Below are 144179 nucleotides of genomic sequence, written 5' to 3' on the forward strand. Positions count from 1 at the left end.
AAGAGAGTGAGACCCATGACTTTGACAAAAGCAAATAATGGAAACAATTCAATTACATTTTCCACAATGACCTATAAAGTTCAGCAGGCTTCTACGTGTGTTTCAGAAGGTGGGAAATGTATGTGTAAAACAGGATTCTCAAATTGGTTGGAAGGAGTTGTTTTCTCTCCTGCTTCTGAACATTTCTGTTTAATGATTTACAGAGTTTTCTTCTACCTGGCTGAATTTCAGCCTTTCAGTTCCACCAGTAAGGTTAGGTGAATTCTATGGTGCCTGCCATTAATTTGTGCACGTCTATAGGCATAAAAGGTTTTGTGTATAGGTAGCGATGTTTCATCCGTGACATTTGTACTGCACTGCCCCATGGCATCTATGAACAAAAAGAATATGGATTATGAAATACTTCTCTAATTATTACATTTCTTAAGGAGGAAGACAGCAAGATTGACATTGAAACATGAACATCTTGATGTGTGCCTATAAATGAACACAAAGGTCTTGTGTACTCTGAGAATAAGGAAGAAGTTCAGATGAAGTGTCACCAACTCCACCTATTTTTTAAATGCCCTTTGTAGCTTTAGTGTTTTTGCTGATGAAGCATCTCTAATGCCTTGGCAAAAAGCAACAGAGTTATGTAGTCAATACACAAATAATGAAATAATAATTTTAAAAATCCTTCTGGCCAGTTTTCCTCACCCAGCAACGTTTAAATATGTTGCGTCTGTAACTCTCAGAATTTTCATCCTTTGCAATATCTATATCTATAACGGGTGCCAGGTTGAGAAAGATTGTCTTATTGGCAATTTAATATAATAGATTTTATAATAAGGGCTAATTACAAATAACGTTAGCAGAACATAGATTTTATTTTTGAAAATCGTGTTTCATAAGTCTGTCCTTAGATATTGTAATAACATTGCCAAAAAGGCATTGAGAGTTGCTTTGTGTAGTTTCTTCTCTGGTAATATGGTACTATTAACCAGAGCATACAAAACATTTGCTAGACCAATTCTCTAATACAGCACATCTGTCTGGAACCCACACTGCATATCGGCATTAATACAATCAAGTGAGTCCAGAGATATTAAACGAGAGGGGTCCTCTGCTCCTCTGCTCTCAACAGAATATCTTATGGCACCAGACTTGAAATTTTGGAGTTAGACAACTTAGAACTATGCAGCCTTCGGTCTGACCTAAGCGTAGTACATAAAATTATCCACTACAATGTCCTACCTGTCAATGACTACTTCAGCTTCAATCACAACAATACACTAGAACACAATAAATACAAACTTAACTCGATTGCAGAAAATATGACTTCAGCAACAGAGTGGTCAATGGCTGGAATGCACTACCTGACTCTGTGGTTTCTTCCCCAAACCCCAAAAACTTTAACCTTAGACTGTCTACTGTCGACCTCACCCCACTCCTAAGAGGTCTGTAAGGGGCGTGCATAAACGCAACAACATGCCTATCGTCCTTGTCCTAATGTTCCCTTTTATTCGTATTCATTTCATGTATCCAAAACCATGTTTATACTTAGACATGTTATCTAATACATGCTTGATGAAATAAATAAATAAAAATAAATTGCAGGGAGGAAGTTTCAGTTTTATATATTTTCCAAATTACTATTTTAAATATTTAATATTTATTTAAAGCAATCTTTCTTGCTATCAGAGAATGGGCTTCATTGTCTGCTAATATTTTATATTTTCTAACATCTTCAATTTATTGCAGTAGGAGAGCTCTCTTTTATGGATTACTATGGAGTCATGTACTCTTCATGTAGCAATAGGTAATGCAAATTGTCTTCTTCATTATAATGTCCCAAATCCAGAGAGGCAAGTCATTGTTATTTACAAGGACAGCTATTTCATAAAATCATTACAACTATCTTTCTCCCAAATCTGCAAATGTTTCAATGCGGTGTACTGAATAATAATTAAAACTGAAATAAATAATGAAATAGGGGTCTGAGATTGATGGCAAGCAAAGTCTGCCAATAATATCAAGGCTGCTTCTGAACAGTTATTTCCTTTGGCTATTGTTTCTTGATTCAAAGGAGCCACAATTACAGAGACAGGCCAACATTATGGGTAGTCATAATGAACGACCATTCAGAATTACAGCACTACTGAACAAATGGGCTTATGACCCTGAGATGAAAATTATGACTTTTGCAGTTTTCTGTGGTCATATGATAAAAATTTAGGCGCTTGGCAGTCTTCCCACACTTACAACTGCCAGGGTGCTAAACTTCTACTACCTGGCTCTCTCTCCCCCCCATTTCAGTCATCCACCCAACCGACTTGTGTCCCATACCCTAGGAGTCCTCAACTGGTTAAATGGTCCACCAGTGTGTTGTGGCCTGCCAGCAGTCAGTAGAGCTGGCAGCAGATTTGGACAGTGAGGAGGTTGGGGAGGAGCATGGGCCAGTCCTGGAGTCTTGAAAGGCTCTGATGAGAGCTCTGTGTCAGAGGCAGAGAGGGGGCCAGAGTCGTATGCCAGTTATCAGCTGCCTTCAGAATCAGACATCAGTGAGGCAGATGGACAGCTGGAGCCTGTTCCCAGTGTGTGCATGCATAGAATTGCCAGACCAAGGGGACAGCTAAAGAACAGGGGTTGACTTGGGAATAAGGCCACAGGTGGACAATGAATGGCCCATCACAGAGGAAATAAAAAGGAGTGAAAGGGGAGTGGAGTTTGCAGGAGACAATTAGTGACTCTCTGAGACGCCTTGCCAAGATTTGCCGATATGGGCCTGTCAGCTCTCCAAGCCAGATAAAGTATGTGACTGTAAATCCTGCCTTGAAAGACTTTGCTGGACGTGAATGAGCTGAATTCACAGTAAATTAATAAAAGGGGTTTATGTTGGGACAAGGAGTTTGCTTCATGCTCTTTGGAAGCCTAGGTCAGAACACAATGCTCACAAAGCTCCCCACTTCTTTTGCAGGTTTCCTGCACTTTATGTGACGCAGGACCACCTTGTGCCATTCTCCAAGCAAGCATCATTCCCACAATTGTTCACAAGCCTCCTTCTGCAAAATGTTTGTGAAAAAGAAGAAGCTTTTGTGGACTTTTGGAAGCCTCAGTCTCCAAATTGTACAGTTGGAAGAATTCTAGGCCCGAGAACACCAGGATTGGGGCTGTTGAGTGACTCACTTTATGGCCACTTTGCTGAGACTCTGATCCCAATTGTGTTTGCTGGATGAGGACTATCTGTATGAGAATTTTTGCCTGCATAAAATTCCTCTGCAGTAGCAGAGGAAAGCAATAGATTTCTGTCCAATATGCATTCACCATGGAGATCTGTCAGATGATTGAGGAGATATATCTGTTGAATGTCTACTATGTGTCTATCCTTCCTCAGATGAAAATTGACCTGAAAAAGTAGGGTAACTGTGGCTGCCTGCACATCAGCGTGGAGCCATATGAAATTGAGCAAAAACTTCACAATTTATGTGTCACAGGGAGTATAAGAATAGAACAGATATTATTTTCTTGAAGTGTAACTGGAGCCTGAACACATTTTTATACCCTTATATTAAATTGATATAAAATTGAATGGGGCTCAGTTGGATAATTCTCTGTTTGAAGGGCTGCCTAAATCAGATAAGAAGCCACTGGGAGAGATCTTAGCAAGATCTCTTCAAGGGAAGAGGCTATTGTAAGTATAGCTCAGGAGATCTGAACTGGCTTCTGCTTGAAGAACTTGAAATAATGCTGAGGAAGCAGAGCAGACCAAGCCAAGCCAAGCCAAGCCAAGCCAAGCCTCTCTTCAAGGGAAGAGGCTATTGTAAGTGTAGTCCAGGAGATCTGAACTGACTTCTGCTCGAAGAACTTGAAATAATGGTGATAGAGCAGAGCAGACCAAGCCAAGCCAAGCCAAGCCAAGCCAAGCCAAGCCAAGCCAAGCCAAGCCAAGCCAAGCCAAGCCAAGCCAAGCCAAGCCAAGCCAAGCCAAGCCTCTCTTCAAGGAAAGAGGCTATTGTAAGTGTAGTTCAGGAGATCTGAACTGGCTTCTGCTTGAAGAACTTGAAATAATGGTGAGGGAGCAGAGCAGAGCAGAGCAGACCAAGCCAAGCCAAGCCAAGCCAAGCCAAGCCAAGCCAAGCCAAGCCAAGCCAAGCCAAGCCAAGCCAAGCCAAGCCAAGCCAAGCCAAGCCAAGCCAAGCCAAGCCAAGCCAAGCCAAGCCTCTCTTCAAGGGAAGAAGTTATTGTAAGTGTAGTTCAGGAGATCTGAACTGGCTTCTGCTTGAAGAACTTGAAATAATGGTGAGGGAGCAGAGCAGACCAAGCCAAGCCAAGCCAAGCCAAGCCAAGCCAAGCCAAGCCAAGCCAAGCCAAGCCAAGCCAAGCCTCTCTTCAAGGGAAGAGGCTATTGTAAGTGTAGTTCAGGAGATCTGAACTGGTTTCTGCTTGAAATAATGCTGAGAGAGCAGAGCAGGCCAAGCCAAGCTAAACCTATATAACCAGTTGACTCTTAGAAGGAAGAGGATTCCTTGCTCTGAGCGATGCCGTGTGTGCTGAAATATTCATCACAGCGAAGCACCTCTAGGAAGCTTTGCATAGTTTTAATTACCTTGCAGGCACATCGTAGGTCCTCTGATCACAGCTACAGTATCCCCTGCTTGGTGAAGCAGCAGAATACGTTTTTATTTGAGTTAGAGTAATTACTTGTACATTTGCATCTCTTAAAACAGCTGATGGCATTTCAGTGAAACTGATAACCAAATGTACTCCATTTCAGTCAAAAGCCTTACCTGTTTTTCGTTTGTTTACTTATGGTCTTCCAACTGACCTAATTCCATTGAAGCAAAGGCCATAAAAAGGTATCAATGAACTTAAAATAAAAAAAAATAAAACATTTTATTTTAAAATCATATTGTATCGACACATTATCCAAATAATCAAAACAAAAATATGGTTACCAGGGCTTTATTTGACATTTCACTGAATACAAAGAAACATTTGGTCTTTTTTTTTTTTTTACATTACATACATATTTTTGTAATAAAAATTCACATTTGCTATAGAGAACTGTAGGCGGTTTGTTTATTTTCTTTATGCAATATTTATTAAAATACCTACATTTGAAAAGGAAAGAAAAGTGCAGCCTAGTAAACCTTTGGTACACATTGCAATTTTAGCCAAGTTAACATATTCACAATTTCCATCCAAATAAAATTAAGTCACTGTAATACATTAGAGGAAAAGAGGGAGTTGTTAGAGAAAGTTTTCCATTTTTCTGAAGAAGCAAGGAGGACATCAAAACTCACAACTGGTAACTAGAGCAATGTAAGAATGAACCTTGGCCTGCAAAACAATCCATCACTTTTGTGATTTGCTAATCTTAGGAAAAAAATACAACCCTACTCCAGCTCCAATTAATTGGAATTAAGTCCCGCTGAAAGCATCACAAGGCATTCAATGTCTATATTCCATTCATTTTAATGGGACGCATCTCCTGATAACATGTGTTCATTAAAGAGACCAAGTCTTGATGGAACTTACTTACAAAGTGCCTGTACCCAGAATGGGAAATATTCTGGTTTAAGCAATGAGGAAAGTGATGGCAGATTGGGAGACAGGTACATTAAGCCACACCACAAATATAGTACTGCAGCTCCTTTCAGAAGAAGTGACTGGCAACCTTCAAGAAGCCCAAGGGCGTGCTTGGCATTTCTTAGGTGGATAATTATTGCAGTGTGCAGACCTCCTAGGATACAGAATGCTAAGCATATTTTCTTACATTTCCCTGGAGCTTATTAATCATAGCAAATCTAACTCAAATGGGGTAAGTCATTGTCATGGTATATTTTCTCAGGCCAATACAAGATATACTTGTGACAATTGGGAAGAAGATGACTACTTATCTCATGTGCTACCTTATTTAGATTGCAGGTGGTCTTCAACTAATTGACCACAATTGAGATCAACATTTCTGTGGCTAAGCAAGATAGTTAGCAATAGCAATAGCAGTTAGACTTATATACCGCTTCATAGGGCTTTCAGCCCTCTCTAAGCGGTTTACAGAGTCAGCATATCGCCCCCAACAATCTGGGTCCTCATTTTACCCATCTCGGAAGGATGGAAGGCTGAGTCAACCTTGAGCCGGTGAGATTTGAACCGCCGAACTGCAGCTAACAGTCAGCTGAAGTAGCCTGCAGTGCTGCACTTTAACCACTGCGCCACCTCGGCTCTTGTTAAGTGATTTTTGGTTAAGTGATTAACAAAAAAAAGTTGTTAAGTGATTTTTGCCCCATTCTACCACCTTTCTTGCTGCCATTGTTAAACCAATCCTTGCAGTGGTTAAATGAATAAACCTGGTTGTTAAGTGAATCTGGCTTCCCTATTGACTATGGAGGAGATCCCTGGGACACTGCAACTGTCATAAGCACGAGCCAAGGGTCTGAATTTTGATCATGTGACTATGGGGATGCTGCAATGGTCCTATGCGCAAAAACCGGTCGTAAGTCACTTTTTCACTGCTCTTGTAACTTTGAACGGTAACTGAAGGAATTCTTGTAAGTTGAGGACTATCCATACACCACTGGATGACCAATGAATAGCAGCAAAGAAGAAACTTTTTGTGAATCTTTCTGGTCCTGTCTGGGGGTCTAGCATATTGCAGCCAGATTTGCTAGCTTATGCAATGCACAGGGCACCTCATTGCATACTGCATAACATGTCCATCTGCTGCTACCAAAGTCTGGAACAGAATTCTTTGCAGTTAGAGTCAGCACACAGTGTCTTTGTGCTTTTGCCTTTACAACGTACCATAAGTAATAATTTTCACTCTTTTCTCCCAGAACTCGCCTTCAAATAATTACCTTCTTGAGTGCTTTGGGAGCAGAAAGATTGGACTTTTAAAAAGGCATAAAATAAATGATTAGTCCAAGAAAATTTTACAGTATTTTATAGCTGTCAGTATTAGGCTTTGACAATATATCAGGGCTCATACTTACATGCCTAATGTGTGTGTGTGTGTGTGTGTGTGTGTGTGTGTGTGTGTGTGTGTGTCTGTGTCTGTGTCTGTGTCTGTGTCTGTGTCTGTGTCTGTGTCTGTGTCTGTGTCTGTGTCTGTGTCTGTGTCTGTTTTAAAAAGGCTGGGAAATTCTTTCCATGTGAATATGGTTTTAGGGCATGAGCCAATGGAAGATTATTTTAACCACGCAGGTTACAATCTGTGATTTAGTTCGGGGTAACTCAGTGAAGGATCGCAACCTTAATCTCTCAGTAAAATACTGGAATTTTCTGAAAAGGCATCAGTAAATACTGAATGCAGGGGAAATCAGTTTTATGTGGTGCTTCAATTGATTATTGCTAAAGGTAGGAAAAATGAGAGGGGGTCGCATATTAATTTAATAAATTAATAAGATAAATAAAATAAAAGCGTTCCTAAATCTGCTTAGCCCATTCTGAATGTGCTTTCAGTCACTTAAGACAGAAGCTGTGGAAAAATTTCTATTCCTATTTGTGAAGAGTGGCCTATCAGTATTATTGTGAAACCAATGTATTAAAGCTGTATGTATCAATTAATGAATATGTTAATTTTCATCGGTTTAGTGCAATCAGTTCTGAACATTCAAGAAAATCTCTCAAACCACAAAACAAAGAATGTTTTGGGAAAAAAACTTTTTACAATTGATATCCCACTTTTCCTTATAAATATAAAATTCAGATTGGGAGAGTAATAAGGCTAAGATTTACTGTGGTCATATTAATTGACTTAAGTTTTAAACATTACAGAATTTATCCATCTTCCTTCTGGGGCCTGAACTCAGCCTTCATGCTGGAACACAGACTGATGAATTTCAAACTGGGTGACAAACGTGTAATTTAATTTCCCAAGAAAGTCATAAATCAATTCTTTCCCCATTTTCGCATGTGAGATTCATGGTTATTATTCAGTATTTATTTTCTTTTAAAATACCACAAGTCATTTTAATGTTTACGATTTTTAAAAAAATGGCATATTAAGGACACAACCAGCTTTATTTTTATAGGAGCTCACTAGATCTCGGTCCATATACATTAATCCTCAACCATACATGAAGCTTCAAGATTTCACAAAGTCTTAAACAGATGCAGCTTTGAAGAAACACAACCAGCTTTTTTTCATTTAGAATTAAGTTGCTAATTCTCATAAGTTGTATAATGCGCACAACCCACACCCCTGCACACATACACACAAACGTACACAGGGAAACTTACAGGAACACTTGCACAGTTTCAGAATTATGGAGAGGGGAATCACCAAAGTTTCAACAAATATGTCATTGATACATTTTACACTGCATACAGCATTTTTTTCTTAAAAGAACCTTGTGATTAAGTAAACAGATACAGTTCAAAACAGTGTAAACATAGAAGCTACTGAAGAATTATACCACACAGATTGTATAATACACTATTAACTTTTGTTCACTGTAAAGAAAGAAACATCTAAGAAAGTCTTATCATTTGAGCTATTACGATGACACAAAGCACACTTTTTAGATGGCTGTGTTTGTGTCTCCAGGTGCCCTCTTTGAAATTAAACAACCTATGAAGAACAGGTCACCTTCAAAAACATTCGGTCTAAAGCTTCCCAACCAGAAAGCTTCTTTTTACTTTATTTTTTAAATATTTTTTTTGCTTTTTTACATTCCAGAAAGGGAGACAGTGCTTTGAACTAGTTAAAATCACACTGGATTGAAATAAATGTAGAAACAGAAACACAAAGACAAACACAGAAAAATATTCAACCAGAACCAGTGGTTCAAAAATTCAAATAGTTTAACAACCTTTTCTCTGCCCTCATGATTTCTTCTAACAACCAGCTCACCAAACTGCTGAGAAACTTAACAACTGGTTCTCTTGAAGTGGTGCGAACTGGCTGAATCCAACCACTGACCTGAACCATGGAATAATAAAGTCGGAAGGCCATCAAACTCAATTGTTCTGATCAGTGCAGGACTAAAAATAAAGTGAAGGTGATCCAACTTGGGTAGCTTGTTCCACTGTGAGCATCTTTGCCTCTTAATTTTAAATTCTGTGATACGTACTCTAGGGCAGTGATTCCCAAACTTGGCAACTTTAAGACTTGTGGACTTCAACTCCCAGAATTCTCCAGCCAGCAGAGCTCTTAAAGTTGCCTTAAAGTTAAAGTTGCCAAGTTTGGGAACCACTGCTCTAGGGTAACAGAGAACAGTTCTTAGCCCTATGTGATAGCCTCAGAAACTGAAGAATGCTATCATATCTCCCTTTAAGCTTCTCTTCTCAAGGCTACCCATTCTAAGTTCTTTTGCCTCACAGGAATATGATTGTAGAGTTGTTATCATCTTTATTGTCCTTCTTTGAAGTTGTTCTGCTTTGTCCTTCCTAAGGTGCAGTATGTAGATCTGGTTGCGGTACTTAAGGTGGAGTCTAATTAATAAAGTCAATGTTTACTCATGCCATTGATCAGCTATATTACGCCAAGTAACTAATTTTTAATGTGCCCCAAGGGAGACGGGTTTAATCCATGAATCCAGTGTGCTCATTTTCTGTTAATTTGATTGACATTTTAATAAAAAAACACCTTTAGATTTTATTTTAGGACTAATTTAGGTCTAATTTGTAAGAGGCAGCCCCCACTCTCCCTTGGAAAAACTGTGCATAAAATGGACTGACATTGCACGAGTGTCCTGCTGTGGAAAGACTCAAATGCCAAATCACTTGAATTGGAACTGCAGAATTTTTAAACTGTGATTGCAAAAGTTCCCCATTAAAATTGCTTTAAAGCCTTGCTTTTTCCCACTGTGTTCATCAGATGTTTTGTCTCTCACTGATTACTTCCACCAAAGGACAAAATGGGTCTTAACTCTTTTTAACGAAGGCCAATATATCCATCTGTCGTCATTTCCGTGCTATTTTAGATCTCTCTTAACAGTAAAGTAATTATTAGTTATGCGTAAATATATATTAATTAATGTTCTTCTTTTTTTTCTACCTGCAGTTCAGTAACTTCAATAAAACAAGGAAATATATTTGGTTATATTTGCAGGAGCTGTTCTTTGTTTTTAGAGAGTTTGAATTAAAACTACAAGGGATGCTAATCTGAATGATTCCAGTAAATCTAAGCTATACTGTACTATAGCTACACACACACACACACACACACACACACACACACACAATACATTCTTCTTCTATTACTATTCAACATTAACTCCTTGCAGTGACCTTGACTGTAGGCTGTATACTGGAGTTCTAAGTATCCATCTGTGAAAGAATGTGTGATGATACTAGAGTCATGTCAATTGCCATATTGACAACTTGAGCAGCCCTTCCCCAAATCCACCTCATATTCAGAAGAGAACAATGGGAAAGGAACGTTGTGTAAATTTTGACGCTGGCATCTAATATTTCATAAAGTTAGGTAGATGGAATAGCAGGCAACACCATGTGATTGGTTTGGTCGTTATTGAGACTCTTCAGATGAAGGTAGCTGAATGTCATTCTGGAGTTTCAAAGTCTCTCTACTAGGAGTAGACGTTTGCCCTTAGCTTTAGTGTCAGAAGGGAATAATATTGTAAGATTCCTCAAATTAGCGTCCTTCAGTTGTGAACTTCCATCTTCCCTTGTCATGGATCTTCTAAAGATAACCCAAAGTAATGACCAAAGGCATTCAAATGTTATTCTTCAAAGGGAAGCTTTTGAATGTGAATTCAAAGGAGCTGGTTGTGATTTGCTCTCAACTGCATGTATATACACATTTGCAAAAGTTGTTCTGCCAGAAGAGGTCAAAGGTCCAGATTGTCTAATGCCTCTTTCCAAGCAAACTAGTTAAATATTCCTGGAGAAATTAAAGCTATGTTTTGAAGAGCCTTTCTCCAGGGGTGGGATTGAAAAATTGTAGCAACCGGTTCTCTGCCCGGTTGCTGGGTGGGCATGGCCATGCAATGAGTGGCCTACTCAGCCTCCTGCATGGGGGGGGGGTGTTTTCACCCTTCCCAGGCTCCAGAGGCTTTCCTTGAGCCTCCTGGAGGGCAAAAATGGCTTCCCCTGGGCTCCAGAGATTCTCCAGAGGCCAGAAACTGGCCCATTTCTGGACTTCCAGAACTTCCGGGAGGCCTGTTTTTCATGCTTTCAGAGCCTCCACGTGGGTCCTGCACTTACCTGGCATAATAAACAGGCCACGTGGAAACTCCTGGGAGGGGCAGGGCAGGGTGGGCCAGGCCAGCCAGTCCTTCTACCTACTGCTTCGGCAAACCAGATGTAAAATTAGCATCTGGTTCGCTCGAACTGGTCTGAACCAGCTGAATCTCACCTCTGCCTTTCCCCTTCGATCTTATTGTAAGATTTGGTCAAAACTGAATTTGCTCATTAAAATAAAATATATTATTTAATTCTAATAAGGACTTTTAAAAGGAAATTGACAAATCAAGAAGAAAAGTCTTCCTGAATTAGGCATAGCAAACTTCTTACATTACCCTTTTCAAGCGATGATTAATGTCAAAATTAAGCTCTTTGATTCATCGGTTCTGTCTAAGTACCTAAGATATGTCGGGTATAGAGACTGAATGATATACTTTAGTCACCCAGATGACTACAAATATTTACTGGGATGAATATTTCCTACATTCATAAATATTTTATCTCGCTAATGGTAGCTGTTCTGGGAGCAGATGAAAACTGACTTCAAAGAATTCTTAACCTATATTAAGATTTAAATCAGAATAAAGATGAAGGAAAGGGAAATATCCATTCCCTTGGCAAAGGGGGACACTGAACAATTACTATTAGCAAGTTAATCATGGTTGTCATCATCAGCAACTTCATCAACATGATTCATGCTGGGTGGGAACCATAAAGCCTCAGTTTAAAGAAAGTCGCAGTAAATAGAATGAGAAATTGCGCGAGGAGAAATAGAAGAGAGAAAAATCAAGAGCTGATATGATTTGGAAACGTTCAGATCATAATATCTTGGAGAGTGGGAAGTTATAACAGGGAAAAGAATGTGGATATGGATATTGGATGGTAGGGCTTGATATTGGTGATTTGACATAGTGGTTGCCACAAAGAAGAGGGCGTCAACCTATTTCCCAAAGCACTTGAAAGCGGGACAAGAACCAATGGATGGAAACCAATCAAGGAGAGAACAACCTAGAACTATGATGAGCCCTCTCTGTGGGCAAGCTCGACATCACCCCAGCTCAGGCAGCTGGTCATCAGGTTTCCAAGGCATGCATGCGTGCCGGCTAGCTGGTCATCGGATTTCCAGTGCTCTGGTTTGTGTGCATGCACCTTCCAGTTTGGGAACTCTGTGCCTAAAAGGTTCACCATCACTAACCTAGAACTAAGGAGAAATTTCCTGACAGAACAATTGGAATGACTTGCCTGCAGAAGCTGTGACTGATCCAACACTGGAAGTTTTTAAGAAGAGATTGGACAACCATTTGTCTGAAATAGTATAGGGTCTCCTGTTTGAGCAGGGGGTTGGGTTAGAAGAACTACAAGGTCCCTTCCAATTCTGTTATTCTGTTCTGTTAAGACTTCAGCTCCCAGAATTGCCCAACCAACATGGGCAATTGGAATCCACACACCTGAAAGTTGCTGAACTTAAGAAAGATTGCTCTATAACATGGTGGAGTCTTCTCCAGTCATAGCAACTGGGTTTGTGCTGGGGAATTATTATTTGTATAAAAGGTAAAGGGGCTGCAGGTTATTCACTCCTAATTAACATATTTCACTATTTCATCTCTTAGTATTTGGATATTCCCTTATGAGGCAAGTGAGTGGTAGAATTTTCTATTGTAATTACTACATGTTGCTTTTAAGATTTTAGTGTTCTTTCACTCAGACAATGAAAAATTAGCTTCGTATTATTAATGCTCCCTGAACTATTCTGCTTATGCTCTTGAAGCAATATACTTTTCTATTTTTTGCTTCAAACAAGCTGGGAAAATACTTTTCTCTGGATGTTAAAAAGAAATGCATGCTGCTTTTATGTGTAATCAAAATCCATATTTGGAGGTACAAATACTGAGTTCTACAAAAAGACAGTGTAGATTTGTACCTAGTCAGGCTGAGAGATGATCCAGCGAAATCGATGTGACATATCAGTTCATGATTTCAATGATTCTCTAAGCATGGCTAAATATAGATCCAATCTTATATTATTCTCTGTATCCTGACAATCTTCCAAATAGAAGAGAATAGATGCAGCTTAGGGTATTGTATTTGTATTTGTATTTATTTGTCTTGTATGGGTAGAACTGTTGCGTCCTTGGTGCTTTTTTGCGCTTGGTTGTTTGCTTGCAAACGTTTCATTACCGAATTAGGTAACATCATCAGTGTGAGTGAATGTGGGATTTATTCCCTGTTTTATATACAGAGCTTAATCTGCCAGTGTTAATGGGTGTGTATGTGTGTTCTCCTTAGTAGTTCTCGATTAGGATATTGTTTTCTGTTTCATTATTTGTTTGATGATAATCCCTACTTATCTGGATATTGGTTGCTGGAGAAGTGTTTGGTCTTTTTTATTATCTCTTTTGAATGCTGTGTAAATATGATTTATCTCTATGTGACTGATGGTGATCATTGACCCATAAGTAATAATGATTTCGTTTAATAACTCAACTAAATATATTGAAATATAATTCAAAAGGTTAAATATGCAGTAAAAGAGAACAATAGGCTGTTCTCTAATAATGGTAATGCCATACTATAGTGTCACTCTAATGCCACTATTCAATGTTTTCTATTCCTTTTTACCCAATAATCAATGGCATACAGTCCACCAATTGCAAGAAGACAAAGTTAGATTAAGAATGTAATGTTCCCTTTTTAAAAAAAGTGAAAAAAAATATTCAAATATTCTGAATTTCCAGAAAATGTGCACATAGTAGACAGTGGAACTAAAATAACTTGTTAAGTTGGGATTAGTCATTAATATTGATGGCCTATCCCTTCCACTTGAACAGAACCAAGCTGATGCCACCAATTAATTCAACATTAATTAATGGAGTACACTGGCAGTTGCTACACCTTGATATGATAATGTACAGTTCTCTTCCATTAGAAAAATTCCTAATAGAAATGGGAATGTATTGCATAAAGGACAGTAAATGGCTGCCATTTATGAATTAAGCTTAGCAATGATCATACGTATATACGTCCAAAAGCACATTGGTTGCTGGCAGAAAATTTATTAATGGCTTTCTGAATTATGATAACTTAAATAATGAATCCTGACTGGGTTTCAAGAAATACAGTTGCATCAATGTCAGGAAATTATTACAACTTATAAAAATGCCCCCCTTTTTGCCTATTCTGTCCAATTCCTCGACACTTTCAAAAGAAAATGATAATGTTCAGCATGTGCTTGCAAAATCTGTGGTTACAAGATTACAACCTAACCTAACACAACTGGAAAAAAAGTTCAACTGTGGCGCATGTTGTACACATTACATTACTATCAGGTTGTATCAGCTTCACCTTCATCCAAGCTGTAGTTGAGTTTTATGATTGTGCTGATAAACTCGCCGAGTTCTACAAAGTCTGCGGTGACAATGTTGATGCCACTTTCACCTGGTGTCTGAGCCTGGACCCACTGCATCATGGCAGGGAGAGCTCTGAAAAGAAAACACATAATCATTATTATCAAGCAAAGCAAAGTCCTGGACTCCATAATAAACAAAACCAAAAACATCAGCTGCTATTCATTTCCATCTCTTCTGTTCTCATCTTTTAATTCTGATAAATTGGGTATGTCTAGTCTGGTGAAAAGAAGGACTGACTAGGGGCAGTGGTGGGATTCAGAATTTTTTACTATACTGGTTCTGTGGGCATGGCATGGCTTGGTGGGCGTGGTAGGGGAAGGATACTGTAAAATCACCATTTCCTCCCAATCAGCTGGGACTCGGGAGGCAGAGAATAGATGGGGGTAGGGCCAGTCAGAGTTCTCCGAACTACTTAACATTTCTGCTACCAGTTCTCCAGAAGGGATGGAATCTAATCAATGAGAGAAACAATCCAGAACTAAGGAGAAATGACCTAACAGTAAGAACAACTAACCAGTGGAATGGCTTGTGGGGGCTCCATCATTGGAGGCTTTAAGAAGAGACTAGACAGTCACTTGTCTGGAATGGTGTAGGGCCTCCTGCTTGAGCAAGGGGTTGGACTAGAAGACGTCCAACTTTCCAACTCTGTTATTCTGCTATGAAGCTAACATCAACCTTCATTAATATTTAAGTGGAATGAAATTAATTTTCAGCACAAATACAGTTACTTTCAAACATATCTATACTGGATAAAATTGAATACAAAACACATTCACAAAAATGTACTAAGAACCAGCATTTTTATAGAGTTGCATTTAAAAATAACTGCAATTTGATGTTTTTAGTATTTTTTAGTATTTTATTAATACTTATAGGCCGCCCTTTTCCCTGAGGGGACTCAGGGCGGCTTACATAAAATAAGGGAGGGGGGAAATACGAAACAATAAACATAAAACAATACATAAGAATAAAATAGTACACAACATTCATTCAATTGACCTAAGTTAAGATAAGAAATATGAGGAAATGAGTTTTGTTTAATCTTAAAAGCAAAGAAAACAAGAATGAATGAAGTATGTCTTGGCTTGTTGTCCACTTGTCATGAATTAAATGAATCATCCTTTGGGCTGGATTACTTAGCAAGCTGCAGGAAATCTAAATAAGAGCCAAAAAGTTGCAATCTTTAGTTGTGCTGAAGGATGATGGAGACAAAACCACACCAGAATTTCCAAGTATACTTTTCAGAGAATTAAAGAGCATTGCACAAATATGCAAACCACTGTATTTCTTTCTCACACCCAACAAGCCTTTTGTTTACTATTTTATATACAAAATTCTCAAAATTGGCCCCAAATAAAATAAAAATGATAATAGTAATTGAGTCAAGAGATATAGAAGAAAAGTTAAAACAGAAAATCCATCTTTCACTGCATAAAAGTCAGTTACATTGCATGCCTAATATATTCTTAAATATATTTAACATTGCCCTCAAGAGAAAGTTCATAGGAAAGAATATAACGTAATAAAACATCAGGCTAAAACCCAGAGTCCAGCTAGAAATTCTGCCCAGCAGGACATTCTAGGAGAGAGAATCAATGGAGTTTGCTTATCCCCAGCCAACAATCCCAACAAAGGTTTGTGGTCAGAGACAAGCTCAAAATAGCAACTGTATAAATAATCGTGGAAGCACTTTATGCCAACCACTAGGGCCATGGCCTCCTTATCAATGTGGCTGTAATTATGTTCTGTAGAGGACAACATGTGAGAGTAATAGGCAAGAGGTGCTTCAGACCCATTGGGCAGCCTATGGCTAAGCACAGCTCCAATGCCACATGGAAAAGCATCGCACACGAGGACAAGGGGCAGGGAGTCGCTATACTGAACCAATACAGAATCCAATGTTAACAAGGACTTGAGGGCTGTGAAAGTGTGGGCTTCCGCCTTGCCCCATTTCCAAGCTGCTTTCTTTTTGAGGATCCGGTGGAGAGGCTCAGCAACCAAAGCTTTATGTTGCAAGAAAGCAGCGTAGAAATTTAGAAGACCCAAAAAAGATTGGTGCACCACTTTATTTTTAGGAGTAGGGGGCGTGGTGGATGGCCTCTAACTTAGACGGGGTGGGGTGGGTGCCAGACTTACCTACGAGGTACTCCAGAAATTCTACTTGTGGGACCCCAATTTTGCATTTAGATTTTTTTAAGTGCAACCCAACATTGCAGAATCTGGTGAGGACAGTGCGTAAGGTCGCAATGAGAGCGTGTTGGTCACTAGCGCTGACCAGCACATCATCAAAATAGGGAACAACCCCAGGCATCCCTTGGAGCAGGCGCTCCATCAGACTTTGAAAGATCCCTGGGGCTATACTAACCCCTAACTGCAGGCGGCGACAGTGGAAGGCTCCCCTGTGGGTCACGATTGTCTGAGCATCAGCAATGACATCGTCCACAGGGAGCTACTGAAACGCCTGTGCTAGGTCGAGCTTTGCAAAAATGGACCCCTGCCCCAGGGAATTAAACAGATGTTGTACCACTGGGATAGGGTAAGGGTTAGCCTGCAATGCTCTATTCAATGTTACTTTGTAATCAGCGCACACCCTTATAGACCCATCTGGCTTAATTGGGATAACGATTGGTGTTTCCAAATGTGCATGATCCCCTGGCTAATCAATTTATCCAATTCAGCATCTAGCTTAGGGCGGAACACTAATGGAATCCTTCTAGGCTTAAGGCGAATTGGAGCTACCTGGGGATCTAAGTTAAAGGATATTGGGGTGCCTGTACATTTACCTAAACCATCTTTGAACACATCTGCAAACTCGGTGGTTAAGGACTGGAAATCTTCAGCTGCCGTGGTGTGGATGACATCAAGCCCCAATGCCTGGAGCCAGTCGAGACCCAGCAATGTAGGAAGGGGGTCTTAGACCACAATCAGCGGAAGGCATCCAGTAAAACTCTTGGTGGCTACTTAAAGAGGTTGCTGCCTAAAACAGGGATTAACTATCCTTGATAGTCGTGCAGACGGACAGCACAGGGAGAGAGATAATTCTTTGCTATGGAGGGCACTAAATGCTTCAAGGTGCTCCAAGAAATGAGGGAGCACAAATACCCAGTGTCCACCTCCATCTGACAGGGTGCTCCTTCAATGTGGACACTGAGAAAGATTTTTTCATGTTTTTTTCTTTAGCTTGATTGATAGACAGCTCTACGTCATCACTATCATTAGTGATAGCATAACAGTCCTCCCTCAGCCTGGTTGGACATCTGGTAAGCTTCGCACTAGCTGGCTTACTTGGGTTGCACTCTGGCACAAGGGATGGAGCCTGACAGACCTTAGCTAGGTGGCCTTTTCGGACGCAACAGCGGTACACAAAAGTTTTAAACCTGCACGTTTCTCTGGCTTGATTGCCTCTGCAGCCAGCACAAGAGGTGGAGGGGGCATCCCTATGCCCAGTGCGCCTCTTGACAGGGTTGTTCGTAGATGGCTGACATTATCTTCCTCCTCGGAGAGGTCATCCCCCTTTTCTTCATCATCGTGATGGACAGCGGCCGCTCGCGAGGTGGAGGAAGGGGCATTTTGATATCTTTGGATTTCTGCAGAGGATTTCTCGGCCATCTCAGAAGCCCTTGCTTCATCATCAGGTGACGCTGTAGTTTCAGATCACTGACCCCACAAACCAATTGATCTAGCAAGTTCTCTTCTAGGTCAGTGAAGTCACAATAGAAGGCAGCTGATCGGAGAGCGGCTATATACTGGTTAATTGACTCTCCCTCTAGCTGAAATCTTTGCCTGAAAGTGCAATTTCAGGCAATTTTGGATGGCGCGGGGGCGTAGTGTGCCCTCAGTTTCTCAATTAAGAGATCCCATGGGACGGAATATACCGGCTGAGGGACGCAAAATGCCCTGGCTGTTCTGAACACCTCTGGTCCGCGGGCACTTAGAAAACACAATCTTTTTCGGCTGCCAGAAAACCCGGTAAGGTCGTGAGCTTCTAGGAAGCATTCAAATTGCTCTTCAAAAGCTTCCCAAGACTCTGTTGCCAGACAGAAAGCTGTGAATGGCCATCCTAAGGTGGCCATCCTGAAAAGGACGACGACTCAGGTTACCTCAGGAAAAAGAGGGGGGAAAATGCCTTTTTGTTCCTTCTTTACAGCGTTCCATTCAAACGCCTCAGCTCTTTCTGACTCAGTGACACAGCTGATCCATTGCTTAGTCCTGAGATCCCATCTCGTTGCCAGTGTTCTGAGGGGTGATGGAGGGAAACAGGACTGAGGCAACAGGGATCTAATACAACTTGGCTTATTAACGTAACGAGTAGGGGAAGGATACTTTAAAATCTCCATTCCCACCCCACTCCAGGGGAAGGTTACTGCAAAATCCCCATTCCCTCCCAAACAGCTGGAACTCAGAAGGCAGAGACTAGATGGGGACAGGGCCAGCCACAGGTGGTATTTACCAGTTCATTGAAGTACTCAAAATTTCCACTACTGGTTCTCCAGAACTGGTCAGAACCTGCTGAATACCACCTCTGAAATATTCCCTTTAATGATGTCAGTGATGGAAGAAGCCAGATATGGCATTTTACCTCTGGAGGAAAATGCCTTTTTGGTGGCAAAAGAACAGCTGTTTATCCTTCCTTATAATTTCCAATCTCTGCATGCCTCAGTCCTTGTAATGGCCCTCATTAAGTATTTCAGTCAGGAAAACAGAGGCCATGCTGTGTAGTAGCTACCCACGTGGTTGAATGCTCTCGGAAAGTTAGAACAGCTATATTCTAAACTCTAACATTCACAAATATCTTCTGGTTTCCAGATATAAATTAAATAAGGTGGGTGTAAGATGTAGTTGATAAGCTTCACTAATCATGTTTTTCTGAACAAAGAGACCAGACCAAAAAGGTTAGATACTTAGTATTTACAGGTAGTCCTCAACTTACAATAGTTCATTTAGTGACCTTTCAAAGTTACAACAGCACTGAAAAAAATGATTTATGACCTGTTTTTCACATTTATGACCGTTGAACATTCCCATGGTCACATGATGAAAATTTCAGATGCTTGGCAACTGACCCATATTTATGACAGTTACAGGGTCCTAGAATCATGTGATCATCTTTTGGGACCTTCTGATGAGCAAATTCAATGGGGAAGCCAGCTTCACTTAACGACCATGATACCAACCTAATAACTGCAGTGATTCACTTCACAACTGTGGCAAGAAAGGTCATAACACTGGGTAAAATTCCCTTAACAACTGTTTTCGCTTAACAACAGAAATGTTGGGCTCAATTGTGGTCGTAAGTTGAGAACTACCTGTCTTCTCCCCAAAGTAGAAAGAGTTGTGATGAAGAAAGAGTGGGGATCAAATCCAAGAGGTTGGACTTGATTTCAAGTCGCTCTTAATAGTCTGATTTACCTCACAAAGAGGTAAGAGAGGTGTAAACATTGGACAAGAGTTGAGAGCTAAAAGAGTTACTGTTAGATTGGGTGAATGGATGAGACAGACTCGGGCTTAGTGACAAACAACAGCTCTTAATTAGAACCACTATGTACAATCCAGCACCGTTCCATTTGACAATTAGCCCTTTTATAGGGAGCTGTCAAACAGATCAGCCAATCGGCTTCAAGTATTTTCCCGCCAGATTGGAGGACCTTGGTGGAACCTACCATACTGGCTGTCAGTATGTAACAGCTTCTATATCAAATCAGATACAATTCCTAACTCCTAATCAGCCGTGACCCGACAAAAGCGCATCGACAACAACGCATTGACAGAAGGGCGATTTAAGGGCGATTTAAGTTAAGGTAAGCACGTCGACAGAAGGGCGATTTAAGGGCAATTTAAATTAAGGTAAGGGTTAGGTTTAGGTTTAGGTTTAGGTTTAGGTTTAGGTTTAGGTTTAGGTTTAGGGTTAGGGTTAGGGTTAGGGTTAGGGTTAGGGTTAGGGTTAGGGTTAGGGTTAGGGTTAGGGTTAGGGTTAGGGTTAGGGTTAGGGTTAGGGTTAGCATTACGTTTAGGGTTAGCATTACGTTTAGGGTTAGGGTTAGTGTTACGTTTAGGGTTAGGGTTAGGGTTAGGGTTAGGTTTAGGGTTAGCGTTAGGTTTAGGGTTAGGTTTAAGGTTAGGGTTAGGTTTATGTTCACAGCGCGCTTCTGTCGCTGCTCTGTTGTCGGCGCGATTCAGCGCTCATTCATTGGCGCGGTTTAGAACTCATGGCTTTGTCACCGCGGTTTAGTCAGGCATAGTTTTGTCGGTCGCCCTTTTGTCGGTGAATCCTAATCAGCTACTCTGTGCTCAATCCTATAGTGAGCTTCCGGTTTTAATTATAATTAAAACATTTGTTTCCTCTCAAAAAATTAAACTGCACCGTCTGATTGAACACGCTTCCAAATTTTATCCAGCAATTGTAAAGTGTTGAATTATAGATAAGCCTTTCTGGACCATCAATCTCCTCATTGCTAATCTGGGGGAAGTGGATTTGCCAACAAGCCCATCCATTTGTTTCCAATTATGCATATTGTTCCTAAAAAAAGGTTCTTCATACTGACAATGCAAAAACAGGATTTTGTGATCAAAAAACTACAGCTCCCTTACCACACAGGTTACCAGTAGGTCCTAGTAGAAGGAAACAAAATCTGCAATATGACAAGTACGGCATTGCCCTTTTTATGCAGACCGCACACATATGTATAAAAGAGCTTGTTATTATGACCGAGAACTTGATGTGTTGCAGGATTTTTAAAATCTCTTTCCCCTCTGCAGACACTTCTGCAGGCTACAGAAAAGTGAAAAGAGAAGGAAAACCATTCTAACGGCTCTAATATAAGGACAGCTCCTCAGGATTCATTAAACAGTTTCCATTCCAGTTGGACCTGGTGAGAACTCCATCCCGTCCCGTTCCATCCCGTCCTATTCCCCTCCCCTCCCATCCCATTCCATTTATGACTAAAAAGTCCCAAAGCCTAGGGTAAATGATTATTCAACTTGAAGAACTAATGCCTAAAACAGCCTTCCCTTCCATCTTCATCCATTTTCTTCATGTCTTAAATTGGAAGCTAGCAGGCAGGAACTGCCTATATTTTAATGATTATCTTCTGGAACATCTCTAGATTGAGAAGTGGAGTGAGGCCCATTCCCTCAATACAATCTAATACCCAGAAGACTCATGGACATTAGCCTTTCTGGCAACAGAAATGATTCATCGCAGCTTTCTTCTGGGATGTCTTTTTGAAGCTAGATTTTCTTCACTTGGTGCTGTCTCATCCTCTTAGCTTGCTTCAATTTTTGAGATTTGATGGATCATTTAAGTGTTGCTATGTAGTTAAACAAAAGACTGAAATAAAAATGGCTTTTCTAAGGAAGTATTTATTGGATTTATATCATGTCTTGTCATCCCAAGTTTAAGACAGTTTATAGGAAAGCTCACTTTGGCTTGGTTTATCCCAGGGGTCGGCAACCCACGGCTCTGGAGCTGTATGTGGCTCTTTCATTCCTCTGCTGCTGCCCTAGTTGGCTCTACAATTGATAGGCTAGGACAGGTAAAGGAAAAAGGACGCCATGCTAGGGGAAGACTCTATGGTGGGGGAACAGACTTCTGGTCGACTCCAGAATTGAACGGAAGGCTTCCAGTTAGGTTCTTTGTGACTCCCTGTGTTTTCTTTTCTGTGGGAAATGGGTCCAAATGACTCTTTCAGTGTTTAAGGTTGCCTACCCCCAGTTTATCCCCATAATAATAGTACAGGGAGTAGACAGGGCGAGGCACTCTTTCTTTGACCAAAGTCATCACATAACTTTCCTAGGTCATTTGATGGGGCCTAGAAAACATGTGTTTTCTGTTGTAGCATCTGCCCTCTGAGCACCATGGCCCCTGAGATCTACCTGACCCTGAATTGCCCTCCGCAATACCGTCCTCCTGAGATCCATCCAGCAGCTGATTTCGCTTTCTTAGAAAGCCTTAAAAACACACTTGTTCTCCTGAGGTGGGGAGGTTAATAGGCCCCCTGAGATGGAGATTATGTGTAATAATAGTTTTCCTTGACTGAATGTTTGTGTACCGAGTTTTAATTTTCTGTTAGCTACCCAGAGTTGCTTTTGTGAGATGAGTAGTCATATAAACCAGCGTTTCCAAACCCCAGCAACTGAAAAACCTGTGAATTTCAACTCCCAGAATTTCATAGAACAGAATAACAGAGTTGGGAGAAACCTCAGCGTTCAGAAATGCTGAGAGAAATTGCTAGAAATAAATAAATTATTATACCTCGCTGCCTCTCTGAATTTGATATTACCTTTCTGTGTACAGCTAAGTAAACATCTACCAAAATTAAGAAACGTATCTTCCTCCTTCCTCAAAAGATAGGGAAATATTTGCATTGCATGGCTTTCAATAACACAAGACAAGATTTATAAAAAGTAGGAGTTCTGAATTTCCTTTTCGACTTATAAGTCCCTGAGTCTTTATTACACCATCTTCTCTTGCGCAATTCAAGCCCATAAGATGGAATTTAATCAAAAGTTTACTGTTGTCTTCCATACAGTGTTATAGTTGCCGTGCACTATTTTTATACTATGTCATCAGTGCAGAACATGGATTTTGGTCCCTTCTTACGTCTGTTTGCATTTGTTTTGCCAAGATCTCTCTCTCTCTCCATGTCAATTTTTTTTAAAAAAATGGAACACTTTTTGCTTTTAAAGCAACTTGCTTTGTAGAAATTAATTTTTCTTCCTTTACTTCTGAAGCAAACCTGCTTTTATTTCTGTCCTCCAGAGAGAGATGTGGCGATTATATTCAGTGTCAGATCATTTCTGACTTTTCTTTTAAAAAGCTTGTAGGAAGATGCCTTGTATTACTACTCAGACAACTGCTGCATCTTCCTCAATACAAGCCACGAGGACTTCCAGGAAATCTGTAGACATTTCAAAGCATTTATTTAAAGCAGAAATTAATCCAAGGAACCTCTGCAAAGGAATTTCTACCACTGCACCACTGTAATTGATCGATCGATTTATTCCAGCTCTATAGCATTTACACACCTTTATTCATTTATTCACAGGTGTGCCTGCAGAGATTGCTTGCCGAGTGTCCCTCCTCCAGGTGAAGTGCTATGAAAAGAGATTCAAAGGCAAACATTTTCTATAGGAGCTCCCATCCTGCGCAATGCCTTTCAACCAGAGCTAAGTTCTACACCCTCGGTCCAAGTACAGGTAGTTCTCAATTAACATGGCAACTAGGACTGGAATTAGCACTGCTAAGCAACACAATCATAAAGCACGACATCGCATCACTCTGCAGCTTAGGAAAGGCACTTCCAGCAGGGCTGGTTGCCTTCATCACACAAGGACCTGACATGACCCCCAGCTTCTGACTTCCTGCCAGCTTCCCCACTGACTTTGCTTTCACATTGGAAATTGGGACTCAGGTGACCACGGAGACAGGGCAACAACTGGAATTCTAAAGACTGATGGTAGCTACTATTTGTTCAGCACTATCGTAAGTCTGAAAGTGGTTGCTGAACAATTGATTATTAATCTGTATTCAGGAACCTTTTAAAAACACAGCCTGGGAGTAAGGATGGGAGATGTGCTTGAATTCAGATGAATGACTGCTGAATTTCTCTCACAGCATGACTGAAGGCTCTTAAATAGCTGGGTAGGAGAATCTGTCTTTAAGGACAACAGTTGTTTCCCAGACACATTGATGGTGGAGGCTTTTCCATTTCTTTTACAATGTGCAGATGTATAGCAGCGGTGAAATTCAAATTTTTTTTACTACTGGTTCTGTGGGCATAGCTTGGTGGGTGTGTGGAAGGATACTGCAAATCCCCATTCCTACCCCACTCCTGGGGGAAGGATACTGCAAAATCGCCATTACCTCCTCACTCTTGGGGCCAGCCAGAGGTGGTATTTGCCAGTTCTCCAAACTACTCAAAAATTCCACTACTGGTTCTCCAGAACTTGTCAGAACCTGCTGAATTTCACCCCTGATGCATAGCATTTACAGGAATTAATAGCAAACAACCCAAACTATTTAGCGGTGTTTCCAAACTTTCCAATTTTGAACTTTTTTCTCCTCAAACTATTTACTAGCCACTACTTGTTCCATTGCTTAGTCACCAAGTTCCACCCCTTCCCCTTCGGTGTTTCATTAGGAGAGAAGGCTAAGAAGGGAAATGGCTGAGCTACTGTGAAGTCTGCTTAAAGCTTTTCATCCTAGGATTTTGGACTTTCTCAATCTGGACGGCCTTCCTGGGCTTCCAGTCTGGGGCTCCTCTGAGAACTTCAGGCATTGCTCTGCAGACAGCTATGTCCTTCTGTCCCCATCTATCTTTGCTTTTGGGTGAAGCACAACCTGTGGCTGAGTCTTCACTTCTCTTCTTATAGAGAAGTCTCCAATAAACATCTTCATACTCTTCTCTCTCTGGGGCCAGGGAATGGTAACTATCCAGTGGTCAGATGTCTTCTCACCAGACACCAACTTCCCATACGGTCTCTTCAAAAGCTCTCCTTCTCTTTTGATACCTCAAGCAACATAGATGTAGGAGATGACCAGGCTGAGCCTGAGGGAAGGGTCAAATGGATCATCAGTCTCCCTTCATGCCCACCAGAGATCTACCATATTTTTCAGAGTATAAGACACACCGGAGTATAAGACTCACCGGAGTATAAGATGCACCAAGATTTTGAAGAGGCAAATTTAAAAAAAAAGGTTTTGCACTCTGCAGACCTCCAAAAAAACAGATCATTTTTCATGAAAACGGGTCCATTTTTTGTTAAAAAAGGGCATGAATAGCTTTTGGAGGCTTATAGAATACTCCTGGGGGCTGGGGGACAAAAACAAGCAAACAGCCTGTTTTTCATTCATTTCTGCCCTCCCAGACCCCAGGAGCACTCTGGAAGCCTTCTAAAGGCTATGCATGGCCATTTTGGTGAAGGGGTTGGGGTTTCAGGAGGTCAAAATTCAGTGTATAAGACGCACCCATATTTTCACGCTCTTTTTTCAGGGAAAAAGGTGCGTCTTATATCCAAAAAATACAGTAAATCCAGTCCACTTTGTATTCCATTGACTCTTATCTTCTGCCAATTTGCTTTGACCATTAGTAATTCAGATTCTTGTGGAAGAGCATTAGCATACAATAAACCTATATTCATTTGAACTGCCTGGACTTCTGCTTTCCCGCACTTGGTTCAAACATGGTAATGGTAGTGTTATTTCCCCAATATACTGTTAGACCTGCCAGCATTTAAACTTCTAAATAGGTTTAGGTTTAGGTTTATTCGATTTATATAGAAATTATCCTTGGTTCCATTTGTTGAGAAAGGTATAATTTTATTAGAAATCAAGTGTATTGCAGTAATGCATAGCCAGAACTGACAATTGTGTGCCGAAATCCCTAAGTTCAACTTTTCCCTCCCTTAACTGTCTCCCATCATCGACTTCCCCTCCTCCATGACGAATCAGGGTCAAGCAAGATGTTTTTAGAATGAACACTTCAAACTTAGGTTGGTATGCAGCTATCTTTTTGTCCCAACTGGGTGACCTTGAAGCAGCATCTTGGGGAGATACCGAAATTACTTTCACTTTCCTCCAAGCATTCACCCTCCCATTTACCTCCCCAGACTGTCACCACATGGCAGCGAAGAACACAAACAAGCATAAGGTGGTGAAAGCTCGCAGCTCTCTCTCTCCCTCCCTCCCTCTCTCTCTCTCTCTCTCTCTCTCCACACGCACACACACACATACACACACACACACACACACACACACACACACACACACACACACACACACACAGTATTGCCTCCAGAAGCTCTCCTCTTCAGGCTCAAAATCTCCAAACCTATATAGTAGGCTGGCCAATGGGAATATTGCTTCCATCTGCTCCACAAGAATCATGGCTAGCAGCCAGGGCAGCTCATCTGCCAAGGCAGTAGAGGTTCAAGACCATATCTGAGCTTCCCCTCCCCATTTTTTTCCTCACCTTCTGCTGACACACACCAGTACACCAGCCAGTCTGGCAATAAAACACATACACCCTAAGATATCAGAAGATGTTATGAGTTCTAACATTATGATTATGTTAAATTTAAGTTGATTGTATTGATAATACTGTCTTTGCAATCTTTTTACTCATTTTGCTCATTTGAATTATTTTAAGTGAAATCCATCTATGTGGTTGCTAGCAGTCGACAATGACTTGATGGTACACAATCTTTAACCAATGTTTTTTTTTTAGCACACTTCGTCAAATTGCACCACCTAACCGACACAGAAACATTTGTAATAAAATTAAAAATATTCAGAAATTCAGAAAGTTCATGCCTTCTTTGAAGAAAAAGTCTGTGTAGGAGGAAAAATCATTGAATTGCATCCTTTTTTAAAATTACATTTTCTCAGAGAAATATATTTTGTCTTTTGAGCACTTTTGTGCTCTTGGTTTGCTTGGTTACATTCTCATTTAATGGGACCGATAATTTTCCCTCAGCATCCTACAAATGAGCTAGAATACAAATCAGTTTAATACCCCAAATTCAAGCCAACAGCTCTGCTGCTTGGTGATGATGGGAACTGGAGCTTAGCGCCCTATTGAGGAGAGCTGTTCTGCATTTTGGGTATTGGCTTTCTGCCTCTCCTGGAAGGTGTGATGATGAATAGCTGAAGGAGCTTGCTTTTGACATTGCCATGATTAGTATTCTGTCACTCCGTCAGACCAGGATGACTCAAACACAGAACCTGCTCATCGCTTCAACGATATTCAATATCCCTTCAATGAAAGGAATGTTCCACATTTGCTTTGCTTTGTGTTCTTTTTTTAAAAAAAAAGTTAATGAGGTTAGTATTCCCATTACTCTAATCCCAAGAATTGATTGGCACTAGATTCTCTTGAACGTGAAATTGCTCACAGTTATTGTTTCAAAAAGGGTCTCCAGGGATGCTAAAGCATAGTGTATGTCAGTATTTTGAAAGGTTGCGGGATAACACTTGGCCTTTAACAGTGCTAACACAGTTTTGATCCTTGACATTTTCTTATCTAACTCAACACAAACTCCTGTCTGATTTAAATAACCCATCTTACCATTTAGTTTGTCAATTGCTATGGATCCAACTTTCTACAAAAGCAAGAAAGCTTTCCAATTGTGGCATCTCTTATGAGCTGAGCCGGTAGTTCCATAACAGTCTGCTGGGCTTCAATGCACCCTATCTAGCTTTCCTCTCCCAGCAGAACTTAAACATGCGGGGATTTTTACTCTTATATGGGCGTTATTGAGCTGCAGTGACACAGTGGTTAGAATGCAATATTGCAGGCTACTTCTGCTGCCTCCTGGCAGCCTGCAATTTGGCCGTTTGAATCTCACCAGGCTCAAGGTTGACTCAGCCTTATATCCTTCTGAGGTGGGTAAAATGAGGACTTAGATTGCTGGGGGCGATAGGATGACTCTGTAAACCGCTTAGACGGGGCTCTAAAGCACTGTGAAGCGGTATATAAGTCTAAATGCTATTGCATGTTCGCATCTGGACTTGGCTCTCATCTAATTCCCCATAGGTCACCTTAGATGATTTTGAATTGGTAATGTGCAATGATGCATGGAGGTGATATAAAAAAAAACCTAACTTCCTGATGTCTGAGGAAGAGAAATATTCCATAACTTCTCCAATAGTCAGATTGGCCAATGATGGGTGGTAAACAAATTGCTCCCTACATCAACAATTTGGAAAAGAATTCTTTAATTACTTTTTTTATGAATGACAGTGGAAATCATAGTAACAGAAAACAAAGGAAAACTTATAAAGGTAAAGGTAACATTTCACTGTCAACGGTGCTTTTTCAAGGGGCAATTGGACTTTCTGGTTTTTCTTTGAAGACGTTTCACTTCTTATCCAAGAAGCTTCTTCAGCTCTTGGATGGACAGAGCTGAAGAAGCTTCATGGATAAGAAGCGAAATGTCTTCACAGGAAAAGTCCAGTTGCCTCTTGAAAAAGCATATTTGGGACAACTATGACCTGGATGACTGAGAATCTCCAAAGACATTTCACTTTCAAATTTAATGTTAAACTGTATGAGAATTTAATTCTAGTCAATCCAAATGTATTACAAGAGTGAGTGTTCTCCTATTTATTTCTTTTTTCAAATCATTAAAAAAAACCCACTCTGATTACCTTGGAATTCACTGTCCACAGAACTGGGAAACAGTGGATTTATTTCTTCCAAATAAACAGGTTGCCAATCACCTGCATTATTTCTCTGTTAAGTAAAAAAAAAAAAGGTAGATGGATACTAGAATAGATGAAAGACATATAGTCTGAAAAGAAAACTGTTTGAGGAAGTCTAAGTTGTAGATCTTCCCCTTCGGGTTACAGATCTTGCAATACTCTGTGTTACACAATCGCACAGAAGAAGAAAAAACATTAGTTTCTGCATAAGCCCAAAATGTAGCAATGGTTGAATGAGATATGAAAGCTGCCTAATCACCAAGAGCTGCTGTAGTTCCTGGACATTTGGCAGCAAAGGCTTTCTTTATGTGCTGTCAGGCAGTCTCAAAGGACATCAAGTAAGGGTGAGCATGTTGTTGGTTCAAAGTCATGTCCGACTCATTGTGACCACATGGACAACGTTCCTTCAGGTCTTCCATTCTTCTTTGCCCTCAATCGTTCCCAGCATTATGCTCTTCTCCAGTGAGTTCTTCCTTCTCATTAGGTGGCCAAAGTATTTGAGTTTCATCTTCAGGATCTGGCCTTCTAAAGAGCAGCCAGGGTTGATCTTCTCTAGGACTGACCAGTTTGATCCCCTTGCAGTCCAAGGGACTTGCAGGAGTCTTCTCCAGCCCCATAGTTCAAAGGCCTCAATTCTTTAGCGCTCAACCTTCCTTATGGTCCAACTTTCACAGCCATACATTGCAACTGGGAAAACCATAGCTGGGTGAGCTTACTGAAATCTTTTCCTCTCTTTGAGATTCATAACCTTCTTAACTGACAAGAAAAATCCTCTGTTCCACCTTTCAAGGTCAGGGAGGTGAAGCACAAAAGCACTCGAAGGAAGATTCTGAATTTGCATGCCAAGTGTGAAAAAACCTACAGCTCCTATCAGTGCTAGGACCAGCAAGCAATCACACTTATCAGTGAGAAGTTCACGGTATGGTGTCTTAGCACTTGCTCTACTTGCCTTGTTTGAATGAATCAGCCTCTGCTCCAGTAAAAATGCCATATAAGCCTCTTTGCTGGCTGTTTTTATTTAATATCATAAGAGGTGAAGATAAGGGCCAACTGGGATCATTTGCTGCTAGAGCTCATCAGGATTGGAAGAAGATTTGGAGATGCCTTTTGGATCTCACCCACGAGGCAACATGACAGCCATTTTTGAAAACAGGTGCACTTGTTTTAAGGAGCTACGTTGTTATTGCAACTGTTAAAGTTGCTGCTCTTTTTTTCTTTCAGACTTGAGCAGAAGCTTGAAAAAAGATGGGCTGCTTTAATAAACAGCAGAGGAAAGTTGCACTTAATTTGGACATGAGACTTGTTTTATTTTTCAAATTATTTTTGAACTCTGCATAGCCTTACTGTTTTTCTGCATGCGACACAGTAATGAGAGGCAAGGATTCTGTTTCTTGTACTTATTTTGCCCAAGATAAGTATCATAGATGGAAATCATCTTATTGGGATGGTGATGATGATCATTATTCTATTGCTTTGCATGTACAGTGGGAGCTTCCACCTTGGAGACTGATTCCTTGTGTGTCTAATCATACTTGACCAAATAAAGAATTCAATTCAATCAGGCTGTGTTTGCAATGGCATATTGATTTGGTATAATCTGATCTGTGTTGGGTTCTCTGCAGTTGCCTATGGAGACAACTATGGTTATATTAGGAATATTACAAACTTGATTTGCAATCTTAAGAAATTATAGTTGTAAAATATATATGAGAATTTTTATTATCTCAGGGTATTCGTTAGGCTCCAGGTGAAATGTGACCACCCATTCCATTTCTATCACTTCCTTTGTCTTTGTTCTCTTTTTAACATTTTCTTCCATCTTTCCAAACCTGTTCTGGGAGGGTGGGAGGGAGGGAGGGAGGAAGGGAGGAAGGGATGAAGGAAGGAATGAATGAACGAATGAATGAATGAACGAATGAATAAATGAACGAATGAACGAATGAATGAATGAATGAATGAATGAACGAATGAATGAATGAACGAATAAATGAATGAACGAACAAACTATTGCTGAACTTGTATAGGTGACTTGGAAAAGACTTTTAAATTGGATGGTGATTGCAAATTTCTCAGTTTCAGGCTGGACAAAATAGATTAATGCAAAATATCAATCTATTAATCAGTGATGTCAAGGAAATTTTCTTGCTTTCCTCCTATTGGTTCATTTCTTTTTTAATGTTTTGAATTAAATTATTTCAAAGATGATTTTGGATGTTGTAGATTGTCATTGTGCTAGTTCAGTAGCAAGCTGACCAAGAAACATGTGTGTCTGATTTATCCTTCATTGGCCCATAATCCCTAATTTCCTCCGCTTGCATTAAATAAAAAAAGTAGATTCTATAAGGCAAGATCTTCCATTAGGTTCTTGAGTCGAAATTGCCATAATTAAATCCTATCATAGTTGCACAACAAAGCATAGGCTAGACTCAAATAATTTTAAATTAAGATCTTAGCCAAGATCATGGCTGGAAATAATTTAGCTCTCAACTACCTACAATACAATACAATACAATACAATACAATACAATACAATACAATACAATACAATACAATACAATACAATACAATACAATACAATACAATACAATACAATACAATACAATACAATACAATACAATACAATACAATAGCAGAGTTGGAAGGGACCTTGGAGGTCTTCTAGTCCAACCCCCTGCCTAGGCAGGAAACCTTATACCGTTTCAGACAAATGGCTAGCCAACTTCTTCTTAAAGACTTGAAGTGTTGGGGCATTCACAACTTCTGGAGGCAAGCTGCTCCACTGATTAATTGTTCTAATGTCAGGAAATTTCTCCTCAGTTCTAAGTTGCTTCTCTCCTTGATTAGTTTCCACCCATTGCTTCTTGTTCTACACACAGGTGCCTTGGAGAATAGCTTGACTCCCTCTTCTTTGTGGCAACCCTTGAGATATTGAAACACTGCTATCATGTCTCCCCTAGTCCTTCTTTTCATTAAACTAGACATATCCAGTTCCTGCAACCAGTCTTCATACCTTTTAGTCTCCAGTCCCACAATCATCTTTGCTGCCTTCTCTGCAAAGATTCTTTCTAGGGTCTCCACATCTTTTCTACATGGTAGTGACCAAAACTGAATGCAATATTCCAAGTGTGGCCTTACCAAGGCATTATAAAGTGGTATTAACACTTCATGTGATCTTGATTCTATCCCTCTGTTTATGTAGCCTAGAACTGTGTTGGCTTTTTTGGCAGCTGCTGCACACTGCTGGGTCATATTTAAATGGTTGTCCACTAGGACTTCAAGATCCTTCTCACAGTTACTACTATTGAGCAAACTTTCTGTATATAGCATTTGTTTTACATATGCCTTACTTACACAAAACCATAATACAAGCAGAGCACTTTCTATACTCTGAGAACTAATAATGCATTGAAATATCCCTGGGTGGTTGGATTCATTCCATTTGACAGGATATTTAATTAATAACTGAACTTAGGGGATAAAGTAATAGGGTTAACCATGCGGCAGTGAAATGGAATGCTGCTGTGGAAATTCAGGAAACTAAAATTCGATAGCTCAGGAACCAATGCAACATGTGTCACTGAGCAATGGAAAGATTCATAAAGGAGCAATAGAGGAAAAATGAGGAACCATATTTTGCGCAATTAAATTAGCCTCAGATGGAGATTTTATTCCCTCACCACTGCAATAACTGACTCTTAACTATACTGGAGCCTGTTGCTTCTCTCTCTCCCTCTCCCTCTCTCCCTCTTCTGCTCCCTCCTTCCCTCTCCAGTCTATATGGGGATTAGGGTTACTGATGTCCAGTGTACATTTATGAAGAAAAACAAATCCACTTATTCTTGTTATATAGCTACACAGTCCAGTGTTTCAACCATATCAATAGGGCAAGCAGAAAATAATTCAACCAAATTATTATAAACAATATAAGATCATACATGCCTTTAGTTTCACTGGCCTGGCTGAATTTCAGGAAGACCTACTGTACAGTGCCTGTACTATCTTGCAGCATATTTTTTAAATCTATGTCGCAATTCAGATTTTACGGTGAATCATGATTTCTATTGATTATGTTTGGTGTCCCCATGTCACTGCACTTTCATTGTCTTTAGAGAAACACAATATTCATAGCATTCGTCCTTTAATATGTTCTCATTCTAAAGCTTTTTTTTTTAAAAAAAATATCCTTGTAAAAAATGAAACCCTTGTCCCCCAAAACCCCCTTTTTATTTAGTTACTGTGAATTCACACACAAAATAGTCCAGGCAATAATCCGTCCAAGGGTTAACTGAAATACAGACCTTATCAGCAACTTTGGCACACTGCAAATGTCATAAATATGGATCAGTTGCCAAGCATTTGAATTTTGATCACATGATCGTGGGGAGACCACAAGGGTCGTAACTGAAAAAATGACTATAAGTCACTTTTTCCAGTGCTGTTTTAACTTTGAATGGTCACTAAATGAACTCCTGTAAATTGAGGATGATCCATATCAAAAGTCCACCGTGAACTCAGTTGGTGGTTTCCGGCTTATGTTGTTTTGGATAGTGAAAGCTTTACACTATACATTACTGTAATTGTTTTACGGGGATGGAAGGCAAGGCCTCTGTCTTGGATTAAGCTCTAAGGCTTGGTAAATAAAAGAATTGACCTGGCAGATCTCCAAGGCTCTAAATTGCTCTTCCCAATCAGTTTTGCTTTACTCCTTAAAGCCACTTTATCAAGCAGCAATATATTCTACATGACAGTTGCTTAGCTACCAGAACTCTTGTTTCGACAACTCTACAATTTTTAAATCTCACCAAGGGTCAAAGTCTATTGAATGAACCTTCGATCATTTTAAACCCATCCGTTGGTATACATCTTCATTATTCTACCAGGCCAATGAAAAAGATTGGAGAAGAGCATGTTACAATAATATTTCAGTCCAAGCATCAAGATGTCTGTCTGTCTGTCTGTACCTGTCTGTATTGGCAAGATTGTCACTGTCATTGTCTTGTCCAATACAATAAAGATAATAGAATACAGATAGCCCTCAACTTACAACAGTTTGCTTAGTGACTGTTCAAAGTTATAACGACACAGAAAAAGTGACTTATGACCATTGCAGCAGTCCCATAGTCGCTTAATCAAAATTCAGACAATTGGCAAAGTGACTTATATTTATGACGGTTGCAGTGACCCAGAGTCTTGTGGCTTAACTTTTGCATCTTTTTGACAATTCAAAGTCAAAGGGGAAGACAGGTTCATTTGAAAAATGTGTTACTAACTTAACAGATGCCATGATTCACCTAACAACTGTGACAAGAAAGGTCATAAAATGAGGTAAAACTCACTTAACAACTTTCTCACTTTGCAACAGAATCAATTGTGGGGTATAAGTTGAGAACTACCTGTAACAAAACTAACAGCTCTTAAAGAAATAACAAGAACCAATCAGAACAATAAGGAAGTTATTGGATTTCATGCTGCTGCTTGAAATAAAACAGTTTACAGTTTCTTTCCATGGAAAAAAAAATTAAACAGCGCTTTGGTTTCATTTGAATGGGTTTAGCTTTTCAAAACTTCAATGAGCCCTTATATTATTTGTTTTTCATTGGAACAAAAAAAATGAGACCAGAACAACCAGCTCTGGAGATATCATAGCAACAACTCTGTATATGAGACACGAATGCAATGAAGCAAAGTTGGAAGATTATTTTAATAACATGCCTGATGACATTACGGCTGACATGACAATGGGGGTGATTATGAGGCCTGCGTATATTTGTGGTTGATATTCTACCTGTAATAGCATTGAATTTTGTGTGTGTGTGTGTGTGTGTGTGTGTGTGGTGGGTTTCAAAACTTTTTGGAACCTCTTCTGTAGCTGTGGCCTGCTTTCTGGGTCCACTGGTAAAACCTCTTCTAACCGGTAGATTTGATGAACCGGTTCTACCAAACTGGTGCGAACCGGTAGAAACCCACCTCTGGTGTGTGTGTGTGTTTAATGGAAAGTCTATATGGATAAGATACTTACAGATCAATGCCCACTATGCTAGCTTTCTGGCTTTATACAAATTGGCATTAATTGGCTTGCCCATCCTTTGCTATTATTAAAGCTGTATGCAAAGCTAAGATGCCCCAAATCTTAGTTTCTTGAATATGATTAATTTTAGCTAAGCAATTTGTGAAATTATCTTTAAATTAACCAATTTCTGGCCTTGACAAGAAGCCTTGTTCAAACTTGAAGTCTCCAGTTCCGATCAGGTGCAGAGGTGCAGAGACAAAGGATGACCTTGGCTTTCTAGAAAGGATTTTGTTATGGCTACATAATATACAACTCCTTACAATCCCTCCTCTCATCTTCGCACAATAGAAAATGCATAGCAGAATAATAGAAAGCGTGGCAGGCCAAAGACCCAAAAGAAAAGGTGGCTGCAGGCCTGACACTTACTATCAGGAAATTCCTCCTTATTTCCAGTTTGAATCTCCCTCTGATCAGCTTCCACCCATTGGTTCTTGTCCTGCCTTTAGGATCTTTGTAGAATAAATCAATGTTCTTTCCCCTGTGACAGCCCTTCAAGTATTGAAAGACTGCTATGAATTCAGCCAACTGCATTTTATGCAACAAGTTATGGAATCTGTTAATTAAGCAATAGCAATAGCACTTAGGGAGATCATCAAAACCATTAAAAAGAGAAAGAATATGTTAGATATGTGATGCGACACCTGGGAAAATACGCCATACTTCACTTAATCCTCCAGGGAAAGTTTGAAGGCAAACACGGTTCAGGCAGAAGAAGAACATCATGGCTTCACAATCTAAGGGACTGGTTTGGACAAAACTCAGCATAAACTTTTTCATGCAGCTATCAATAAAAACACCAACATGATTGCCAACATCCAATGACGGATACGGCACAAGAAGAATAGCACTTGGAGTTATATACAACTTCATAGTGCTTTACAGCCCTATCTAAGTGGTTCATAGAGTCAGCATATTGCCCTCAACAATCTGTGTCCTCATTTTACCAATCTTGGAAGGATGGAAGGCTAAGTCAACGTTGCATCGGTCAGGCAAGCCATGGTTTACTGCATTGTTTCAATCCAGTTATATCTAATGCTTTAGATTAAGATTTTTATATAGGCAATTCTCAAGTATTCCATCTTTAGGTAAGATCATCGACCATGCCCTTGTCTTAGGACTCCAGTTTCACTTGAATGAAGTTGACTAACCAGTTTAAAGCATAGGGATCATAGGAGGCCTTGGAAACATTTGTACTGGCTAATTACTTACCAGACACAACTCAAAATGTTAGTGTTGTTTTGACCTGATTATGTAAGATAATGTGTCTCCCATTGTGGACTTTGGTGATGCAGTAAAGGTAAAGGTTCTCCTCGCACATATGTGCTAGTCATTCCCGCCTCTAGGGGGCAGTGCTCGTCTCTGTTTCAAAGCCAAAGAGCCAGCGCTGTCTGAAGATGTCTCCATGGTTATGTGGCCGGCATAACTAAACATCAAAGGCGCATGGAATGCTGTTACCTTCCCACCAAAGATGGTCCCTATTTTTCTACTTTTTACATGTTTTCAAATTGCTAAGTTGGCAGAAGCTGGGACAAGTAATGGGAGCTCACTCCATTACACAGCACTAGGGACTCAAACCACCGAACTGCCAACCTTTCTGATTGAGAAGCTCAGCATCTTGCTATTTAGTATATGGGAAAGTGTCTTCTCCCGAGTGGCTTTCAAGCCATGAAAAGTGTTGCCCAGAAAATCATGCTTGGTTACCATCCTCCAATAATTACACAAATGGCAAAAGGGAGAAAGACTGTTAAGACTGATTTATCCATATTTGTTGTGGAAATTAAGAAAGGGAAGGGAAAATGCAGGTGCCTGTCTCAAACCTGCCAGTCATTTTTTGTCGGTATTGAGGTATACAATACAGGTAGTCCTCAACTTATAACCATTCATTTAGTATCTATTTAAAGTTGCATAAGTGGTTCATAATTGGTTTGCACATTGACAACTGTTGCAACATCCCTCTGTCACGTGATCAAAATTCAGACCCTTGGCAACTGGCATGTATTTATGACGGTTGCCCTGATCCAGGGGTCATGTGATCACCTTTTGGGGCCTTCCCAGTTGCTTCCTGACAAGTAAAGTCAATGGGGGAGGCCAAATTCGCTTAACAACCACATGATCCACTTAGCAACTGCAGTGATTCACTTAACAGCCATGGCAAAAAATATGATAAATGGGGTGTGACTCACATAACCACAAGGTTGGCCTCAGTTATGGCCATAAGTCAAGGATTTCCTGCATTAAGCCAGGATACCTTTAGAGATTTGGGATTTCGTGCATGACAACTGATTTTTTGATATCACTTTTCCATCAACTTAGGAGATCCTTGAGATTGGAACCAATAACAGAGCCTTGAAATGGACATTACTGGTCCAGAGGAGATATAGTGTATTGGCCATTGAGCTGTATTATAGAGGAGTACGCTGAAAATTTACTTCCTTTTATCTGGATTACAGTGAGGTTCCTGCATTGTACTTTTGCCGTGATACTCAAAGGGGTGAAGTGGGGAAAGAGCACATCCATTTTTTTTTCCTTCCAGCGAGAAAAGATGAACTGTGCCCTCCTAATTCCGCCTGCATTAGAGAAACAGAGTTCTGGCAGGTGGGATTGTGCTTGTGCGTCAACACACAGCATCATCGCACGAGGCTTTGTTATGAGCTTACGCTGCCTGACTAGGGAGAAAGCTATCTGTAAAGATCTTAAGGCTGGCTGCCTGCATTTCTGCTCTCCAGAAGGACTGCCAGTTACCTAATTCAAATTAGTGCAATAGTAATGCTTTTATGGACAATAAAAACTACTCAAGACAAATACAGTCCCTATTAGAACAATTGCCCACTTAAAGAAATGGGTGCATTTTTATCATATCTGAAGTAATTAATGATTAAGGTCGCCCTCCTGTGCTCATTTACCTGCAAGTATCTCCAGTTATTGTATTTATTTATTTACTTAACTATATGGCTATTCCTAGTAATTGCTTATGTCTATAATACATAAAAACATATCAACAATGTGAAAATAAAAACAGTAACTTTTCTCTATCCATAAAAGCACAATAATTAAATGCATGCAAGCAATGGAGTATGAGAGCTATGATGCACTATGATGCAATCTTAATGCAATTGTTAAATCTGCATAGCTTTGCACCAGGGGTAGGTTCCGGCAGGCACTACTGCCGGTTTGCTCATTGGCATGCTGTGCACGTACGTTTGATGTGTGCAGTGCAGGCATGCACAATACAATAAAAAATTGTTCTTTGCATGCGCAGAAGCGAAAAACAAGATGCCCCTGCCTTTCAGCAATTTGCCTCCTTGCAACAAAACCAAGTTTCAGTTTCCATTTCAGCACAAGCAACTGATTGTTGGTTGGATCGGCCTCCCCCCCCCCCCGATCAGCTGTTTCAGGCTGCAGGGATTGCCATAGCCTATTGCCGCCTCCATGTGCCCTATTTTCCGCCTGTTCAGGGCAGCAGGGATTGGAATGGGTGGAAAATGGGGCATATGAAGGCCAAAAATGGGGTGCGCAAAGGCAAAAAATGGGGTGCGCAGAGATCAAAAATGGGGCATGGAGGCCGCAATAGGCTATGGCAATCCCTGCAGCCTGAAACAGCTGATGGTCTGGAGGCCGATCCAACCAACTATCAGCTGGTTGTGCTAATCAGGCTGTGCTGAAGCTAAAATTAAAATGGGCTGTTTGCTGTTTGCTGCAAGGAGGCAAACTGCTAGGAGGCCAAAGGGTAGGGGCCGGCGGGTAGGTGGGACTATATTGGGTGTATAAGATGCATCCAAATTTTCAGCCCTTTTTAAGGGAGGGAAGTGTGTCTTATACTCCGAAAAATACAGTAATTATAAATAATAAAGGTGGAATAAAAATCTAATAAATAAATAGTATGCATAAAAAGAATGCTCTAAAATAGTGACTTTCTTCCTCCATCCTAATATTTTTTTGTATCTGAAGGCTTAATAGGAAGAAGCTAGAAAGTAGCGACCAGAATCAGGTCCAAACCAGTCTACAATTGCACTGAACTTTGCAGAGGTTTCCTGCAGAAACATCCAATTCTACATTTCGTTCAAAAGAAGGTTTCTAGGGCAGTCCAATCAGATGGAGATTTCGTATTTCAAGATTGCCTGGGGGGAGCAGACTTTTTTTTCTAGTTCATATGTTTTAGAAACAATTTTAATTCATGAGATGTAGACATACAGGCAAGAGCCTGTTAGGTGTAGTGGTTAAGGCATTTGGTGGGAAACCAGGAGGCCTAGTCCTGTCTTAGGCACAAAGCCAGCTAGGTGACCTTCAGCTAGTCATCTTCTGTCCACAGTTAGGAAGGAAGCAATTGCAAATCACTTCTGAAAAACTTGCCAAGAAAACTGCAGGGACTTGTCCAGGCAATCTCTGAGAACTGAGGGCACAGTTGAACAGAAGGAATTTTTTAAAAAAGATACACAAGCAATCTGCCTTCCTTCACTTGCATAATGCAATAACTTCAGTAGATTATTATTTAATAAAAGAAAACGGTTCACTATTGGACAGTTGATCAGTTTGTTTCATTACTAATATTTCTAGCAAACTCTAGGTTCCCAGTTAATTTTCTGTCAGTGAGGAATATTAGGCAAGACTTCCACATCCTTCCAAAGAACAGACCCACTGAGGTCTGTGCGACTTTAAGCACAGTCCCTGTGCTTTAAGAATGAGAATGTGTTAGTTCACCTATGAATATAATGCTCAATATAATTTACCATATTTTTGGAGTATAAGACGTACTTCCCCCCCTCCCCCAGGTGGAAATGTCCTTGCATCTTATACTCCAAATATTGCGGTGGTGGGAAGAGAGGTTGTTGTGGCGCCTATCAGCTGTTCTAGAATGGGCGGTGGTGGAAAACAGGCCACACCGAACAGGCGGTGATAAATGGGAGGCGGTAAATGGTCTGTGCTGAATGGGCGATGGCAGCGAACAGGCAGTGGCGAATGGGCCATGGCAAATGGGCGGTAGCACTGGCGGCGAATAGGCTGCTGTGAACAGGCTGCGGCGAATGGGTTGCAGTGAATGGGCCACAACAAACAGGCCAGATGAATGTTGGGAGGCAGCGGCAGATTTTTCCCCCCTTGTTTTCCTCCCCAACAGCTACCTGGGTCTTATAGTCCAGAACATCTTATAGTCTGAAAAATATGGTGCATATAATTCTAAGCCATATATAATTAATGATTGTGAACTCTTATATTAAGATGTAGTATTATGTAAGAATCTGACAATTGTGGGTTATTTTACAAAGCATGAATAACAAATCCTGGTTTAGTATTATGCTAAGTCAGCAATAGTTATGAAGTTCACTGTTCCCCATACAGCCTTGCTGTCACACACCATTCCTCTTAATGAACTGGTCCAAAAACCTAGCGTCATTTCAAAAAACAAATGTGAAAAACTAGAGTATATACGGTAATAAGGACTGAGCAATATTATTAATTGTATTTGGTGAACACACATGTACTAAGAAGACAGACACTTGATGTACCAATTATAACTGAGCAGATCAAAAGTTCTCTGATGATTCATGTACAACCATTGTTCATATCTTCCATATCCCCAATGACTGTGGAAAGGCATCTTATCTTGCATCACAAAATGCCTGAGCCATTCCTGTCTATATTAAAACAGGGGTACCCAATCCCCAGGCCATGAACCACTACCAGCCCATGGCTCCTTTACAACTGGGACACGCAAGTGATGGGCCAGTGCACAGGCACGCACAGCTCAACTTGAGTAAGTTGATATGCATGTGTATACACATATATGCACACTCTGTGGTGCGTGCAGCCTGGTTCTCCCCTCCCCTCCCGCCGGCCTGCCAAGCTACATTAAAATGAATATAAGTACCGTTGTTCTCCTCAAGGAATTTTGAAAGCTATATTTCTCTCTTATGGACCAGCATACTAACAGAAATCTTAATATTTTTGCTATTCTACATTTTGCAAGACTCTGTTTTTCCTCATGTAGAAAGAATCCATGGCTGAGACATGATGACCTCTGCTTCTATTGCAATTGGTTCTCCTAATACTCCTCCATCAAGTGGCATCATCTTAAGCATCTGAGAAACAAATTTTCTACCCAGTTTCTTCCAATCCAACACTAATCACAACTTTGGGGTCCCTCTTCATATTTACAGTTTACTCAGTTTACCAAAACTTGTTATTGTCTTTCCATACAGATGATGGAAAATTTAAATGCAAAGGGTCATACTGGCAGGTTGCAATGGAAACATAATATTCATACACGTTCAGTGTTGTCTGGGAATATGCAAATATGGATGTTGCTAGTTATGCAATACATTCAGAACAGAATAACAGAGTTGGAAGGGGATCTTGGAGGTCTTCTAGTCCAACTCCCTGCTCAGGCAGGAAACCCTACATCACTTCAGACAATGGTTGTCCAATCTCTTCCTTTCTCTTATTTACACTGAAGGATTATGGAACTTGGCTAAAGAAAGAGCATCCTTCTCTCATATTTCCTTTCCAAAATTTATTTTTCTGGCAAGGAACAAGAAGGGAGAGCCAACTATTCAGTGGATCCATTAAAGGCATCCTTAGGACAAATTGAGAAGATAGGAAAGAAGGAAGAAATTAAGGGAGACGGGTAAGAATTCCCACCACTGGAAACCAATTCTCTATACATTTCCAGATGAAACGTGCAAAGTCTCTTTGCAAAGTTTCCTTTGGAACCCAAGTTGAGCCATTAATTAGCTGGTTCAACGTCCCAAGCCCCATAGTCATGTGAGGCCAACTTTTGGTTGGTGGAAACTTGCATAGGACATGGTCATAATACTTCCTTTGAGATATAACATGGAAATGAAGGGAACTTGGCAAGGTGCTCCTCCTTCTAGGATTTAGAGTTGGAAGGCACGTAAGTATTGTTCTTTTGTTAAGATGAGCACAGGGTTTCTGCATGAATATTTTCAACATTTTTGCAATTATTAATAATAGTTGTTATGCCTTTCCTAATAGGAGCTTACAGAAGTAAAAAGACAAATTGCCATCAATCTGAGAATATCTCAGTATGTGGGCAGGTACTTACCTTTCTGTGATTGTTTCTCTAAGACCACTGGTGACCCCCTTGACCACTGTGCTAGCCTTTGGAGTCAAGACCACCTGAGATATAAAAAAAGAGCCCTTCTTCCTTCGCTCAGTGATGGATGCCTGGAGAAACTGAATCAACTTTTCTGGATCGGTTGTGTTGGCCCACGGAGCTGGCATCATCTGTCCTGGCCATAGAAATGGGACCTCTAAAGCCACTGGACTGTGATAAAACACCAAAACTTGATAATCCTTCTCCCACAGGTATTGGAGAGAGACTTCATGGGCAAAGATGGCTGGGCACATTTTACTCCCAAATGTGTCTTTGAGCATTTGAACCAGTTTTTCATGGTGGCATTTCTGCATCCCGTAGAAGTGGTTGAAGTCCAACAAGACCACTTCTTTATGATGGTCATTGAGAAAGGCACTGATCTCCTCCAGGCCCTCGTTGACTTTGGCACTGAATAAACCATGAGCGAAGTAGAGTTCATTGTCAGGGTCTCTGGGCTTTGTGGAGATCCGAAGGTCGAAATACCGTATCCCTGCTCCAAGCTGGCTTGTAAAATTCATTGTCTGTGTTGCAAGCCATTTCCTCATTAGCTTTTTAGCCACAGTTCCAAACACGGAGACGAAATTCTGGACAGTTTCTGGCTGCTCAGGTCCCACTGGAGAGGCCTCATCAATATAGAAGCTAAATGAATCATGGGACCCTAAAGATAATAGAAAAGAATAATTTGAAACAAAATCAGCAAGATTGGAACACCCGTAAGTGATATCATGGACTCATCAGGATCGCCTAACTATTCCATGAAAATGTGCTGAAATTCAAATAGCAGTTCAATTTACTTAACTGTTTCATATTCAGGTAATTAGGTGGGATAGTCTGTAATTCATACAGTTAATAAAAGAAATAAAAACAGCATTTGTGGTTAAAAGAAGGTATGGATATTTTAAAAGACAGTTGTAATATATGTTAACAATATTTTCTTTGATTATATCAGACACGAATGGATGTGTAATGTATATATAAGACACTAGTAGTCTCTTTCCCTCCCTCCCTCTCTCTCTCCCTTCCTCCGTCTCTGTCTCTCCTCCTCCCTTCCCCTCCCTCTCCCTCCCTCCCCCCTCTGTCTCCCTCTCTCTTTCTCTGTCTCCCTCTTCCTCCCTCCCTCTCTCTTCCTCCCTCCCTCTCTGTCTCCCTCTCTGTCTCTCCCCCTCCTTCTCTCTGTCCCCTTCTCTATCTCCCCCTCTCTCTCTCCCACCCTCGCTCCCTCTCCCTCCCTCTGTCTCCTTCTCTCTCTTTCGTTCTCCAGGGTTTTTATGAAAATAAGATTGGAAATGGTAATACTTCTATAACATCTTGAACTTTTAGACAGGCATGCAACGAAGTAAGGAATAAACAAACCAATGAGGTAAATTACTTGGCACCATATGAAAAATTTGCAGAACAAAGAATGATATTAATAGAGAAGATTGACTAGATGGAAAAAAATGTCTGAATTGATTTCTTAGCTACTACTTGTTCTCAAATCATATCTGTGCAGAAACTCTCCTGGGTTCTGGCACAGACAATGACTCAACAAGGACAATTATTTGGTTTTCATCCATAAATCCTAGGTAAGAATGCCTAGCTCTTGTCTGATCCATTAGTTATACAGGAAGTATATGGGACTGATACCCCGCAGTGTGAACAAGGAAAACAGATGATACACCAAAGTGCATAACCCCAGCACTTGTTTAAAAGGAACTAATTATAAATGTCTGAGGCAACAGGTAGCTGTTCACTACAACATCTGAGCAATAGGTGGCTTTGCTGAGATCCCAGATCCCTGCAGGTGAACAGAAGGAATATACGCCTGCTACCTCAGTCTCACAGAACGAGATCTATGAATAGTGTATAACGTTGGTACTATCCTGCAATTTATTATCCATCCTTTTACTCTGTTGTTCAGGATGAAGTAAGTGCCTGATAAATCTATCAAATCTGGACCATGCACAACATCTTAAGAACACACCATGATTATAAAGCTGTAGAGAGGCATTAACCACCAAGTATGCTGGCTGGAAATGTTTAGAATTAGAGCTCAACACATTTAAACGTTAGCAGCTTGGTGAAGGCAACCTTACACCTATCATATATGAAAACATATGCCCACGGCGCATTTAGCAGTAGATATACTAGTACACCATCTGAATATGGAAAAAATAAAATATCTCAATAGCGTGGCAAAATTAGGTCCTCTCCTGTTTTTGAAGGAGAATATGCCAAAGAATGAGGGAGAGGTAGAACTATAAACCTACACTGAATATGATAAAAAGCATTATCTCGCACATATTGAAGGTTCGGCCACACTTATCTTTCCTGAGAACATCATCAGGATCTCCTCCTGTTCATTTTTCTTCTTTTCTTCCTCTTTGGTAATACAAAAGAGCATCTGTTTGCTAGTGCATCACAAACCAAAGGAAATAGAACAGGGATGTCAAACACAAGGCCTGTGGGCTGGATCCAGCCTGCAAGGTGCTTAGATCTGGCCCGTGGGACAGCCCTGGAAACAGCAAAGGACTGGCTCGTGGGGACTCTGCCTGCAAAAATGGTGGGCCACCCTCTGCCAATGAAAACAGAGCTCAGGGGTCATGCACGCACACCTCCCCCCCCAGCTCCATTTTCGCTGGCAGAGGGTTAGCAAAACAATTTAAAAACAAAACAAAAGGAGAAATGCTTCCCATTTTGCATTTGAGCATGCAAGAAGGGACAGGAAAGGAGAAAGGGAGAGAGGAAAGATAAAGAAAAACAAAGAAAGAGAGCAAGGAAGGAAAAATAAGGAAAGAGGGGAAGGAAGAAGAAAGGAGAATCAAGTGGGAAGGAAAAAGAAGGAAGGAAGGAAGGAAGGAAGGAAGGAAGGAAGGAAGGAAGGAAGGAAGGAAGGAAGGAAGGAAGGAAGGAGATCATAATGAGAGTGAGGGAGGATCTGAGGAAAATCCTGCCTTAGCACTTTGCCACCACAGGTGCCCCCGACATGAGTGACTTCCAGCTGGCCATGCCCATCCCGGCCCCTTAAGGTCAAACACAACTCTGATGCAGCCCTCAATGAGATTGAGTTTGACACCCCTAAAATAGAAAAATGAGCAGTTTGAGGGGGACTTAAATAACAGGGAGGGCATACTATCTTTTAACTGCAGCATTTTTCTTGGCGGGGGGTGGGCAGAGAGGGGAAGCAAGTGGGATCACTGGAACATCATGTCAAGCCTTGCACTGAGCCTGGCTGTGTGGATCTTGTTCCACAATGGTCCTGAGCTCTTGGGAATCAGTCTTGGTTGCAGCCAAGAAATTTCTCAGGCAAAGTCAGGAATACGATACCAGGCTACCAAAGACCTAACTCCAGGGGAAAATAAACGTGGATCATTGGCAGCAAATGAAATTTCGGTTCTCATTTCTTCCCCCCCCCCCAAAAAAAAACCCCAACAAGACAGATATTTTCATTATGCCAGATTCTGTTTCAATTTTAATATCTCTCATTGCTCTGCTCATGGCTCTATGCTTCATTTACTTCTATGCCAGGGAAGCTTCCATCCTTACTACTGATGTAAGTGCCTCGAGAGCTGAAGATAAGATCAAGAATAGTATTTCTACCAATAAAAAAGATTATGTCTTTTCCTCCTAAGGATTTCATTAGGAGTAGAGATGTGAACTCATTCTAGGTTGGGGGAACATTATCTAAATTAGGTAACCGCTGAGCAGATAAGAAGAAGCATTCCTGAGCAGTGGGGGGGCAGGGTCGGTGGACCCCCATATCTGGGTTTAGCTTCTTATAGTCCCTCGGGGAAAGGCATTTCTCTTCCTCCTGCTTAGATGTTCAGGCGGCGAGAGTTAGCATTCCAGTATGTGCTCAGCCCACACTTGTGGAGTGCATTATTAGATGGCTTTATGAAGCCCAGGTTGCCATACCTTTCTCTTTCTGTGTACACTTCTTGCCATGGTAATGGTAATGGTAATGGTAAATTTATTTATAGGCCGCCCTTTTCCCTGGGGGGACTCAGGGTGGCTTACAACAGATAGGGCGGGAAGACACACAATGACATATATAAATAACATATAATTAAAATAAAAGCAACATTCATTCATCATTCGGGTGGGGACAGACTATAATCTTTAACCCCAGGCCTGACGGGATAGCCAGATCTTGAGGGCTGTGCGGAAGGTCTGGAGGGTGGTGAGGGTACGAATCTCCACGGGGAGATCGTTCCAAAGGGTCGGAGCTACTACTGAAAAGGCTCTCCTCCGTGTAGTTGCCAGTCGACACTGGCTGGCAGATGGAACTCGGAGGAGGCCCAATCTGTGTGACCTAATAGGTCGCAGGGAGGTAATTGGCAGGAGGCGGTCTCTCATACCACACTGAAGGCCAAGAATGGAGGGAATCATTCTTTACAGACTCTCCGAGTGGATGTGAAAGATTCTAGATAGCTACTCTCATGTTTAAATCTTGGAGAACAAACAACAACTGGTTAGCAAAGACTAGACCAGTGATGGTGAACCAAGGGCTTTCCAAAGGGCTGGGGGAGGCCATTTTGGCCCTCCCCAGACTTAAGGAAAGCCTCCGGAGCCTGTGGAGGGCAAAAATTCCCATTCCCCCACACACGGGAGTCACTTGTGTATACGTGCTGGGGGTTCGTTTGTGCATGCACAGGTGGGAGGGTTCCTCGCACAGGTGCAGGTGGGGGCGTTGCTTGTACATGGACAGATGGGTGGGCATGCATGCGCGATAGTGCACAGGCACACAGTTTTGGCACACCTTTAGAAAAAAGTTAGCCATCATTGGACTAGACCAAACCAAACAAGCATCCATGCTATGTCGCCAAAGTTAAACTCCCAGCACCCTTCATCACTGGGCTTACTGACTAAGGATGCTAGTAGTTGCCTTCTTTCTCCATGAAAGCAACCTTCCTTGGTAGAAAGATCTAAAAGCCTTTCTTTTGGTGAGGGCATCTAGCAGCAAATGCAGCTCTTGGACTGAAGAAAAGGTTGAATGACATTCTCTTAGAACTGAGCAAGGCCTGATCTGGGATTCTGAACACATGCACACAGACTCATGCATACAAACATTGCTTTCCACATCAAAAGTATATTTTCTGATCCACTTGTCTGAAAGCCACTTGAAATAATTTATGTTATGCAAGACTTTCAACAACAAAAGAAAATGGAATAGAGAACGGGCTATCTCTTTCCAACCATTATTCCCCTTCGTTTTATCAAGTTTATATGCAACCCATTCAACCTGATTATATTATTTCTATTTAACTCCACAAGAGCAAGCATTCCAAATATTGGGTACTGACAATATTTATAGGCTATCTCAATTCTAAGGACCTTTGGGCTGGAACAGCAAAGCAAACTATAAATGCAAAAGACAGTAGAAAGGAATTAAAACCCTATTATCATAGATGACCAAATCAAGCAGAGGCTGAAAGTATAATGGAATAATTGTGCTTTAACCTTGTGAAGGACAATCCATGGAATGGAAGCCACCATTGAGAAGTCTACTTGCCTCATCTACTTCCCATGAACTACATAAGAGGGGCTACCCAGCAGGCTTTGCTTAGATGATTGTGCAAGCAAGTTCAATTCTGGCAATTCCTAATTCCTAAACAACTTGGATTTAGGTAGGATTTCTCTAAATCATTATTTTCCAAACTTTTTTCCAAACTTTTTTTTATTTTTTATTCTCTTACATACTATTGTAAGTATACATTCACATAATTATACTTTTTCTTTATATTTGTCATTCTTATACATTTGTTATTCCATTTAATAGGTTATAATATACAGTTTGGGTTGGTTTGTTTACCATCCCTTCCGCCTGTTGTAACACCGCCTTATTTTCCCTTTCTTTTCTCCCTCCCTTCTCTACTTTCTTCCATCATCCTCTCCGTCCTCTTCCTTCTTCCCTTATCTCTTCCCTACTCCTACTCTTCCTCTTCCCCTTCCTACCCCCTCTCCTTCTCTTTCTCTCCCTTCCACCCTCCTCTCCTTCCCTCTTTCTTCCTCCCCTCCTCTTCCTCTCATTCTCCCCTCCTCTCTCCCTTTCTTTTTCTGTTATTATAGGTATCTCTTTCAAATCTCAGTTTATGTTTTCTTGGGATGGTATTTCCACAAACAGAAATATAATTTGATATCATTTCTCATTCCCAGTGTCTTTCAAACTTGAAAACTTCAAGATGTATGGACTTCAGTTCCCAGAATTCCCCAGCTTAAAAAACACTGCTCTAAATTAATGCTCTGTTGATTTTTCCAAGCATAAACTAAGGGGAAAAGATAAAAGGAAGACACAACCATGATCAATAATCGTGTTTCTATGAACTGTAGTGACCTTATTCTACAATCCAAGTATTCCAGTTTCTCTTGAAGAAAAGTGATAAATATGGAATCCTGTCATGTAGAACTCCTTGATCACATTGATCCGGAAGATTTCATGTTCGTGTCTGACATGAAGGACTAAATGTACCTTTACAATAAATCCAGTAACAAAACAGAGAGGGCTGTTGTAAATGGGGACCAATCCCATTTACGGCAACTTATTTTTATTTATTTCAGTTGCTTTGTCCTCTTTTAAGTGATTCATGAGGATATATTGAAGACAAGACTTTTTATGGTACAAATGGCATTTAAATTGAATCAGCTATCAGTCAAATGGAAGCATTTATTTAGATGTGTCTATTTGCTCAGCATAAAATGTTTTGCACTGCATCATCAAAACAAAAATAAATCAATGGTTAAAAGCTCATTATTTCTCCCAAATCACATATAAGAAAGAGCAGTGATCTACAGCTAAGCAGTTAATCTGTTTGGAGCTGCCAGCATTGAACCGTGGGGGTTTTAAAAAGTCATTTTTCAAGTAAAGAATGGAAGATCTTGAAAAAAATACCTTTGATGGAAGTCATCCTTCCAGGACACATTAATTTGAAACTTCCAGGTAGTGATAAATTTATAACCCAAAATTTAGCACAAAAGTAGACTTGTTCCCAAACTCCTTAAACATAATTTCAAGTTTTGTGAACTATACTGTCTCTTTAATCCCTTTAACCTATTCTCCTATGTGTTAAAAAGAAAATTAAACCAGAATTTCATTTCACTTTGGCAAAATGTGTTGACCCATTGCTCTCACTGGAATCCGGGATGTCTCCAATAGTTAAGAGTGGCTACTCCAACTTATTCTCCAAGCAATCATATTATTTATATCTTGCATCTAAAATTGTCCAATGTGTTCTATGATATGGGGTCTTCAGCTGGTGCAGAATGTCACAGTAATCATGCTGGCTAGGCTCAATTATGCTAAATCTAGATAAGCAAAGCGTATAAACCTTTGCGATCATATTATAAGCACCTGTGTCCTCTTCGCTGATGAAGTAAAACTATTCAACACCACTGACAATGCTACTGCCCTACAAAGCAACTCTGACTATGTGTCTGAATGGTCAAATAATTGGCAATTCCAAATCTCAACCAACAAATGCTCTGTCTTACACATTGGCGTCAAAAATCAGAACACCAAATTACAAGCTGGGCGGTTACGACCTCCTAGACAACACTCACTCAGTCAGAGACCTAGGAGTACTCATCTCAAACTATCTAAGCCCCAGAGCTCACTGTAACAGCATTGCCAAAAAGGCATTAAGGGTTGTTAACCTAATTTTGCAAAGCTTCTTCTCCAGTAATATTGTATTGCTAACTAGGGCATATAAAACCTTTGCCAGACCAATTCTTGAATACAACTCATCTGCCTGGAATCCACACTGTATATTGGACATTAACACAATTGAATAAGTTCAGAGATATTTCATGAGAAGAGTACGCCACTCCTCTGATCACAACAGAATACCTTATTGCCACCAGGCTTGAAATTTTGACTTGGACAACCTAGAACTACGCCACCTATGGTCTGACCTAAGTGTAGTACACAAAATTGTCTGCTACAACTTCCTACCTGTCAATGACTTCTTCAGCTTCAACCTCAATAATACACAGGCGAACAATACCATGTTTTTCCCAAAATAAGACAGGGTCTTATTTTCTTTTGACACCCAAAATAAGCACTTGGCCTTATTTTTGGGGAGGTCTTATTATTTTTGAGCTGCAAGAGGCAGTCACCTCATGGCTGCTGCTATGTTGCAATATTTCTGGAGGAGAGCTTATTTTAGGGCATGCACTCAAAAGCCCACTTGCGCTTATTATCCATGGATGTCTTATTTTCAGGGAAACAGGATAGATACAAACTCAAGGTAAACCGCTCCAAACTCGATTGCAGAAAATACAACTTCAGCAAAGAGTGGTCAATGCCTGGAATTTTCTACCTTACTCCATTGTTACATCCTCCAACCCCCACAGCTTCAACCTTAAACTGTCTACAAGGGACCTCACCCCATTCCTAAGAGGTCTGTAAAAGGGGGCGTGCATAAGCGCATCATCATCCTATTGTCCCTGTCCTTACTGTTTCTATTTACTTGTACTCATTCCTTGTTCATGTCCATGTTTATACTTATACTTGTTATCTAGTACGTGTTCGACAAATTAAATAAATAAATAAATAAAATATTGTTATTTTCCTTTGAATAAGACTATGGCTAGATTCCCACAACATATTTGATAATTTCTGTAGTTTTGAAAATATATTTTGCAAAGTTAAGACCTCTATTTTCTCTTGACATTGTGCCACTCTAACGAACACAGCTCCTCTAGCTTGGAAGGTTAATAAAATTAAAGCACAGATTCACAAACAACGTCGTTTTCACTTTTCTCTGATTGAAAATATACTTCAAAGGGACATCTGTGTGTTTCTCTTCTTATCACTCTGTAGCCAAACAGTAAAACTTGTGGTGCCAAGTCAAAACAATCCGTGAAAAAAAATGTTCCATTTTGAATACACAAAGCTCCGATCAACAAAACCTCCCAGCCTCCAAACAGAAACACTGTTAAAGAGTTTCTTTTTGTATCTTTTTTTGTATTTCAAGTTAGAAAAAGAGGTCCAATGAATTAGAAAAATACCCACAGTAATAAAAGAGGAAAACTTTAATCTATAGTTTACAGAGAGTCACAAAGAGAAGGTAGAAGAAGAAAACTTAATCCATCCATTTCAAAAGGTTTGCATAGATTTGATCCATGAAAATAGCATATAAAAAGTAAGATAACTATTGTCCAAAACCATTCAAAATTTAATTCTGCCGCTTGATTCTTCTATTCTTCAATTTAAATTGATTTTTAAGTTTTTATAGGCAGTCTCTTCTTTAAAACAATAAAAATTCCTCACCAGCTGGAAACACTTTCTCTTTCCATATCCTTGTGTTTTGGAGCCGCCCCGACTTTGTCAGCCATGACTGGATTTTTTGTCACCGGCTTGAAGAACTTCTCTTGCTTCTTTCAGGGATTTTTTATCCCCGAGATCAGCAAGACATATTCTTCCTTTTCACCATTTCTTCGGGACAGTTTAGGTCCGTTTGGATCACCCAGTGGCAACAGTGTTGGCTGTGGTCTCAGAGCATTGAGACCAAACAACCATATCGTTGTGACATTGGCTCCTCTTTCGATGATTTGGTGTTTATTATGGAGGACCCAATAGAATCAGGGCCAAAACTAGTTAAAATAATAGAAGAATATGGAGAAGTAGCGGGCTTGAACATTAATAAAGATAAAACAAAAATTCTGATGAAAAATATGACAAAAAAACCAGAAAAGAGAGTTGATGGGGAAACTGGACATACAAGTGGTGAAAAAAGTGAAATATTTGGGTATTCACTTGACATCAAGATGTAGAACACTAAAGGGGGATAACTATTATAAGGTGAGAAAACAAATAGAAATAGACTTGGAAAGATGGAAAAAACCTACAATTATCACTGATGGGAACAATAGCAGTAGTAAAGATGAATATATTACCAAGATTGTTATAACTATTCCAAACAATACCGATAAAACTAGAGAAAATGTTGTTTGAATGTATGAACAAAATAGTGGGGAAATATATATGGCAAGGGGAAAAAGCAAGAATTAACATAAAAATGTTACAAAATGCAGGGATTTGAGGTGAATTTGGATTACCAAACTGGGAATTGTACTATCAAGCAGCGGGTCTAGCTTGAATGAAAGAATGGATTTTACTGAGAAATACAAGATTATTGACACTGGAGGGGCATGATTTGCATCTGGGTTGGCATGCTTTTTTGTGGTATGATAAAAGTATATTGTATTTGCCCAAAATTGGAAATTAAATAAGATACCAATGTACAACGAGATAATAAAAAAGATATTAGATTGTGCAGAGATGAATAGTTTGACAATGAAAATAAAGGATAAAGAGAAATCGGAGTACTTCAAGACATGGGGGAGGTTCTATGACTGGCTAGAGAAAGCAAACTAGAAAAGAAAGTAGGGAGAAGATAAAGTAAAAGAGGGGGAGAAGGGGAAATCAGAAAAGAAAATATTAAACATATAAGTATATTCAAGAACGAGATATAAAGAGGAAGAAACATATCTAGAATAGACTAGTGAAGGTAAGGGAATAAGAAATGATACTAAATTACATCTGGGCTGACAGAAATACCATCCCAAGGAAACATAAACTGAGTTTTGAAATATACACCAACAATAATAGAAAAAGAAAGGGAGAGAGAAGAAGAGAAAGAAAGGAAGACAAGGGGAAGAGGAAGAGCAGGAGTAGTACGAAGAGAAAGGAAGAAAGGAGGAGAAGAAGAAGAGGGAGAAAGAGCCGAGGTGGTGCAATGGTTAGAGTGCAAAACTGCAGGCCACTTCAGCTGACTGCTATCTGCAGTTCGGCGGTTCAAATCTCACCGGCTCAAGGTTGACTCAGCCTTCCATCCTTCCGAGGTGGGTGAAATGAGGACCCAGACTGTGGGGGCAATATGCTGATTCTGTAAACCGCTTAGAGAGGGCTGAAAGCCCTATGAAGCAATATATAAGTCTAACTGCTATTGCTATTGCTATTGCTATTGCTAATGGAGGAATGGATTTAGGAATGGCTTTCTAAAGTATTAGGAGTCTGGCCCTTCTTTTCCATGGCCATTAGTTAACTCTATAATACTGAAGCTTCCCACACTTTTATATCAGCTCAGTTCAGTGCTTTGCCTTCTGGTACTGTTGTCAGTACCAGACATCAAAATGTAGACATCTATATTGATGTCATATAGACATCAAAATGTTCCTGACTCATATATTTGTTCAACCATGTCCTTCTCCATTGTCCCCTTTATAGGAATGTTATGCTTTACCTATAGTACCCATTCTACAAGTTAATTCAAGGAGAAAGACTGAAATGTATGCATTGTATCTTCCAGATTTGAACACTTCCAGAACCGTAGCTAACTTCTACTTTGTATTTTGACTGCTGATGGAAGATTATATGAAACATTGCTAAATATATTAGTTCTTAATAGAAAAATATAACTGCATATGCATATACATATATCGGTACATATACACATACACATATGCATACACAAAAACATACACATACATATGCATATGCATACATATATTTTATGCCGGTCAGAAACGACTGTCATACATTTTTATTTACTATACATTAAAAGTAATTGCAGAGTAAATTATTTCACTAATTATTTTTAAGTTTCTCCAATAAAACATTCTTCCTTTTTTCTAAATGATATACAACAAAACTTAATTATGTTTGTGTCTATTAAGTGACTGAGCTATATCAGCATAGACAGATTTGGATGTTAATGGATGTGCGAAGCTTTTTTTTCTTTTTTAAAACTGAAAATCCATATTTTCCTATAAAATGGAGTAGCCAGAGACTCAAAATAAGCAGAGCAAAGGAGTATAGTTTTAACTTCTAAGTGATGTGCTGGAGGCTACACTTCAAACGGTGTAGCCAACAGTGGCAAGTTAAAGAATTGCCTAAGGAAAAATAAAAACTTTGCATTCAAATTTAATTAATTAATATGATTACCTCCCCATTTATTTAGTATTCCTTTTATTTTACCAGATTAAAATATAAAGTTTGAAGACACCCAAGTGTCTATAGATATTTTCAATCATCTGAGTCATGGTTGACTCAATGGTGCTTTTTCAAAAGGCAACTGGACTATGTTTTCTTCCTTGAAAAAGATGTTTTGCTTCTCATCCAAGAATCTTCTTCAGTTCTGATAGTTCCATCCACCCCCACCATCCAGTCAGAACACAAGAAGCTTCCTGGATGAGAAGTAAAACATCTTCCTCAAGGAAAAAACATAGTGCAATTGCCTTTTGAAAAAAGCACCTTTGAGACTACACTAGTGGTGGGATTCAAATTTTTTTACTATTGGTTCTGTGTGAGTGGCTTGGTGGGCGTGGCATAGCTTGATGAGTGTGGCAGGGGAAGGATACTGCAAAATCCCCATTTCCTCCCGATCAGCTGGGACTCAGGAGACAGAGAATAGATGGGGATGGGGCCAGTCAGAGTTGTTATTTGCTGGTTCTCCGAACTACTCAAAATTTCCGCTACCGGTTCTCCAGAACTGGTCAGAACCTGCTGAATGCCACTTCTGGACTATACCTAAGATTTGGGGATGGACAAGTTGTGCACAAAACTAAACAAATATACTACTTTATAGTAGTATATTATATACTACTAATAATCCATAAATCAGGGGTGAAATTCAGCAGGTTCTGACAGCTTCTGGAGAAACGGTAGCGGAAATTTTGGGTAGTTTGGAAAACTGGCAAATACCACCTCTGGCTGGCCCCAGAGTGGGGAGGAAATGGGGATTTTGCAGTATCCTTCCCCTGCCATGCCCACCAAGACACACCCATAGAACTAGTAGTAAAAAATTGAATTTCACCACTGCCATAAATCATATACTATCAAGCCCAAGCCCAGAGATGACACTCTAAAATGCAATCAAGTCCAATCTTTCACTTACTTACACCTAATGTACAGAATCTTGTCCATTTTTGTACTTCCTACTAGATATTCCCTGACAGAGTCTAAGACATGGCTACTCTGAACTTCTCCCCATCACCATTCTGCTTGGGACTGTGCAGTCTCTTAACCCGGACTTCTCTTTGGGAAAGTTCCATGTTGCAAAATCCTACCCCTTTGTTCCTTCAGGTGCACATTCCCTCATATTAACATAACCTTTGAAACCAGGGGTGAAATTCAGCAGGTTCTGACAGGTTCTGGTCAACCAGTAGTGGAAATTTTGAGTAGTTTGAAGAACTGGTAGCGGACATTTTGAGTAGTTAGGAGAACCGGCAAATACCAGTTCTGGCTGGCCCCAGAGTGGGGTGGGAATGGAGATTTTGCAATATCCTTTCCCCAGGAATGGGGAGGGAATGGGTATTTTGCAATATCCTTCCCCTGGAGTGGAGTGGGAATGGAGATTTTGCAGTATCCTTCTCCTGCCATGAATTTCACCACTGCTTGAAACATGAACCTTAATCTTCAAAGAACCAATTACTTTAGCAATGGTTTGACCCACTAATTTAAAAGACCAACCCAATGTGTTTTTAAAACTACTGCTGAAAGTTTGAACTTTTGTTTGAGGATATTTGCTGGAGGAAATCATGCCTGAGCAAAATTACAGGCTGTTGGCTCACATTCTAGCCTGCCAAAGATTGACCACACCTTTTAAAACTTTTTAACACCCACCCCAAAAACACTACTGAGCCTAGAGACATTAACAGAACTTGAGTGACCTGCAACTTGCTGTTCACAACTGGGTTCCCCCCACCTTTTTTTGCAATTATATTGAGCCGTTTGTTGACAAAGTAACCTCTTTGAACATAAAAAGAGAGAAAATTCTATATCTATATATTTTACCAGTTTTAATAGCATTTCATTAAGTTAGCAAATGTAACCTTTTCTCATTAAAAAGCAATACATGTATGAGGTATCACTTACTTTTCTGTAAATATAATTAAATTTAATAGATTTTGGCAGTGGTGGTGGAAGAAGAAAAATCTCTGCAGAACAGTGCTCATGGTTACACAACTAATTTTAAAAAATGGTCTTCACAATAAATACTGGAGCTCATCCCCAAAGGAGGCCTTCTGGTTCTCTGGCTTCTTTCTTTTCCCTTTTCCTATTTTCTTCAGTACAATCTGTACTGTTCTTCCAAGGCAGATTTGGATGTATATTTTTAGACTGTCTGCAGAATTTAGACTGTCTGCAGAATTTGTATGTCACTTTCCCCTGATTTCTATGTGATAACTTGGGTTAAAATTGGAAAGCATTCCATAGCCAGGACGGATGTTCTAAATTGAGAAGAACTTGAACCCCTTTTCTGAGATCTTTTGTCAAAAGCATACCAACCAGAGGTGGGTTCCTACCAGTTTGCACCTATTCGGTAGAACCGGTTTGTCAAATCTACCGAACCAGTTAGAAGAGGTTCCACCAGTGAACCCGGAAAGCAGGCCACACCAACAGAAGAGGTTCCAAAAATTTTTGAAACCCACCACTGGCAAGGATCTTGTAACTTGATGGCTTTAAGACTTGCATGCTTCAATGCCAGAGTTTCTGAATAGCTACTTGGACCGACCTAAGTACTAATTCATAATTTCATATCCGGTCACATGGGTGGCAAGCCACTCCCATCCGGTCACATGGGTGGCAAGCCACTCCCACAAAGGAGGTCACACCCACAGAGTAGGTTCCAACAATTTTTGAAACCCACCACTGATACCAACAGATCCAGAAGTATGAAAAGAGGTTGGCATTTGTTTTGTTATCACAGTCTCTCAAGATGTTATTGCCAGACTGGGTCATTCTTCTGGCATTCCTGGTCCAGGAAACAAAACGGCCTTGCAAATGTGGAGGGAGGGGAGGCTTTATGGAAATTAAAGAAGATGTACTTGATGGAAAGATGTAGGAACCATTATCTAGGTCAGGGGAATCAAATCTGCAGGCCGGTTCTGGCCTGTGGTGTGCTTAAATCTGGTGCACAGGGCCAATCTGAAAATATCTAAGGACTGGCCTGTGGTGCCTCTGCCAGCCAAAACGGGCCATGGGGGGGTATGTGTAGCCCCTGCACAACCTGTTTTCAGCCTCCAGCAGCACACTGCTGACCAAAAATGGACCACACAGAAGCTCCACGAGGCTCCCGCCTGGCCCATTTTCATTGTCCCCCATTCAGGCCAAAAACAGGGCAGAGGGGGCTTTGTGTGCCTCCTGTGCCCCGTTTTGGCTGGCAGGGTGCTGTAGAAGTTTTGTAGGAGGCATCCATCCCATCTCCCCCATCTCCCTTTCCCCCTGCCAGCCTGCAGAGAACTACAATGCTGATCCGGCCCTTGAAGAAATATATATATATATAGAGAGAGAGAGAGAGAGAGAGAGAGAGAGAGAGAGAGAGAGAATGGCTGTATATATATTGAGAATGGCTGTAATAACAGAATTTGATTGTGTTGTACCTTCTCCCTCTTAGAGTTCAGTGAGTTAGGGAAGTATCTGCCTAAGCTGCTTTCAAACATAATCTTGTTTTGTTTCAGTTCTTTTGCCTAGGCAGCAATTTCTCTAAGACTCTGTCAAGGATATGGGAATTCATATTTCAGAAATGGCTTATATCAGGCACTCAGTCTTCTGCAAATTTTTCTTGGCTTCATCTCAATCTTCCCCAAGAAAATAGGCATCACATGTTTTGCTTATTTGCAATGTTTTATTCCAATATGAATCTGTGACAATAGGGAAAGAAAGCATCCTTTAAGGATCTAAGGACACTTTTTACTTTTTTAAAATTCTAAGCAGTTTTTTTTTCTTTGTGGAAATAAATCAGGACTTGAAACAAACAATAAGAAATAAAAACTGTCCAGCATGATCATTTGTAGAGCACCAGGTTAGCCAAAGCTGCCAGGTATCTTCCATAACCTCACTCTTCCTATTATAAATGACAAAGCAAAAGTATCACATGGCTGAGAATGGGTTTGAGCCAGTGGTGGGATTCAAATTTTTTTTATTACCGGTTCTGTGGGTGTGGCTTTGTGGGCGTGGTGTGGATTTGTAGGCATGGCAGCGGAAGGATACTGCAAAATCCCCATTCCCTCCCCATCCCCTAACCTGCTTTCCAGCTCCGTTCTCCTGTTCAGGGCAACAAAAGAAGATCAGCTGGGAGGCTGGGAAGCAGCAGGGGCGGGACAAGCCTATTTGCCAGTTCTCTGAACTATTCAAAATTTCTGCTACCGGTTCTCCAGAACCTGCCAGAATTGGCTGAATAGCACCTCTGGTTTGAGAGATTACTAATCCTAATCATTTACATTCCAGAGTTTACTTTCCTGAAATTTAGCCTATTCTTACTTGGATAAATGGACAATGAAAACCTTGCTTCAATAAATTGGAAAGTCATCCGTGATGTCCACACCCCATGTTGAAGCAATTAAAACGGTGTTAACAAAGATCCGTAGCTTCACCACCACGCCATTCCCAATTGCCAAAGACTCCACCAAATGCTACACTAATCAAAGCCCCACCACCTAATGTAAAAACAAACTTCTTCAACTTCTTCTCTTTCTCCTCCTCTTTCTTTTTCTTCCTCCTCCTCTTCTTCTTCCTCTTCTTCTCTTCTTCCTCCTCTTCTTCTTCCTCCTCCTCTTCTTCCTCCTTGTCCTCTCCTCCTCCTCCTCCTCCACTTTCTTCTTCTTCCTCTCCTTCTCCTTCTCCTTCCTCCTCTTCTTCTTCTGACATCCTTGAAAAATGTAAATGCCTAACAGACCCCGTGTGTAGCTGCAATAGATCAACTATTCAATGGTGTCCTGTAGAAAGCCTTTATATTCATGCATAGGCATTTATAATATGCACCTATAATATGTTACTAGAGAGACAAGACACATTAATGTCCTGCTCTGAGATTTATATTCCAACCCAAAGCCTACCAGACAAGATAAATGCTGAAGAAGAATGACAATTGCCCAGGGTATCTCACACCAAAATGTATCCGTCCAAAATCATGAAGACAAGAACCTACTAGGAATACAAGGACACTAATAAATGTTGATAATAGCTTCAGCATTTAGAGCTAGAATGGAGAATTTTCATTCAAACACTGTATTCTCTGAAATATTAGAGATAGTTTGCTGTAGGAGGAAGAATGTTCTTCCCCCCTCTACTATTCAATCTCTAATCAAACTCTATCATATTCCTTAAATATTTCCCCTTCCTTTCCCTCTTCTCAGTATCCTTTCTGAGAGTTGGTGAGGGTGTGAACTTTCAGCAGTTCCAAAAAGGTTCCACACCCATTTGCACTATTCAAGTGACCCTGAGGGCACAGGTTTAACCTCCAAGTGAACTCAATGATTCTCAGAAAGAGTGCTAATGACCAGATGATTGCAAGGAATATAAATCCTTCCATTCCCCATGATTCAGTCACAACTGAAGAAGCTTCTTGGATGAGAAGTGAAAGGCCTTCAACGAGCAAATAAAGAAAGTCCAATTTCCTCTTGAAAAAGCACCTTTGGATCAGAGTTGACTGAGAATCTCCAATAAAGATAAAGGTTCCCCTCCCACATATGGGCTAATCGTTCCTGACCTAGGGGGCAGTGCTGATCTCCGTTTCAAAGCCAAAGAGCCAGGGCTGTCTGAAGACGTCTCCATGGTCATGTGGCCGGCATGACTAAATGCCAAAAGCACATGGAACACTGTTACCTTCCCACTAAAGGTGGCTCCTCTTTTTCTACTTGCATTTTACATGCTTTCGAACTGCTAGGTTGGCAGAATCTGAGACAAGTAATGGGAGTTCACTCCGTTACGCAGTGCTAGGGATTCGAACCACTGATTTGCTGACCTTTCTGATCGACAAGCTTAGTGTCTTAGCCACTGAGCCATCACATCCCTATCTCCATAGATTATACTAAACTTATTCAAGTACACATAAAATACCATCATACTACCAGTGAAGTCTTGCTGCACCACTAGGAAAAACTAGTTCCTTCTTCATCTGTTCACCTCTCCATGGTGCCTGGCAAGACTGTATCTGTTCAGGAATCACTTACTAAAAGTTAAATTGATGGTTTTGGTTGTTTAGCTTGGTATGTTCAAACTATCCACTCTGGTACATTAGCAGCTTCTGCACTCTTCCATGTACATATGATGATGAAAATCATGCATTCCTGTCACAACAAGTGCATCAGAGTTTTGCTCCGCAGTTATTCTAAAGTAGTGTGAATTAGGGGTAATTAAAGCATGCCAGCAACACAATGTACAAAATGTCTCCTTGCCAAGAGAGAAGGAAGACGAAAAAGACTTTGTACAGATTTTAATTTCTTATCACTGCACTGGGATTCTTCCCATCCCACCCTCTCTCATCAAATCTCATTTTGCAGTTGAAAGATAATGAGAAAAACAAGAACTGCTTTGGTTTTTTGTTGTTGTTCTTTATATCCTTTTATGTTCATTTGGAATGAAAGCTTTTAAAGCTTCAAAGAAGGAAAGTTGAATATTTATTTTTCAATATTTCCAACTAAATACACATGCTGTCAGCGTTCCAAGTATCATGTAGAATTAAATCAGAGTCCAAGGCAAAACGATCCTTAAAGTTCCAATTTAATAAATCAGACATCTTGGCATTATGCTATGTTAATCCCAATTCTGGAAATGACATCAGAATTCCACCCAGTTAAAAGTTCATGATCTTGTCCCCACATCCGCAATCCATCACATGGTCCAATCTTCTTCTTCGTCTCCACCCAGCTGCTTCCGGTCAGGTGTAAAAGTGCGGAGACAAAAGATGACCTTGGCTTCTAGAAAAGAATGACAACAACACATTCCACAATCCTACTCCTGTCTATTCCCCCTTCCCATCAACTATACTAAAGAAACAGCATAATGAAATAAGAGAAAGTGTGGCAGGCCAAAATTCTAAAAGGAATATAATTGCAGGCCTGACACATACTTTGTCCTAAGGTGGAATAGAATATTGCACACCCGTTATATTTGTTGGAGTACACCAATTTAATAGAACAACTGTGTTTAGATCTGAAGAGTGGTGCAGTGGCCTAGAAGTGAAGCTCTCACCTCACAATCAGGAAGCTGTGAGTTAAATCCTAGGTAGCAGCAGATATTTGTCTCTCTGGGCACAATGAGTAAAAAGGCCAGTAAACATTCAGCTCCATTCAGTTGCCCCAACTCCATCCCAATGCAAGGGATCACAGATTACACCACGGTGACGACGTGAGTTTGACACCCTGCTCTAAACACACAACATTCAGGAACTTTGGAAACATTTGATGGCACTGGTTCTATAAAGGCAAAGAGTGAGGGGTTTTATTCCATTGTATTCAATGTAATCATCAGCAAAGACCTGCAGAAGTCAAATGGATCACCATGCTTCCACATAAAAGGAATTCAGAGGTAAGTATGACAATAATAATTACTATTTTCTCTGAAAGTATATTCATTGTCTGGAGTAGCTTCATTCACTTGGCATGCAGAATTTGAATTGCTGACAAATAGTCATAATTTTGTTATGCTGTGACTGACTTCCATAGTCACTAAGATTACTGTGCTATAATTATCCGACTGCAGTGTTCTATCCAACTCAGTTTGCATATGCTCTTTACATTTATTAGGAAAGATGGATGAATATTTGCATAATGCAGTCTGCTTTTGCGCTATGTGAAATATGTTTATATGCCATAAATCCTTATGCCAGGTTCCCAGTAATGAATCCTATGTCCAGGATGTTCTCCCAGCCATTTTTCAGTATTTGAAGACAATGTTAATCATTAAAACTGGCTTACAAATTATCAAAAAAAAGAAGGAAACAAACAGTAAGTAAAGGAACCAAAAAGTTAGACATTCTAAAGATTTCTAAACATTAAAGCATCTTCTATTTGCATCACTAGATCACTGCTTGATCACTGTAGCTTTCTGTTATTCTAAAACAGGGATGTCAAACTCGATTTCATTGAGGGCTGCATCAGGGTTGTGTTTGACCTCAGGGGGGCAGGGTGGGCAAAGCCAGGGTGGCCATGGCCAGCTCAATGTTACTTGTGTCAGGGGCGTCTGTGGTGGCCAGAGCACTCTGCCAGCTAAAATGAGCTCCTGAGCTCTGTTTTCAGCTGCGACAGCCTCCTGCAATGCTCTGCCAGTGAAAGGGGAGCTCGGAAGGGCCGCGTGCAGCCCTCCCGAGCTCCATTTTCACTGGCAGAGGCATCGTGGTCCAGTCCTCCGCTGTTTCCAGGACAGATCGAAGCACCCGCGGGCCAGATCCGGCCTGTGGATCTTGAGCTTGACACCCTTGTTCTAAAAGATGTCTTCCTAACTCAAACTGTATTAACAGTTTGGAAGAACCTTACAGCTTGAAAAAGCAAAACATGAAAGAAAAAACAAACAGGTAATAATATCTCCGGTTAGGGTAGTAAGAATATAAGTTCAGAAGCCATGGAATGCTGATGTACCATTGAGGGACAATGGTGGGAAAGAGAAATGGATTGTGAACAGCTTCAGTCCATATTGTAACATTTGTAGGTTCTATGTGTCTTAGTATGAGCACGTATATCCTCTGCCACATCTCTAAGCTCTTTTTCTAGGGTGGAAAAAGGGAAAAGGCCAAGATTCTGCACTATGACAAAATGTTGACTCTTCCTATATTGCACAGTACAGCTTTAACTTCTATCCATCCCAGAACTGTGGCTGTATTCAACACAATATTTAAATTGTTTTGCTGTTCACCATAAAAATGGCCATCTGAAAATTGGCTGTATATGCTGCTAGACTGAATGTTGCACCAAGAACGTGACACATGAATTGATGTGTTGGCTAGAAGGTGTTAGCAATCTTTGTCTACTGAATTAAAGTACAAGCAGATTTGGCTGGATAACATGGTGTCTGTCCTTCTGTTTGAAAGTGGAGCAAAAGATACAAGGGTTCGTGCAGGATGTAGCCTGTTAGTATAAAATAGAACATAAGTCAGGTGTTCAAATTCACTATTTGGAAGCAAAGAGAATTGTTGTTTCAGAATCAAAAAGCCAAGAATCAAAAATCTACCCAAGACTGGATATTTCATGTACAAGGATGTTCAACTGGCTAAAAAATGTACACTACAATTGTTATTCACAGTAGGTTTTACTGCACAATGTGCCAACAGTGCGTGCACAGGCCCACACACATAATGCAATGTGTGTGCCACCCCCACCCCCATGTGGCCTGCCTCCCCTGCGTATGTGCATGTGACCCCCCCCCCTGCACCCTCTTTGGGGCCTAGTAGGCCTCCCTGCAGCATCCTGGGACCCAAAATGGGCCATGGGGGCACCCCCACACTCCCTCCCCACTCCCACACATGCGTGTATGCACGAACCTCCATGCACGTCTGCACAAACCCCTACCTGCGCATGTGCACATGTCTCCCGCATGCAGCCTGCTCCCTGCGCATATGCGGGAGAGAACTGAAAATCAGCTGGCCAATGGGAGACACACAACTATGTGTGGCAGAGCTGAGTTGGGTCAACAGCTTACATGCCCACAGATAGGGCTCTGCCTGCCACCTGTGGCACGTGTGCCATAGGTTCACCATCACGGATCTATCTAATCTGGATTTCTAGGAAACCATTATCCGCTCATTCCAAAATGAAGCAGAATTTAACCTTTCATAGAAGTCCAATACATGTGTGGAAATTTCACAGGTCTTCCAAAATGAGGTTCCAATTGAAAGTCAACACAGGAACTCACGGCCAAAACAGGCAGCAACCATTCCACCAGAACATAATGAAGTGTACGGAAAGTGGGTGTCATGCACCCTTCCCCTCTAAAGTAGATTCATCCAGACAGACTCCCATCTTGTGAGGGACCTGAGTCTTTGAACTGTGAATAGGCAGCCTGGATGAGTTAGGATGAATGGGGGAGAAAAATAATCCTATTTGCCTTGCAGATGAAGAACGGAAACAAGAACCACTTGTAAATTACTTGATAGCTGAGCTTGGCCAGGCAGAATAGAGGAAAACAATGCTCTAATCAAATCACTCGCCTCGCCATGTAAAATGCTGAGATGCTGAGCCCAGGCAAAGGAACAGTCCCTTTCCCCACTAACTGTTTGAAAACAGATAAAGCAGCGTCCCAAGGATGGCATTTTTTAATAATCTTTCCTCAATCCCCTTTGCCTACCAAGAGCTTCCAACCTGCCATGATTTGCAGCCTATTCCTCCTGCGGTGGTCTCCAAAGTGCCAGGACATCAGCCCTGAGCATAAATTTGGACTTTATGATCCTACTGATTGCCTAGTGGCAGTTGCCATTTCCCTCCTGTTGTTTTTTCATGATTGCAGGACAAATCCTTAGGAGGTCCTTTTGCTTTGCCAGTCTCAGTACATTTAGCACTTTGTTCTTAATTCTTTCCACAATTTCAACAGAGTTCACACTTAGCCCTAAACCATGGTCTGCTGACCCAACAGCTAAAGAAAAAGACCAGAAGAATCGGCCTTAATTTTACTGACCAACCAACCCAACAAATTCTGAAGATCTACAATAAAATAATAACTGAAAGCAGGAATCACACCCTCTCAAAGTTTAGCCCAGATAAACCTGCATCTCTTAAGGCAGGGGTCAGCAAACTGTGGCTCTGGAGCCGCATGTGGCTCTTTCCTCCCTCTGCTGTGGCTCCGTCACAGTCAGCACCACAATTTTGAGAGGAGCTTCTGGTGGTGGTGGGGAGAGTAGCACAGTGTGCCAGGAGAAGACTCTATGGCAAGGGGAGGGTTTTCCAGTTGTCTCCACAATCAATAGGGCTTTCGGTTATGACAGGTAGAGGAAAAAGTACGCTGCACTAGGAGGAGACTCTATGGTGGGGGAACTGAACTTCCGGTCAGCTCCAGAATTGAACAGGGGGCTTCCGGTTAGGACCTTTGTGGCTCCCGGTGTTTTCTTTTCTGTGGCAAAGAGTCCAAATGGCTCTTTGAGCATTTAAGTTTGCCGACCCTTGTCTTAACGAAAGGAAAAGAGACCTATATATTCTAGGTATGGAGGCTGGCTGATATGGCGCATTTCAGGGTAGCTTCCACTACTGAAGAAAAAAATCTTATTCAATAGGTTGTTCTTGCCCCTCCACAGCAAAATAGTTCACAAGGGGAAAAAAAACAGGAAGGGTTTTGTAGCAGATCCTATTGCAGCATCTGACATTGGAAGAATTGCCTAACCATATTTCATGATGGGGCTGCTGGCCCCAAACATTTTGCAAAAGGCCAGGGATGCCTGTCACACTTTGAGACTAAGATCTTAAACCAGTGATGGCGAACATTTTTTCTGCTCAGGTGCCAAAAGGGTGCATGCATGTGAAATAACGTGCATGTGCGTGCCCACACCCATAATGCAATACCCCCCCCCCCCACCCATGCATGCAGGCCTCAGTGAAGCCTCCGGACTTCTGGTTTGCCCATTGGGCCATTTTTCGCCCTCTCCAGGCTTCAGGAAAGCCTCCGGAGCCTGTACATGGGCCTACTGGAAATTCAGATGACTGTTTTTCATCCTCCCCAGGCTTCAGGAGGCTTTCCTGGAGCCTTTTCTGAAGCCAAAACAGCCTCCCCTGCCCTCTGGAAGGCCGAAAATCATCTAGATAGCCTGCACATGCACACTGGGGCTGACATAGGGCAACACCTTGCATGCCCTCAGATATGGCTCCCCATATCACCTGTGGCACTTGTGCCTATAGGCTCGCCATCACGGTCTTAAACCATTCTTGTTTTATCTTGCAAAAATTCTCCCCATAACTATTTTTGTAACTGGCATATAGAGGACTAAGTAACATTTTGAAATCCCAGGGGATGATACAATTTAAAATGATAAAAACATGGATCTCCATGCAGGCTTAAGATAAGAAGAGAATGAAGCACATTTGTGAATAGTACAGTTGCATGCATTGCAGGTCAGAAGTTTCCTTTTCAATTGCATTCAAAATGATTCCCAAGATTTCGCCAACATGATTCTCTTCCCTGCTCCCTTCCGTACCATACCCAAATTCTGAAATATGCAATTTAATGAGAACTCTATAGAGGGATCCAGTGCCTCAGTGGCTAAGACACTGAGCTTTTCAATCAGAAGGTCAGTAGTTTGGCAGTTCGACTCCCTAGCACCTTGTAACGGAGTGAGCTCCCGTTCATTGTCCCAGCTTCTGCCAACCTAGCAGTTCGAAAGCATGTAAAGCAAGTAGAAAAATAGGAACCACTTTGTTGGGAAGATAACAACATTCTGTGCACCTTCAGTATTTAGTCATGCCGGCCACATGACCGCATCTTTGGACAGCGCTGGCTCTTCAGCTTTGAGATGAGTACCACCCCCTAGAGTCAGGAACGACTAGCACATATGTGCGAGGGGAATCTTTACCTTTACTTTATGGCAGCTATTTCTATCCACTTCTCTCCCAGACCTGTAATTCTTCCTTAGAACAACTATTAAAGCAATTTATATCCACAGCAGAGATGCACCTGAAATCCTATCTACCCTTCCATGAGAGTAAATCCTTCAGAATTCCAGAGGGTGGACTTCTGCCTGGACACACACAGGGATGCATTATAAATCCATGGTTTTGTGCATCCCTTCTGAATACAGCTCACCTCTCTGCTTCTGCTGCTAAAAATGACTTCCTATCACGAAGTTCAAGAAAGCCCATTAAAACTCATTCCTTTTGCAGGCTGGAGGGAGAAGGGTGTTGCATAACACAGCCTATATTGTGTGTGTGTGTGTGTGTGTCTTTGTGTGTGTTTGTGTGTGTGTGTGTGTGTGTGTGTGTGACAGAAACTATTTTCAAACACATCAATGTATTTATATCCATTCCCCAAAGTTTGCCTCATTAAAGTGTCTTAGCAATTGTACTAAAATATATGCTTCTTGGCCTCGAGCCCCAAATTAGAATAAGCAGCTCATTTTAAAAAACTGCAGGCACAAAATCAACTACCTTGGACAGAATGAGCTCCAGAGTGGCTGCCCTTCTCTTTTCCAGGACAAACTGTAGGTTCAGTTCATGCAGCTGACTGTTTTGCCCTCCTCACCCTAATCAGGTTTGTACTGCTCTGTGATGCCAGGATGAAAAGCACACCTCCTGGAACTGACCCGGGCTCCCTCCAGGTAGCCATTACTGCAAGAGAAACAAAACTGGAGGCAACTTCAGTTTGTCCCACTCTACCTTGCCATCTTAAGCTTTCATAGGGAAAAAGGCAGCCAGGGAAGGAGGGAAGGCAATGGAGTAAGCCAAGGTACCATAATACCTGGGTAACTGGAGGAAAAGAGAATTACAGAATTGGGATGACATCGATGGAAAGTTCCTTTTGCATCAACAAAGCAAAAACTGCAATACGGTCTCCTATTTTTCTTTTCTTAGCAATAGCAATAGCAGTTAGACTTATATACCGCTTCATAGGGCTTTCAGCCCTCTCTAAGTGGTTTACAGAGTCAGCATGTTGCCCCCAACAACAATCCGGGTCCTCATTTTACCCACCTCTGAAGGATGGAAGGCTGAGTCAACCCTGAGCCAGTGAGATTTGAACAGCCAAACTGCAGAACTGCAGTCAGCTGAAGTAGCCTGCAGTGCTGCATTTAACCACTGCGCCACCTTTTATATAATAAAAATAAAAAAATGATAACATGAAAAATTGTGGCAACTAGAATTTATTGATAATCGTGCCTATGCAATGGTTGAGAATTCTCAAACTTTGCAGTATCACAACCTGCTAAAATAAGAAATCTGCTCTTGTGAATAAGGCTAATGGTTGTGTAGGTAGTCCTCAACTTACAACAGTTTATTTAGCAACCACTTGAAGTTACAAAGGGACTAAAAAGTGACTTGGGTCCATTTTTCATGCTTACAACCGTTGTGGCATGCCCATGATCATGTGATCAAAAGCCATACAGTTGGCAACTGGATCTTCTTTAGGACAGTTGCCTTGTCCCAGGGTCATATGATCCCCTTTTGTGACCTTGTGACAAGCAAAGTCAACGGGGAAGCTATATTTGCTTTACAACCATGTTACTAACTTTAACAACTTCTGTGATTCACTTAACAACTGCATTTGAAAAGGTTGTAAAACGGGGCAAAACTCATTTAACAAGTGCTTTGCAACAGGAATTTGGAGCTCAATTCTGGTCGTAAGTTGAGGGCTACCTGCATTGGGTAATTCTTCAAGAAATACATAAACTACAAATGAAGGCAAATATATGTGTCCCAAGATAATGTTACAGGATCCAATCTGGATCCGTCACCTGGACCAGAGATTTAGTCTTCCAAGCTTTTGCACTCATGCTGGAGTCCATGCTCAGGGAACTTCTCTCTACCAGATGTGTACTTTGGGCTCTCCTATGCATAATTGGTTGAATGTGGCTTTTTATTTATTGACTGGGATGTTGCTGACTGGTTATTAAGTCATTATCTGTTTTTTTCTTGTGCTCCCAAGTCCTCAATTTCTAAGGACCACTCATGTTAACTGACAAGGAGGCGGTTTCCCAGGCTTCAATCATTTCCCTGGCTATCTTTGTACCTGCTCAGCCAACAATCTTAGTAGCTGCAAAATTGAATATAGGCCCTTGTTCATTGCAATTGCAGATAAACTTCTGGTCCTGGTGACCGATCCACTTTGGATGTTGCAATACATATACCATTTATTGTTTATCATCCAAATTTGAATAAAATGAACCTAATTTAAATTTTGCCAGGCATTTAAAAAATAATAGGCATGAGAAATCAATGAGCCTCACTCATTATTTGCCATTAATCTTTTCTCTAGTTCATACCAGGGGTGGGTTCCTGCCAGTTCCAACCTCTTCTATAGAAAAGATTCCACAAATCTACAGTGCCGTTTAGAACCGGTTCCAGCTCCCTCCCCCTGCCCGTCCTCACATCATCAAGATGAAGAGCGAGAGGAGGAATTCTGGGAGTTGAAGTCCACAAGTCTTAAAGGTGTCAAGTTTGAACACGGGGTTTTTTTCTAAAGGGTTAGGGGTGCAAGGGTCTTGTAACTTGAAAGTTTTAAGACTTGCACACTTTAATGCCAGAGTTACTGAGCCAATATGACTGGAGGAGGTATTCTGGGAGTTGAAGTCCACAAGTCTTAAAGCTGTCAAGTTTGAACACCCCTGAGGGTTTTTTTCTAAAGGGTTATAGGTTCAAGGGTCTTGTAACTTGACAGCTTTAAGACTTGCATGCTTCAAATGCCAGAGTTTCTGAGCCAACATTTTGGTTCCTAAGCAAGAGCGTTGTTACGTAAGTTTCACCACATTTTACAAGTTGGCCATGCCCACCCAGTCACATGACTGCCAGGCCACTCCTACTTGGTCACATGGCCAGCAAGCCACTCCCATAAAGCATGCCACACCTACAGAAGAGGGTCTAAAAAAATTTGAAACCCACCACTGGTTCACACCCACCTGAACACAGACACTATTTTCATGCTACCTCAAGTAATCAGTAAAATAAATGCTTGTCTATCTAAGTTCACTATCCACAAAATCATCTTCAATGAATGAATTAACCTGTTCTCCTTTAAATACACCCTAATATTTTTCCCCACACTAAATCCATTGTAATTCTGCTAAGACAACTTCCTTGGGCTTGAGGAAATTCTTATTTTAGCAATAGCAATAGCAATAGCAGTAGACTTATATACCGCTTCATAGGCCTTTCAGGCCTCTCTAAGCGGTTTACAGAGAGTCAGCATATTGCCCCCAACAATCTGGGTCCTCATTTTACCCACCTCGGAAGGATGGAAGGCTGAGTCAACCCTGAGCCGGTGAGATTTGAACCGCTGACCTGCTGATCTAGCAGTAGCCTGCAGTGCTGCATTTAACCACTGCGCCACCTTGGCTCTTTTAAGAGGTAGAGTATTGACATAAGCCATCTCTAAGTTCAGTCTTTAAACCCTTCCCATTACCCTAAGCCACACAATCCATTCCTTATACCAAGGGCTACAAAAATGGTGTGGACAAGTTGTGTCTGTTAACATGGGCTCTTCTTCTTCTTTCTGTACTAAGAACTTTGGAATTACTTTCAGAATATTTAACTATGTTTGCTCTCCAAATCTACTGATTCATTAATTCTCAGACACGCCATTTGATGACATCTATTCCATATTCCAAGATTACCCAAGAGCATCAGCATTCTAATGCAAAGTCAACGAAGCAGACTGTGAAATAAACAAATTAGTTTGCGGTTTATGAATTACTAAGCGTCTTTTATCTTTGAATCATTGCACAGTATGAAGACTTTTCCTTTGTCTAGAACTTTACTGAATCAGCAGAAAATACAGGGAAAGGATGTGTGAAGAGAACCATCTCGCTAAAGTGTCACATAAGACAAGGCTTAGGATGTGGCACCTCTCTCTACGGAAAAACAAAAGTAATCAAGTTTGCAGAAATGCATAGCAGAATCAAAATGACTCTAATTGCTCCACTTATTGGCTTCCCATTTAAAAAACAAACAAACAAATTAGCATTCAGGTTTTAAGCAAATACAGATTTTTAGCAGTCAGCTGCAGGGTGTTCCATTTCTGTCTTCCCTAAGATTGATAAATAAAAAAGGACAGAGAACTAAAACTTTGGGGGTGGATGAGGGTCAGGAAAGAGACACTTCACTAATTGAAATAGGAAAACAAAACTCATTTTCCCCGCCTGCTGTGCTCTGAATACATTAAAAGGCAAAACTGCTGCTGGATGTGCAATCCAAAGAGAAGTAAACTACTTTTACTTTGGAATAAATGTCTTCTGTTTGCATAACTAGCATAGGAATAAGAACTACTTGTTTTGACCATTCTGTGCAAGAAGATTTTAAAGCTTTTTACCCCTGTAGACCAGAACTTCACCGCTAGTTAATAATGATGTCTTATTGAAGAATCCACCCAAATGTTCTTATAATGAGAACTGCTCATATATTTTTCTTTGATGTAAATCCCTCTGTGCATTATATGCATAAAATATGAAAGACGGTATCTGCAGTAAGCCAGAATTCCCAATTAAATTCCTATTAAATCCATTTTAGGTTTGATGGTGCAGTTTATTCTTCAGTGCAAGGTCTCTAGGTGGTACGATGAAAATGCAACAATTAGCACCTTCCTGTCTTCACTGGTGCATGATCACTGTCAAAATGGGACTAGATCCCAGGATCCATGAACAAAGTTTTCATGAAACAACACTCTCATTTCCTATGAGTACATGGCAGGGGTGGGTTTCAACCGGTTCGCGGAGGTCCCTGCGATCCGGTTGGTCGCCGAACCCGGAAGTAAGTAACTTCCGGGAACGGCGAAGCCCCCCCCCGTGCCCGTGTGCCCGCACCCGCTCCTTACCCGGTTTTGCCGAATTCTGCGCTTCCACGCATGCGCAGGACGCATACAGCGCCTGCGCAATCCTCCAGGAGCAGCTGGAGCATCGCACAGACGCTAGTACGCACGCGCGCGCCGCGTGCATGCGCAAGGACGCCGCCGGCCTCGTTCCAACCGAACCGGTTGGAACGGGGCGAGAAACCCACCCCTGGTATATGGGAAGATTGGATTTCCAGGGATTCTTTACCTAAGGTCTCTCTCTGGACTCCAAAATTGATAAAGAAGAAATAGAAAACTGGCAGAAAAACCACAGAATTCTGGGACTTCGCAAACCTTCACAAAAATTCTTCAAAGAAGGGAGCTTATCTTCCATGATAAAGGGGGCTTTTTACATGACTATTTGTATTACTTTTTAATCTGTTCAAGAGCAGATTTCTGCTGAGATTATAGAAAAGGAACAAATGCAATAAAACCTAATGGTTTTCTTTTTCAATGCAATAAACTTCAGTAATTAGCACAGGAAACATAATGTAAAAATAGCTGCTCAACGAAGATGTTAAAAGTTCTCTCTGTTCAGAGAAGAGGGACAACTTCCTTTGGCATTTGAAAAATAACACTTAGGAGCATTTAAAATATTGTGGTTTGGAAATGCCCCAGTACATTGGCCATCCGGCATTTTTTAATTTCTTCCAGTGTTTTTCAACCTGCTCCCAATGCCAATAGGACCAACCTTTAAGTTAAGTTAAGGTTGGAATGGAAACTGAAAACAGCACAGGACAATTTAGTCTTTAATTGCCAAATAAAACCCACTAATGGGTATATGAAGATGCATTGGTTGGAAGAAATTTGCAGGATTACTAGGAACCAAGAACTACAAGGGAGGCTAAAGATATTCCTGGAAGAAGAACTTTAACCCTATAGAATATTATTGTACATTCCCATAAAATATTTTACAACCATCATCATTATCAAGAATAATGTATATATGTGTATATCCTCTCATTTCTGAAAAGAAAGAAAATGAATAATATTAAAGTAATGGTTTCAAATTCAGACAGATGCTAAAAATAAGTATAAAGGTTTCTATTGCTAGATCATTTTAAACAAGTTAGCTTTACGCTCACTTTACGCTCAATGGGACCCTTAGCTGCTCTCTACAGGTTTTTGGAAGTCATGTGAAAAGGACTTCTATGGATTATCAATCGCTTCTCATCCTTTGGATTGTAACTGGATTCAGTTCCACTGAAATATTTCTCCCTCCCTTTCTTTCTTTGCAAGCAAGGGATAATTTATTATAAGTTCTGGATATCATCCATTATAGTGAAAGGAGGATAAAGAAATGTCCCTAAATGGTGAAGATTTTCAGAGACCTTTCCTATTTGAGTTAATTCACAGACTCAAGTGACCTGCCTACATTCACTTGAAAACTGGTACGGTAGATGTAAGGGTTTCACTCCATGGAGTCCCACACCAATACCCCGATCACAGGGCATGTTCCCCACATGATGGATTTATTTATTTATTTTTATTGGGTTTGTACAAGATAACAGGTGTAAGTATAAACATGGATATAAACAAAGGAAATGAGTACAAATAAATGGGGATAGTAGGACAGGGATGATAGGCATGCTGGTGCACTTATGCACGCCCCCTTACAGACCTCTTAGGAATAGGGTGAGGTCCATGATAGACAGTTTGAGGTGGAACCTATGGGGGCTTGAGGATGTAACAATGGAGTCAGGTAGAGCATTCCAGGCGTTGACTACTCTTGAAAGCTTATAAGAGATCTGGGTACCATCTTGCTTTTTGTTTTATGCTTTGATCTCTTTGCTTGATCTAACAATAAAGCTTAAAATTCTCTTCTTTAATGGACATTCCATTGTCTCTGAATCTAAAAGATCCAGTTACCTGGATCAACTCATCACTGTCCTGACAAGTTCCCCCAGGCCCAGTCAGTGCCATTCTGTCCTTAAGAAAAATAGTTGATCTGCCCATCAGCTACATCAGGGGTGTCAACCTGGCAGCCCGCCAGCCAGATGCATCATGCATAGGCGATGCCCACTTCAGCTCAGTGAATGGGGAAAGTGTTGTGAAATATCACATGATGGCAACACGACGCAGCAAGTTTGACACTGATGAGCTACATTATCTGGCCCATCTAATATTATCCTATTTATTGAAAAATCAATGACTGCTAAGAAAAGGACCAAGAGGCAAATCTTTAGAAACCACATGTAGTCCCTGGGCCACAGGATGGGCAGCCTGGCAGATAAGAGGTTGAAAGTGTCCATCTGTCTAGAAATCCTCCCTTTTGCTTTAAGTAACCTGAATAAACTTGCCAACTTTATTCACATTATCTGAAGTCATGGGGCATGCATCTCTTTCTAAGGGAAAAAGAAGAAACTCAGACCAAGAAACATGGCCAGCTAAATCCTAATGAAGGTCATTGTTTGGAAACTGCCGGACAACTTAACTTAATGGATCCCTGTAGGACAATTCAGGAATGTTTGTTCCTTTTCTGAGTGTGTCTTGCATGAATAGCAAATGGGACTTAAAATTTATGCCCGCACATTGATAAGCAGCTTGATTAGCACCAAAATGTGATTTTTATTTTTATTTTTCTCCATTAGTTCCATTTATGTATACAAAGAGAGGGAGAGTGTGAAAGGGGTTTCTGGAAAGAAAATATACTCCTGAATTGGTTCTCCTCCTTGTCTGAGATTACACAAAGAGAAAACATACATGCCAAATTGTTACTGTCCCATTCTGTGGCTAATTCACTTGTGTAAAGTTTCCTTATGTAAAATACACAATGGCTGTCAATGTTATTGATATGATGTCGCCCAGGACTATGGAGATCAGGAGTGGGAGGCCGAGAACTCCAGTAGTTCTCCTTTCTTCCCTGTGGTTGGATTTAACCAGTTTTGGTGTGGTGGGAACAAAATCAAGGCAGAGATCCCTGACATGAGGTTGGTTAAGGGCTTGACATTCTTGTCCCTAATGTTTAACATTTACATGCAATCATTGGGTGAGGTAACCAGAGGTGGGCTTCAAAAATTGCAGCAATGGATTTGCTGCCCCATTGCTGGGTGAGTGTGGCTATGGTGGACGTGGCCTAGTCAGCCTCCTGCACTGGGGGGGGGGTGTTTTTCACCCTCCCCAGGACCCGGCGGCTTTCCTCGAGCCTCTGGGAGGACAAAAAACTGCTTCCTTGACTCCGGTGAGTTCTGGAACCTCCTGTAGGCCCATTTCCCCCCTCCCTGAGCCTCCACGGGGGTCCTACACTTACCTGGCATGATGAACAGGCTGTGTGGAGACTCCTGGGAGGGGAGGGGCAGGATGGGCATGGCCAGCCAGGGGTGGAATTTGGGGGTTCACCAAACTGGGCATAATCCTAGCTAGAGGATCAGCCGAACCCATGTGAACCCCCAGCAGCCCACCCCTGGAGATAAACCAGGGGTGGCTTCATTGGTTTATGGCCAGATATCATCAATTATACACCTTGGTCCAAGACCAACAAGATCAAGTTCTTATCCCAGTACTTAGAAGCTTTTGGGATCTAGATGGGGAACAATTGGCTTAAATTCATCCCTGACAAAACCAAGTGGTTATGTGATTTTGGACCAACTAGATCTGGAAAGACTCTATCCCTGGTCCTGAATAAAGATCCACTCCCCTCTTCAGAACTGGTATAGTTTGTGAATCTTCTTGGACTCACAGCTCTTGTTTAAGAAATAGGTAGCAGCTGTGGCCAGCAAGATTTTCACCCAAATTCATTGGTTGTGCCAAATGTGCCTACATCTAGACCAGGAGACATGTAAGACAGTTGGTTTTGCTCAGTGGTGGGATTCAATTTTTTTTACTACTGGCTCTTTTGGTGTGGCATGGCATGGCATGGTGGGCATGGCTTGGTGGGCATGGCAGGGGAAGGATAATATAAAATCTCCATTTCCACCCCATTCCAGGGGAAGATTACTGCAAAATCCCCATTCCCTCCCGATCAGCTGGGACTCAAGAGGCAGAGAATAGATGGGGCAAGGACCAATCAGAGGTGGTATTTACCAGTTCTCTGAACTACTCAAAATCTCTGCTACTGGTCCTCCAGAACTAATCAGAACCTGCTGAATACCACCTCTGGTTATGCTTCTATCTCCTTGTGTCCAGAAAACTGCAAGGCCCTCTATATAAATCTATCTTTAAAAGCCACTCAAAAGCTGCAGCTGATCTACATTGTGGTAGCATGAGTTGTTGTGAGCCTGCCATAGCATGTCTACGTAAAACCCTTGTCGTGTTGATCCACACTCTTTGTGTGTCTGGTTCCCAATAGGCTTCCAGGTATAATTCAAAGGCCTAACAATCATCAGCAAAGACCTTCATGGCACAGAGCCTGGTGCTGAGAGATCATCCTGCCCATCCTATGTCATCCAGCAGAGTTGGCACACTCCAAATCGCATCAATTAAGTAGGGTCACCTGACTAACCCAGGAAGCAGGCCATGCCTGTTGTAATGCCTGCCAAATATTTGTATAGCCTCCAACCTCCCCTTATTTAAGCAAGCCCTTAGAAATTGGTTCTTCCCCAGGCTGCCTAAAGCAGAACCCCTATGGGAATGACTGGCTTTCTGGAAAGAGTGCTAGGTTTTCCAGATGTCTGCTTTTATTTCACCTTGAGACAGTTTTATATTGTTTGTGTTATACTGTCATAATGTTATAGTGTGCACTGCCTAGGATCCTAATGGAGTAGGCTGGCTTATAAAACCAACTAATAAATACCCAGCATGAGGGTTTAATTTAAAGCTACTTTATATGTGGATTCTTGGTCTATCACTTTCTTACTTTTCAGTTGGCTCTTCTTCTATATCCTTCTGAACTAAAATCCTTGTGGTAAGACTTTGCATAGTCTTGGTATCAACCAAAGATCATCCAAAACCTCTATAACCTTGAGGAACTCTACACACCCCTGTCAAGTTTTATCGAAATATGTTCTCACCACATCACTATGTTTCAGTTTCCTGAAAGCACTCTGGAACTAGGAAGGTGTAGGGAAATTAAAATAATTCACATGCCTTTTAGAAAAGCAGACCACAAAATGCCCAGCTCGATTAATTTGCCTCAATACATGACTCCATCAATAAACTGAGACCTATGCTGGTGCAATCTTTGTGTGTTTGTTACCATTTCACTCTACTTTATGGATCTCTTTGCAAGCTGTGAAGATTATTCAGAGTGCCAGATAACAGAAACGAGAAATCCTTGCACACATAAAATGTCAAGTTCCCACTGAAATGCATAATGTGTTTTAAATTAGCAAAGAATTGAGGAGAATAGTAGGGGTGGTACATCAAGGTAAGCTACCTGATGGAAAAAACCAGGTATGGCATCTGTGGTTGAGATGGGTCTTTGTCATTCCCCACAAAAGCTGAAATTACCATATGGAACTGCCAAAAGCAGAGGGATGAAGTAAAATAACTCGCTGAAATAATAACTCCCTATTACACGATAGTATAGTAGGTAGTATAGTATTAATACAAGAACCTCCGAAACCAGGTTTAAAAATGGAAAGAAAGCCTCCATTCAGCAATGGAGAAATTATCTCATTAATTGCTGTTAAAGTGAGAGCAGCACCCCATCCAACCTCTGTTTTCTACATTAAAGCACAATGCATTTGTGTTGTCACTCTCAGTTAAACAATGGTCTCTAACTAAAAAGAAAATTACACATGAAGAACTCTTGCTTTGGAAGGATTTTGAAGAAGAAGAGGGAAAAAAAAACAGTCCCTGAAGAACAGTTTCTTTAAAGATTGTCTCCCTGCCCCCCACTTCCTCCTTCCCCCAGAATTTCATTCGGCACTAACAAAATTGTCAGCTGCAACACAGGGCCTGGATTTTTCAGAACTGCCTTGTCTCAGATCAGACAATGGAAAGAACTGAAGCTCAGTACATGCTTTGCATGCATAAGAGGCTGGACTCAGTCTGGTATCCTCTCTTGAAATTGTCAGTCACAGGGGACTCAAGGACCTGACTAGATATGGCTAGGGAAATGGAATGGGGGAAAATAGTTACGGTTATCTCAGCTTTCCCAATATCTATCTATCTATCTATCTATCTATCTATCTATCTATCTATCTATCTATCTATCTATCTATCTATCTATCTATCTATCTATCTATCTATCTATCTATCTATCTATCTAGCTAGCTAGCTAGCTATCTAGCTATCTAGCTATCTAGCTATCTAGCTATGTAGCCATCTCTCTCTCTCTCTCTCTCTCTCTCTCTCTCTCTCTCTCTCTCTCTCTCTCTCTCTCTCTCTCTCTCTCTCTCTCTCTCTCTCTCTCTCTCTGAAAAGGTGATCACATGCTTCAATGTTGGTGGAGAAGAAGAGAAAGGCTGAGGGAGAGGCTTGCTAGCCTTTTTATAACCTGTTCAGTCCCACCTCTTTGTTTCCAGTTCCTGTGTAAGAAATGTATTCTGATTGGTTGTCAGACTCCCATGGGGCCATGCAGGGACAACTTTCTAGGCTGTGTTTTGAATCCAGGTTTGGTTGAGTTCTCAGATGCCATGTGGTGAGTTGGGGCCAATATTATCATGCCTTAATCCCATCTCCCTGGAGCGGAAGTGGAGAAGTCTTTATTAAGTAAAGGGACTATCTTGGCCTTCTTAACGGCCCATTGACAAAGTGGGGATGGGCAGGAAGTTACAGGCAGCTATTCTGTCTTTTAAAACATGTTTCTTTCCTTTCACATCCAGAGAAATATTCTGTCTTTTCAATATTTCCTAGGATATTTCATTTTTCTGGGAGAGGGCTGGGTGATAACTTCCTAAATCTCTCTCCCCCCCTCCCTCCCTCTCTCTCGCTCTCTCTCTCGCTCTCTGTAATATTTGTTTCTTTCTGTCCCTGATTGCTGACCTTGTGTCCATAATAAAGCTTTAATTTAATAGCAAAGACAGAAAATGTGAGTTTTTTAGTAGCTCAGGCAAAAAGTGTATCAATTCTGCTCCAGATTATCCCACATGAACACGAGGCTGGACTGTCTCCTTTCCTATACAGTCCACCAACACATTTTTGCCACATTGTGTTGAACATTTTTGTTCAAAACAATACTTCCAATAAGGACAAAACAACTTCATGGATGCCTATTCCTTAAAAAGCTTCTCCCACAGAAGGGAAAAAAATGAGTATCTAAATGAACTGAATACACTTTCCAACTTTTCATTAAAGGGGCTTTAAGAATTCCAGATGTCACCTTGATGTTAAAAACATAGTGCATACAATACACAACTCCCATATTATTTCTTTCTAGCTTCATCCATTTTGTAGTTTTAATGATTATTATGGTTTGTTGCACAGCCAGCCAGATGTTTAGTCTGGTTTTTAGCATTTTTAATTATTATTATTACTTCAAATCAAAGTTATGGGTGCTTTTTAACAAAATGGGCAAATCTGTTCTTACGCTAATGTTACTCTTTTGTCTGTTAGTTGTTTGATAGTTGCAGCTGCTTGAAATGCTAGCATTGGTTTATGTAGGATAAACGATGTTTCATATAAATATATTGATGTTAGAGACCCAATTGTAATCATTCTTTTTAGCTTTCTTCCAGCAACAGCTACTTGAATGTGTAACTAATTCAAGAGTTGTTTCTGCTGCAGTTCTTAAGAAATGGACATCCTTCATCCTTGCCAACTAAACAATTTTAGTTTTGTTATTTATTGATTTTGATTTTTTTTGTTAGCCATTTCAGATTACAGTTGTCCAGCAGAAGGAAAGAATAACAGAATAACAGATAGGAAGGGGCCTTGGAAGGTCTTCTGTTTCAACCCCCTGCTGAAGCAGAATCCCTATACCATTAGAGAAAAATGGTTGTCCAATCTCTTCTTTAAAACCTCCATTGTTGGAGCACCAGTGGTAGGATTCAGCCAGTTTGCACCTATTCGGGAGAACCGGTTGATGGAAGAAATCTTATTTTCTTTTTTTCCACTTTACAGGGCTAATCCTGTAAGGAAGGCAGGAAGGAAGCATTCTGGTGTTTGAAGTTTGAAGTATGAAGTTTTATTTTATTTATATGCCGCCCTATTCCCTAAAGGGACTCAAGGCGGCGAACAAACTCAAACGGGAAGGGGAACATACAAATACAAGACAGACATTTAAAATAACCAACAACCACACCTGTCGAGAGGGGAAGGGAGCTCATCAACCCCAGGCCTGCCGACACAGCCAGGTTTTAACGGCTTTTTGGAAAGCCAGGAGAGAGGTGAGTGTCCAAATCTCCGCGGGGAGTTCGTTCTAAAGGGCCGGAGCTTCAACAGAGAAGGCCCTCTCCCGGGTCATAGCCAGATGGCATTGGCTGGTGGATGGAACCCGGAGGAGGCCAACCCTGTGCGATCTATTGGGTGTTTGGGAGGTAATTGGCAGCAGGCGGTCTCTCAAGTACCCAGGTCCAATACCATGAAGGGCTTTATAAGTAATAACTAGCACCTTGAAGCGTATCCGGAGACCGATTGGAAGCCAGTGCAGCTCGCGGAGGATAGGTGTAACATGGGTGTATCGGGGTACACCCACAATCCTCGCACGGCTGCATTCTGGACAAGTTGAAGTCTCCGAATGCTCTTCAAGGGCTGCCCCATGTATTGTTTCTAGCCTAATCTTTATTGCCCTGCTTACAGAAACTGCCTCTCCTGTTCACCCTTATTACATTGTAACAACTAAGGTGAAGCGCCCATCGACCTGAGTGACATTGACTTGGCCACGCCCACATGGTTACATGACCACCGAGCCACAACTATCCAGCTGGTCATTAGGGCAGAGAAACGGTTGTTAAATTATTTGAATCCCACTACTGTGGAGCACCCACAACTTCTGGAGGCAAATTGTTCCATTGATAGCAATAACAATAGCACTTATATACCACTTCACAGTGCTTTTACAGCCCTCTCTAAGTGGTTTACAGAGTCAGCCTATTGCCCCCAACAATCTGGCTCCTCATTTTACCCACCTCAGAAGGATGGAAGGCTGAGTCAACCTTGAGCCAGTGAGATTTGAACTGCTGAACTGCAGGTAGCAGTCAGCGTATGTAGCCTGCAGTGCTGCACACTATAACCACTGCATCACCTCGGCTCCAATGCAATTAATTGTTCTCACCATCAGGAAATTTCTCCTTAGTTCTAGGTTGGTTCTCTCCTTGATTAGTTTCATCCATTGCTTCTTGTACTTCCTTCAGGTGCTTTGGAGAACAGATTGACCTTTTCTTCTTTGTGGCAGTCCTTAAATATTGGAACACTGCTATTAAGTAACCCATAGTTCTTCTGTTCATTAAACTAGATGTACCCAGATCCTGCAACCTTTCTTCATATGTTTTAGCTTCCAGCCTCCTAATCATCTTTGTTGTTCTTGTATGCACTCTTTCTACGATTTTCACAGGTGGACAAAATCTCCCATAGTTGAATGTTATTCTTTTTATTTAGCTTTATGAAGAAACATTTAATTGATTGTCTTAAACATGGAATGAAAATGCAGTAACATTTTTTTCTGCAGAGAATATATTTTTGTGCTAACTTTCCCCCCGAATATTCATTACTTGGTAGGTAAGCAATCTGTTATACTTTGTTTTCTAATTTATGCAATTTGCTATAATGTGCACTTCTTATTCATTAGCAGATCCGTCACAAGTTGGAATAAGAACAAAACCCAAAAGAGCTCTGAGATTTGGCTTCTATATTGATGTCAGCTTGGAGCATTTTTATTTTTAAAACAGAATTTTTTTATTTCTCACAAGAGAAATCACTTGAAAAAATGAGGTGTTCAAATTTTCAAAATAAATTCCTTCTCCACTTTTGATATATCTTTGAGGGAGCATCAAAGCCTTTGATGCAATTGAACAACTCCACAATGGATAGCCATGCACCAGAGAATAATATTTTCTGCTTAATAATGGACTAATAGAATGTACACTAATTTACCAATTCTATTATTGCAGTGGTCTATACTAAAGGATACTGAAGTAGAATCTCTATCATTATGATGATAGTAAATAATTATAATGATTAAGCTTGACTCTCATAATTTGTGATTATAATGGTTGGGTTTAAAAGACACTAGGCTCATTCTCATATATGTGTTTTGCTTTTAACCACTTTGTGGATTATGGGATAATATATGGATCACATCAAAGCTTGTTTACCTATTTTGACTATTAGACATGAGTGCTTTGTGAAAAACTAACACGTTTAAAGAAAGATTTAATTTAAAAGCATGTCTACCCTTCAACTTGTTGCAAACAATCCTTTATTTTCTTCCCATAGCTGACTTTTCTTCCTGTCTGTTTCAGCAATAATATTGATTGAGAAATGTCAAAAGCATAACAGTGTATAACAAGTAGAATTTTAATGTCATTTTATTTATGCACTAAATTGGTGGACAATTTACTAATTGTCTTAACTTTGGCAGAATAATATTACAGGTAGTCATCAACTTACTATTTGAAGTTACAACAGCAATGAAAAAAGTGGCATGAGCGTTTTTCAGACTTATGACTGATGCAGCATTCCCCAGGGTCATGTGATCAAAATTCAGACGCTTGACAACTGACTCATATTTATGACGGTTGCAGCATCCCGGGATCCTGAGATCACCGTTTGTGACCTTCAGACAAGCAAAGTCAATGGAAAAGCCCGGTTCATTTAACAACTGTGGTAAGAAAGGTTGTAAAATGGGGCAAAACTCACTTAACAACTGTCTTGCTTTGCAACATAAATTTTGGGCTCAATTGTGGCCATAAGTCGAAGACTACCTGTCGTTCAGGCGATAAAGTAACTCTTTGCCTGCTAGCTTATGTCTTCCATCAATCCATCTTCCAGCAAGGACCACGCATTAATCTGTTTTATTGCACTTGCCCTTAAAGGATACGTTGCTGCATTCCCATTTTAAAGTGTAGCATCAATAAAGGCTTCAAATCTCTTGTTCGTTTTTTAAGAAAGGAGCACTGGATTTATAAACTGCCCAAGGCACACACACAAAAATCAGCCCTTGATTTTCATCAAGATGCCAAGAGCAGTTAATGGCAACCCAGTAATTCTCAATCACGATGTCCCGTTTCTCATTCTAGCTCTACGTTGTTTCAGAAAATCATATTACATGAATCAATCCATTGGCCGTATAGTTCCACTTCCCCTCTATCTCATTTTTTAAGAGCAGATTTTGTAATCCAATCAACCTCTTCAAAGCCTCTGCCTCCTTAGCAACAGCAGCCTGTGTCATACATCTTGACTAATCTACAGAGGAACTGGCTCAAAACTGTCAGATATTTGGGACATCTTAGGCTGAAATAGACATTGTGCCCAATATTAGGCGAGGGGGGAGGAAAGGGTTATGTTAGATAAAACAGTCTTATAAAAACCCAATTGACAATTTGGAAAAATGCATAGCAGGGTAGCGATCTTGAAAATATTTAAAGGATGAGTTTCCTGAAGGTCAATGTGATGCCTGATCTTGCATGGATGGAAAGCAGTAATTATCTGCAAACTCATGTGCCAACCTTTGATTTCAGAAAACTGCATGAAACTAATCAATGCGTACATTTTATCACTTAACAACATGTGAAAATTTAGGACACTTCTGGGTTTCTCTGCAGCTAAAGGAAAGACACTGACTGGATGTATTTTTGAAAACTTGATCTCCAGCACATTATGAAAGCCTTTAAAAAAATCCATATTTGCTTCTATGAGAAAGTTAGGATTTTAAAAGAATTATGCGGTATGTAAGGAATTGAAAGACCGGTTAATCTTTAAATCTTAGCTCCTTTTTGGCAGCGAACAATGCCACCATCTGATGGTTGTTCATTCTTAGGTTACAGGATTTGTGTATTTAGAAAAAGTTGCAAAAATAGTTCATCTGTCAGAAATATATATTAAATTGGGGGGAAATGAAATAGAAACAAATGACCATTTCAGAGGGGAAAAATCTTCTGCTTTACAACAAACCTTTCAGTAATGGTGACATTTTATTATTTTACCCTGGCAAGAGAAAAAAAAAAACAAGGAAGGAAAAACATGGGTTTTTTTGGAAGTGTTTTTGTTTTCCCTCCCAGCTCAACCCCCTGCCCCCCAAAAATAAAACCCTAATTTCTAATTCTTCTAGCACTCCAGGATTAAATGCATTTCCTGTATCCCTGTGTTTTAAGCTTCTCTGAACTGTGGGCAGTATTGCAACATTTGAAGGAGTATGAGATCAGATGGATAATTATCTAGCCTTGAATTCCTCAAGCATCTCTATTGAAAAGTTAGGTATGCATACATATAAAATGAACTTAACTAATGAATATTTTTAATGGCAGAGCAGAGCAGAACAGGATGGCTATACCACTAACATCTTGTTCATAGAAAAAAATATGGATTTACAACACCATCAAGGAATTCCAATAAGGTTTCCAGCTATCAACTGGGAGGAAAGACTATAAATAAAGTTCATACAGCCGACCAGCAGAGGTGTTGGCAGGCTGCATTGTTAATGTGAGAAGAATCATTATCACTCCAAGGTTAAGTTGCCAAGGTTAAAATGACTAAAATCAAGCTGCCTCTGCTGTTGATAACTGCCTGCTTGGAAAAAGAAAGATATTGTGAGCAAGACAACAGCTTTTAAGAGAGTGTGACACTTTCTTTGACACTAGTGCGTCAGGGACAACATAACCCAAGATCTAAGCAGGAGCATCTTGAGGCCAAAAATTCAGTTGACCTTCAAATGGCATGCTGAGCACTGCCTTGTAGAATGATGACAAAGCTGTATTTTCTTTAGTTTAATTTTCATTTGCATTTATTTAGAATCAAACCGAGTTAACTAAATGCCGGAAACAATAATATTGCCTTTGCTCAGTGAATCAGCCAACATCCAATTTTGGAACTTGCAAAGTCCTGAGACAATAAATTGAAGACAATACAGGGTACCAAATACCCATACAGTAGCAATCCATTTTATCAGATAACAGCAGCTGAAGTAACTATTGACTGCCTCCATTAAATATAGGAACAGCAACTCCTGACGGAAGATCCACTTGGAATTGGGCTGCAAGAGTAATATCGCTGGATTTATTTCCTAATAGTTGTACACTGCCCCAATCCAACTCACTGATCACAAGTTACCAAAAAGATTTATTGCATTGTTGATAGCCTATGATTCTATCATTTGTCAGAGTGTTTCTATGGTTTGTTCCCTGTTGATGCTTTCTTATGAGGCAATTTGTTGGGGAAAGCAAAAGGGTTGAAGAAAAAAGATGCTGGAAAAATGTCTTGACAAATCTATTTTTTTCTGAATGGACAGGAAAAGAATATTAGCATAGAAATTATAACCAAAACTCACCCAACACTGATAGCCAAATTTGCTGAGATTAAGTATTAAGTAGCCTTGACTAGGGACGCGGTGGCTCACTGGATAAGATGCTGAGCTTGTTGATCAGAAAGGTCAGCAGTTCAGCAGTTTGAATCCTTAGCACCGGATAATAGAGTGAACTCCTGTTACTTGTCCCAGCTTCTGCCAACCTAGCAGTTCGAAAGCATGTAAAAATGCAAGTAGAAAAATAGGGGCCACTTTTGGTGGTAAGGTAACAGCGTTCCGTGCGCCTTCGGTGTTTAGTCATGCCAGTCACATGACCACAGAGACATCTTCGGACAGCGCTGGCTCTTCGGCTTTGAAACAGAGGTGAGCACCACCCCCTAGAGTCAGGAACGACTAACACATATGTGCGAGGGGAAACTTTACCTTCACCTCTTAGCTTTGACTATCCCTTCTTCTTTTATCAGATCCCAGCATTCCATGTGCCTTTTTTTTAATGGAGAAACAATCTCATATTACTTGGTAGAATAAGGGCCCGTGAACAAAGCCATAGTCTTTAAGGTTCCAGATTGATTCCAAAGTCTTCCTTCCATTCACTGGAAACTCTCAGAAAGCTTCTGAATGCAACGGAAGCAATTGCTAGCCAAGAAAAATACTACCAGTATGCTTCCAAAGCTCTGGACAATCCTAGCCTCAAGTCTAGCCAACTCTCGTTTATTGTGCCCAATTTTCTCACTTCCTGCACCTGCCTTGATTAATATAATTTTAGTGAATTGTTGCTACACCTTCAAGCTACAAAGGACCACAACAACTCACTTTCTGGAATTTCAGGGCTTATTTTGGGAAAAGCAGAAAAATGTATACAGACGTTCTACCTAAGGGTGTTTTTTCACCTAGATTTTCACCTGACTGTTCTTCTTTTATAACTGAATATAAGAAGAGACAAATCAGTTCAGACCAAGCTCTATTTAATTTGACATTTTGTTCATAAGAGGGAGACCAAATGTTTTAGAAAGGCCGCAATAAAAAAGGGATCTAGCAAATACCTTCATATATTTCAGAGCCAAGGTGGCGCAGTGGTTAAATGCAGCACTGCAGGCTACTGCTAGATCAGCAGGTCAGCGGTTCAAATCTCACCGGCTCAGGGTTGACTCAGCCTTCCATCCTTCCGAGGTGGGTAAAATGAGGACCCAGATTGTTGGGGGCAATATGCTGACTCTCTGTAAACCGCTTAGAGAGGCCTGAAAGGCCTATGAAGCGGTATATAAGTCCACTGCTATTGCTATTTCAAATTCTGGATATTATTTTTATTTTTAATAATGTCTTTTTATGGAGTCCTCTCTGAGCTTAATTGTTTTTCTGCAAACATTTCATTAACCAACTTCAGGACTTTTTCAACCAAGTTGGTTAATGAAATGTTTGCAAGAAGACAACCGAGCTCAGAGAGCACCAAGGATTTTATCTTTCAACCTTGTTCTACAGAGAGTCTCTTCTATTAATGCCTTTTTAATAATGATTGTATATGTGTTTGTTGTTTTATGTGGTTTTTTTGCACGCTGCTCGATTAAACTAATAAAATATGTGGCTCCTAGCAACTGACATTTAGAGTAGGAGAGTGGGGATAATATACAAAGAACAAGGAAGCAGAGATCAAGAAATACATTTTTCTTCTATGGATTTGCACAAACCCTTTTAAAGTTGTCCACATTCATGGCCATTGTTAGAATGGTAAATAGAATTTTTTTTGTGATGAAATGAAATGGAAGGGTACATTCCAGAGAAGCATGAAGCAAGGTATCTCAGATATGAGTGAGAAAAAGAGGGTGACAACAACCCCTCTCTAATAGTTCACAGAGTACCGGTATGTTGCAGATGTGTACAGTAGAGTCTTTAGTCTGGCAAGATTCTGTCTATAGGTGTGAAACAATAAAGAATTCAGCTTGGAGGAACTGCCATATGCCGTTCTTCGTTTTGGGACTGACAAATCTATGCATTTTCTAGTCAATGAAAATGCACATATTTTATTCATCCCAGATCTCTTACAGCATGACTAAGAGCTCTAATATTATGAGCAAAAAAGAAAATGTTTGCCTCAATCATTGTATTGACTCCAGTTATTTCCTGAGCACATTTTTAAAAAGATTTCTAGTATTACCTGAGGAAAAAAAATAGCATGACCTTACATAAAAAGTTCACAACTTGTTTTTTTTAAACCTGGGAAGTATATTTCTCTGAGGAAATCAGCTATCATGAATATACTGTAAGATGCATAGTATTTCCTTGAGGCAAGTTTTCTAGAAAAGGAAGACCACTTTCTTTATTTGTTGAGTTTCACAGCTGCCCAACTCTAAAACAATTCTGGGCCTTTAAAATAATACTCATTCTCTGAGGGAAAACGGAACTTTCAAGTGTAATTTCAACTCAAAGGAGGTCTATCCAGCCATTGAATCCAATCTTCAGAAGCACAAGTTTTTAAAGTTTCATTAAAGGTAAACAAGCAACTCATGCAACTTTCTGGGGCTTGCTATTGTATAGGCCAGTGCTGTGACAGAAAAGAATCATGTGGCCGGCATAACTAAACATTGAAGGTGCCCAGAATGCTGTTACCCACCAAAGGTGGTTCCTATTTTTCTACTTGCATGTTTTACATGCTTTTGAACTGCTAGGTTGGCAGAAGCTAGGACAAGTAATTGGAGCTCACTCTATTACGCGAACCACCAAACTGTCGACCTTTCTGATTGACTAGCTCAGCGTCTTAGCCACTGAGCCACCGCGCCCCCATACCAAGGTATGGTACCTGCCAAACATGAGAGGTGGAGGGTGGAAGGCATTAGAAAAACCATGATTAGGCCAACTAGGATATTACAAGCGTGATTGTACACTTATTCAAAGCAGCCTGTACAGTTACATAGTCTTTTTGTCATTTTCAGGATTAAGACGAAGTGACCAGGACCAATGCCATGACCAATGTTTTAAAAGTATTCTTGCTTAACTTAACAGAAAATGCAGTTTTTGATTTTATGTTTTTTCCATAAGGGATAATAGTTTGCATGAAATGTCCTTTGGCTTTCTCATTGCTCTGAGATTGGACAGTGCCTTGCCTTTCATTATGTCATTGTCTCGCCAGTGATCTGTAGCCTTCATGGCTTCTGTAGACATCATGAAAATATTCTTCCCTTGGGGCAGCCAGGAGAACTGTAGACTGATGAAAAGATGTGTGGGGGGTGAGGGGGGTGGAACCAGGAGTCGTACAACAAAAATGTAGAAGTATCACTGCAAGAAATGTGAAAGAAATACATCCCTTTCCAGACTTTCTGGAAATTGAAAAACAGGTTTAAGTATGTTGTTTATCAGTGTCAGAAAAACAGTACTGTCGAATCAGATTAGATTCACCTGAGCCATGAAGTATGTATGCTGCTCTAAAACGAATTCTCCATTATCCATAACATCCCTTGGAACATAATCTGGAAAGGATGGGGAGAATTCAGAGGTGGTATTCAGCCAGTTCGGGCAGATTCACCTGAATCAGTAGCGGAAATTGTGGGTGGACCCATCCACTTGCCCCGCCTCTATTCCATCTTATTTAGGCACATTTTTGAAGCTGGGTGCATATGTGGAAGGCGCACGCGTGCAAGCAAAGCGCATGTATATTAGACCAGGTGCATGGGGGAATGAGCGGGCGTGCAAGCATGGTAAACTAGTGATAACAAAATGTGAAACCCACCGCTGGGAAAATTGGCCCAAAGTGTATATTTCTATATTTTTACTAGATTCATACCACGGGTGCCATTTTATTTTCTGATAGGTTATCCTAGCTTGACAGAGATATTAATAAATTGTGCATTCACATTATATACAAAAACCACGGAAATGCATGCATCCCATTTCTTTTTTGCTATGCCAAGGAGGCTGAAAGTTTGGAAGGTTTTTTTTTTTCCAGTTTTCAGCTAACCCCAGTTTAGACAAACTGCGTTGATACCATTAGCTATAGTTTACCCAGGCAAAGCATGTTTGTGGAATTGTCTTTGTTTCAAAAAGCCACGGTTAAGAATATTGTAATCAGAATAAAGTTATTTTCAGATCTTCCTAACCATCATTAAGAATAATCTGTTGCAAAATGCCTAGAGATGCCCCTAGGTAACATGGGTAGTAAACAAGCAAACAAATAAAATCAAAATGTTTGTTGGATAACTGCACTAAAAAACTCTGGGAGAATACATAAACCTCAGCGTCATTAAAGCAACAGTAAAACATTTATGACAATCACTTCCAAAGCACATCATATTTGCTTAGGAATTTCAGTGCAGATGTTCTTAATCCAACATTGATTCATGTTAACTATAGCAACTACAGAAAAGACAATGGAAGGATCTGTTTAGGATGAGCTAAAAAAAAAAAAGGAAACAGAATCCTAGAGAAAAATCTTTGTGCAAATCAGTTTTGAAATTTTCAGTTATTGAAAATGAACATTTTTTTCCTCCGTGAGCATATTATAATAGGAAGCAATATTAAGCAGTGAAATGATATAATTTCTACATGCTTCACTGGCCCCTGAATGGCTAAGCAGCTGTTCGTGAAACTTCCCCAGAAAAAAATTATCTTGGCCAAATATAAGCTTATAAAATAATCAGCCTAAGAAGTAATATACAGAAAAAGAAGTAATATACAACAGAAATTTGAAGGTGTCAAAAGAAGAGTTAGAATTAAAATGTAATTAAAAAGAAAGATAGAAAAGAAGCAAGAACACTCCCAGTGTGATTTATAAGAAGAAAAGAACCCTTTGTAAAATTAATTCCATAGAAGGATGAAACAATAAATAAAAGAAGTCAAAATATAGAACATGTACAGCCGGGGTGTCAAACTTGATGTCATTGAGGGCCACATCAGGGTTGTTTTTGACTTCAGAGGGCTGGGGTGGGCGTGGCCAGGGTGGGCGTGGCCAGCTTGACATTACTCATGTCAAAAGCGCAGACGGTGGCCTGAGTGTTTTGCCAAACAAAACGGGCTCCCAAGCTCCATTTTCCCTGGCAGAGGCATCACGGACCTGTCCGCTGTTTCCAGGGCAACCCCGCATGTCAGATCTAAGCATCCAGTGGGTCGAATCTGGGCATCAGGCCTTCAGTTTGACACCTCTAATGTAGAGTATTTACAGGACATTCCTACTGAATGCTGGGCCTACTCCTGGATAAGCCGATGATCTCTTTATGGATGGATTCAAACAAAGTAGAATGAATGTAAAGAAGACTATTCAGGGCTCAGCACGTCAAATCGTATCAAGAGGTTTTGAGAAAGGGGTGTAACTGACTTTGAGGTAACATACAACTGGGGAAATTTTTTTCAAGTACTATGTCTGAAAAAGTATTGCACAGAAGAATGTTGACCTGTTCTCCATTATTCCAGAAAGTAGGATATGAAATAATGGAGTTAAATTATATGAAGCCAGATATCAATGGATTCTTTAAAAAAAAAACAACACATAACAGTAAGAACAATTCAGTATCCAGATAGGCATTCCAAGTGCAGGTAGTCCTCAATTTATGACCACAATTGGAAGCAGAATTTCTGTTGTGAAGCAAGATGGTTGTTAATGGAATCACGTCCAACTTTTGGCCACAATTGTTAGTGAATTACGATAGTTGTTAAGTGATTCATGAATGCTTCATCAAGCGAATTCTGCTGACTGCCAGGGGTTCGATCCTCACTGGCTCAAGGTCGACTCAGCCTTCCATCTTTCCAAGGTGGGTAAAATGTGGACCCAGATTGTTGCGGGCAATAGGCTGACTATGTAAACCACTTAGAGAGGGCTATAAAGCACTGTGTGAAGTGGCATATAAGTCTAAGTGCTATTGCTATTGCCAAGAATCTGAATTTTGGTGATGTGATCATGCTGCAAAGATTGTAAGTGCGAAGGGCGGGTCATAAGTCACTTTTTTAGTACTGTTGTAACTTCAAATGGTCACTGAACAGTTGTAAATTGAGAGGTACCTGTATTCAAAGGTAGGCTGGAGAGCTCTTTCTTCAGAATGTTTCAGACCAACTAAATAAATAGAATGGATTATAAGAGCCATGTGGCGCAGTGGTTAGAGTGCATGTACTGCAGGCTACTTCTGCTGACCGCTGGCTCCCTGCAATCTCACCAGGCTCAAGTTTGACTCAGCCTTCCATCTTTCCGAGGTGGATAAAATGAGGACCCAGATTGTTGGGGACAATAGGCTGACTCTGTAAACCACTTAGAAAGGGCTGTAAGCACTGTGAAGCGGTTTATAAGTGCTATTACTAATATCTTATTATGGCTTTCTTCTGGCACTTTAACTTAAGTTGAAACTGAGCTTAGCACTTAGTCTAAGTGCTATTGCTATTACACTCAATGGCTTAAATTATGGTTGCAGCCAGGAATTATGCTTGTGTACCTAAGGCTTTGTGAAGATGTAGATGTTGATTTGGAGAAGAAAGAAAAAGACAGTGCCACAATTATGCAATAGGAGCACGTTTCAGGCAGAAAAAGAGCTTGGAATTATCTCAGAAAAAATAATTCCTCTTCATTTAACATCCCCTAGCAATATAAGTTTCAAATATCATTCCCACCCATGTCCCAGACACACACGGGAAGTTGGTCTGACTATTCAAAAGTCCATCTGAAACTCGATTGGGGAATTACAATAAAAATGAACATAAGGAAGATTTTCCAAGAAGTTATTAATATTGCATAAATAATACTAGCAATTTGTACTAAATGCCAAACGTGAATCATGTTCCTGAATTTTTTTTTCACATAAAATCTGGACGACTGTTTCAGAAATGAAAAGTGAATTCATGGAATATTTTCATTTATTTATTGGCATGATGAGATGTATTTAAATAATTAGTTTCCCCCAATGTGTAATGCATTTTATACTATTCTATCTTTCGCAATAACACTCCAAAATGTTACTCCGTGCTCGTTTTTCTTTGGCAAATAAATATGTGATACGTTCTATAATGCGTAATCAGTTCATCACATTAATTTAAAGTTTATTTTTCCTGATTAACTCATTTTTGAGTATGTACTAGCTTAAAATATGTAGTTGTTCCTGTTGAAAAGAAGGCATTATGTCTTAATCAAAGTTTTATCCTCTATTTTAATTCTTGCACCCACATTACGCTCCTACAGGTGAGTGTAATCCACATAGATCAGAACGCAACCATTTATAGATCTCAAAAAATCTATATGTTAGTGGTGGGTGAGGCTTAGATACATAACATTGGAGCTATAGTTAAAAATCAGGCAAGGACCACCCATTCTGTCTTTCTGATATTCTCTCATTTTATCTTTTTCTCACATTGTTTTCTTTTCCCCCACTCTCCATAGGATTCATACATTCTGTTGTACCATATCATTGTTTAACCATGGTTTATCGAATAAGCCACATCTGGAAAATTGGGCACATTTTTCTGGATCGAGAGCTAGATTAGAGAACTAGATTAGATTAGATTAGAGTTTCCAGTGAAATCTTGAGGGACACTGTTGAAAAAAATAGTGCTGAAAGTCAGGATAAAAATTAATTTCATTTACATTTTATTAAAATTAAGTAGAGGGAATTACTCTGCAGCTGTGTATTTAAAAATGTTTTCCTCCTGCCGCATTAAACATTCCAATGTAATAATGACTTTTAGCACAGGGTCATTGACAGGGGTTCACAAAAGTTAAAATGGCAGCCTCAATTCTACCATTCAAACCCAACTGCTTTGGTATTTGTGCATAGTCATGGCCACCATTTTGACTTGTCAACACCTCTGTTTTTGTTATCTCTAGATGACCTGTGAGGGAGACCATGGGATCCCAGGTGGTACAATTCTGAAAACCATAACTGCCAAGCTCAAAGCAAACAAACTGAGCTACACAAGGTGAGAAGTCATAGCCTGCATGAAATTAGTCTAATTAGAAATTAGCTTACTGAAATTACTAGAAATTGCTTTCATGGTTGCTCAACCTTCTGCAATTGGTTTTTTCTTTCTTTCTGGGCAACAGGTAGCAACTGCTTCATTTATCTGCTTCTCTCCTCTGTACTGTGTTGACTTTTTCACATCCTGCCACCTGTCTCTCTCTTGGCCATTTTTCTTTATCCAGCTTCTTGCAGACTGTAGAATGGAAAGCTGAGCTCTGACCTTGAGGACAACTGGTCCTTGTATTGTGTTAACTTTCATTGAGGATGTCATAATCACTGATCTTATTAGTTCCATATGAAAGAAGGTTATTATTCAAGGGTCTGGAGCCAGGCTGATGTTGAGTTTATTAATTTTAATATCAAAATCTCTAGCAGATGATTAACAAGGGCCAACCAGACAATTCTTCCCACAAAAACTCTCTATTAGCAACAAAACTACTCTGTTCGTGCTAAGTCCTTGAAATGTGCATCAGTGGAGCACATAATTAAGGGACTGGACATCATTGAAATGAATCAATTAGCAAACAATGGAAGCAGAAGGCAAATATGTGTTGGGGTCATCAATTGTCTTTGATGAGAAATGGATGCATTTTATTGGGCACATCAAGGTAACCCCACGAATGTCTTTTCATAAAGGTTGAACTCAAAACCAGTATGGTATTTATAACAGTTTTGTGCCAGCTCACCCAAGTTGGAGAGTTCTGGTTGTGTTAAATTACATCCATATAATTTCAAGCCATAATTCCTAGAAAACAGCCCATTAGATTAAAGGGGCACTTGTCCCCTTCAACCATATCGCTCTCTCCAGTCATATTTTCTTCCCTATTCTACTTCACAGAATAATCGTGATGACTGATTAGAGCTAGAGGGAAGCGACCATTTCACTAATTTTTGCTTCCCAAAGGAAAGCAGGAATAAAAATAAGCTCATACATGGGTTTTGCACGATCTGCTATAAAACTTTACCCTGAAGTCTTATGGAAAACTGTATGTGTAATTCCTCGGCAGTCATTCTTCATCTTCTTAGTGTTTCATCTCCCCAAATTCAAACCCATATCTGATGTTTGGTGAAGCTTATACAAAATGACTTGGGAGGAAAAAAAATGTGTAACATTTCATTCCAAATAAATATGCACAGGTTTACTTCAGCTATAAATTGGGCTAAGTGAATTTATTCCTAAATAAGTGAGCACAATGTTTCAATCAAGAAGCTCAAAGCTTGTTTGTGTGGATATAAATTCCAACTTACTTATCAAACTGTACGAGGTAGTAATGGGGCGGCAATGTTCTAAGGAAGCAGGCTGGGCTCAATGTTTTCATATTATGAAAATAGATTGTATTTCTCAAAGCTTTTAAAAGGCTTTACAATTAGATACCAAGAACAGCAGAGAGTCATCTGGAAAAGCACCTTTTCCTTGAAGGGTAAAATCCCAATCACACTTATCCAGGGGTGAAATCCAGCAGATTCTGACAGGTTCTAGAGAACTGATAGCGGAAATTTTGAGTAGTTCAGAGAACTGGCAAATGCCACCTCTGGCTGGCTCCACAGTGGGATGGGAATGGAGATTTTGCAATATCCTTCCCCTGGAGTGGGATGGGAATAGAGATTTTGCAGTATCCTTCATCTGCCATGCCCATCAAGGCACACCCACCAAGCCACACCATGCCCACCAAGCTACGCCCACAGAATCAGTAAATTTCACCACTGAACTTATCCAGAAATAGAACCTAGTCATCTCCATTGTAATGAAGGACTGCTGTTGGATTGCTGAGCATTAGACAGAACTGCAGCTAGTTCTCTGAACAAATCTTGTTAAAACTTTGCATTGGTATGATTCACAAGCCCACCTATGGATACCAGTCGGAAAAGCCTGCTATATTTCAAGTTTCTGAAACATGTTATACTTTAACCCACCCACGTTAAAGTGCAGGACTGATGAGTGTAGTGTGTTCAGCATGGTATATCTTTCCTAGTCACCTCCATCCATTCCAAGAAGGGAAACAGATGGCAGCAGATCTATTTATTTATTTATTTATTTATTTATTTATTTATTTATTTATTTATTTATTTATTTATTTATTCATTCATTCATTTATTTATTTATTTATTTATTTATTTCATTTATAGCCTGCTTTTCCTCTGGGGTTCACAGAGTGGCTTTTCTTTCATTTCATCTCCACAGAAAGGACCCTTTGAGTTAAATAGGACTGAGAAAGAGGAGCTGATACAATTCTATGAGCTTTGTGATTCAGTCAAGACTTGACTCTTGGCTTCACTATTGTAGTCTGATACTTAAATCCCCTGAATGGTCAATTGGCCATCCTGCAAACAATCCCCTACTCTGTTGAGTGTACAAACTTGTAAAGAATACTAACTTTGCAGGATCTTACATCATGCTGTTTGGTTACCGTCTTATCTATTTTGACCAGCAATGTGCAAAGATTTGGAGAGAGCATTTTCTGAGCATTTAGAAGAGAAATTACATTACTGGGATAAGGTTGATTTCGATCTTGTTTTGTTTATTTATTGACATTAAGTTTATAGTTAGGGTGAGCATCAGAGCAGAAGGAGGATTCCTAATTGTATTTCCATTCTTAACCTCATCACTCAACATGCCAAAAAAATGCCCCCCAAAAAATCACCACCCCAATATCTGAAGCCATCTTTGGAAGATTGGGGATGGAGGCTGAAGTGCTTTCTTCTCAGAAGCTATCACTGCCATTTTGAATTCTGCTGACAATGGGGTGCCATCACCTCCTGTAGTAGAAGCCCAACTCCGACTACTTAGTCAACATGTGTCTGTCAGCCCTGGAGGCCATCTTTTTCTTTGGATCTTCAGGGCTGGGTGGACGGGCATGCTGTGGGAAACGGGAGGGGGGTTGGATGGAGACAGGGTGAGATATATAGCCTTAACAACATTCTTTCCTCTGGGAGTCAAGAATGTTCAGCCTGCACCTGGAGAGATGTGACTGGGAAGCCCATCCAGTCGGGACAGGAACATGATTCGGCCATCTGAAGGATATGTGGGTGCAGGGAAGGGAGAATTTCTTTTGGATGGGGAAAACCCAGCGGGCTTTCAGATTCGGGTTTTCCCAGATGTACCAATATGACATCTCTAATAAAATGGAACTTTGAAGAAGATGCATGTCTAGGAGTTTTGCTTCTGTTGGGGACTTGAAACCCTGACAGTATCACACATACAGGCAAAGAGGTCCATGCCTGAATTTTATGTGAGGCAATCAAGCCAGTTCTATTGACAAGTTCTTTGCTCCCCGTGTGTAAAATTTGATTCCCAGACATTTCCAGACAGCACAGCCATGGTGAAAATTCTTTAGGTCGAAATTCTCTCATCTGGAAGTTTGAAATAAATGGCTGTTTATTTGACAGCAAAACCAGCAAAATAAGTAGTCCTTGACTTACAACCACAACTGATTCCAAACTTTCTGTTGCTAAGATAGTTGTCAGATGAGTTTTGCCCCATTTTATGACCTTTCTTGCCACAATGGTTAAGCGAATCACTGCAGTTGTTAAATTAGTAACACGGTTGCTAAGTGAATTTAAGGTTCAAGGTTCAAAGTTTATTACACTTGTATGCCGCCCTATTCCCGGAGGGACTCAGGGCGGCTAACAAACCAAAAGGGAAGGGAATAATACAGAAAAAAGCAAAAGGCAAGCAAACAAAATACGGAAACAATTTAAAAACAGTCAACAGCCACAAAATTAAAGTGGGGATAGGAACTCATCAGCCCCAGGCCTGTCGGAACAGCCAGGTCTTTAGCTTTCCCACTGCTTGTCAGAAAGTCACATGACCCTGGGACACTGCATCCCTCATAAATATGAAACTATTGCCAAGTGTCCAAATTTTGATCATGTTACCATGGCGATTCTGCAATGGCTGTAAGAGTGAAAAACAGTCATAAGTCACTTTTTTCTGTGCCTTCATAACTTAACAGATTAACAGAGTTGGAAGGGACCTTGCAGGCCATCTAGTCCATCCCCCTACCCAAGCAGGAGACCCTACACCATTTCTGACAAATGGCAATCCAATCTCTTCTTGAAAGCCTCCAGGGATGAAGCCCCCACAACTTCCGAGGGCAACTTCTGTTCCATTGGTTGATTGTTCTCACTGTCAGAAAGTTCCTCCTTATTTCTAGGTTGAATCTCCACTAAATGAATGGTTGTAAGTCAAGGACAATCCGTATTCAAATGCCAAATTTCAGTCTTCCAGAATCATAAAGTTGCTATTCTTGAATCAAGCTGTAAATTTTTTCCGCTCTTTCTCTTGGGACTTGATCAAAAACTGGATTTTTTTAATGTAACATTTGTGTTCATCAGCTTCCTATAAGTGCAAGAATAGTAACCTCGTAGACAACAACTATTTGCATATGTGTGTTATCCATATAATCATTGTCCATGTCCTCAGCATTTCATTTCCCTCTATAATTTTGCCAACCCATTATTCAATCTGGACAGCATCTCAAAATATCCCTTTGTATATTCAGCAAAGCAGTTGCGTTTTATAAAACAGTTGCAGTAAATGTCATTATTTTACAGGGGGAGGGGGTGGATGGTGCAAAATAAAGGAAAAACTCACTCATAATACATCTTCTTTTTTAATGATAAATATATTACAGCTTTGAGACATCCAGACTACCCCTTGCTAGGTACAATCTACCTTTAGCGTGTGGATTGGATAAATATAGGCTTTGGTGCACTGCTAATCACTGCTGCTAAAAGCCATGCCCTCTTTTTAATTCTAAGGCCAAAGAACAAGCAGTATTCATAACTGCAGTGAATTATCAGGAACCAACTGTATTTTATTACCCTGAAACATCTTAAATATTGAATCAGTCAAGAGAAATCCATTAGTGCTGTAGATATAGCTTGTCCTATGTACATTATTCTTCTTGTAACAACAGATGCAGATAATGTTCAAAGCTAGAATTCAATTCTTGCTATGTAAATCTTGAGATCAACATCTTTCCTGATGTAACAACACATTTAACATCTGCCACAGGAATATATTGATTTCAGTGACGATAAATAAGAACAAGCGATAAAAGGATGTATCCACGATTGGGGTGAATTGGTCTAGCATATCTGGATTGCCATATTAATCTATTAATGCTAGGCTTATCATCAGAGTTATTATCCTGGAGTAGCATAAAATGCTGCTAAACAAATAATAACTTAGACTTATATACCACTTCACAGTGCTTTACAGAGTCAGCCTATTGCCCCCAACAATCTAGCTCCTCATTTTACCCCCCTCGGAAGGATGCAAGGCTGAGTCAACTTTGAGCCTGGTATGAATCGAACTGCCAAATTGCAGGGAGCTGGCAGTCAGCAGAAGTAGCCTGCGGTACTACATTAAGTTTTACTAAGTAAAATAAAAATTGTGTACGTGCAGCCACATGCTAAGGCAGAGAAGACTATCTAAAAATATTTAATTTTGTTGAGTTTCCACTATGACTGGACTACAAATTGTGCCCTTTGTAAGCATAGTCTGATTGGTCTTGGTATGATTTTGTCCCTAAGATGTAAATCAGACCAAGAAATCCATCTCATTTTAAGATTAAAACTACTTTTATTGATATTGACTGTAGTTACAAAATCTTTCAATCCTGATTATGTTTCACCTCTTCCCTCTCTTATACTCAGGTGAATTAGGGAGTGGGGAGAGTGTCTATCTGAGCTGTTTACACATACCTTCATTGTTTGAGCTCAAGTGATGTTTTCATCCTCATTGCTATGGCAACAGATCTCCCCCCTCTCCCTCAAGGCCATCCTCTTTGCTCTCTACACTCTATGAATGATCACTATATTAAATGTGTTAAAAGAAAAAAAAAAGTATAACAAGAAAGCATTAGCAAGATTAGATAGCACAATTGATCACAGGAGTACCCAATTTCCTCACAATTGAGCAGACTACAATTCCTATCATTCCCCAGTCAAGGTGGACCCCTAAACCAATATATCAATGAGCAGTGAGACTGATGAGTGCCATGCTATGCAGATATGATAAGAAATCTAAAGCAATACATGTGGAAATTCCTAAACTTGCAGAGATCTTTCTGTATGTGTCTAACTCGCACAAATATCCTTAACTGCAGTTATCATCTACTTAAATAAAAATGCAGAATATAAAATTTTAAAGTGAGCCAAATAGAATCAAAGCATAGCTGTCACAATAAACCCATGAAGTATGGTGTGCAAAAAGAATCTAAGATGAGAAATAGGGTACATTTCCCAGGTTGCACACTGATTTACAAGGAACTATCAAACAAAGGGATGTGGTGGCTCAGTGGCTAAGATGCTGAGCATGTCGATTAGAAGGTCGGCAGTTTGGCGGTTCGAATCCCTACTGCCGTGTAACGGGGTGAGCTTCTGCTACTTGTCACAGCTTCTGCCAACCTAGTAGTTCGAAAGCATGTACAAATGCAAGTAGAAAAATAGGAATCACCTTTGGTGGGAAGGCAACAGTGTTCTGTGTACCTTCGGCATTTGGCCATGCCAGCTACATGACCTCGGAGACATCTTTGGACAGTGCTGGCTTTTCAGCTTTGAAACGGAGATGAGCTCTGCCCCCTAGAGTTGGGAATGACTAGCACATATGTGAGAGATGAACCTTTACCTTTATCAAATTGAAAGGGAATGTGTGGTTGGGGTAGTGATTAATACTCTGGACTAGAAACCAGGGGACTGTGATTTCTAGTCCTGCTTTAGGCACAAGGCCAGCTGATTATCTTGGGCCAATCCCTCTCTGTCTCAGCCCTAGAAATCAGGCAAGGGCAGAAAATCTGAAAATCTTGTGAGGAAAATTGCCAGGGCTTGTCTCAAAGGTGCTTTTTCAAAAGGCAATTGGACTGGGTTTTTTCCCTGAGGAAAAAGGAGGTGATGGTTCACTTCTCATCCAAGGAGCTGGATCATCCAAGAAGACATTTCACTTCTCCTCCAAGATGAGAAGCAAAAATATCATCTTCTTCCTGCTCAGGAAAAAACAATCCAATTTCCTTTTAACAAAACACCTTTAAGAGAACTATGACCTGGATGACTGAGAATCTCCACAGAGGAGCAGGAACTTGTCCAAGCAGTGTTCAGAAATCAATACCAACTCAAACGTACACACACATAAAAATAATAATCAAATAATAATCAAACAATATGTCAGACTTTATATCTGTATAGGTAGCTATAGACAGTGGTTTAAAGAAGTAAACCACTAAGCAAGTCTTATAGAACATACCTACCTTCCCTAACTGAACACTTTCTAGATGTTATGGGACATTAAATCCAAGAATTTCCAGCATGGCCAAAGACTGGGAAATTCAGAAGTTAGAGGGCACCACATGCAGGGGGAGGAGACAGAAATGCTGATTTGCACAAGAAAAAAATGCTTTCATTAGAAGACTTACTTAAAGGACAGAATAACTAGCTGTCGATAGGGGGCTAAAACTATGCTTAATATTAGACTCAGCATTATATGAATTACCTATTACTCTCTCTTTGTGTTTGTGTGTGTGTGTGTGTGTCTATATGTGTGTATGGATTCATTGAATCTCCTCAAAAATCATTCATGAAAGCAAAACTAGGAATAAGTAACCAACTTCAGCATCATTTTAATATACTTTCTTGCGGGGAATATTCTCTCTAAATTTAAAGTTAAAAGTGATCAGTATATTAACTGATCAATTAAAATATATGCAGGGGAAAGTTAGACAGATATTTAATGAAAACAATCTCCACAGGAACAAACACACCCATGAACATCACAATTTAAGTAGAGGTAGTCCTAAACTTACAACTGAATTGAGCCTGGCAATTATGGTCATAAGTCATAGTGGAAATAAAAAGGGTAATCCACAGTAGCTGACCTGATTTTACAACCTTTGTGGTGGTTGTTAAGTGAATGCAGTGGTCATTAAGCAAACCCATGAACTATTTAAAGTAAATGTTAATTTTCAGCAAAAATGTCATAGATTGCTTGTGACAGCAAAAGGCCATAAATGGGGGACAGTTCCTGACACTCAAAATGTGATCATGTGACTGTGGGAAGCGGCCATCAGAATTGGGTCAGGATTGGATCATAAGTACCTTTGGGGAGGTTCAGTCATAAATTTGGTCAGTTGCTAAGCAACCAGTCACAAGTCGAGGACTGTGTACTGGTTACATACTGGAGTCGGAATGGTTGAGATCCAGACTCTACTCAACTCTCAAAAATATGGAAGTTCTCTTGGTGACTTTGGGCCAATCTTGTTGTTGGTGACAAAAGTAGCTAAGAGTTTTGCAAAGCAGTTGGAGAAACCCTGGGATCTATTTTAATAGTCAAACATCAATAACACAGCTTTTTAAAAGATGCTCTCTGAGTGCTCTTCAAATATGTTGGGACTATAATTTCCCAAATTCATAGATAGAATAAAGTTTTAAATAATTAACTATGCAATCATTGGGTCAAGTCCAGTTATCCTGTTTAAATTCAGAAGACTTAAATCAATCCCAAATTGTGTCTGTATAGCTTGGTCTGGCAGAAGACTCTTTCAGTATAGTTCCATAAATGTTAAGTAAGGGTAATCCACTCACATCCCTAGGAACTTACTCCCAGGTAAGTACAGGTAGAGTGCACTGATACATCAAGCTCTTTTTTCTCAGGTCTCCTCCTGCTTTTGATAACCTCAGTTTGACACACACACACACCCTGGGGGACCTCAGAATGATTGCAAGTGCCATAAGAAAAAGGGAATTATCTTTTGCTACCCCCAATGAAAGAGAAGTAAAAGGTGCTATCGATATTGCCAAGGTCAATTCAAATAAGTGTTTATGGAATGAAATCCCAAGGGTGGCTTTGCAACGAAGTCACTTTTCTCAGTCACTTTCAGATCATTTCTATGGTCCAAGAGCCTGTCTGATGAGAAGTGTACGATGGTCCAACAAATTATCATATCTCAAGACCTAAGATGGACACATAACATCAAAAAGTCATCAAAAAAGCACAACAAGGAATGTTCTTCCTGAGCCAACTCAGGAAGCTCAAACTGCCCAAGGAACTGCTGATACAGTTCTACAGAAGAATTATTGAGTCTGTTATCTGCACCTCTATAACTGTCTGGTTTGGTTCTGCAACCCAACAAGACAGACACAGACTTCAGAGGATAATCAGAACTGCAGAAAAAACAATTACTACCAACCTGCCTTCCATTGAGGACCTGTATACTGTATGAATCAAAAAGAGGGCTGTGAAAATATTTACGGTCCCCTCTCATCCTGGACATAAATTGTTTCAACTCCTACCCTCAAAATGACACTATAGAGCACTGCACACAAAGACAACTAAACACAAGGACAGGTTTTTCCTGAATGCCATCACTCTGCTAAACAAATAATTCCCTCACCACTGTCAAACTATTCACTAAGGCTGCATTACTATTACTGTTAAATCTTCTCATCATTCCTATCACCCATCTCCTCCCACTTATGACTGCAGGACTGTAACTTTGTTGCTTGTACCCTTACAATTTATATTGATATTGATTGTTTCCTGATTGCTTATTTATACCCTATGACTATCATTAAGTGTTGTACCTTACTATTCTTGATGAATGTATTTTATTCTCCTTATGTACACTGAGAGAATATGCACCAATTCCTTGTGTGACCAATCACACTTGGCCAATAAAGAATTCTATTCTATTTAGAGAACAAAGTCAGAAAAAAAACTGAAGGAAATAAGGAAATAAATGCAACCAGTTCCAGACAGTGATATAATCAGCATTTGATTGGGGGAAAGGATTTTCAATCTAGCACTTCTTGTTTTGCACAGAGAACCACCCCAAAAGGCAACAGAGTTGTAAAAATATTCACTAATATATCCAATTTCTTCCAGTTACAATACTTCCCATGAACATACACACACCTTATACTTAGGAGTTCAGAGCCTAGTAGAACCATCAAAGGAAACAACATGAGTCTTTCTCAGATTCAAGCGATATTTTGCCATTATCATTCAAAATTAAGAGTAATCTCATGTATTAGTTCCACCTGTTTCTTGTCCAGAGCAATCTACTCTGAAAGGACTCGAAAGGGGCTCCCAGTTTGATAGGAACTCTCTTGTTTTCTGAAAGTGTATCAAGCCTAGCTCCTCAGCATGGATTAAGCTGATGATTTCTTCAGCTACAGCTTTTCCCAGCCATACCTAGAGACATCAAGGAACAAAACTGGGATATTTAGCATGCAAAGCAGGTGCATTACAACTGAGCTATGACATGTCTGGAGTGTGTTCAACAGCAAGATTAAATGCCAACCACCCACAGATGGCCTCATCTTCTATTGTGAAATGCCGTTCATGCTGTACCATAAACTTACTCCTCACTGTAGTCCTGCCACCTGAATTACTCAGTGATCAAAAAAAGGTTATCTAACTGTAGTGCTTGAGATGTTTTTTTTTTTTAAAAAAAAACATTGTGATGGGAGGCGGGCGTAAAAGAGAGGCAAATAATTGTATTTTGTTTTCAAATTTAACTAGCCAAATAAACACATCTCCAATCAGCAAGCTATCCACTTTCTATGTCACAGCAATTAACCTATTTGCATGCACTAGATTTCAATTAGCATATATTAGATTTCAATTAGCAATTAACAGAAAATTCCTTTGTACTACAGAATACAAAAGGTTTCTCTCTCTCCCTCCCCCTTTCTGTCAAAATGCTTTTTGCAAACAAATTCTTTTCAAATCAGCTAATCATTAAGAGAATATATTAAAATATATCCTTCCCGCAGAAGCCATCTAATTTTACTTCTGTTTTGTCTTCTTTTTGCCTTTACTAAGTAGAAGTAGCAAAAATGCATGGAAATATTTGGAGTATCATTTGTTTTCATAATTATGTACAATTTTCTTCTAACTGGTCTGTATTGTTTTCTTGATTACAGTAAACAAGTAAGCATTGTTTTTAGCCTAAAGTCTACAAAATTTTAAAAAACACATCCTTTTTCCAGATCATATAGAACACAAGGCTGAAACTTACTTAACCTCCCCCCCCCACACACACACACATGCATTCTTTAAATACCTTTTTCATCCTCCGGGATTACAAATGTTGTGCACTGTGCATTTGGATCTAATATGCACCTAACACGTAGAGATTTTCATAAATGCAGCTTAAAAGGTATACCAAAATTATTTATTATTTATGTAGATATAAAGCTGAAGTGGTTGGGATTTAGACCTGTATGCAGTATCTAGATATTCACAGAAAAAAATTCAAGGTGATACAAACCAGGAGATTTTTCAAGGCATTGATGAACAAGAAAGAACAATAAAACAAACTCAACAACAACAACAACAACAAAATCTCAATTATTCAGATAACTAGCCCCATCCTTTTCTGCATGTCTGTATGTGTTAAGAAAATTTCTATTTTTGGAAGCTGACTTTTTTGTGAAGAAAAAACGCTCACAGCACAATCATGGCAATAATTGCATTCTACTCCATTCTCTGAGAACATAATAAAATTTATAGTAAACTATCTCCACAACAATCCTGCCAGGTAAGATAAAAATTAGACAAAACTTCCTTCAAGACCTTCAACAGAGAAATAGAATTTTGCTGGTAAGTAATTTTGAAATGACAGCGGTGCCTGGTCATCTATTTTGAATACTAACAGATTGTCCATGTTTTATGGTATGTAGCATACCAGAGTAGCAATCTCAAAAGCCTTTGCCAACCAGTTGTATTTTACCACCGGATTGAACTGCTTGTTCCCCTACCTGATACATACATATACACCCACCTTTTTAACATGCACATCCATTACTCAATCACTGCAGGGTTAAGCAAATGTGTCAATCTACCAACTTCATAATGGTTAAATTTTCATCTTAACTTCACGTGTCAGGGGCATAACATTAGCTGACTGCTTGTTCAAATACAGAACTTCCCCAGTTGGATAAACAGAGTGATGGGGTAGGATGTGATGTGTGCATACTGATGTGTCCTGTTCAGGGCACACTGAAAAATAGTGAGATTTTGGATATCTAATCTGAATTAGAGTTGCTATCCTCACAGAACAGTAGGCAAGTGTAATGAATGGAAAAGAAAACATATATTGTGTGGACAAAGCAAAGACACACATCACTTCGTGGGACCCTTCCAGAGTGTTATGGATATATCGATCTATGCAGCCCTAAAAGTCCGGAAAAGACGGCTATAAATATATGGTCCATGAGCCGTTAACTTTCTTCTCTTGTTCTCGGAATACACGCCGGATCTCGGAGATCGGACAATATTTCAGCACCATGGATAGCGATATGACTCCTATTTAAATCTCGTGACCATCTACCTAAGCAGAAGCCCAAGATGGGGATGTCTCGAAGAGACAGACCGTCATTATAAAACGGGGAGGTATGTCATGATCCCCAGTCCGCCATCACGTTCGTTGATCAATCCCCATCAGATAGCAGGCGCTGCACGGAGACAGCGTCCAATGTCACCTTTCCGAGAAGCAAAGGCTCGATCAAGACTCAGCCGTCTCTCAGCTTCCCACCAATGAAACCAAGCCAAACATCCAACAACCAGCAAACAATGCCCCCTCCCCGTCTTCCCCTACGACCCCGGTTCTTACCTGGGATGGCCAGGTTTGCCAGCGGCACGCTGTGGATGCTTGCGGGCAAACTTGCCATCCAGTCGGCGAATTTCAACTCAACCTTGCCTTGCGACGAAGCCATACTCGGTGCCTGCCAAGGAAACCGCTCGCTCGCTCGCCTGGCTCAGCCGGTTAAGCAGCAGCAGCCGCGGCAGCCCCTCCTCCTTCTGCCGGCTCCTGGAAGCCAAGCCGCTTTGCTCGTCTCCAGCCCTCGCTTTGCTAGAGAGAGTTTTTACGCGCCACGCTGCGCCACGCCCACGGGTGGATGGCGCAGGCACGTGCGGACTCTACTTATTTATGCCAAACCCGCTGAAGGGGGCTCGGCTGGGAAAGCGCCAGTCCGTGGAGCGCAACTGCCGCCCCGCCACCTCCCTTGGTATTTCCGAGCGCATCTTCCGTCTGCTTAAAACTCCGCCGAAGGTTAAACCCGCGTCTGGCGGCCTTGAGACGAACCCTAACCCTGGATCGCCTCCTGGGGAAGGTCAGGCCAACCGAGAATCAACAGCAGGCTCTTCTCCCCTATGGTGCCACTGGGAGAGACGGGGCACATACGAGAAGGAGGCATTTTTCTCGGGGAAAATAAAACGTGCGCGATTTAGAGGAAGCGACAGCTTCCTTTATCTTGCGCCATCATTTTAGCACCTTGGCTGAGAGGATCCTTGGGCGCAAAAAAAAGGCGCGTTGCCATCCTACTCGCATTCTTTCCCCTACTCCGACTCAAGCGTGCCCTGCCGTTAAAGTGGTTTGTGGGGATTGGGTTTACGGAACGCAGCCCTCAAGGTTCAACCACACCATTGGGGTGCCATCTTGTCATACCCTGCTGCCTGGGAGAAAATCCATTGTAAGGCCGTAATGCAAACTCCCCCTTAGGCACTTGCCTGCAAGGAGTACAAAAGGTTGCATGAAGTTGCATTGTGGCATCATGATGTACATTTTGTTGTGATGGTTAGCTGCCAACAGGGGCCATGTTCTTTCTTTCACACAGATAACTTAGCTACGGTCCTCCAAGCTCCAGTTTTAACAACGGCCATGTGCCCTATGGAGGTTTGCTTTGAAGACAGCAGGGAAATTACTGGTAATACTCAACATAGCTGCAAATCTTATGTAGCGCATCCTTTAAAGAGCACTTGTCACTTTTCCTCTACAACTGTATGGGCTACCTACAGCTTAACAGGTGAACTTGAAAGATCTAGTAATGATGTTTAAATAGCATTAATGTTTAGTTTGTCCAAGAGCATATCCACAGAACATTCAGATCTGCATAGATGAATCTTCACAATGACCCTTGTGATTTATATTGATACTGATAGCTTCCTGATTGCTTATTTATATCCTATGACTATCATTAAGTGTTTTACCTTATGATTCTTGATGAATGTATCTTTTCATGTCTTTTTATGTACACTGAGAGCATATGAATCAAAGACAAATTCCTTGTGTGTTCAATCACACTTGGCCAATAAAGAATTCTATCCTATCCTATCCTGTCCTGTCCTGTCCTGTTCTATTCTATTCTATATATAAAAATTAGGGAGTGTTGAGGGTCTTCTCTGTTGTGATATTCATTCTTTGAAATGATCTTCTCCTTTTATTTCTGAGACTTCACACTCATTATGTTTCAAGGGATGTCTTATATTTCTCCATTAATATTACATTTACTAGTTTATCATTATTGGTGTACTGTTTACTATTAATATGCCAGTTTGATGTAGTGGTTAAAGCAACAGGCTAGAAATCGGGAGACTGTGAGTTCTAGTCCCACCTCAGGCATGTAAGCTGGCTGGGTGACATTGAACCAATCACTCTCTTTCACTCCAACTCACCTCACAGGGTTGTTATGGGGAAAATAGGAGGAGAAAGGGGTATTAAGTATGTTAGCTGCCTTGAGTTATAAAAATAATAAATATGTAAAATATAAATAAAACATGTTTTACAGTACCTTTTCTGACAAATATATTATTTATTTTACTTGGTTTTATTATTGTTTTTGTGGATTGTAACCTTCCCCAAATAAATACACCCACAACAAACATTCTGTTTTATGGTCACAACTGCTATTAATGCTGATAGGAGAAAGGGCTAGAGAAGAAAAATAGCTCACACAAAAGACTGAAAGAACAGAGGGTGAGGTTCCATTGTGAGATATACCATACTATTGGCCTATCAACAAAGGCCGATATATTGTGTTCCATGAATCAATCTTTTAAATATGTGATTTATATAATGCTGCAATTGATCTCAAATATCCTTCCCACCATATCAATCATTGACCAAAGGTGAGCAAAGAGGCAAAAAAGAGCGTTTTGCTAATGCATCTAGACAGCTCAGCTTCATTCTTTTCATTGCATCACCTAAGAAACAGAACATGCAAAGAAGAAGTAAAGCAAAGATCCTCCACCTTTGTGGGCTGGTAGAAAGATTTGGAATCTTGAAAGTATGGCATAAGCAAAGAGTATCTGCCATCATTATCCATGCTGAGTCATAAAAAAAAACCTATAGCAGTGCCCAAACTTGGCAACTTTAAGACTTGTGGACTTCAACTCTGATAATTCTCCAGCCAGCAAAGTTTGGGCACCTCTAGGAAAGCTGATTCAGATCTTGTATGAGCATGCCAACTATTGTTGTTGTTGTTTGGTTTCTTTGTTTTTGGCAACTTCAAGTCAGTCTTGAGTTTTGGCAACTGCCTGGGCTTGGTCTTGAAGTTTTCTTGGCAAGATTTTAGAAGTGGTTTGCCATTGCCTCCTTCCTAAGGCTGAAAGAGAAAGAGAAAAAGAGAGATTGACCCAAGGTGGCTTTGTGCCTCGGGCAGGACTGGAAAATTATGGTCTCTCAGATTCTAGCCCAAGCTCTTAACCACTAGCCACGGGTCTGCAACCTTAAACACTCAAAGAGCCATTTGGACCCGTTTCCCACAGAAAACAAAACACTGAGAGACACAAACCTGAGTGGGCATGGTCAACTCAATGTCACTCCCACCCAGTCACATGACACACAGGGTGTTTTCTGTGGGAAATGGGTCTCTCTATCTCTTTCTACCTCCCTCTCTTTTTTCTCTTTTTCCTCTCCCTCCCGCCCTCTCCTTCTTTCTTTCTTTCCTTTCTTTCTTTCCTTTCTTTCTCTCCCCTTCTCTCTCTCGTTTCCCTTTCTCATTCTGTCCCTCCAGCTCTCTCATTTATGTGTCCCTCTCCCCCCGCTTCTCTCTCTCTCAAGTACAGTGGTGTCTCTATGCTGGACTGGATCATGCTTTTGCCCAACTCTAGAAGAAGGCAAAGGGGTCTTTATCATCTTTAGTTTCCCAGATTGCTGTTTCTCAGTTCAACCTACCCTTTGTCTTTTTTGTAGACAAATGGGATCTCTGCCAAAGAAAGCACTGGAGTCTTGTGCCATTTTATTTTCCAAGAATTCTCTGGAAATTGGGATGTATTTGGGATGCAGAAGTATCCTTGGAATGCAGATTATGTTACAGGCTGGTGCTTTGATTTTCAGCCGGCTGGTCTCCCATTTTTGTTCCTTTCCTTTCATTTTCTAATTCAAAACACTATAAGCTGGAGTCTTACAAGTTCTGAGATAAGTGTCTGTGAACATATGGATGCCACGCTGGAAACGAAGAAGCAGATGAGCGGAGGAAATGACAAGCATTTGCCTGCAGAGAAGATTGGAGTCAATGACTCCATCTCCTTTTCTCTTTTTGAAAACAAAAATGCAAATGAAAAAGAACTGTTCTTCCTACTTCTATTTCTTGCTCATTCTTCCCAGGCATTGTGGCCAAATGGATGGTGCTCTGAAGAGAAAGAACCATTGTTTCAGCATGCTTGCCAGCCATTTCTGCAGCATCTCAGCTGAGCATGGAAGAAATAGACTTCTAACTCTCTTACTCATCATCTGGTTCTGCTTAGAGGAACATGTTTCCATACTATAATAGTAAAAGAAAAGAACAATGGACCCTATGCAAGAACATGGAATTTAATGTGGAGATAAGCAAGGTTTTACATGTTCAATCCTCACAATCAGGAGGCTGTGAGTTCGATCCTAGTTAGAGTCAGATATTTCTATCTCTGGGCACAATGAGAATATATCTGCTGAACAAAGCTCCTCATTGGCAACAGGAATGGCATCTGGCCATTAAAACACTCTGCTGGCTCAATTGAGCTGCCCAGACTCCACCCCGCAAGGGATTATGAGGTCATTAAATGATGATGTTAAGCAAGTTTTTACATCTAGGCAGGAAAAACCGAAGGTACAAGTACAGATTAGGTGAAACCTGGCTCAAAAACAGTAGCTGTGAGAGCGGCTTTGGCCGGTCTCTTAGTGGCCGGTTACTTAAACATGAACCAGTGATGTGTAGTGGCAGCTAAAAAAAGCTAATGCAATCCTTGGTTGTATAAACAAAGGCATAGAATCAAAATCATGTGAAGTATTAGTACCAATTTATAAATCCTTAGTAAGACCACGCCTGGAATACTACATCTAGTTTTGGTCACCACATTACAAAAAAAAAAGACTTTGGGAAAAAGTGCAAAGAAGAGCAACTAATATGATTAAGGGTCTGGAGACAAAAACATATGATGAAAAAATGCAGGAATCGGGTATGGCCAGTCTAGAGAAAAGAAGGACTGGGGGTGACTTGATAGCAGTATTCCAATATTTGACGGGCTGCCACAAAGCAAAGGGAGTCAAGCTATTCTCCAAAGCACCAGAAGGCAAGACAAAAAACAATGGATGGAAACTAATCAAGGAGAGAACCAGCCTGGAAGTTAGGAGAACCTTCCTAACAGTGAAGACAATAGTCCAGTGGAACAGCTTGCCTTCAAAAGTTGTGGGTGCTACATCACTGGAGGCTTTTAAGAAGGATGACCTGGACAACCACCAGACTGAAATGGTATAGGGTCTCCTGCCTGAGCAGGGGGATGGACTAGAAGACCTCCAAGACCTTCCAGCTCTATTCTGATTGATAGAGAAACCTTTATGCAATGGTTCCCCAAACAGCAAGGTAGGAAAGTGATGCCACTGTCCTTGACTTAATGCTTAAGGACCAAAGTCACAATGGACTAAAAAAAAAGTTACTTTCATCCCATCCTTGAAGCTGCATCATTCCCATGGTCACATGATCACACTTCACTTGGCAAATGGCTCACATTTATGCAACTTTTGTGTTGTTTTCCAGCAGAAAACTCACCCATTGCATTCAGACTTACAAACATGTGGTTTTATTAACAATTGTGATGACTGTTGTTAATGATGTAGAAACCAAAATTCCAGGCTCATTTAAATCAGGAACTACCTTTACAGCCTGGGATCTTCCGGTTGAATGCCAAGACTGCAACTAGGCATTGCAGCTTCAATCTGTTTGGAAGGCTGATCTAATAGGTTGCACATTTCCCCTCTTCACTCTCTCTACAATTCAAAGAGACAGAAACTTAACAAGAGCACGTAGCAAGAAAAACTGACTGACAGGAAGCAGCGTCCTGCTTCTTCGCCCTCTGCAAGAACATGATGCACATTTTTATCTCCTTTCCTTGACTAAAACATTTATTTTCCATGTCTCTCTATAACATGCCTCTTATTAGTTTGATGATATTCTTATGGTCGTCAGCACATCCTTCCCCTCTCAGATTAATTCTCTTTTTTTTCCTTTCTGTCTCTGACCTAATTCTATTCAAACACTACAGACTCTTAGCTGTAAATACAGTTAAGTAATTCAGGTTTTCTTATTACTTTTGCATCTTAAGCAAAGCTTAATTTTTTTTCATGCAAACACCAATCTCAAGAATATTTTCTCCTAGAAGCTACACTCCTAACTTCAGTACTTTTCTCTAAACACATTCTTGTTTGAGCAAAAGCATCTACAGTACTAACAGTATCATTAAAAAAAAACACCATAGTAACAACCAGATGATGACACAAGTGTAATAGCAATTCTTAGACTTATATACCACTTCACAGTGCTTTACAGCCCTCTCTAAGTGGTTTACAGAGTCAGCCTATTGCCCCCAACAATCTGGGTCCTCATTTTACCCACCTCGGAAGGATGTCATCACACATGTGGTCATTTCTCCAATCCCACTGCTGACACCACGGCAACAGAGGTGGTATTCAGCAGGTTCTGATCAGCTCTGTAGAACCAGTAGTGGAAACTCTGAGTAGTTCAAAGAACTAGTAAATGCCACCTCTGACTGGCCTCACCTCCATCTATTCTCTGCCTCCCGAGTCCCAGCTGATCGGGAGGAAATGGGGATTTTGCAGCAACCTTCCCCTGGAGTGGGGAGGGAATGGAGATTTTACAGTATCCTTCCCCAGCCACACCCACAGAACCAGTAGTAAAATATTTTGAATCCAACAACTGCACTGCACCACCTCAGAATAAAGCATCCTGATGAAGAACAAAATCTAGTTAATAAATGGTATTATTATGGCCTCTCAAACATGTCAACAACATAACTCAAGGTTCCTGTTGGCTTGTTTAGTGGTTGATTAGATATTATTTTAAAAACAATACCTAATTTTTTGGTTAACAATAAGCAAGGAATCTTCTCAAATGGGGCTGAATGCTGGTTTTGCTTCTCTCAACCATTCAGAAAAAGGACAGGAACTGGAAAATGCATGAAAGCCGGGCTCCATTTATGCTATTTTCTGATGCTAATAATACAAAGTCTTTCATTTACTCATTGGATTCATATCTTTTTTTGTCAAGTCCTGAGGATTTAATAGCTGCCAGCTGATGTAAGGTTGTAAGCTGTAAACTGATGCAATAAGTTCAGCAATTCAGTGTCTATAAATATAGGTGGCCATCAGAGGGTATCTCATTTTCTCTCTTTGTATCCATAGCTGAGTGGCAAGGGATTTATCTACCATGTCTGTATACTATGTCTGTATATATGTAAATAAACCACTATTAATTGTCCAAAAGCTCTGTGTGCTGTGTGCTCTGTTTTGCTCCTGGGTTTATCTCATAATAATAGTCACACTGCCAAAACATTTTTTCAAGAGTTTATGACAGGATAATATTCTCCTCCAATTGTATCCATACAGCAACATAGAATAGTGGCATAGGCTAAGAAATTCTGTCTGAATTCAACCATACTACTAGGTCAGGGTTATTTTACCCATAGTATGTGAGAGAAGCCATATTGCTGTCACGCTAGTTTATAATGAGCAATTTTACCTATTAATAAGACAAAAGCAAAACTTGCCACAGCAGTGTAACATAGCTTTATGTGTTAAACAGACATGTACCCATGAGATTCCACGGCTGCACATGAATTTGAATCTCTGTTTCCCTGTTCCAGCAAGTCCAACTACATTACCCTGGTACTTCAAAGTTTAGTATTAGGATGGATGTAACTTTGCATCGAGTAACAGTGGAACACACATATAACAATTTAAGTATTGATACTGATGAAACAGTTACACATCAGTTCACGCCCTCGTGACCTCAAGACTGGATTACTGTAACGCGCTCTACATGGGGCTGCCCTTGACGAGTGTTCGAAGACTTCAGTTAGTCCAGAATGCAGCCGCGCGAGCGATTGTGGGTGCACCTAGGTACACCCATGTTACACCTATCCTCCGCGAGCTGCACTGGCTGCCCATTGGTCTCCGGACACGGTGCTAGTCATTACTTATAAAGCCCTACATGGCATCGGACCTGGGTACCTGAGAGACCGCCTCCTGCCAATTACTTCCCAAAGACCGATTCGATCGCACAGACTAGGCCTTCTCCGGATTCCATCTGCCAGCTAATGTTGGCTGGCGACCCCCTGGGGGAGAGCCTTCTCTGTTGCAGCTCCAGCCCTCTGGAACGAGCTCCCCGTGGAGATCCGGACCCTTACTACCCTCCTGGCCTTCCGTAAAGCCACTAAGTCCTGGCTGCTCCGGCAGGCCGGGGGCTGTTGAAGTATCCTGCCCCACTGTAACTATGAATGTTGTTGAATTTTAATTTGTTGTATTGTCTTATTTATCCCCTTCTTTTTTTATTGTAAGCCACTCGAGGAGTCCTTCGGGAGTGGGCGGCATACAAAACTAATAAACTAAACTAAACTAAACATCAGTAGTGCATTTCTGATTCATGCATAGACTCAGTGGGATCAGAATCTAAGGGGAGAAAATGGAAATTATATTCAGTGAAGGACCAAGCCTCAAAATTCTAGGAGCTATTTTTCTTCGTATTGTATACAAAATCAGGGACAGAAATTTTGTTCTCTGTTATTCACATTCTATAGATAAACTCTCTCACTGCAACAGCACAATCAGAAAGCTATAAACCCAGCAGTATATTCTGCACTTCAGACTTAATAAACAATAGTATATTGGTGTATTTGCTACCGGCTATTGCAGAAAATAAGCATAGAATATAAACACAACGATGCGCCATGCTGGTGGAAACAATCTTGTGAACAGTGGAGTAAAATGGATATCACCATTGGATTCAGAGCCCGTCAGAAGGGTTAGAAGGGTGTACAATTTTATTTATTTTTTAAAATATATTTTTATTCTTTTAAAACAAAACAACACATACATAACAAAGCAAGAGAACAAAAAAGAACAACTTTCCTCCATTTCATCAAGCATGTCATTTGGTTACAAGTTTTTGTGCATCAATTCTTAAGTTTAGGATTAACATCACTGGTTTACATTAAACATGACTGAATGTTTCACTGTCATTGAGCATTATGTGTTCAAATTACCATTAATATTCTTTCATTTGTAACAATCCTTATTTCCTTGAATTCATAATTATCTATCAAATAAACAATGCGTCTTTAAAGTATTATAGTATCACCTATCTCTAAGGGGGGAAAGCGAAGATTAGAACAAAAAATTCCCATTAGTTTATAATATACATTCATATTTTCAATTAACCATAATGTCACCAATCATCCAGAAATCCAAGAATGGTTTCCCATTATTAATAATTAATCCATATAGTGGTTAAGTATTTCAATTCATGTATATATCATTTATTCTTTACATCATTGATCCGTTTTGAATACAAAGATCTTTCTAATATAAAATGGTCACTACATACAATCATACCAAAGTGTTCAAATCATCCTACTCTTACACATTAAAATCATTATTGTCCTTTATATATCATATAAGTAGTACTCTATATCGTAAAAGAAAAAGACAAAAAAAACTACTGCAACATAGGTAAACAGTTTCATTCCCAGGTTTTTTTATCTAACTATTGGTAAAACAAGTCCCACACTTTATGGTTTGGTTTGGTTTGGTTTATTAGATTTATATGCCGCCCTTCTCCCAAGGACTCAGGGTGGCGTACAACATTAAAAAAAACACATATTACAAAAGTTAAAAAGAATTAAATGGAATATCCCAAACAAATTCAATTAGAATTAACAATGACATTTTTAAGAAAATTCAATTAAAATTAACAATGATCAATAATTTATTTTGTTTTGATCAGGCCAGGCTGGCTTGCTGGAAAAGCCAACTTTTTAGGGCGCGTCGGAAGGACCAGAGGTCGGGGATTATACGAAGCTCCGGGGGCAGCTCATTCCAGAGGGAGGGCGCTCCCACAGAGAAGGCTCTCCCCCTGGGGGTCGCTAGCCAACACCGTCTGGCTGACGGGCAGGATTGCTCATCCTCTTGTTCTCTAATTTCAAATGTAAGCTTACTCATTTCAGCACATTCCATTATTTTCCAAATAGTTTCCTCTTGTGATGGTACTTTCTCATTTTTCCAATTGAGGGTGTACAATTTTAGAGCCGGACTTATGTACATTTTCTCGCAAAATTCATAGGAAAATCTCATTAGCCAAAATTCCACTTAGCGTTAGGGTTAGTTCTCCATGAAATCGTAGAACAAAATGGACATTGCCAGGGGATGCGGAGCCCGTCGGTTTGGTTAAGAGGGTGTACAACTTTCGAGCGGGACTTATGTACATTTCCTGGCAAAATACATGGAAAACTCCCATTCACAAAAATTCCACTTAGGGTTAGGGTAAGCTCTCCATGAACTCATGGAGCAAAATGGACATCGCCATTGGATTCAGAACACATTGGTATAGTTAGGAGCGTGTACAACTTGCTAACCAGACTTATGCACATTTCCTGGGAAAATACATGGGAAAATCCCATTAGCAAAAATTCCACTTACGGTTAGGGTTAGCTCTCCATGAAGTCGAAGAGCAAAATGGACATCGCCATTGGATTTGGAGCCGATTGGTTTGGTTAGGAGAGTGTACAACTTTAGAGCCGGACTTATGTACATTTCCTGACAAAATACATGGGAAAATGCCATTCGCGAAAATTCCATTTAGGGTTAGGGTTAGCTCTCCATGAACCCGTAAAGCATAATGGGCATGGCCATTGGATTCAGGGCCCGTCGGTATGGTTAGGAGGGTGTACCACTTTCTCACCGGACTTATGTACATTTCCTGGCAAAATACATGGGAAAATCCCATTAGCAAAAATTCCACTTAGGGTTAAGGTTAGCTCTCCATGAAGTCGAAGAGAAAAATGGACATCGGCATTGGATTCGGAGCCGATTGGTTTGGTTAGGAGGGTGTACAACTTTCTCACCAGACTTATGTACATTTCCTGGCAAAATACATGGGAAAAAGCCATTCGCGAAAATTCCATTTAGGGTTAGGGTTAGCTCTCCATGAAGTCGAAGAGCAAAATGGACATCGCCATTGGATTCGGAGCCGATTGGTTTGGTTAGGAATGTGTACAACTTTATCACCGGACTTATGTACGTTTCCTGGCAAAATACATGGGAAAATCCCATTAGCAAAAATTCCATTTAGGGTTAGGGTTATCTCTCCATGAAGTCGAAGAGCAAAATGGACATCGCCATTGGATTTGGAGCCGATTGGTTTGGTTAGGAGGGTGTACAACATTAGAGCCGGACTTATGTACATTTCCTGGCAAAATACATGGGAAAATCCAATTAGCAAAAATTCCACTTAGGGTTAGGGTTAGCTCTAAATCAATTCGAAGAGCAAAATGGACATCGCCATTGGATTCGGAGCCGATTGGTTTGTTTAGGACGGTGTACAACTTTAGAGCCGGACTTATGTACATTTCCTGGCAAAATACATGGGAAAATACCATTCGTGAAAATTCCATTTAGGGTTAGGGGTAGCTCTCCATGAACCCGTAGAGCATAATGGGCATGGCCATTGGATTCAGAGCCCGTCGGTATGGTTAGGAGGGTGTACAACTTTCTCACCGGACCTATGTACATTTCCTGGCAAAATAGATGGGAAAATCCCATTCGCAAAAATTCCACTTAGGGTTAGGGTTAGCTCTAAATTAAGTCGAAGAGCAAAATGGACATCGCCATTGGATCCGGAGCCGATTGCTTTGGTTAGGAGGGTGTACAACTTTAGAGCCGGACTTATGTACATTTCCTGGCAAAATACATGGGAAAAAGCCATTCGCGAAAATTCCATTTAGGGTTAGGGTTAGCTCTCCATGAAGTCGAAGAGCAAAATGGACATCGCCATTGGATTCGGAGCCGATTGGTTTGGTTAGGAGGGGGTACAACTTTAGAGCCGGACTTATGTACATTTCCTGGCAAAATACATGGGAAAATGCCATTCGTGAAAATTCCACTTAGGGTTAGGGTTAGCTCTAAATGAAGTCGAAGAGCAAAATGGACAACGCCATTGGATTCGGAGCCGATTGGTTTGGTTAGGAGGGGGTACAACTTTAGAGCCGGACTTATGTACATTTCCTGGCAAAATACATGGGAAAATCCCATTAGCAAAAATTCCACTTAGGGTTAGGGTTAGCTCTAAATCAAGTCGAAGAGCAAAATGGACATCACCATTGGATTCGGAGCCGATTGGTTTGGTTAGGAGGTTGTACAACTTTAGAGCCGGACTTATGTACATTTCCTGGCAAAATACATGGGAAAAACCCATTAGCAAAAATTCCACTTAGGGTTAGGGTTATCTCTCCATGAAGTGGAAGAGCAAAATGGACATCGCCATTGGATTTGGAGCCGATTGGTTTGGTTAGGAGGGTATACAACTTTCGCACCGGACGTATGTATATTTCCTGACAAAATACATGGGAAAATCCCATTAGCAAAAATTCCATTTAGGGTTAGGGTTAGCTCTAAATGAAGTCGAAGAGCAAAATGGACATCGCCATTGGATTCGGAGCCGATTGGTTTGGTTAGGAGGGTGTACAACTTTCTCACCGGACTTATGTACGTTTCCTGGCAAAATACATGGGAAAATCCCATTAGCAAAAATTCCATTTAGGGTTAGGGTTATCTCTCCATGAAGTCGAAGAGCAAAATGGACATCGCCATTGGATTTGGAGCCGATTGGTTTGGTTAGGAGGGTGTACAACATTAGAGCCGGACTTATGTACATTTCCTGGCAAAATACATGGGAAAATCCAATTAGCAAAAATTCCACTTAGGGTTAGGGTTAGCTCTAAATCAATTCGAAGAGCAAAATGGACATCGCCATTGGATTCGGAGCCGATTGGTTTGTTTAGGACGGTGTACAACTTTAGAGCCGGACTTATGTACATTTCCTGGCAAAATACATGGGAAAATACCATTCGTGAAAATTCCATTTAGGGTTAGGGGTAGCTCTCCATGAACCCGTAGAGCATAATGGGCATGGCCATTGGATTCAGAGCCCGTCGGTATGGTTAGGAGGGTGTACAACTTTCTCACCGGACCTATGTACATTTCCTGGCAAAATAGATGGGAAAATCCCATTCGCAAAAATTCCACTTAGGGTTAGGGTTAGCTCTAAATGAAGTCGAAGAGCAAAATGGACATCGCCATTGGATTCGGAGCCGATTGGTTTGGTTAGGAGGGTGTACAACTTTCTCACCGGACTTATGTACATTTCCTGGCAAAATACATGGGAAAAAGCCATTCGCGAAAATTCCATTTAGGGTTAGGGTTAGCTCTCAATGAAGTCGAAGAGCAAAATGGACATCGCCATTGGATTTGGAGCCGATTGGTTTGGTTAGGAGGGTATACAACTTTAGAGCCGGACTTATGTACATTTCCTGGCAAAATACATGGGAAAATCCCTTTAGCAAAAATTCCATTTAGGGTTAGGGTTAGCTCTCCATGAACCCGTAAAGCATAATGGGCATGGCCATTGGATTCAGAGCCCGTCGGTATGGTTAGGAGGGTGTACAACTTTCTCACCGGACCTATGTACATTTCCTGCCAAAATACATGGGAGAATCCCATTAGCAAAAATTCCATTTAGGGTTAGGGTTAGCTCTCCATGAAGTCGAAGAGCAAAATGGACATCGCCATTGGATTCGGAGCCGATTGGTTTGTTTAGGACGGTGTACAACTTTATCACCGGACTTATGTACATTTCCTGGCAAAATAGATGGGAAAATACCATTCGTGAAAATTCCATTTAGGGTTAGGGGTAGCTCTCCATGAACCCGTAGAGCATAATGGGCATGGCCATTGGATTCAGAGCCCGTCGGTATGGTTAGGAGGGTGTACAACTTTCTCACCGGACCTATGTACATTTCCTGGCAAAATAGATGGGAAAATCCCATTCGCAAAAATTCCACTTAGGGTTAGGGTTAGCTCTAAATTAAGTCGAAGAGCAAAATGGACATCGCCATTGGATCCGGAGCCGATTGCTTTGGTTAGGAGGGTGTACAACTTTCTCACCGGACTTATGTACATTTCCTGGCAAAATACATGGGAAAAAGCCATTCGCGAAAATTCCATTTAGGGTTAGGGTTAGCTCTCCATGAAGTCGAAGAGCAAAATGGACATCGCCATTGGATTCGGAGCCGATTGGTTTGGTTAGGAGGGGGTACAACTTTAGAGCCGGACTTATGTACATTTCCTGGCAAAATACATGGGAAAATGCCATTCGTGAAAATTCCACTTAGGGTTAGGGTTAGCTCTAAATGAAGTCGAAGAGCAAAATGGACAACGCCATTGGATTCGGAGCCGATTGGTTTGGTTAGGAGGGGGTACAACTTTAGAGCCGGACTTATGTACATTTCCTGGCAAAATACATGGGAAAATCCCATTAGCAAAAATTCCACTTAGGGTTAGGGTTAGCTCTAAATCAAGTCGAAGAGCAAAATGGACATCACCATTGGATTCGGAGCCGATTGGTTTGGTTAGGAGGTTGTACAACTTTAGAGCCGGACTTATGTACATTTCCTGGCAAAATACATGGAAAACTCCCATTCACAAAAATTCCACTTAGGGTTAGGGTAAGCTCTCCATGAACTCATGGAGCAAAATGGACATCGCCATTGGATTCAGAACACATTGGTATAGTTAGGAGCGTGTACAACTTGCTAACCAGACTTATGCACATTTCCTGGGAAAATACATGGGAAAATCCCATTAGCAAAAATTCCACTTACGGTTAGGGTTAGCTCTCCATGAAGTCGAAGAGCAAAATGGACATCGCCATTGGATTTGGAGCCGATTGGTTTGGTTAGGAGAGTGTACAACTTTAGAGCCGGACTTATGTACATTTCCTGACAAAATACATGGGAAAATGCCATTCGCGAAAATTCCATTTAGGGTTAGGGTTAGCTCTCCATGAACCCGTAAAGCATAATGGGCATGGCCATTGGATTCAGGGCCCGTCGGTATGGTTAGGAGGGTGTACCACTTTCTCACCGGACTTATGTACATTTCCTGGCAAAATACATGGGAAAATCCCATTAGCAAAAATTCCACTTAGGGTTAAGGTTAGCTCTCCATGAAGTCGAAGAGAAAAATGGACATCGGCATTGGATTCGGAGCCGATTGGTTTGGTTAGGAGGGTGTACAACTTTCTCACCAGACTTATGTACATTTCCTGGCAAAATACATGGGAAAAAGCCATTCGCGAAAATTCCATTTAGGGTTAGGGTTAGCTCTCCATGAAGTCGAAGAGCAAAATGGACATCGCCATTGGATTCGGAGCCGATTGGTTTGGTTAGGAATGTGTACAACTTTATCACCGGACTTATGTACGTTTCCTGGCAAAATACATGGGAAAATCCCATTAGCAAAAATTCCATTTAGGGTTAGGGTTATCTCTCCATGAAGTCGAAGAGCAAAATGGACATCGCCATTGGATTTGGAGCCGATTGGTTTGGTTAGGAGGGTGTACAACATTAGAGCCGGACTTATGTACATTTCCTGGCAAAATACATGGGAAAATCCAATTAGCAAAAATTCCACTTAGGGTTAGGGTTAGCTCTAAATCAATTCGAAGAGCAAAATGGACATCGCCATTGGATTCGGAGCCGATTGGTTTGTTTAGGACGGTGTACAACTTTAGAGCCGGACTTATGTAGATTTCCTGGCAAAATACATGGGAAAATACCATTCGTGAAAATTCCATTTAGGGTTAGGGGTAGCTCTCCATGAACCCGTAGAGCATAATGGGCATGGCCATTGGATTCAGAGCCCGTCGGTATGGTTAGGAGGGTGTACAACTTTCTCACCGGACCTATGTACATTTCCTGGCAAAATAGATGGGAAAATCCCATTCGCAAAAATTCCACTTAGGGTTAGGGTTAGCTCTAAATTAAGTCGAAGAGCAAAATGGACATCGCCATTGGATCCGGAGCCGATTGCTTTGGTTAGGAGGGTGTACAACTTTCTCACCGGACTTATGTACATTTCCTGGCAAAATACATGGGAAAAAGCCATTCGCGAAAATTCCATTTAGGGTTAGGGTTAGCTCTCCATGAAGTCGAAGAGCAAAATGGACATCGCCATTGGATTCGGAGCCGATTGGTTTGGTTAGGAGGGGGTACAACTTTAGAGCCGGACTTATGTACATTTCCTGGCAAAATACATGGGAAAATGCCATTCGTGAAAATTCCACTTAGGGTTAGGGTTAGCTCTAAATGAAGTCGAAGAGCAAAATGGACAACGCCATTGGATTCGGAGCCGATTGGTTTGGTTAGGAGGGGGTACAACTTTAGAGCCGGACTTATGTACATTTCCTGGCAAAATACATGGGAAAATCCCATTAGCAAAAATTCCACTTAGGGTTAGGGTTAGCTCTAAATCAAGTCGAAGAGCAAAATGGACATCACCATTGGATTCGGAGCCGATTGGTTTGGTTAGGAGGTTGTACAACTTTAGAGCCGGACTTATGTACATTTCCTGGCAAAATACATGGGAAAAACCCATTAGCAAAAATTCCACTTAGGGTTAGGGTTATCTCTCCATGAAGTGGAAGAGCAAAATGGACATCGCCATTGGATTTGGAGCCGATTGGTTTGGTTAGGAGGGTATACAACTTTCGCACCGGACTTATGTATATTTCCTGACAAAATACATGGGAAAATCCCATTAGCAAAAATTCCATTTAGGGTTAGGGTTAGCTCTAAATGAAGTCGAAGAGCAAAATGGACATCGCCATTGGATTCGGAGCCGATTGGTTTGGTTAGGAGGGTGTACAACTTTCTCACCGGACTTATGTACATTTCCTGGCAAAATACATGGGAAAATGCCATTCGTGAAAATTCCACTTAGGGTTAGGGTTAGCTCTCCATGAAGTCGAAGAGAAAAATGGACATCGCCATTGGATTCGGAGCCGATTGGTTTGGTTAGGGGGGTGTACAACTTTAGAGCCGGACTTATGTACATTTCCTGGCAAAATACATGGGAAAATGCCATTCGCCAAAATTCCATTTATGGTTAGGGGTAGCTCTCCATGAACCCATAGAGCATAATGGGCATGGCCATTGGATTCAGAGCCCGTCGGTATGGTTAGGAGGGTTTACAACTTTCTCACCGGACTTATGCACATTTCCTGGCAAAATACATGGGAAAATCCCATTAGCAAAAATTCCACTTAGGGTTAGGGTCAGCTCTAAATCAAGTCGAAGAGCAAAATGGACATCGCCATTGGATTCGGAGCCGAATGGTTTGGTTAGGAGGGTGTACAACTTTAGAGCCGGACTTATGTACATTTCCTGGCAAAATACATGGGAAAATTCCATTAGCAAAAATTCCACTTAGGGTTAGGGTTAGCTCTCCATGAAGTGGAAGAGCAAAATGGACATCGCCATTGGATCCGGAGCCGATTGGTTTGGTTAGGAGGGTGTACAACTTTAGAGCCGGACTTATGTACATTTCCTGGCAAAATACATGGGAAAAAGCCATTCGCAAAAATTCCATTTAGGTTAGAGTTAGCTCTCCATGAAGTCGAAGAGCAAAATGGACATCGCCATTGGATTCGGAGCCGATTGGTTTGGTTAGAAATGTGTACAACTTTCTCACCGGACTTATGTACATTTCCTGGCAAAATACATGGGAAAATCCCATTAGCAAAAATTCCATTTAGGGTTAGGGTTAGCTCTCCATGAAGTCGAAGAGCAAAATGGAAATCGCCATTGGATTCGGAGCCGATTGGTTTGGTTAGGAGGGTGTACAACATTAGAGCCGGACTTATGTACATTTCCTGGCAAAATACATGGGAAAATCCCATTAGCAAAAATTCCATTTAGGGTTAGGGTTAGCTCTCCATGAACCCGTAAAGCATAATGGGCATGGCCATTGGATTCAGAGCCCGTCGGTATGGTTAGGAGGGTGTACAACTTTCTCACCGGACCTATGTACATTTCCTGCCAAAATACATGGGAGAATCCCATTAGCAAAAATTCCATTTAGGGTTAGGGTTAGCTCTCCATGAAGTCGAAGAGAAAAATGGACATCGCCATTGGATTCGGAGCCGATTGGTTTGGTTAGGAATGTGTACAACTTTATCACCGGACTTATGTACATTTCCTGGCAAAATACATGGGAAAATCCCATTAGCAAAAATTCCACTTAGGGTTAGGGTTAGCTCTCCATGAAGTCGAAGAGAAAAATGGACATCGCCATTGGATTCGGAGCCGATTGGTTTGGTTAGGGGGGTGTACAACTTTAGAGCCGGACTTATGTACATTTCCTGGCAAAATACATGGGAAAATGCCATTCGTGAAAATTCCACTTAGGGTTAGGGTTAGCTCTAAATGAAGTCGAAGAGCAAAATGGACAACGCCATTGGATTCGGAGCCGATTGGTTTGGTTAGGAGGGGGTACAACTTTAGAGCCGGACTTATGTACATTTCCTGGCAAAATACATGGGAAAATCCCATTAGCAAAAATTCCACTTAGGGTTAGGGTTAGCTCTAAATCAAGTCGAAGAGCAAAATGGACATCACCATTGGATTCGGAGCCGATTGGTTTGGTTAGGAGGTTGTACAACTTTAGAGCCGGACTTATGTACATTTCCTGGCAAAATACATGGGAAAAACCCATTAGCAAAAATTCCACTTAGGGTTAGGGTTATCTCTCCATGAAGTGGAAGAGCAAAATGGACATCGCCATTGGATTTGGAGCCGATTGGTTTGGTTAGGAGGGTATACAACTTTCGCACCGGACTTATGTATATTTCCTGACAAAATACATGGGAAAATCCCATTAGCAAAAATTCCATTTAGGGTTAGGGTTAGCTCTAAATGAAGTCGAAGAGCAAAATGGACATCGCCATTGGATTCGGAGCCGATTGGTTTGGTTAGGAGGGTGTACAACTTTCTCACCGGACTTATGTACATTTCCTGGCAAAATACATGGGAAAATGCCATTCGTGAAAATTCCACTTAGGGTTAGGGTTAGCTCTCCATGAAGTCGAAGAGAAAAATGGACATCGCCATTGGATTCGGAGCCGATTGGTTTGGTTAGGGGGGTGTACAACTTTAGAGCCGGACTTATGTACATTTCCTGGCAAAATACATGGGAAAATGCCATTCGCCAAAATTCCATTTATGGTTAGGGGTAGCTCTCCATGAACCCATAGAGCATAATGGGCATGGCCATTGGATTCAGAGCCCGTCGGTATGGTTAGGAGGGTTTACAACTTTCTCACCGGACTTATGCACATTTCCTGGCAAAATACATGGGAAAATCCCATTAGCAAAAATTCCACTTAGGGTTAGGGTCAGCTCTAAATCAAGTCGAAGAGCAAAATGGACATCGCCATTGGATTCGGAGCCGATTGGTTTGGTTAGGAGGGTGTACAACTTTAGAGCCGGACTTATGTACATTTCCTGGCAAAATACATGGGAAAATTCCATTAGCAAAAATTCCACTTAGGGTTAGGGTTAGCTCTCCATGAAGTGGAAGAGCAAAATGGACATCGCCATTGGATCCGGAGCCGATTGGTTTGGTTAGGAGGGTGTACAACTTTAGAGCCCGACTTATGTACATTTCCTGGCAAAATACATGGGAAAAAGCCATTCGCGAAAATTCCATTTAGGTTAGAGTTAGCTCTCCATGAAGTCGAAGAGCAAAATGGACATCGCCATTGGATTCGGAGCCGATTGGTTTGGTTAGAAATGTGTACAACTTTCTCACCGGACTTATGTACATTTCCTGGCAAAATACATGGGAAAATCCCATTAGCAAAAATTCCATTTAGGGTTAGGGTTAGCTCTCCATGAAGTCGAAGAGCAAAATGGAAATCGCCATTGGATTCGGAGCCGATTGGTTTGGTTAGGAGGGTGTACAACATTAGAGCCGGACTTATGTACATTTCCTGGCAAAATACATGGGAAAATCCCATTAGCAAAAATTCCATTTAGGGTTAGGGTTAGCTCTCCATGAACCCGTAAAGCATAATGGGCATGGCCATTGGATTCAGAGCCCGTCGGTATGGTTAGGAGGGTGTACAACTTTCTCACCGGACCTATGTACATTTCCTGCCAAAATACATGGGAGAATCCCATTAGCAAAAATTCCATTTAGGGTTAGGGTTAGCTCTCCATGAAGTCGAAGAGAAAAATGGACATCGCCATTGGATTCGGAGCCGATTGGTTTGGTTAGGAATGTGTACAACTTTATCACCGGACTTATGTACATTTCCTGGCAAAATACATGGGAAAATCCCATTAGCAAAAATTCCACTTAGGGTTAGGGTTAGCTCTCCATGAAGTCGAAGAGAAAAATGGACATCGCCATTGGATTCGGAGCCGATTGGTTTGGTTAGGGGGGTGTACAACTTTAGAGCCGGACTTATGTACATTTCCTGGCAAAATACATGGGAAAATGCCATTCGCCAAAATTCCATTTATGGTTAGGGGTAGCTCTCCATGAACCCATAGAGCATAATGGGCATGGCCATTGGATTCAGAGCCCGTCGGTATGGTTAGGAGGGTTTACAACTTTCTCACCAGACTTATGCACATTTCCTGGCAAAATACATGGGAAAATCCCATTAGCAAAAATTCCACTTAGGGTTAGGGTCAGCTCTAAATCAAGTCGAAGAGCAAAATGGACATCGCCATTGGATTCGGAGCCGATTGGTTTGGTTAGGAGGGTGTACAACTTTAGAGCCGGACTTATGTACATTTCCTGGCAAAATACATGGGAAAATTCCATTAGCAAAAATTCCACTTAGGGTTAGGGTTATCTCTCCATGAAGTGGAAGAGCAAAATGGACATCGCCATTGGATCCGGAGCCGATTGGTTTGGTTAGGAGGGTGTACAACTTTAGAGCCGGACTTATGTACATTTCCTGGCAAAATACATGGGAAAATCCCATTAGCAAAAATTCCACTTAGGGTTAGGGTTAGCTCTCCATGAAGACGAAGAGCAAAATGGACATCGCCATTGGATTCGGAGCCGATTGGTTTGGTTAGGAGGGTGTACAACTTTAGAGCCGGACTTATGTACATTTCCTGGCAAAATACATGGGAAAATCCCATTAGCAAAAATTCCACTTAGGGTTAGGGTTAGCTCCCCATGAAGACGAAGAGCAAAATGGACATCGCCATTGGATTCGGAGCCGATTGGTTTGGTTAGGAGGGTATACAACTTTCTCACCGGACTTATGTACATTTCCTGGCAAAATACATGGGAAAATCCCATTAGCAAAAATTCCATTTAGGGTTAGGGTTAGCTCTCCATGAAGTCGAAGAGCAAAATGGAAATCGCCATTGGATTCGGAGCCGATTGGTTTGGTTAGGAGGGTGTACAACATTAGAGCCGGACTTATGTACATTTCCTGGCAAAATACATGGGAAAATCCCATTAGCAAAAATTCCACTTAGGGTTAGGGTTAGCTCTAAATCAAGTCGAAGAGCAAAATGGACATCGCCATTGGATTTGGAGCCGATTGGTTTGTTTAGGACGGTGTACAACTTTAGAGCCGGACTTATGTACATTTCCTGGCAAAATACATGGGAAAATACCATTTGTGAAAATTCCATTTAGGGTTAGGGGTAGCTCTCCATGAACCCGTACAGCATAATGGGCATGGCCATTGGATTCAGAGCCCGTGGGTATGGTTAGGAGGGTGTACAACTTTCTCACCGGACTTATGTACATTTCCTGGCAAAATAGATGGGAAAATCCCATTCGCAAAAAATCCACTTAGGGTTAGGGTTAGCTCTAAATTAAGTCGAAGAGCAAAATGGACATCGCCATTGGATTCGGAGCCGATTGGTTTGGTTAGGAATGTGTACAACTTTCTCACCGGACTTATGTACATTTCCTGGCAAAATACATGGGAAAATACCATTTGTGAAAATTCCATTTAGGGTTAGGGGTAGCTCTCCATGAACCCGTAGAGCATAATGGGCATGGCCATTGGATTCAGAGCCCGTGGGTATGGTTAGGAGGGTGTACAACTTTCTCACCGGACCTATGTACATTTCCTGGCAAAATACATGGGAAAATCCCATTAGCAAAAATTCCATTTAGGGTTAGGGTTACCTCTCCATTTTTCTCCATGAGAAAAATGGACATCGCCATTGGATTCGGAGCCGATTGGTTTGGTTAGGAGGGTGTACAACTTTAGAGCCGGACTTATGTACATTTCCTGGCAAAATGCATGGGAAAATCCCATTAGCAAAAATTCCACTTAGGGTTAGGGTTAGCTCTAAATCAAGTCGAAGAGCAAAATGGACATCGCCATTGGATTCGGAGCCGATTGGTTTGGATAGGAGGGTGTACAACTTTAGAGCCGGACTTATGTACATTTCCTGGCAAAATACATGGGAAAAACCCATTAGCAAAAATTCCACTTAGGGTTAGGGTTATCTCTCCATGAAGTGGAAGAGCAAAATGGACATCGCCATTGGATTCGGAGCCGATTGGTTTGGTTAGGGGGGTGTACAACTTTAGAGCCGGACTTATGTACATTTCCTGGCAAAATACATGGGAAAATGCCATTCGCCAAAATTCCATTTATGGTTAGGGGTAGCTCTCCATGAACCCATAGAGCATAATGGGCATGGCCATTGGATTCAGAGCCCGTCGGTATGGTTAGGAGGGTTTACAACTTTCTCACCGGACTTATGTACATTTCCTGGCAAAATACATGGGAAAATCCCATTAGCAAAAATTCCACTTAGGGTTAGGGTCAGCTCTAAATCAAGTCGAAGAGCAAAATGGACATCGCCATTGGATTCGGAGCCGATTGGTTTGGTTAGGAGGGTGTACAACTTTAGAGCCGGACTTATGTACATTTCCTGGCAAAATACATGGGAAAATTCCATTAGCAAAAATTCCACTTAGGGTTAGGGTTATCTCTCCATGAAGTGGAAGAGCAAAATGGACATCGCCATTGGATCCAGAGCCGATTGGTTTGGTTAGGATGGTGTACAACTTTAGAGCCGGACTTATGTACATTTCCTGGCAAAATACATGGGAAAAAGCCATTCGCGAAAATTCCATTTAGGGTTAGAGTTAGCTCTCCATGAAGTCGAAGAGCAAAATGGACATCGCCATTGGATTCGGAGCCGATTGGTTTGGTTAGAAATGTGTACAACTTTCTCACCGGACTTATGTACATTTCCTGGCAAAATACATGGGAAAATCCCATTAGCAAAAATTCCATTTAGGGTTAGGGTTAGCTCTCCATGAAGTCGAAGAGCAAAATGGAAATCGCCATTGGATTCGGAGCCGATTGGTTTGGTTAGGAGGGTGTACAACATTAGAGCCGGACTTATGTACATTTCCTGGCAAAATACATGGGAAAATCCCATTAGCAAAAATTCCACTTAGGGTTAGGGTTAGCTCTAAATCAAGTCAAAGAGCAAAATGGACATCGCCATTGGATTCAGAGCCGATTGGTTTGTTTAGGACGGTGTACAACTTTAGAGCCGGACTTATGTACATTTCCTGGCAAAATACATGGGAAAATACCATTTGTGAAAATTCCATTTAGGGTTAGGGGTAGCTCTCCATGAACCCGTACAGCATAATGGGCATGGCCATTGGATTCAGAGCCCGTGGGTATGGTTAGGAGGGTGTACAACTTTCTCACCGGACTTATGTACATTTCCTGGCAAAATAGATGGGAAAATCCCATTCGCAAAAAATCCACTTAGGGTTAGGGTTAGCTCTAAATTAAGTCGAAGAGCAAAATGGACATCGCCATTGGATTCGGAGCCGATTGGTTTGGTTAGGAATGTGTACAACTTTCTCACCGGACTTATGTACATTTCCTGGCAAAATACATGGGAAAATACCATTTGTGAAAATTCCATTTAGGGTTAGGGGTAGCTCTCCATGAACCCGTAGAGCATAATGGGCATGGCCATTGGATTCAGAGCCCGTGGGTATGGTTAGGAGGGTGTACAACTTTCTCACCGGACCTATGTACATTTCCTGGCAAAATACATGGGAAAATCCCATTAGCAAAAATTCCATTTAGGGTTAGGGTTAGCTCTCCATTTTTCTCCATGAGAAAAATGGACATCGCCATTGGATTCGGAGCCGATTGGTTTGGTTAGGAGGGTGTACAACTTTAGAGCCGGACTTATGTACATTTCCTGGCAAAATACATGGGAAAATCCCATTAGCAAAAATTCCACTTAGGGTTAGGGTTAGCTCCCCATGAAGACGAAGAGCAAAATGGACATCGCCATTGGATTCGGAGCCGATTGGTTTGGTTAGGAGGGTATACAACTTTCTCACCGGACTTATGTACATTTCCTGGCAAAATACATGGGAAAATCCCATTAGCAAAAATTCCATTTAGGGTTAGGGTTAGCTCTCCATGAAGTCGAAGAGCAAAATGGAAATCGCCATTGGATTCGGAGCCGATTGGTTTGGTTAGGAGGGTGTACAACATTAGAGCCGGACTTATGTACATTTCCTGGCAAAATACATGGGAAAATCCCATTAGCAAAAATTCCACTTAGGGTTAGGGTTAGCTCTAAATCAAGTCGAAGAGCAAAATGGACATCGCCATTGGATTTGGAGCCGATTGGTTTGTTTAGGACGGTGTACAACTTTAGAGCCGGACTTAGGTACATTTCCTGGCAAAATACATGGGAAAATACCATTTGTGAAAATTCCATTTAGGGTTAGGGGTAGCTCTCCATGAACCCGTACAGCATAATGGGCATGGCCATTGGATTCAGAGCCCGTGGGTATGGTTAGGAGGGTGTACAACTTTCTCACCGGACTTATGTACATTTCCTGGCAAAATAGATGGGAAAATCCCATTCGCAAAAAATCCACTTAGGGTTAGGGTTAGCTCTAAATTAAGTCGAAGAGCAAAATGGACATCGCCATTGGATTCGGAGCCGATTGGTTTGGTGAGGAATGTGTACAACTTTCTCACCGGACTTATGTACATTTCCTGGCAAAATACATGGGAAAATCCCATTAGCAAAAATTCCACTTAGGGTTAGGGTTAGCTCTAAATCAAGTCGAAGAGCAAAATGGACATCGCCATTGGATTCGGAGCCGATTGGTTTGGATAGGAGGGTGTACAACTTTAGAGCCGGACTTATGTACATTTCCTGGCAAAATACATGGGAAAAACCCATTAGCAAAAATTCCACTTAGGGTTAGGGTTATCTCTCCATGAAGTGGAAGAGCAAAATGGACATCGCCATTGGATTCGGAGCCGATTGGTTTGGATAGGAGGGTGTACAACTTTAGAGCCGGACTTATGTACATTTCCTGCCAAAATACATGGGAGAATCCCATTAGCAAAAATTCCATTTAGGGTTAGGGTTAGCTCTCCATGAAGTCGAAGAGCAAAATGGGCATCGCCATTGGATTCGGAGCCGATTGGTTTGGTTAGGAATGTGTACAACTTTATCACCGGACTTATGTACATTTCCTGGCAAAATACATGGGAAAATCCCATTAGCAAAAATTCCACTTAGGGTTAGGGTTAGCTCTCCATGAAGTCGAAGAGAAAAATGGACATCGCCATTGGATTCGGAGCCGATTGGTTTGGTTAGGGGGGTGTACAACTTTAGAGCCGGACTTATGTACATTTCCTGGCAAAATACATGGGAAAATGCCATTCGCCAAAATTCCATTTATGGTTAGGGGTAGCTCTCCATGAAGTCGAAGAGCAAAATGGACATCGCCATTGGATTCGGAGCCGATTGGTTTGGTTAGAAATGTGTACAACTTTCTCACCGGACTTATGTACATTTCCTGGCAAAATACATGGGAAAATCCCATTAGCAAAAATTCCACTTAGGGTTAGGGTTAGCTCTAAATCAAGTCAAAGAGCAAAATGGACATCGCCATTGGATTCAGAGCCGATTGGTTTGTTTAGGACGGTGTACAACTTTAGAGCCGGACTTATGTACATTTCCTGGCAAAATACATGGGAAAATCCCATTAGCAAAAATTCCACTTAGGGTTAGGGTCAGCTCTAAATCAAGTCGAAGAGCAAAATGGACATCGCCATTGGATTCGGAGCCGATTGGTTTGGTTAGGAGGGTGTACAACTTTAGAGCTGGACTTATGTACATTTCCTGGCAAAATACATGGGAAAATTCCATTAGCAAAAATTCCACTTAGGGTTAGGGTTATCTCTCCATGAAGTGGAAGAGCAAAATGGACATCGCCATTGGATCCGGAGCCGATTGGTTTGGTTAGGAGGGTGTAAAACTTTAGAGCTGGACTTATGTACATTTCCTGGCAAAATACATGGGAAAATCCCATTAGCAAAAATTCCACTTAGGGTTAGGGTTAGCTCCCCATGAAGACGAAGAGCAAAATGGACATCGCCATTGGATTCGGAGCCGATTGGTTTGGTTAGGAGGGTGTACAACTTTAGAGCCAGACTTACGTACATTTCCTGGAAAAATTCATGGGAAAATGCCATTCGCGAAAATTCCATTTAGGGTTAGGGGTAGCTCTCCATGAACCCGTAGAGCATAATGGGCATGGCCATTGGATTCGGAGCCGATAGGTTTGGTTAGGAGGGTGTACAACTTTAGAGCCGGACTTATGTACATTTCCTGGCAAAGTACATGGGAAAATCCCATTAGCAAAAATTCCACTTAGGGTTAGGGTTAGCTCTCCATGAAGTCGAAGAGCAAAATGGACATCGCCATTGGATTCGGAGCTGATTGGTTTGGTTAGGAGGGTGTACAAGTTTAGAGCCGGTCTTATGTACATTTCCTGGCAAAATACATGGGAAAATGCCATTCGCAAAAATTCCATTTAGGGTTAGGGGTAGCTCTCCATGAACCCGTAGAGCATAATGGGCATGGCCATTGGATTCAGAGCCCGTCAGTATGGTTAGGAGGGTTTACAACTTTCGCACCGGACTTATGTACATTTCCTGGCAAAATACATGGGAAAATCCCATTAGCAAAAATTCCACTTAGGGTTAGGGTTAGGTCTCCATGAATTCGAAGAGCAAAATGGACATCGCCATTGGATTCGGAGCCGATTGGTTTGGTTAGGAGGGTGTACAACTTTAGAGCCGGACTTATGTACATTTCCTGGCAAAATACATGGGAAAATCCCATTAGCAAAAATTCCACTTAGGGTTAGGGTTAGCTCTCCATGAAGTCGAAGAGCAAAATGGACATCGTCATTGGATTCAGAGCCCGTCGGTATGGTTAGGAGGGTGTACAACTTTAGAGCCGGACTTATGTACATTTCCTGGCAAAATACATGGGAAAATCCCATTAGCAAAAATTCCACTTAGGGTTAGGGTTAGCTCTCCATGAAGTCGAAGAGCAAAATGGACATCGCCATTGGATTCGGAGCCGATTGGTTTGGTTAGGAGGGTGTACAAGTTTAGAGCCGGTCTTATGTACATTTCCTGGCAAAATACATGGGAAAATGCCATTCGCGAAAATTCCATTTAGGGTTAGGGGTAGGTCTCCATGAACCCGTAGAGCATAATGGGCATGGCCATTGGATTCAGAGCCCGTCGGTATGGTTAGGAGGGTGTACAACTTTCGCACCGGACTTATGTACATTTCCTGGCAAAATACATGGGAAAATCCCATTAGCAAAAATTCCACTTAGGGTTAGGGTTAGCTCTCCATAAAGTCGAAGAGCAAAATGGACATCGCCATTGGATTCGGAGCCGATTGGTTTGGTTAGGAGGGTGTACAACTTTAGAGCCGGTCTTATGTACATTTCCTGGCAAAATACATGGGAAAATGCCATTCGCGAAAATTCCATTTAGGGTTAGGGTTAGCTCTCCATGAACCCGTAGAGCATAATGGTCATGGCCATTGGATTCAGAGCCCGTCGGTATGGTTAGGACGGTTTACAACTTTCGCACCAGACTTATGTACATTTCCTGGCAAAATACATGGGAAAATCCCATTAGCAAAAATTCCACTTAGGGTTAGGGTTAGCTCTCCATGAAGTCGAAGAGCAAAATGGACATCGCCATTGGATTCGGAGCCGATTGGTTTGGTTAGGAGGGTGTACAAGTTTAGAGCCGGTCTTATGTACATTTCCTGGCAAAATACATGGGAAAATGCCATTCGCGAAAATTCCATTTAGGGTTAGGGGTAGCTCTCCATGAACCCGTAGAGCATAATGGTCATGGCCATTGCATTCGGAGCCGATTGGTTTGGTTAGGAGGGTGTACAAGTTTAGAGCCGGACTTATGTACATTTCCTGGCAAAATACATGGTAAAATGCCATTCGCGAAAATTCCATTTAGGGTTAGGGGTAGCTCTCCATGAACCCGTAGAGCATAATGGGCATGGCCATTGGATTCAGAGCCCGTCGGTATGGTTAGGAGGGTTTAGAACTTTCGCACCGGACTTATGTACATTTCCTGGCAAAATACATGGGAAAATCCCTTTAGCAAAAATTCCACTTAGGGTTAGGGTTAGCTCTCCATGAATTCGAAGAGCAAAATGGACATCGCCATTGGATTCGGAGCCGATTGGTTTGGTTAGGAGGGTGTACAACTTTAGAGCCGGACTTATGTACATTTCCTGGCAAAATACATGGGAAAATCCCATTCGTGAAAATTCCATTTAGGGTTAGGGGTAGGTCTCCATGAACCCGTAGAGCATAATGGGCATGGCCATTGGATTCAGAGCCCGTCGGTATGGTTAGGAGGGTGTACAACTTTCGCACCGGACTTATGTACATTTCCTGGCAAAATACATGGGAAAATCCCATTAGCAAAAATTCCACTTAGGGTTAGGGTTAGCTCTCCATGAAGTCGAAGAGCAAAATGGACATCGCCATTGGATTCGGAGCCGATTGGTTTGGTTAGGAGGGTGTACAACTTTAGAGCCGGTCTTATGTACATTTCCTGGCAAAATACATGGGAAAATGCCATTCGCGAAAATTCCATTTAGGGTTAGGGGTAGCTCTCCATGAACCCGTAGAGCATAATGGGCATGGCCATTGGATTCAGAGCCCGTCGGTATGGTTAGGAGGGTTTACAACTTTCGCACCGGACTTATGTACATTTCCTGGCAAAATACATGGGAAAATCCCTTTAGCAAAAATTCCACTTAGGGTTAGGGTTAGCTCTCCATGAATTCGAAGAGCAAAATGGACATCGCCATTGGATTCGGAGCCGATTGGTTTGGTTAGGAGGGTGTACAACTTTAGAGCCGGACTTATGTACATTTCCTGGCAAAATACATGGGAAAATCCCATTAGCAAAAATTCCACTTAGGGTTAGGGTTATCTCTCCATGAAGTCGAAGAGCAAAATGGACATTGTCATTGGATTCAGAGCTCGTCGGTATGGTTAGGAGGGTGTACAACTTTAGAGCCGGACTTATGTACATTTCCTGGCAAAATACATGGGAAAATCCCATTAGCAAAAATTCCACTTATGGTTAGGGTTAGCTCCCCATGAAGACGAAGAGCAAAATGGACATCGCCATTGGATTCGGAGCCGATTGGTTTGGTTGGGAGGGTATACAACTTTAGAGCCGGACTTACGTACATTTCCTGGAAAAATTCATGGGAAAATGCCATTCGCGAAAATTCCATTTAGGGTTAGGGGTAGCTCTCCATGAACCCGTAGAGCATAATGGGCATGGCCATTGGATTCGGAGCCAATAGGTTTGGTTAGGAGGGTGTACAACTTTAGAGCCGGACTTATGTACATTTCCTGGCAAAGTACATGGGAAAATCCCATTAGCAAAAATTCCACTTAGGGTTAGGGTTAGCTCTCCATGAAGTCGAAGAGCAAAATGGACATCGCCATTGGATTTGGAGCTGATTGGTTTGGTTAGGAGGGTGTACAAGTTTAGAGCCGGTCTTATCTACATTTCCTGGCAAAATACATGGGAAAATGCCATTCGCAAAAATTCCATTTAGGGTTAGGGGTAGCTCTCCATGAACCCGTAGAGCATAATGGGCATGGCCATTGGATTCAGAGCCCGTCGGTATGGTTAGGAGGGTTTACAACTTTCGCACCGGACTTATGTACATTTCCTCGCAAAATACATGGGAAAATCCCATTAGCAAAAATTCCACTTAGGGTTAGGGTTAGGTCTCCATGAATTCGAAGAGCAAAATGGACATCGCCATTGGATTCGGAGCCGATTGGTTTGGTTAGGAGGGTGTACAACTTTAGAGCCGGACTTATGTACATTTCCTGGCAAAATACATGGGAAAATCCCATTAGCAAAAATTCCACTTAGGGTTAGGGTTATCTCTCCATGAAGTCGAAGAGCAAAATGGACATCGTCATTGGATTCAGAGCCCGTCGGTATGGTTAGGAGGGTGTACAACTTTAGAGCCGGACTTATGTACATTTCCTGGCAAAATACATGGGAAAATCCCATTAGCAAAAATTCCACTTAGGGTTAGGGTTAGCTCTCCATGAAGACGAAGAGCAAAATGGACATCGCCATTGGATTCGGAGCCGATTGGTTTGGTTAGGAGGGTGTACAAGTTTAGAGCCGGTCTTATGTACATTTCCTGGCAAAATACATGGGAAAATGCCATTCGCGAAAATTCCATTTAGGGTTAGGGGTTGGTCTCCATGAACCCGTAGAGCATAATGGGCATGGCCATTGGATTCAGAGCCCGTCGGTATGGTTAGGAGGGTGTACAACTTTCGCACCGGACTTATGTACATTTCCTGGCAAAATACATGGGAAAATCCCTTTAGCAAAAATTCCACTTAGGGTTAAGGTTAGCTCTCCATGAATTCGAAGAGCAAAATGGACATCGCCATTGGATTCGGAGCCGATTGGTTTGGTTAGGAGGGTGTACAACTTTAGAGCCGGACTTATGTACATTTCCTGGCAAAATACATGGGAAAATCCCATTAGCAAAAATTCCACTTAGGGTTAGGGTTATCTCTCCATGAAGTCGAAGAGCAAAATGGACATCGTCATTGGATTCAGAGCCCGTCGGTATGGTTAGGAGGGTGTACAACTTTAGAGCCGGACTTATGTACATTTCCTGGCAAAATACATGGGAAAATCCCATTAGCAAAAATTCCACTTAGGGTTAGGGTTAGCTCTCCATGAAGACGAAGAGCAAAATGGACATCGCCATTGGATTCGGAGCCGATTGGTTTGGTTAGGAGGGTGTACAAGTTTAGAGCCGGTCTTATGTACATTTCCTGGCAAAATACATGGGAAAATGCCATTCGCGAAAATTCCATTTAGGGTTAGGGGTTGGTCTCCATGAACCCGTAGAGCATAATGGGCATGGCCATTGGATTCAGAGCCCGTCGGTATGGTTAGGAGGGTGTACAACTTTCGCACCGGACTTATGTACATTTCCTGGCAAAATACATGGGAAAATCCCTTTAGCAAAAATTCCACTTAGGGTTAAGGTTAGCTCTCCATGAATTCGAAGAGCAAAATGGACATCGCCATTGGATTCGGAGCCGATTGGTTTGGTTAGGAGGGTATACAACTTTAGAGCCGGACTTATGTACATTTCCTGGCAAAATACATGGGAAAATCCCATTAGCAAAAATTCCACTTAGGGTTAGGGTTATCTCTCCATGAAGTCGAAGAGCAAAATGGACATCGTCATTGGATTCAGAGCCCGTCGGTATGGTTAGGAGGGTGTACAACTTTAGAGCCGGACTTATGTACATTTCCTGGCAAAATACATGGGAAAATCCCATTAGCAAAAATTCCACTTAGGGTTAGGGTTAGCTCTCCATGAAGTCGAAGAGCAAAATGGACATCGCCATTGGATTCGGAGCCGATTGGTTTGGTTAGGAGGGTGTACAAGTTTAGAGCCGGTCTTATGTACATTTCATGGCAAAATACATGGGAAAATGCCATTCGCGAAAATTCCAATTAGGGTTAGGGGTAGGTCTCCATGAACCCGTAGAGCATAATGGGCATGGCCATTGGATTCAGAGCCCGTCGGTATGGTTAGGAGGGTGTACAACTTTCGCACCGGACTTATGTACATTTCCTGGCAAAATACATGGGAAAATCCCTTTAGCAAAAATTCCACTTAGGGTTAGGGTTAGCTCTCCATGAATTCGAAGAGCAAAATGGACATCGCCATTGGATTCGGAGCCGATTGGTTTGGTTAGGAGGGTGTACAACTTTAGAGCCGGACTTATGTACATTTCCTGGCAAAATACATGGGAAAATCCCAGTAGCAAAAATTCCACTTAGGGTTAGGGTTATCTCTCCATGAAGTCGAAGAGCAAAATGGACATCGTCATTGGATTCAGAGCCCGTCGGTATGGTTAGGAGGGTGTACAACTTTAGAGCCGGACTTATGTACATTTCCTGGCAAAATACATGTCAAAATCCCATTAGCAAAAATTCCACTTAGGGTTAGGGTTAGCTCCCCATGAAGACGAAGAGCAAAATGGACATCGCCATTGGATTCGGAGCCGATTGGTTTGGTTAGGAGGGTATACAACTTTAGAGCCGGACTTACGTACATTTCCTTGAAAAATTCATGGGAAAATGCCATTCGCGAAAATTCCATTTAGGGTTAGGGGTAGCTCTCCATGAACCCGTAGAGCATAATGGGCATGGCCATTGGATTCGGAGCCAATAGGTTTGGTTAGGAGGGTGTACAACTTTAGAGCCGGACTTATGTACATTTCCTGGCAAAGTACATGGGAAAATCCCATTAGCAAAAATTCCACTTAGGGTTAGGGTTAGCTCTCCATGAAGTCGAAGAGCAAAATGGACATCGCCATTGGATTTGGAGCTGATTGGTTTGGTTAGGAGGGTGTACAAGTTTAGAGCCGGTCTTATCTACATTTCCTGGCAAAATACATGGGAAAATGCCATTCCCAAAAATTCCATTTAGGGTTAGGGGTAGCTCTCCATGAACCCGTAGAGCATAATGGGCATGGCCATTGGATTCAGAGCCCGTCGGTATGGTTAGGAGGGTTTACAACTTTCGGACCGGACTTATGTACATTTCCTGGCAAAATACATGGGAAAATCCCATTAGCAAAAATTCCACTTAGGGTTAGGGTTAGGTCTCCATGAATTCGAAGAGCAAAATGGACATCGTCATTGGATTCAGAGCCCGTCGGTATGGTTAGGAGGGTGTACAACTTTAGAGCCGGACTTATGTACATTTCCTGGCAAAATACATGGGAAAATCCCATTAGCAAAAATTCCACTTAGGGTTAGGGTTAGCTCTCCATGAAGTCGAAGAGCAAAATGGACATCGCCATTGGATTCGGAGCCGATTGGTTTGGTTAGGAGGGTGTACAAGTTTAGAGCCGGTCTTATGTACATTTCCTGGCAAAATACATGGGAAAATGCCATTCGCAAAAATTCCATTTAGGGTTAGGGGTAGCTCTCCATGAACCCGTAGAGCATAATGGGCATGGCCATTGGATTCAGAGCCCGTTGGTATGGTTAGGAGGGTGTACAACTTTCGCACCGGACTTATGTACATTTCCTGGCAAAATACATGGGAAAATCCCATTAGCAAAAATTCCACGTAGGGTTAGGGTTAGCTCTCCATGAAGTCGAAGAGCAAAATGGACATCACCATTGGATTCGGAGCATTGGTTTGGTTAGGAGGGTGTACAACTTTAGAGCCGGTCTTATGTACATTTCTTGGCAAAATACATGGGAAAATGCAATTCGCGAAAATTCCATTTAGTGTTAGGGTTAGCTCTCCATGAACCCGTAGAGCATAATGGTCATGGCCATTGGATTCAGAGCCCGTCGGTATGGTTAGGAGGGTTTACAACTTTCGCACCAGACTTATGTACATTTCCTGGCAAAATACATGGGAAAATCCCTTTAGCAAAAATTCCACTTAGGGTTAAGGTTAGCTCAACATGAATTCGAAGAGCAAAATGGACATCGCCATTGGATTCGGAGCCGATTGGTTTGGTTAGGAGGGTATACAACTTTAGAGCCGGACTTATGTACATTTCCTGGCAAAATAAATGGGAAAATCCCATTAGCAAAAGTTCCACTTAGGGTTAGGGTTATCTCTCCATGAAGTCGAAGAGCAAAATGGACATCGCCATTGGATTCGGAGCCGATTGGTTTGGTTAGGAGGGTGTACAAGTTTAGAGCCGGTCTTATGTACATTTCCTGGCAAAATACATGGGAAAATGCCATTCGCGAAAATTCCATTTAGGGTTAGGGGTAGGTCTCCATGAACCCGTAGAGCATAATGGGCATGGCCATTGGATTCAGAGCCCGTCGGTATGGTTAGGAGGGTGTACAACTTTCGCACCGGACTTATGTACATTTCCTGGCAAAATACATGGGAAAATCCCATTAGCAAAAATTCCACTTAGGGTTAGGGTTAGCTCTCCATGAAGTCGAAGAGCAAAATGGACATCGCCATTGGATTCGGAGCCGATTGGTTTGGTTAGGAGGGTGTACAAGTTTAGAGCCGGTCTTATGTACATTTCCTGGCAAAATACATGGGAAAATGCCATTCGCGAAAATTCCATTTAGGGTTAGGGGTAGCTCTCCATGAACCCGTAGAGCATAATGGTCATGGCCATTGCATTCGGAGCCGATTGGTTTGGTTAGGAGGGTGTACAAGTTTAGAGCCGGTCTTATGTACATTTCCTGGCAAAATACATGGGAAAATGCCATTCGCGAAAATTCCATTTAGGGTTAGGGGTAGCTCTCCATGAACCCGTAGAGCATAATGGGCATGGCCATTGGATTCAGAGCCCGTCGGTATGGTTAGGAGGGTTTACAACTTTCGCACCGGACTTATGTACATTTCCTGGCAAAATACATGGGAAAATCCCTTTAGCAAAAATTCCACTTAGGGTTAGGGTTAGCTCTCCATGAATTCGAAGAGCAAAATGGACATCGCCATTGGATTCGGAGCCGATTGGTTTGGTTAGGAGGGTGTACAAGTTTAGAGCCGGACTTATGTACATTTCCTGGCAAAATACATGGGAAAATCCCATTAGCAAAAATTCCACTTAGGGTTAGGGTTATCTCTCCATGAAGTCGAAGAGCAAAATGGACATCGTCATTGGATTCAGAGCCCGTCGGTATGGTTAGGAGGGTGTACAACTTTAGAGCCGGACTTATGTACATTTCCTGGCAAAATACATGGGAAAATCCCATTAGCAAAAATTCCACTTAGGGTTAGGGTTAGCTCCCCATGAAGACGAAGAGCAAAATGGACATCGCCATTGGATTCGGAGCCGATTGGTTTGGTTAGGAGGGTATACAACTTTAGAGCCGGACTTACGTACATTTCCTGGAAAAATTCATGGGAAAATGCCATTCGCGAAAATTCCATTTAGGGTTAGGGGTAGCTCTCCATGAACCCGTAGAGCATAATGGGCATGGCCATTGGATTCGGAGCCAATAGGTTTGGTTAGGAGGGTGTACAACTTTAGAGCGGGACTTATGTACATTTCCTGGCAAAGTACATGGGAAAATCCCTTTAGCAAAAATTCCACTTAGGGTTAAGGTTAGCTCAACATGAATTCGAAGAGCAAAATGGACATCGCCATTGGATTCGGAGCCGATTGGTTTGGTTAGGAGGGTATACAACTTTAGAGCCGGACTTATGTACATTTCCTGGCAAAATAAATGGGAAAATCCCATTAGCAAAAGTTCCACTTAGGGTTAGGGTTATCTCTCCATGAAGTCGAAGAGCAAAATGGACATCGCCATTGGATTCGGAGCCGATTGGTTTGGTTAGGAGGGTGTACAAGTTTAGAGCCGGTCTTATGTACATTTCCTGGCAAAATACATGGGAAAATGCCATTCGCGAAAATTCCATTTAGGGTTAGGGGTAGGTCTCCATGAACCCGTAGAGCATAATGGGCATGGCCATTGGATTCAGAGCCCGTCGGTATGGTTAGGAGGGTGTACAACTTTCGCACCGGACTTATGTACATTTCCTGGCAAAATACATGGGAAAATCCCATTAGCAAAAATTCCACTTAGGGTTAGGGTTAGCTCTCCATGAAGTCGAAGAGCAAAATGGACATCGCCATTGGATTCGGAGCCGATTGGTTTGGTTAGGAGGGTGTACAAGTTTAGAGCCGGTCTTATGTACATTTCCTGGCAAAATACATGGGAAAATGCCATTCGCGAAAATTCCATTTAGGGTTAGGGGTAGCTCTCCATGAACCCGTAGAGCATAATGGTCATGGCCATTGCATTCGGAGCCGATTGGTTTGGTTAGGAGGGTGTACAAGTTTAGAGCCGGTCTTATGTACATTTCCTGGCAAAATACATGGGAAAATGCCATTCGCGAAAATTCCATTTAGGGTTAGGGGTAGCTCTCCATGAACCCGTAGAGCATAATGGGCATGGCCATTGGATTCAGAGCCCGTCGGTATGGTTAGGAGGGTTTACAACTTTCGCACCGGACTTATGTACATTTCCTGGCAAAATACATGGGAAAATCCCTTTAGCAAAAATTCCACTTAGGGTTAGGGTTAGCTCTCCATGAATTCGAAGAACAAAATGGACATCGCCATTGGATTCGGAGCCGATTGGTTTGGTTAGGAGGGTGTACAACTTTAGAGCCGGACTTATGTACATTTCCTGGCAAAATACATGGGAAAATCCCATTAGCAAAAATTCCACTTAGGGTTAGGGTTATCTCTCCATGAAGTCGAAGAGCAAAATGGACATCGTCATTGGATTCAGAGCCCGTCGGTATGGTTAGGAGGGTGTACAACTTTAGAGCCGGACTTATGTACATTTCCTGGCAAAATACATGGGAAAATCCCATTAGCAAAAATTCCACTTAGGGTTAGGGTTAGCTCCCCATGAAGACGAAGAGCAAAATGGACATCGCCATTGGATTCGGAGCCGATTGGTTTGGTTAGGAGGGTATACAACTTTAGAGCCGGACTTACGTACATTTCCTGGAAAAATTCATGGGAAAATGCCATTCGCGAAAATTCCATTTAGGGTTAGGGGTAGCTCTCCATGAACCCGTAGAGCATAATGGGCATGGCCATTGGATTCGGAGCCAATAGGTTTGGTTAGGAGGGTGTACAACTTTAGAGCGGGACTTATGTACATTTCCTGGCAAAGTACATGGGAAAATCCCATTAGCAAAAATTCCACTTAGGGTTAGGGTTAGCTCTCCATGAAGTCGAAGAGCAAAATGGACATCGCCATTGGATTTGGAGCTGATTGGTTTGGTTAGGAGGGTGTACAAGTTTAGAGCCGGTCTTATCTACATTTCCTGGCAAAATACATGGGAAAATGCCATTCGCAAAAATTCCATTTAGGGTTAGGGGTAGCTCTCCATGAACCCGTAGAGCATAATGGGCATGGCCATTGGATTCAGAGCCCGTCGGTATGGTTAGGAGGGTTTACAACTTTCGCACCGGACTTATGTACATTTCCTGGCAAAATACATGGGAAAATCCCATTAGCAAAAATTCCACTTAGGGTTAGGGTTAGGTCTCCATGAATTCGAAGAGCAAAATGGACATCGCCATTGGATTCGGAGCCGATTGGTTTGGTTAGGAGGGTGTACAACTTTAGAGCCGGACTTATGTACATTTCCTGGCAAAATACATGGGAAAATCCCATTAGCAAAAATTCCACTTAGGGTTAGGGTTATCTCTCCATGAAGTCGAAGAGCAAAATGGACATCGTCATTGGATTCAGAGCCCGTCGGTATGGTTAGGAGGGTGTACAACTTTAGAGCCGGACTTATGTACATTTCCTGGCAAAATACATGGGAAAATCCCATTAGCAAAAATTCCACTTAGGGTTAGGGTTAGCTCTCCATGAAGTCGAAGAGCAAAATGGACATCGCCATTGGATTCGGAGCCGATTGGTTTGGTTAGGAGGGTGTACAAGTTTAGAGCCGGTCTTATGTACATTTCCTGGCAAAATACATGGGAAAATGCCATTTGCGAAAATTCCATTTAGGGTTAGGGCTAGCTCTCCATAAACCCGTAGAGCATAATGGGCATGGCCATTGGATTCAGAGCCCGTCGGTATGGTTAGGAGGGTTTACAACTTTCGCACCGGACTTATGTACATTTCCTGGCAAAATACATGGGAAAATCCCTTTAGCAAAAATTCCACTAAGGGTTAGGGTTAGCTCTCCATGAATTCGAAGAGCAAAATGGACATCGCCATTGGATTCGGAGCCGATTGGTTTGGTTAGGAGGGTGTACAACTTTAGAGCCGGACTTATGTACATTTCCTGGCAAAATACATGGGAAAATCCCATTAGCAAAAATTCCACTTAGGGTTAGGGTTATCTCTCCATGAAGTCGAAGAGCAAAATGGACATCGTCATTGGATTCAGAGCCCGTCGGTATGGTTAGGAGGGTGTACAACTTTAGAGCCGGACTTATGTACATTTCCTGGCAAAATACATGGGAAAATCCCATTAGCAAAAATTCCACTTAGGGTTAGGGTTAGCTCCCCATGAAGATGAAGAGCAAAATGGACAGCGCCATTGGATTCGGAGCCGATTGGTTTGGTTAGGAGGGTATACAACTTTAGAGCCGGACTTATATACATTTCCTGGCAAAATACATGGGAAAATCCCATTAGCAAAAATTCCACTTAGGGTTAGGGTTATCTCTCCATGAAGTCGAAGAGCAAAATGGACATCGTCATTGGATTCAGAGCCCGTCGGTTTGGTTAGGAGGGTGTACAACTTTAGAGCCGGACTTATGTACATTTCCTGGCAAAATACATGGGAAAATCCCATTAGCAAAAATTCCACTTAGGGTTAGGGTTAGCTCTCCATGAAGTCGAAGAGCAAAATGCACATCGCCATTGGATTCAGAGCCGATTTTGTTGGTTAGGAGGGTGTACAAGTTTAGAGCCGGTCTTATGTACATTTCCTGGCAAAATACATGGGAAAATGCCATTCGCGAAAATTCCATTTAGGGTTAGGGGTAGGTCTCCATGAACCCGTAGAGCATAATGGGCATGGCCATTGGATTCAGAGCCCGTCGGTATGGTTAGGAGGGTGTACAACTTTCGCACCGGACTTATGTACATTTCCTGGCAAAATACATGGGAAAATCCCATTAGCAAAAATTCCACTTAGGGTTAGGGTTAGCTTTCCATGAAGTCGAAGAGCAAAATGGACATCGCCATTGGATTCGGAGCCGATTGGTTTGGTTAGGAGGGTGTACAACTTTAGAGCCGGTCTTATGTACATTTCCTGGCAAAATACATGGGAAAATGCCATTCGCGAAAATTCCATTTAGGGTTAGGGTTAGCTCTCCATGAACCCGTAGAGCATAATGGTCATGGCCATTGGATTCAGAGCCCGTCGGTATGGTTAGGAGGGTTTACAACTTTCGCACCAGACTTATGTACATTTCCTGGCAAAATACATGGGAAAATCCCATTAGCAAAAATTCCACTTAGGGTTAGGGTTAGCTCTCCATGAAGTCGAAGAGCAAAATGGACATCGCCATTGGATTCGGAACCGATTGGTTTGGTTAGGAGGGTGTACTCCGCAACTTAGGAGTCCTCCTGGATCCACAGCTGACTTTTGACCACCAGCTGTCAGCTGTGACCAGGGGGGCATTTGCCCAGGTTCGCCTGGTCCGCCAGTTGCGGCCCTACCTAGATCGGGGGGCCCTCACAACAGTCACTCGAGCCGTCGTGATCTCTAGACTGGA

General features: G+C 41.2%; 1 protein-coding gene across 1 annotated transcript; it reads right to left on the reverse strand.

Moving 5' to 3' along the window:
* Positions 1-14164: 14164 nt before the first annotated feature.
* On the reverse strand, positions 14165-105119 carry PLCXD3 (phosphatidylinositol specific phospholipase C X domain containing 3). The gene is made up of 3 exons (XM_014069409.2): positions 104937-105119; positions 41862-42570; positions 14165-14606 (listed from the first exon to the last, which is right to left on the reverse strand). Exons 1-3 carry the CDS (start codon positions 105037-105039, stop codon positions 14450-14452), a joined length of 969 nt encoding a protein of 322 aa, XP_013924884.1. The 5' UTR covers positions 105040-105119; the 3' UTR covers positions 14165-14449.
* Between the last annotated feature and the right edge of the window lie 39060 nt (positions 105120-144179).

Source organism: Thamnophis sirtalis, unplaced genomic scaffold, assembly GCF_051295495.1.
Source record: "Thamnophis sirtalis isolate CommonGarterSnake01/CBP01778 unplaced genomic scaffold, rThaSir2_p1.2 scaffold_5, whole genome shotgun sequence".
Taxonomy (NCBI): domain Eukaryota; kingdom Metazoa; phylum Chordata; class Lepidosauria; order Squamata; family Natricidae; genus Thamnophis; species Thamnophis sirtalis.

Excerpts from the sequence above, each read along its gene's own strand:
- PLCXD3 (XM_014069409.2), bottom strand. The coding sequence starts at position 105,039 with ATGGCTTCGTCGCAAGGCAAGGTTGAGTTGAAATTCGCCGACTGGATG. Across the intron at positions 42,571-104,936 it reads GGCAAACCTGGCCATCCCAG|GGTCCCATGATTCATTTAGC; the intron begins GTAAGAACCGGG and ends TATTATCTTTAG. Across the intron at positions 14,607-41,861 it reads AGAGAAACAATCACAGAAAG|AGCTCTCCCTGCCATGATGC; the intron begins GTAAGTACCTGC and ends TTTTCTTTTCAG.